The sequence below is a fragment of the Carcharhinus amblyrhynchos genome, unplaced genomic scaffold (genome assembly GCF_965287045.1).
Source record: "Carcharhinus amblyrhynchos unplaced genomic scaffold, sCarAmb.v2.hapA chromosome_202, whole genome shotgun sequence".
Lineage (NCBI taxonomy): Eukaryota > Metazoa > Chordata > Chondrichthyes > Carcharhiniformes > Carcharhinidae > Carcharhinus > Carcharhinus amblyrhynchos.
This window is the reverse complement of record NW_027649942.1, coordinates 125,208-269,386: the sequence shown is the minus strand read 5'-3', so window position 1 is coordinate 269,386 and position 144,179 is coordinate 125,208. Positions and strand designations below refer to the sequence as shown.

The 144,179-nt window shown below is 43.0% G+C and overlaps 2 protein-coding genes across 5 annotated transcripts in view; both read left to right on the top strand.

Annotated features, from left to right (window-relative positions):
• LOC145338868 (zinc finger CCCH domain-containing protein 10-like) overlaps positions 1-12,857 on the top strand; it is a 59,674-nt gene extending 46,817 nt beyond the window's left edge. For all 4 annotated transcript variants that reach the window (XR_013885916.1, XR_013885915.1, XR_013885917.1 and 1 more), the window contains one exon: positions 10,378-12,857. Coding sequence is in view for 1 of the 4 variants with exons in the window: in XM_080183265.1 (XP_080039391.1) it covers positions 10,378-10,497 (120 nt within the window). In the remaining 3 variants the exon portion in view is untranslated. The remainder of the gene's footprint in view (positions 1-10,377) is intronic.
• A 13,180-nt stretch (positions 12,858-26,037) lies between these two features.
• On the top strand, positions 26,038-138,268 carry esyt1a (extended synaptotagmin-like protein 1a). Its single transcript, XM_080183254.1, has 31 exons — positions 26,038-26,889; positions 73,994-74,035; positions 82,652-82,786; positions 83,669-83,742; positions 91,258-91,330; positions 95,144-95,233; positions 96,154-96,209; positions 96,761-96,881; positions 99,118-99,294; positions 100,716-100,798; positions 102,697-102,745; positions 103,407-103,496; positions 105,184-105,279; positions 112,150-112,221; positions 112,557-112,643; positions 112,936-113,085; positions 120,219-120,416; positions 121,120-121,296; positions 121,585-121,667; positions 122,704-122,752; positions 123,630-123,719; positions 125,252-125,347; positions 125,772-125,843; positions 126,887-126,973; positions 127,230-127,373; positions 127,738-127,988; positions 128,397-128,489; positions 130,607-130,738; positions 131,760-131,856; positions 132,351-132,400; positions 132,947-138,268. Exons 1-31 carry the CDS (start codon positions 26,563-26,565, stop codon positions 132,966-132,968), a joined length of 3,363 nt encoding a protein of 1,120 aa, XP_080039380.1. The 5' UTR covers positions 26,038-26,562; the 3' UTR covers positions 132,969-138,268.
• The last annotated feature ends 5,911 nt before the right edge of the window (positions 138,269-144,179 follow it).

The following is a 144,179-nucleotide window of genomic DNA, read 5'->3' as shown; positions in this document are numbered from 1 at the left end:
CAAGCCTTTGTAATAAAGGCCAACATATTATTTGCTTTCCTAACTGCTTACTGCACCTGCATATTAACTTTGATTGTGTACAAGAACACCCTTCGAAAACTAACAGTCCTTAATTTCTCTCCATTTAAGAAAATATTCTACTTTTCTTCCAAAATGGTAAGTTCACACTTCTCCCCACTATATTTCATCTGTCATGTCCTTACCCACTTGCTTATTCTGCACAAAGTTTATGGAGACCATTTAACCCAATCATTACCTCGCTCCCTTTGACCGGCCCAATGCCAGAAGATGTAGTTAAATTATCTGTGCCTGCCCAAGCCAGATCAAACTCTGAGGATCTTGGATAAAAGCAAAATACTGTAGATGCTGTGCCAGCCCTGACGAAGGAACATTTAGACTTGAAACATTGGCTCTATTCTCTTCCCACAGATGATGTCAGACCTGTTGAGATTTGCCAGCATTTTCTGTTGGTGTGCCTGAAGATCTTGGTCTCCCTATGCTTGGGCTCTTATCAGCTTGTAAATATTTCAATACTAAGCTTGAAAAGCATGGTGGCCTTGACAACCAAGTGCCTTGTCTAGAAGTCAAGGCACCATTGTTTCCTCTACCCTCGGAATCTCAAATTTTGCTGAGCTGATTATTTTTGGCTCCCATATAGTAACTTTCCTGTTTGCACACTCAGCTATATTTCTGCTAAATTTGCCTATTTAAGATTTGTTCAATGAAAGTAGTTCAGTATAAGATCAAATGTAACAACAGAATTGAAGCAGGGTACAATTAGACATTGCATGCAAGTCCATTCTTGTTAATTAGCAAGAAAACCCAAAGCAAAATTCCCCAGGATTCTTACACAGGGGCCTAAGGCAACAGAAAGCATGGCAACCAACATAGAGCAATTTGAGTGGCAAATGTTGTTCCTCTTTTCAAGAAAGGAAATAGGAATGACCCTGCTAATAATAGGCCAGTTAGTCTTACATTGGTAGTAAGTTAATGGAAAGGGTCCTGAGAGAGAGGATTTATGACCATTTGGAAAGATTCAGTTTAATCCGGGGTATTCAAAACGGTTTTGTGAGGGATAAGCCCTGCCTCTCAAATTTGAATTCTTTGAGGAGGTACCGAAGTGTGTGGACGAAGGTAGAGCAGTTGATGTCGTATACACGGATTTTAGTGAGGTGTTTGATAAGGTTCCCCATGGTAGGCTCATGGTAAGAAGATAAGGAGGTGTGGGATAGAAGGAAATTTGGCCGCTTGGATAAATAACTGGCTGTATCATAGAAGACAGAGGGTGGTGGTGGAAGGAAAATTTTCAGACTGGAGGCCAGTTACTAGCGGTGTACACAGGGGTCAGTGCTGGGTCCTCTGCTATTTGTGATTTTGTGAGTTATCAATGACTTGGAAGAGGGGGCTGAAGGGTGGGTTAGTAAATTTGCTGACACTAAGATTGGTGGAGTAGTGGATGAGATGGAGGGCTCTTGCAGGCTGCAAAGAGACATTGTTAGGATGCAAAGTGGCAGATGGAGTTCAACCCTGATAAGTGCAAGGTGATTCATTTTGGTAGGACAAACTTGAGTGCAGATTACAGGGTTCTGAGGAATGTGGAGGAACAGAGAGATCTTGGAGTTCATATCCACACATCTCTGAAGGTTGCCACTCAAGTGGATAGAGCCGTGAAGAAGGCTTATAGTGTGTTGGCGTTTATTAACAGGGGGTTTGAGTTTAAGAGCCTGGGGTTATGCTGCAACTATACCAGATGTTGGTGAGACCACATTTAGAATATTGTGTTCAGTTCTGGTCACCTCACTATAAGAAGGATGTGGAAGCATTGGAGAGAGTGCAGAGGAGATTTACCAGGATGCTGCCTGGTTTGGAGGGTAGGTCTTATGAGGAAAGGTTGAAGGAGCTGGGGCTTTTCTCTTTGGAATGGAGGAGGATGAGAGGCAACTTAATAGAGGCTTATAAGATGATGAGGGGGATAGATAGAGTGGACATGCAGAGACTATTTCCTCGAGTGGATGTAGCTGTTAGTCGGGGGCATAACTATAAGGTTCATGGTGGGAGATATAGGAAGGATGTCCGAGGCAGATTCTTCACCCAGAGTGTGGTTGAAGTGTGGAATAGACTGCCTGCTGTGATAGTAGAGTTGGACACTTTAGGTACGTACTTTCAAGCAGTTATTGGATAGGCACATGGAACACCAGAATTATAGGGAGTGGGATAGCTTGATCTTGGGATTGGACATAACTCGGCACAACGTTGAGGGCCGAAGGGCCTGTACTGTGCTGTAGTGTTCTATGCTCTAAAATTAGAGATGCTCAGAGGCCAGAATTCGAGGAGTGCAGATATCTGAGGGCGTGGGGCTGGAGGAGATTACAGAAATCGAGGTGCCAGGTCATAAAATATTAATAAACCCTCTTTCATTGTATAATACCGGATCTAAAATAACTGGCTGACTATTTCCCATTCGGCTTCTCCACATACTGATCTAGAAAACTATCTTGAATACATTCCATTAATTTGCCTTCCACAGTACTCTAGCAAATATAGGGGGGGTGGGTTGGTGACTGTAAAATTCTTTCACGTGCCTCTTTAATTACTATTAAATCCAACCCATTTATTACTATCTGCGCTACTAATTCATCTATTTTGTTGTGAATATATCAAACATTCAACTTTAACTTTTCTAGTTTTCCTGTGTCACCTTAGTCACCAATGTCCTATTACTTTAGCTACGTTTTCAGTCCCTTCCTGATCACTCTGCTTATTTTTACCGAAATCTCTAATCTCGACATCCTTGCCATTCTCGTAGAGCTTTTCATTTACCAATTCCTAAATCTTGAGACTGTGATAAGGTGCATTCCTTTTGCAAAGCTGAACCCAATGCTTCTCTACTGCTCTGCCTGATTGAGTGCAGACTGAAGATGGTCTCCCAGATTTGGCTAAGTACCACAGGGTGCATTTACTCACTGAGCCATTGCATGAGCTCAGCATGTTGCTCTGAATGGCATTCTGTGTCTGCTCCAGTTACTGTAAGTCAACAGTGTAACTTCACCAAAATACTGTTGCTATCCTCAGATTTAATTAACAATTAGTCTTGTGTGTTATAGGAATGCCTTGTCAGAGCTTGACATTCAGTGATGGAATTCCAATATCCATAACTGGGTAGCACACATCTCATGATGCCATTTAAATGGGGTTCCTACAAAAAAATGGCCATTTCCAGCCCGTTTTGAAGGTTTAAACAAAGGAAGGCAAGAGTGAGAATTCATTGATTGAAGCCATTGTTGCCTTTTTAATTATCATTAATAAATATCTAAATTTACCAAAGTTCTCTATCATGAATTGGGTAATTTTCATGGGGTGCAATTTCAGGAAAGGATTTATTAGGGAAGGGGCTTCTCCCTAATTGGCTGTTTGAAAAGCAAAGGTCAGATTTCTTACCTCTTCAATTTTTTTATTCTTTGTATGGTGCTGATTCTTGCCAGCTGCACAGTTCCACAGGCATGGGCAGCCCTCTTGTATCTTAAACAATGGCTACTTTCAGTCTGTTCAAAATCTTCCACTGAACATCCTCCCTAATAAAGTGGTAGTAGAGCAATTTGTAGTGTTCTATGAAAAATGTATTTTTTATTTCACAACCTCAGGATGCCCCAAAGTGTTTTACAGCCAATGAAGTATAATTGAAGTGTGATCACAGTGCTAAGAAACACAGCAATGAATTTGCAAACACCAGTGAGATAATGACCAGATAATCTGTTGGTTGAGAGATGAGTATTAGTCTGGATACACGGGAGAGCTGCTCTTGTACTTACTGTCTCTCCACACATCTTTAAAATTTTATCAAAACATACCTCTGAACCTTCTTGGGACACTTCCAACTTGGTGCCCATTTTTGCTCTATGAATCACTTGGAGATGTATTGTATATTAAATATGTTCTATAAATGGTCATTGTTGAACCATCAGTGGCGTTCAGAGAACTCAATTACATGAACAAATGGTTTTGCACTCAGACTGTTGGCCTGTGGTTATTGCTCCTGAATCCACATTACTCAGCAAGAAATCAACTTCCAGGAATTGATCTCTGCTGTGAAAATGAAACAATCCGCTGACAAGCGGCACCAATAGGGATTTATTTTTACTTCCCTTCACAACAGCTTACAAAAAATAATTTAGAGCCATTCCAACTTAAGTTTCAATAAGAAATCTTGTCTTCATATGCATTAAACTGAGCTGATGCTTGAGGTAATGATGTAGATGATATTAAACAGCACGAGGTCCATCAAGTCTGCATTGACGCTCCAGAAGAGCACACTACCTAGTCCCACTCCCCTCTATCCCCATAACTCCATGCATCAGTCATGGCCAATATAGACGGGTGGCACTTGAATCCCAGGGGGACCAATATCTTGGCGGGAAGGTTGGCTAGGGCTACTGGGGGGACTTTAAACTGAAAGGTTGGGGGGAGGGAATCGAGATGAGGTGACTGAGAGTGAGGAGGTTAGCTCCCAAGTAGAGAAGGACTGTAGACTGTATGAGAGGGAGGTTAGACGGGTGATGCAGAAGGGAAGCGCCCTAACTGAGGGTCTGAGATGTGTCTATTTTAACGCCAGGAGTGTAGTGAATAAAGTGGATGAGCTTAGGGTGTGGATTGCTGCTTGGGAATGTGATGTGGTGGCCATTACGGAGACTTAGATGTCTCGGGGACAGGACTGGGTACTTCAGGTGCCAGGATTCAGATGTTTCAGGAAGGACAGGGAGGGAGGCAAAAGAGGTGGTGGAGTGGCACTGTTGATCGGGGACAGTGTCATGGCTGTAGAGAAAGTGGATGCCGTGGAGGGACTGTCTACGGAGTCTCTGTGGGTTGAAGTTAGTAACAGCAAAGGGTCGATAACTTTGCTGGGTGTTTTCTATAGGCCGCCCAATAGTGACAGGGAAGTTGAGGTGCAGATAGGGAAACAGATCCTAGAGAGATGTAGTAATAACAGAGTTGTCGTGATGGGAGACTTTAATTTCCCAAACATCGACTGGAATATCCCCAGGGTAAGAGGTTTGGATGGGGAGGAGTTTGTTAGGTGTGTTCAGGAGGGTTTCCTGACACAACATGTGGATAAGCCTATGAGAGGAGAGGCTGTTCTTGACCTGGTGCTGGCTAATGAACCTGGACAGGTGTGTCGGATCTCTCGGTGGGAGAGCATCTCGGGGATGGAGATCATAATTCTATCTCCTTCACAATAGCATTGGAAGGATCAGGCAGGCTAGGAAGGTGTTTATCTGGAGTAAGGGGAAATATGAAGACATTGGGCTGAAAATTGGACGAGTAAACTGGAAGGAGGTGTTCTTGGGAAAAGTACTGAAGGAAGGTGGCGGATTTTCAAGGAATGTCTGTCTGGAGCTATGCACGACAACGTTCCAATGTGACAAGGAGGTTTTGGTAGGTTGCGGGAACCGTGGTGCACGAAGATTGTGATGAACCTAGTCAGGAAGAAAAGACAGGCGTACAAGAGAGCTAGGAGATGTTAAGGATCTAGAGGAATATAAAGCTTGTAGAAAGGAGCTTAAAAAGGAAATTAGGAGAGCCAGAAGGGGTCATGAGAAGGCCTTGGCAGGTAAGATTAAGGAGAATCCCAAGGCGTTCTACAAATATGTGAAGGGTAAAAGGATGCGAAGTGAAGGGATAGGACCTATAAAAGGTGAAGGGGGAAAAGTCTTGTGGAACCGGAAGAAATGGCAGAGGTGCTTTAATGAGTACTTTGCCTCGGTATTCAAGGTGGAAAGTGATCTGGGAGGTTGTACTACAGGTTTGCGGCGGACTGAAAAGATTGAGTATGAGGACGTTAAGAAAGAGGATGTGTTGGAACTTTTAAATTCTATCAAGATAGATAAGTCGCCGGGACTGGATGGGATGTACCCCAGGTTACTGTGAGAGGTGGGGGTAGAGATTGCAGAGCCCCTGGCGATGATCTTTGCATCGTCGATGGAGACGGGAGAGGCTTTGGAGGATTGTGGATGTGGTTCCTATTTTCAAGAAAGGGAACAGGGATAGCCTGGGAAATTACTGGCCAGTGAGTCTGACCTCAGTGGTTGGTAAGTTGATGGAGAGGATTCTGAGACAGGATTTATGAGCATTTAGAGAAGTTTAGAACGATCAGAAATAGTCAGCACGGCTTTGTCAAGGGCAGGTCGTGCCTTACGAGCCTAGTTGAGTTCTTTGAAAATGTGACTGAACGCATTGACGAAGGAAAAGTGGTGGATGTGGTTTACATGGACTTCAGCAAGGTGTTTGATAAGGTCCCCCATGCAATACTTGAGAAGGTGAGAGGGCATGGGATCCAAGGGGCTGTTGCCTTGTGGATTCAGAACTGGCTTGCCTGCAGAAGGCAGAGAGTGGTTGTGGTTGGGTCTTTTTCTGCATGGAGGTCGGTCACCAGTGGAGTGCCCCAGGGATCTGTTCTAGGACCCTTGTTGTTTGTCATTTTCATAAATGACCTGGATGAGGAAGCGGAGGGATGGGTTAGTAAGTTCGCCAATGATACGAAGGTTGGTGGTGTTGTGGATAGTCTGGATGGATGTCAGAAGTTGCAGCGTGACATAGATAGGATGCAAGACTGGGCGGAGAAGTGGCAGGTGGACTTCAACATGGATAAATGTGTAGTGGTCCATTTTGGCAGGACCAATGGGATGAAGGAGTACAATGTAAAGGGTAGGAGTCTTAGCAGTGTTGAGGAGCAGAAGGACCTTGGGGTCCGGGTCCATAGGACTCTTAAATAGGCCTCGCAGGTGGAGGATGTGGTCAAGAAGGTGTATGGTGTACTGGCCTTCATTAATCGAGGGATTGAGTTTAGGAGTCAGGAGGTAATGCTGCAACTTTATAAGACCCTTGTCAGACCCCACTTGGAGTACTGTGCGCAGTTCTGGTCGCCTCACTACAGGAAGGATATGGAAGCTATTGAGAGGATGCAGAGGAGATTTACAAGGATGTTGCCTGGATTGGGAGGCATGGCTTATGAAGATAGGTTGAGGGAGCTAGGTCTCTTCTCCCTGGAGAGCCGAAGGTTGAGAGGTGACCTGATAGAGGTTTATAAAATGTTGAGAGGAATAGATAGGGTGGATTCTCGGCTATTTCCCAGGGCTGAAATGGTCGCTACGAGAGGACACAAGTTTAAGGTGCTGAGAAGCAAGTACAGAGGAGATGTCAGGGGTAAGTTTTTCACTGAGGGTGGTGAGTGAGTGGAATCGACTGCCGTTGGTGGTGGTGGAGGCAAATTCGCTGGGGTCTTTTAAGAGACTTCTGGATGAGTACATGGGATTTAATGGGATTCGGAGTTACAGATAGTTCTATGGCCTGGTAGGTATGGATATGATTGGCACAACTTGTGGGCCGAAGGGCCTGTTTGTGCTGTAGTGTTCTATGATCAATCAACCTGTGTGATGCACAAGATCTGACGCACTATATGTGGGTCTCAGAGTATGTTTCCTTTTCTTATCAAATGTTAAGATGATCAGTCGTTAGGAATTAATGCCCCACTCCTGTTAAGAAATAACATTCGGGGCGGTACAGTGTTAGCGCTGCTGCCTCATAGCATCAGGGACCTGTGTTCAATTCTGGCCTTGGTTCATTGTCTCTCTGGAGTTTGCACGTTCTCCCCGTGTCTGCATGGATTTCCTCCAGGTGCTCTGGTTTCCTCCCACAGTCCAAAGTTGTGCAGGTTATGTGGATTGACCATGCTAAATTGGTGTCAGGGGGACTAGCTAGGGTAAATGGGGATAGGGCCTGGGTGGGATTGTGATCGGTTCAGACTCGATGGGCCAAATGGCCTCCTTCTGCACAGCAGAATTCTATGTCAAAGTGACTCCACTTCTATCACATCACTGTACCTCAGTTGTAGAATGTCGTCTTTGAATTATCAGTTTATCAGGCTTATAGTTTTTCAAACTGGTTAAAGGATTATATTAGAACATAAGAAATAGGAGCAGGAGTAGGTCATCTAGCCCCTCAAGCCTGCCCCGCCATTCAATAAGATCATGGTTGATCTGATAGTGGGTTCAGTTCCACTTACCTACCCGCCTGCTCCCCATAACCTTTAATTTAAAAATCTATCTATCTGTGATTTAAACATTTAACGAGGTGGCCTCCACTGCTTCATTGGGCAGAGAATTCCAAAAATTCATTATCCTCTGAGAGAAGTTCCTCCTCAACTCTGTTCTAAATTGACTCTCCTGTACTTTAAGGCTATGCCCCCCTAGTTCTTGTTTCCATTGTAAGTGGAAATAACCTTGCTGCTTCTACCCTGTCTAGCCCCTTCATTATCTTGTATGTCTCTAAGATCTCCCCTCAACCTCCTTAAACTCCAATGAGTACAGGCCCAGTCTACTCAATCTCTCCTCATAAGCCAACCCCCTCATCTCCAGAATCAATCTAGTGAACCTTCTCTGTACCCGCTCCAACGCTAATATATCCTTTCTTAAATAAGGGGACCAAAATTGCACACAGTACTCTAGTTGTGGCCTCACCAGTGCCTTGCACAGTTGCAGCAAGACCTCCCTGCTTTTATATTCTATCCCCCTCGCTATAAAGGCCAACATTCCATTCGCCTTCTTGATCACCTGCTGCACCTGCAGACTGGGTTTTTGTGATTCATGCACAAGGATCCCCAGGTCCCTCTGCACAGTAGCATGTTGTAATTTTTCACCGTTTAAATAATAGTCCATTTTACTATTATTCCTTGCGAAGTGGATAATCTCACACTTGCTAACATTATACTCCATCTGCCAGATCCTTGCCCACTCACTTAGCCTATCCAAATCTCTCTGCAGACTGCGTCCTCCACGCAATTTGCTTTCCCACTCATCTTTGTGTCATCCACAAACTTTGTTACCCTACTCTCGGACCCCTCCAGATCGTCTAGGTATATGATAAATAGTTGAGGCCCCAGCGCCGATCCTTGCGGCACGGCACGTCACGTCACGTCACTAGTCACACCACTATAGGCCTCCAAATAATAACTTTGAGGTGGGGCGGACTATAAGCAAACAAATAATAGATGCATGTAAAAATGGAACAGCAATAATCATGGGGGATTTTAACCTCCATATTGATTGGTCAACTCAAGTCAGATGCGGTGGACTTGAGGAAGAATTCTTAGAATACTGTCAAGATAGTTTCCTTGAACAGCATGTTACAGAACCTACGAGGGAGCAAGCTATCTTGGAACTGGTCCTGTGTAATGAGACAGGTAAAATTAATGATATCCTTGTGAGGGATCCTCTTGGAATGAGTGATGACAATATGGTTGAATTTCTAATACAGATGGAGGGTGAGAAAGTAGGGTCCCAAACCAGTGTCCTCTGCTTGAACAAGGGGGATTACAATAGGATGAGGGTGGAGTTGGCTAATGTAGACTGGGAACACAGACTAATTGGTGGAACAGTGGAGGATTTTTAAGATTTTTCTCAGTACTCAGCAAAAATATATTCCAGTGAAAAAGAAGGAATGTAAAAAAAAGGATAACCAGCCATGGATAACTAAGGAAATAAAGGAGAGTACAGAATTAAAAACCACTGCATACAGAGTGGCCAAAATTAGTGGGGAACTAGAAGATTGGGAAAGCTTTAAAAAAAAACAAAACTACTAAGAAAACAATAAAGGAGGGAAAGATAGATTATGAAAGTAAACTAGCACAAAATATAAAAACTGGTAGTGAAAGTTTTTACAAATATATAAAACGGAAAAGAGTGGCTAAGGTAAATGTTGGTCCCTTAGAAGATGATTTAATAATGGGAAACAAGGAAATGGCCGAGGCCTTAAACAGGTTTTTTGTATCAGTCTTCACAGCAGAGGACACAAATAGCATACCAATAATTGATGGTCATGGGACTTAGGGGGTGAGGACCTTAAAACGATCACTATTACTAAAGAGGTAGTGCTGGGTAGGCTAATGGAACTAAAGGTAGACAAGTCTCCTGGTCCAGATGGAATGCATCCCAGGGTACTAAAAGAAATAGCAGAAGTAATAGCAAATGCATTACTTGTAATTTATCAAAATTTTCCATCCAGTATGTTGGGTGACTAGATGCCTGAAGAATATGATCTATGTGGGTGCTTCTATTACCTTTAATGTTTCAGGCAATCCAATTCAATATCTCACAACAAACAAATTGCTGCAGTCTTTAAGTATGCATTGTTTCCAGTGAATGTGCAACCATTGCCAGTAAGCCCTGTGTACACCATGCAGAGTATACAACTGTTTCAAAAACCATGTTTGAATATGTAACTTTTGATTTTGATTTTCTGTTACTTTTAGCACAATAAACAATGTGCTAAATTTCTGTCTGCATTAGCTTAACACAGTTGTTAACCCACTAACCCATCTCTCATCAGCATTATCCTGGGATTCCAGTGTTTGAACAGAAGTTGGAACAGATGAATTCAACACCAGTCCCAGAAAGCAGCCCCTCAAACTTGTTGCCTGTCAAACACACAGCCCTTAAGTTGCATTAAAGGAATGGAAGAGTTGAACAATTGTCAGAAAAATACAATCAACTAAAATTTATGGATCTCCATTTATGCAAGAAGTGGAGGCGTAGGAATGGGGAGACTGGGAGTGCAATTGTAAAAGGTCTAGTTTAATTGAGCTCTGACTCTTCCTCCAAATAAATGCTCTTATCTACATCCACAGTCACCATCTGTCTTGCCATCTCAGTAACCCCTCTCTTCCCATCAACTCATTCATAGACAAGACTATCTGAATACTTCCCTGTATCCCTGTCAACTAGCATTCTCCTTCCTACCCTACTTCCTGCTGTGACTACCCTGGAAAAACATCCAAGTCACACTCAACAACACTCCCAACTGTCTCGTTTTTGCTTCTGCATTCTACAGCTGTTGGCCTGTTCAATAATGCCTTTACTTCCACCTTTGCTCTTGACCCAAGTAAAACTCTCTTTCACTCAACTGTTCCCTGGCGTGATCACCATGTTTGCTCCCGTGAGCCCAGGGGGTGCACGCTTGGTATAGATCTTGCACAACTGGTCCATTCATCATATGTTTTGGCTACATCAAATACCATTGGCCTAGTTCACTTCTGCCAAAACTGCTCACTAATCCAGGATCACTCTGAAATGCAAAGATAACTCCCAGCTCTTTGTTTCCACCATCTCCTTAGACTGCTTGCCACTGTCACCTCCAAAAATGTGAGAGGAATTCGTGGACAATGTTGTTCAACTTTCTCTGTTGCATCCTTCCCCTCCCCTTGCCTGCCAAGTTCCTCTTCCCCCAGGTGGAACTTTTAGGCCCTTCCCCTGAACATTTTCTTTCTCTAGTTTCTCTCCAATCTTCTAACTAAACTGCTGACCATCCAATTTTCTTTCCTGGCCTTTATGCAAGCTGATATTTGGTTCCCCCTCCTCCCTTTCAAACTTGCTATCATCAACACCTCTTTCTTTAAAAAAACAACTTCGACCCGTCTATCCTTAAATCCAACCTGTCTTTTCCTTTCCAAGCCCTTGAACGTGTTGCCTCCCAGCTGGTGCCCATTTTTACAGATGTTCCATATTTCAGCATCTCCCATCCAGTTAATGCCCATCACAGCATAAAATGAGTCAAATAAGATTTTATATGACTGTTACTGTGATGCGTTACCATCACTCTTCTCAAATGTTTGCAGCCCTTAAAACAGTTGCTCATGCCATTTTCCTCCAGTGCCTCTCTTCCATTGTCTAGCTGAATGGGACTGTCCTCATCTGCTTCCAGTCTGACCTGTCCATCCGTATCTATAGAATAGAAGTTTCCCTCCCTACTCCTGTACATTTTACCTCCTCTTCATTGAAGATTTATATTTACCCCACCCCTTCTATTATTCATCTACATGATATGAGTTAAAAATATGATGTTAGACTTCATGTACGAGCTAAACACACACACTTCAAATGTGAAGATGATAGCTGGGCTGTCATCTTCACCTTCCAATTAACTTGCACACATTGAAAACTACAATCCATATTCTAATTCATACTAAGTCACCCATCATCCCTATACTTGCTGATTTACAGTAGCTCCTGGCCTTTCAATGCCTCAAATTCAAAATACATATTTTTGTGTTCAATTCCTCCATTGCCTTGCACTCCCGCTACCTCTCTAATTGCCTCCAGCTCTATATCCTTATCAAGAATGCTGTTCCTCTAATACGGACCTGTTATGCATCCTCTACTCCTTTTAACCCATTAGATGTAGTGATACCTTCAGCTGCCTGGTCCCTAAGCTTGTAATTCCCACCTATATCTCTCCACCTCTCTCAACTCCTTGAAACCGGACTCTCGAACTATGTTAAAGGTGCTATATGTGTTAGATGTAATAACTTTTACACACTTTCCCAGCAGGAATAAATGGGTAGCTGTCAGGAATATCATCCCTGGTTACTACTCCTCTCTAACTTTGGGATGTTGAGAACAATTGTAATACCCTCACTGTTGCCCCAGCTGAGATGAGCTAACCCGGAACAAAGTGGTGATCAAACCTGGGATAATCTTGGTTTGTGTCATTCAGTACTACATCAAGTATCAGCCATTGTGGCACTTTTTTGTTCGCATGTAACTTCATACTGATGCCAGCTTGTCCTTTTTCTAGTTATAACAGTTTTCCTTTTTGATTATGCATATATGTAAAAGTAATGAAGTTTCTGTATCTATATTGCACTGTTTACATTCTTTTGAAAGTGATTTGAGTAAAAAGGTCCCAGAAGCCATCTTGGGTAGTAGAGTGGTTGATTTGTTTATATATTTTACTGCCTTGTGGATGCATAGAAACTGCCCTAATGACAATTCTCATGTTTTTTTTAAAATAAAATTTTCTTTTAAACTTGAGTCCTTATTTTAGTCACTTAAAAGGTAGTCATACCACACCCCTGATTGCATGGCATAACAAAACAGCTACACTATGACAACTGTTGAGGCCTCAGTGAAATACTAGCGATTAATATCTGTACCTTGGTGCTAAAATCCTCTTTCGATCCATCACAAAACTTTCTAGAGTGTGTGCCCAAGTAGTTGAATAAATAACGCTAAAGCACGCAGAACAACTTTTCAGAGTTTCACATTTCACTAATGACACTGTTGCGGCCATAGAGGACGATGCAGGAAGGAGACAGGGGAGTGTTTATGGGGTTTGCTTATGCAGATATTTACAATGTACGAGTGGTTTCATGCAGCCTCATGTTAAAAGAACAACTTCCAATTAGGTATGTATTTGTGTGCAAAGGCAAATTCTATCTTGAAAGAAAATAACTTGTAGAGAATGGAGATGTTTTCACTGTTGGGGAAATAGGTATTTTTGTCAACAATTTCACCTCCATATCTCTCGAAACTTTTGACTTTCATTGGGGGTGTATTTCTGTTGGTATTGGCAGCCCTTCAGTTTCTCACCTAAGTGGCCAATCATCACGTGTGAGCCGAGATAGTGTTGACAGCTATTCAGTTGTGGGTGGCGAGTGTGACCCGCACTCAACATCATCATGAGCTTGCTTTCCAGCAGGGATTACTGAACACCAATTCAGACTGCTGAACCAATCTATGTTTAGTCTGGGACCTCAGTGACAAAGATTAGCTAACTCAGCACGGAGTAGCAAATAGAATGAGAAATATGTCTGGTCTGTATGACCTAGCACACAATGCATTCACTCTCCAAGCTACTTGAAATTTCTTTGATTAGCCAAAGATTCCCCAATTTGCTGAAGGTTTGACACTTGGCTAGGGGATCATTCCACAGGTGCTGATACCTCACTTCATAGCCTGAATAGAGCTTCCACCAAATGTTCAATTTTGAGAAAATCACAGACGAAGCTAATCTTGACCTTACCTGATGTCAACACACCTACTACACTTTGGCCTGATTTTTTATCACCTCCCTCAATTATCCCATAAATGCCTTAGCAAAGCTCATCAAACACAGTACAGATTAGGCTTGAGTGGTGCTGGAAGTCTAAAATCAAAACAGAAAATGTTAGAAATACTCAGTAGTGCATGAGAGCACCTGTGGAAGGAGAAACTGAATTAACGTCCCAGGTTGATAACCTTTCATCAGAACTGATGTTGGTAGTTGGAGAGATGAGTAACAATGTATAAATCAATTAGTGGGCGGCACAGTGGTTGGCACAGTGGTTTGCACTGCTGCCTCAGCACCATGAACCCAGGTTTGATTCCTGGCTTGGGCCGCTGCAAGTTTGCACATTCTCCTCATTCATGTCTGCTTGGGTTTCCTCCGTCGATAGTAGTCATGATGTGGGTATGCCGGCGTTGGACTGGCGTAAACACAGTAAAAAGTCTGACAACACCAGGTTTTAGTCCAACCGATTTATTTGATAATAGACTCACAAGCTTTCGAGGTTTCCCTCTTCGTCAGGTGAATGGAGAGTTCTGGCCTCAGACAGAACATATAAAGCACAGACAGTTCAGAGATTACTGATTAGAATGTGAATCCTTACACCTAACCTGCTGTTCAAGACCTGAAGTGGCTGACAATGTGAGTGGAAGGAGCACTGATCACAGGTTGCAGAGATGTGTATTGTCTCCAGACAGTACAGTAAGTGAGGTTTTGCAAACCCAGGCAAGTCACGGGGGTTACAGATAGTGCGACATGAACCCAAGATCCCAGTTGAGGCTGTCCTCGTGTGCGGAACTTGGCTATCAGTCTCTGTTCAGCGACTGCGCTGTCGTGTGTCGTGAAGGCCGCCTTGGAGAATGCTTACCCGAAGGTCAGAGGCTGAATGCCCGTGACCACTGAAGTGTTCGCCAACAGGAAGGGAATAGTCTTGCTTGGTGATTGTCGAGCGATGTTCATTCATCCGTTGTTGTAGCGTCTGCATGGTCTCCCCAATGTACCATGCTTCAGGACATCCTTTCTTGCAACGTATCAGGTAGACAATGTTGGCCAAGTTGCAAGAGTATTTACCGTGTACCTGGTGGATGGAATTCTCACGTGTGATGATGGTATCCATGTCGATGATCCGGCATGTCTTGCAGAGGTTGCTGTGGCAGGGTTGTGTGGGATTGTGGTCACTGTTCTCCTGAAGACTGGGTAGTTTGCTGCGAACAATGGTCTGTTTGAGGTTGTGTGGTGGTCTGAAGGCAAGAAGTGGGGGTGTGGGGATAGCCCTGGCGAGATGTTCGTCGTCATCAATGATATGTTGAAGACTCCGGAGAAGATGTCATAGCTTCTCCGCTCCGGGGAAGTACTGGACGACGAAGGGTACTCTGTCCACTGTGTCCTGTGCTTGCCTTCTGAGGAGATCGGTGCGGTTTTTCACTGTGGCGCATCGGAACTGTCGATCTATGAGTCGAGCACCATATCCTGTTCTTATGAGGGCATCTTTCAGGGTCATCAAACCAGCAGACAAAGGAGGGGCCATCGTCATACTGAACAGAACGGATTACTGTAAAGAAGTGTACCGACAACTAAACAATGAGAAACACTACAGACAATTACCCACAGATCCGACCAAAGAACACACTCGTCAACTCAACAATCTGATCAAGACCTTTGATCCGGACCTTCAGAGCACCCTCCGTGCTCTCATTCCACGTACTCCCCGCATTGGAGATCTCTACTGCCTCCCAAAGATACACAAGGCAAACACACCTGGCCGTCCCATCGTATCGGGCAATGGGACTCTGTGTGAGAACCTCTCCGGCTACGTCGAGGGCATCCTGAAACCCATTGTACAAAGAACCCCCAGCTTTTGTCGCGACACTACGGACTTCCTACTGAAACTCAGCACACATGGAGCAGTTGAACCAGGGACACTCCTCGTCACAATGGATGTCTCGGTGCTCTACACCAACATCCCCCCACAACGATGGCATTGCTGCGACTGCCTCAGTACTCAATGCTGACAACTGCCAGTTTCCAGATGCAATTTTACAACTCATCCGCTTTATCCTGGACCACAATGTCTTCACCTTCAACAACCAGTTTTTCATCCAGACACATGGAACAGCCATGGGGACCAAATTTGCACCTCAATATGCCAACATCTTCGTGCACAGGTTCGAACAAGACGTCTTCACTGCCCAGAATCTTCAACCAATGCTATGCACTAGATACATCGATGACATTTTCTTCCTTTGGCCTCATGGTGAACAATCACTGAAACATCTATATGATGATATCAACAAATTCCACCCCACCATCAGACTCACCATGGACTATTCCCCAGAATCAGTTGCATTCTTGGACACGTGCATCTCCATTAAGGACGGTCACCTCAGCACCTCACTGTACCGCAAGCCCACAGACAATCTCACAATGCTCCACTTCTCCAGTTTCCACCCTAAACATGTTAAAGAAGCCATTCCCTATGGACAAGCCCTCCGTATACACAGGATTTGCTCAGATGAGGAGGATTGTGACAGACACCTCCAGACCCTGAAAGATGCCCTCATAAGAACAGGATATGGTGCTTGACTCATAGATTGACAATTCCGATGCGCCACAGCGAAAAACCGCACCGATCTCCTCAGAAGGCAAGCACGGGACACAGTGGACAGAGTACCCTTCGTCGTCCAGTACTTCCCCGGAGCGGAGAAGCTATGACATCTTCTCCGGAGTCTTCAACATATCATTGATGACGACGAACATCTCACCAGGGCCATCCCCACACCCCCACTTCTTGCCTTCAGACAACCACACAACCTCAAACAGACCATTGTTCGCAGCAAACTACCCAGTCTTCAGGAGAACAGTGACCACAATTCCACACAACCCTGCCACAGCAACCTCTGCAAGACATGCCGGATCATCGACATGGATACCATCATCACACGTGAGAATACCATCCACCAGGTACATGGTAAATACTCTTGCGACTCGGCCAACATTGTCTACCTGATACGTTGCAAGAAAGGATGTCCCGAAGCATGGTACACTGGGGAGACCATGCAGACGCTACGACAACGGCTGAATGAACATCGCTCGACAATCACCAAGCAAGACTGTTCCCTTCCTGTTGGTGAACACCTCAGTGGTCACGGGCATTCAGCCTCTGACCTTCGGGTAAGCATTCTCCAAGGCGGCCTTCACGACACACGACAGCGCAGAGTCGCTGAACAGAGACTGATAGCCAAGTTCCGCACACATGAGGACGGTCTCAACAGGGATCTTGGGTTCATGTCGCACTATCTGTAACCCCCGTGACTTGCCTGGGTTTGCAAAACCTCACTTACTGTACTGTCTGGAGACAATACACATCTCTGTAACCTGTGATCAGTGCTCCTTCCACTCACATTGTCAGCCACTTCAGGTCTTGAACAGCAGGTTAGGTGTAAGGATTCGCATTCTAATCAGTAATCTCTAAACTGTCTGTGCTTTATATGCTCTGTCTGAGGCCAGAACTCTCCATTCACCTGACGAAGAGGGAAACCTCGAAAGCTTGTGAGTCTGTTATCAAATAAATCGGTTGGACTAAAACCTGGTGTTGTCAGACTTTTTACTAGGTTTCCTCCCACAGTCCAGAAGTGTGTGAGTTAGGTTGATTGGCCATGGTAAATTGTCAGGGAGACTAGCCGGGTAAATATGTGGGGATACAGGGATAGGGGCTGGCTGTGACTGTGGTTGGTGCAGACCTCAATGGGTTGAATGGTCTCTATGCACTGTAGGGATTCTTTGTTTCTATGAACAAATGGAGCTACTTGCTATCAGCATACCTATGGGAGTTTAATGCATGCTGAATGGATGTGCCATCCACTGAAGGTGACTGCAGAAAAAGAAGAATGTGATTGGAAGTGATGTTATTACCTGCACCGTGACAGGAATAAGAAGGGCCAAATTTCAGCAGTGCTCAAAGGGAAAAAACATGGGCTGATAAACAGGTAAGGAATGAGGAGAGATACAGCCTTCGTATGGTCGTACTGCATGTCGTATCTGGACTCTAGAATGTAAATGATTTCCTTAAGCCATTCCTCTCTTGTCACTATGCCTCTGAACAACAAGAAAAGGATTTGCAGAAATACTTTCAAATAATGATTTAGTAATCAGGTAATGAATGACACGTCACTATTTACAGAACAGGCCACAGTGGTAGTATTCATGTGTATTGAGATTAGAATCAACTACGTCTCCATGCTTCAGTGCAAAAGCACACATGCACACCCCAAAGTGTATCCTTTGTATCTAAGGAGGAACTAAATACCCTTTAAAACTTGGCAGATGCCAAGCAAGAGTTATGTCTAAAAATAAGCACTGTGGCAACACTTGAATTTCACATCATCTTGCAAACATTCCTATAATCAAATCAGACAGGTTTGTTTTTAGATGATGCTGCATTTGACCCAGAGCCATTATCAAGAGTCACCTGGAACCTTGACTTGACGTGGAAATGCCCGAGTTAAAGTTGTAATTGCTGAGGCTCAGGTAGATAACTTAGTGTGATCTGTTTTCTAAACACGTTGACCAGCACAAGCAGCAGAGCACTGAAATGCATTGACACTCCAAAATAACAGTCCTCTAGACAGCCATGATGAGGTTTTACCCTTCACTCCATGATGCAATCAATTGGAACTTTGCCCCATTGAAAAGCACTATGGGGATGAAGGTGTTGTGATTTGAACACTACAAATACAACACCTAGTTTACAAATGAAGGGGATTTGAAGCTGAATAAGAAATGAAGGTTGTGATCAGTCAGAGTGTATAACATGAAAGAAATTGAAGAATGTGCAATTGTTCACAAAAGAATGGATGGAGTTGGATGTATATTGAATATAGAGTAGAAAAGAGAATATAGCAAGTTGACAGGCAGACATTCAGCCATGAAACAAAGCACAAAGTGGTTTGAGAAGACACTTTTTTCCATTTATGACATGGGGGCATCACCAGTAAAGTCATCATTTATTGTTCATGCCTAATTGTCCTTGAGAAGGTGTTAGTGCCATTTCAGAAAGCAGTTAACCACATTGCTGTAATTGGTTCAGGACAGATAAAGGAATAGATAGGTGGTTCTGCGGACAAAAGCAGGACTCCAGGATGGTAATCTGCCTCCCTGGAGCAGGGGTACAGAATGTTTCGGAGAGGGTAGAGGGAATTTTGAAGGGCGAAAGGACCCAGGCTGATGTAATTGTGCATATAGGAGAGAAGGACGTAGGAAGGAAGAGCAGGGAGTTGGGGGCCAGGCTGAAGAGCAGGGCCTCCAGGGTGGCAATCTCTGGGCTGCTGTCAGTGCCTAGGAACAGTGGGGCTAGGAATAACGACGTCCTACAACTGAATGCGTGGCTGAAGGATTGGTGCAAGACAGAGGGTTTTACATTTGTAGATCATTGGGAAGTATTTGTGAGAGAAGGGCACCTGTACAGGAGGGATGGGAAAAATTTAAATGGGAAGGGCACGAATATCTTGGCTGGGAGGTTAGCTGGAGTGTTTCGGCAGGGTTTAAACTAATGTGGAAGGGGGGTGGGGATTGGACTGATAGCTCAGTAGGCACTGGGATTGGGAGCGAGTTGGGTGACAGGGTAAGTTTGGATGAGAGGAAAATTCTCCGGGAGAAGGAGGATCTGAGTGGGTCTGGAGTGCGTCTGTTTTAATGCAAGGAGCGTAATGGGTAAAACGGATGAACTTAAGGCCTTAATGTTCATGAGGAATTTAGATGTGGTGGCAGTGACAGAGACGTGGTTAAAGGAAGGGCAGCAATGGCAGCTAAATATCCCTGGGTATAAGTGTTTTAGGTGTGATAGAGGAGGGTCAAAAAGAGGAGGGGGAGTGGCGTTGTTAGTTAGGGAGCACATCACAGCGGTGCAGAGGGAGGATAATATGGAGGAGTTAGGGATTGAGTCGCTGTGGGTGGAGTTGAGGAATAGAAAGGGAGCGATTACTATGCTAGGGGTGTACTATAGGCCACCCAACAGCCCGCGGGCAGTAGAAGAGGGTATATGTAAAGACATTTTGGATAGGTGCAGGAAGAATAGGGTCGTTGTAGTGGGAGATTTTAATCTCCCTGGGGTAGATTGGAAGGTGCCTAGAGCTGGGGGTTTGGACGGGGAGGAATTTGTAAAATGTGTACTGGAAGGGTCCTTGGAGCAGTATGTAGATAGCCTGACTAGAGAGGGAGCTATACTGGACTTAGTTCTGGGTAATGAGCCAGGTCAGGTGGTTGAGGTTGCAGTAGGTGAACATGTGGCGAATAGTGACCACAATTCTGTCTACTTTAGGATATTAATGGAAAAGGATGAGTGTTGTCCTAAGGGGAGGGTGCTAAATTGGGGGAAGGCTAGCTACAGCCGGATTAGGCAGGAACTTATGGATACTGATTGGGAGAGGTTGTTTGAGGGTAAGTCCATGTTCAGCATGTGGGAGTTTTTCAAGGGAAAACTGAAAAGGTTGCAGGAAAGATATGTGCTGGTTAAGAGGAAGGATGGGAAAGGCAGGATTAGAGAGCCGTGGATTACTAGGGAGATTGAGGAGTTGGTCAGGAAGAAATGAGAGGTGTATGTTAGGTCTAAGCAACTGGGAATGGAAAGAGCGTTGGAGGATTACAGAGAAAGTAGGAGGGAGCTCAAACTGGGAGTTGGAAGGACAAAAAGGGGGCATGAAATGGCTTTGGCAGGGAGAATTAAGGAAAATCCAAAGGCATTTTACTCCTATGTTAGGAACAAAAGGGTGGTTAGAGGAAAAATTGGTCCTCTTAGGGACTGTGCTTAGAGTCCGAGGGAATGGGGGAGATCCTGAATGAATACTTTGCGTCGGTATTCACGAAGGAGAGGGGCTTGATGTCCGGTACTCTCTTGGAGGGAGCTGTAGACCAGTTGAAGGAAATATCCATATTACGAGGGAGGAACTGTTAGGGTTTTTAGGTATCATTAAAACTGATAAATCTCTGGGGCTTGATGGCATTTATCCTAGGCTGCTTTTTGTCTCTTCTTTGGACACAGGTGAGGTCCTCGAGGACTGGAGGATAGCAAACGTGGTACTGTTGCTTAAAAAGGGTAGTAGGGATAACCCTGGTAATTATAGGCCGGTGAGTTAGACGTCAGTGGTAGGGCAGTTGTTGGAGAGGATTCTTAGGGATAGGATGTATGAGTACTTAGAGCGTTGTGATCTGATTAGGGATACGCAGCATGGCTTTGTTAAGGGGAGGTCGTGCCTTACGAATTTGGTAGAATGTTTTGAGGAGGTGACAAAAACGGTCGACGAAGGACGAGCCGTTGATGTCGTCTATATGAATTTCAGTAAGGCAAAGTCCCTCATGGTAGGTTGGTTGAAAAAGTTAAGGCTCATGGAATACAAGGACATGTATCTAGATGGATTGATAACTGGCTTGGTAATAGGGGACAGTAGTAGTGGAAGGGTCCTTTTCTAGCTGAAGGTCTGTGACTAGTGGTGTGCCGCAGGGCTCAGTACTGGGACCTCTTCTATTTGTAATATACATAAATGACTTGGAAGAGGGAGTATGTGGTGTGATCAGCAAGTTTGCAGATGACACTAAGATGGCTGGACTGGCAGACACTGAGGAGCAGTGTCAGCCAATACAGCAGGATATAGATAGGCTGGTATATTGGGCAGATAAACGGCTGATAGAATTTAATCCTGATGAATGTGAGGTGATGCATTTTGGGAGGAATAATGTAGGAGGGAGTTATATGATAAAGGGTAGACCTATAAAGAGTATAGAAATGCAGAGGGACCTGGGGGTGCAAGTGCACAAGTCTTTGAAGGTGGCAGTACAGGTGGAGACGGTTGTGAAGAAAGCTTATGGTACGTTAGCCTTTATAGGAAGGGGTATAGAGTATAAGAGCTGGCGTCTAATGTTGCAGTTGTATAGAACGTTGGTTAGGCCGCATTTGGAGTACTGCATCCAGTTCTCGTCGCCTTAGTACCGGAAAGACGTGGAGACCCCGGAGAGAGTGCAGAGGAGGTTTGCCAGGACGCTGCCTGGTATGGAAGGACTGGGTTTTGAGGAAAGATTGGGCAAATTGGGGCTGTTTTCCTTAGAGAGACGGAGAATGAGGGGAGATCTAATAGAGGTGTATAAGATTATGAAGGGTATAGATCGAGTAAACAGTGGAAAGCTTTTTCCTAGATTGGAAATAAATATTATGAGGGACCATGGGCTTAGGGGGAGGGGGGGAGGCACAATTCAGATGTTAGAGGGAGGTTTTTCACACGGCGGGTTGTGGGGGTACAGAATGCTCTGCCAAGTAAGGTGGTGGAGGCAGGCATGCTGGAGTTGTTTAAGGGATACTTAGATGGGCACATGAGCGGGATGGAGATGGAGGGATATAGGAGACTGTTTTAAATAAGGATCAAGAGCCTTGGGACGTCCCTGGGAATCAATTGATTGCTGTGGACCTTCCAACATAATTTCTGGCTCACTTGTTTTACTTTTGAGCTTCTGGGGATTCCCTTGAATGTTTGTGTAAGGATGTGCATGTTATTGATGTTTTTCTCTTTTAATCCACAGGTGCTTCAGTCCACCTTGTTGTCCAACAAGGGGCACACACGCGGTGGGTCATGTGAGGGCTGCCCTTGGATGTTTCAAGAGTAGCCTAGTGCTTCACGTTGTTAGTGTACGTTTAAACTGGACCAGATGCTGGGCAACATGACAGCTCAGTGGCTATCACTGTTTGCTGTGCAGATACATGGATTTGGGCCAGTGTCTGTGGGAGTTTGCGCATTCTCCCTGTGCTTGCATGGGTTTTCTCCAGGTGCTCCGGTTTCCTCCCACACCCCAAAGATGTGCTCTTAGGCTAATTGGTGTAACAAATTGTCCCTAAATTAGTATTCCCTCAATCTGGTTTCCAGTATGAAGTGCCATTAGCATAGACAAGGGTCATGGGTAGAAGAGGGATTCACAATGTTGAAATGGCGGCGTGGGCTCATTGGGCCGAATGGTCTGTTTCCCATGCTGTGTTGTTCTTTGACAGCAGATTTTACCCTGAAAGGCTTGAGGCAGGTGGGGTTTTTGACCAAATTAGTTTCATGGTTACCTTAACTGAGTCTAGATCAGGAAGGTGATGAGGTTAGTCCATTGGAGATTGTGCTGATGCTTGTGATTGTGGTTTGTTCTGGCTAGGGTAAGGGATCAGGATAGCCAATGAGGTTAAACTGAGGTTTTACTTGATGCAATTTTTCAAAACCATCTTGGTCTTTTGGTTAAGATCGAGCCCAGGAGAGGATGCAACATCTCATCCTGTCAGCTTGGACCTTGTTTGATTGAATCCAAGATGGGATGCAATATCTCCATGTGTCAGCTTGGATCTGGTTTCCCTTGGGGGACCATGATTGAACTTAATTTGAATTGGCTTTTTTTGATTAGAAATTAAGTACTGTCATGGTGGGATTGGAACTCATGTCCCCAGATCATTCGTCCAGGTCTCTGGATCACCATAACAGCAACATAATCACAATGCTACTGTGAGCTACGGCTATAACTTTGGTGATGACAAAATGAAAAGTTACTATTATATGGTGCCAGACCCTGATAAGCTTTGGAAATTTCTATGGCATTGTGAAATATATCACCAAAGTGTTTGAGAGCAGAATTTGAAATAATAGGTCATGAGAATGTAGGCAATGAGTGGGCCCTTGGCATCATGACTTCTAGCTTCTGAATTTGGAGTGTGGCCAGAGGCTCTACGGGGCATTAGCAGAACTTATTGATCTGGGAGGACATCAGGAAGCCTACTACAGGAAGACATCAGGGGCTCATCTCGAGACAAGAGCTAACATCCTTGGCAAACTGGGGCTGGTGGAGAAAGACAATGCAGAAGCCTCAGGGAGAGGGAGCTAGCACAGGATTGTAGTTAGGAGCTGGAGCTGCAATTCAAGGCTGTTAAGTCACCGCATTGAGTAACTGAGGTCACAAATAGGGCAGACTGAAACCTCTTGATGGTGACTAGAGAGCTGGGAAGTGGCAGTGGGGTAGCCTGGTGACCCAGGTAGATTGCCTGGACAGCACCCCTGAGCTCTAGAAGCCATGAGAAGAGGAAGGCTCCCTTCATGTCTAGGGAACCAGGTAATTGGGTTTATATGGTCACAGGAAGTTAGCAATAGTCAATCGAACTCTGCTATCTGGCTGATTAGAGATCAGGAGTTTAGCTCTGAATGTTGGAGTGGATCTGGAGCATCAGCCATGCATATTCACTAAATAATTTGCTCCTTTATGTTGAGCTTTTCCTTGAGCATTCATACAGATTTGAAGCCAGTGGAAAAAATATCTCTGCTTTATAATTTTTAGTCTGTGTGCTTGAATCTCAAGTTGCATCATGGAGGTAGCTACTGCTCTCAGTGAGGCACAGACATCACAGGATGAAGTTGAGTTGATGTGGTAACCAGGAAGCAGATTCTAGTGTGCCCTCCTTTAATATAGCAGGAAAAGGATCCTGTCATGGAATGAGTAGGAGAAAATGCTGCCACAAGTGCAGATTTAAACAGATTGCTATTCTAACTCAATAGAACCTGTTAATAAAGTCATCAGATAATGTGCGTAGTTGTTGGGACAACTCAAGCAGCAAAGTATGAAGGTGGGGAGAGTTGTTAACGAGTCCTCACTACTGGCTTCCAACTTTGGGGTGGGATCGAGAGGGCAAGATATGCCAACTGCAAGGCATTCTGTCCCTGCCAGCAGAGGTCATCGGCTTGGGAGGATGGTGATCTTTTGGAGAAAGAGAGGGACAACTGTGGTCAGGAGCTGGAGCAACAGTTGAAGGCTGGTGAGTCACTGCATTGAGAAACTGACACCACTGACGAGAAGGCAGATCAAGGCCTCTGACTGAATAACCAGGAAATGGCAATGGGGTGGGTGAAAAGCTGCTGGTGACCAAGGCAGACTGCCCACATAGCAGTTCTGAGGCTGTGAGGCCATGTGGAGACAAAGACCCACCCCCACCCCCACCCCCACTGCTTCAAATCCTCCTCTTAATTGGCTGTCACATTCCGGTACTAACGCTTCAAAACAACTTTATTGATGGTAAAGCACTTTGAGACAGCCAGAGGTCATTAAAATTTTATTTTCCTTATGGCATCAGGAAAGTATTCTCACCCACACTTGGCATCACTACACTTAGGCGGTACACTGAATGTGGTGATTCATTTTGATACAGATTTAAGTATAATTCCACGTATTCCTCCATTTATAACAAATCCCAAGCCCCTGCTTTACTATTTCATGATGTGGAGATGCCGGCGTTGAACTGGGGTAAACACAGTAAGAAGTCTCACAACACCAGATTAAAGTCCAACAGGTTTATTTAGTAGCAAAAGCCACTAGCTTTCGGAGCGCTCGCCACTCCTTTGTCAGGTGAGTGGGAGCCCTATTCACAAACAGGCATATAAATACACAAACTCAATTTACAGAATAATGATTGGAATACGAGTCTTTACAGATAATCAAGTCTTAAAGGTACAGACAATGTGAGTGGAGAGAGGATTAAGCACAGGTTAAAGAGATATGTATTGTCTCCAGACAAGCCCAGACAAGTTATGGGGGTTACAGATAGTGTGACATGAACCCAAGATCCCGGTTGAGACCGTCCTCATGTGTGGAACTTGGCTATCAGTCTCTACTCAGTGACTCTGCGCTGTCGTGTGTCATGAAGGCCGCCTTGGAGAATGTTTACCCAAAGATCAGAGGCCGAATGCCTGTGACCGCTAAAGTGTACGCCAACAGGGAGAGAACACTGTGCTCTCACCCCTAGCCCCCACTCCCCACCCCATATGCCCCTCAACTCCCCCCATCCTTACCCTCCCCGCCACCCTACCCCCACCCCCACCCACACCCCCAGTAATGTTTCAGACTGAGTCCAGCATAAATTTGCAGCTGAGTGTGTAGATCAGATTTAGTTTGGGTAATGACTGTCAGGGTGGTCTTTTGAAATGTGTTTTTGACCTTTTAAGAGGCAGTGTGTTGGGGGTCGTGCCGCGGGTGGTGTCTGAGAAACTGTTGGCCACTTTTCAGCTACGTCTTTAACAGAACAATTTTTTTTATGCGACAGAGTGAGCGGATGTGACGGTAGAACTTTTTTTCAGTTGGGGGAAGGTGGAGGCTGGCTCTGCGCTTTGCAACCAAACTTTCAGATACTTAAAAAAAACATATAAAGTCACCATAATAAACTCTGCGGATATAGGCTGAATTTTTCTCCACGGCTTTTGAGTGAGTTGAGGGGAAAAGCAATGGTTAGCAATGAAGTTGAGATTTGAAGCCGCTTACAAAGATCTTTGAAACAAAAAGCATTTCTTCAGGATGCGGCTGGCAGCAACGCCCTCTGGCAAGAGGCTATAAGAGGGAGGGAAGAGGAGGTTGGCTTTCACTTTTTGCTGCTGCAAGGCGGCAGAGTGGTGTTTGTCCTGCAGCACTGCGCCTCTCACTCACTCAATCAGCTTCCGAGCGGAGGCTTCGCTATTTTCCGGAACCCGCTTCGCTGCAGTGAGGGAGGAACCCCAGCCGCTCGCGCCGAGATGACTTCTGCTCTTCACTGAAACTGGTCCACTTATTTTTTTTCATTTAGTGTTGCTTTTGTTGTCTAGTTTTATTTCGAAATCCCTTTTTTGTTTGTTGGTCCCTAAGAGAGAGGGAAAAAAATATCACCTCATGGATCGAAAGCCCAGCGCTCGAGAGGAGGGGGCGCCCACCTCAGTTAGCGGGACTCCTGAGAAAGCCAGGGCTTCGAGCCTGGCCGTCACCGACATGATGGCACTGTTCACCCGCTTCGGCAAAACGCTCCTGTGGCTCATGCTGATCTATCTGACCGGTTACTTCGGGCTGAGTGTGAGCTTTCTGGTTTTCGGGCTGGTACTGTGGATGGGCTGGAAATTGCGGAGGGAGAACAAGCTGAACAAGCTGAGGGACGCCTTCTATCTCCTGGAAAACGAAGAGACGGTCACCAGAAAGAGAGTCAACAAGAGCCTTCCAGCCTGGGTAAGGGACAGCCAGCCAGCAGGCAGTCACCCTGTGCAGAAAGTACAAGAATCTTTTAGTTACAAAGTTTTTCTCACTGTATCTTTGGGGAATGACAATCCCAGTCAAATATTTTTGCAAAGGGAGAGGTGCGCCGGTCCTAATGCTGGAGCTCCAGTTCTGCGTTCGTATCATTCCTCCAAAGATCCGCAGCAATAAAAGACAATTTAAACATGTTACGGATGCACGTTATAGAAAAAAGTACCGTAAATAAGGTTAAATGTTGGTGTTATTCACAGGTTTACTTTTTTACATGGTTTAAATTGTGTTTTTTATACATAAAACCTAGTCCTCTCCACCCCCCCCCCCCCCGCCTCATGACGGATGGTTTGGCATTGTATTTCTGTAAGAAGTCTGACAACACCAGGTTTTAGTCCAACCGATTTATTTGATAGTAAACTCACAAGCTTTACTATCAAATAAATCGGTTGGACTAAAACCTGGTGTTGTCAGACTTTTTACTGTGTTTACCCCAGTCCAACGCCGGCACATCCACATCAATGTATTTCTGCGCAGAGAGGTTGCCAAGTGGTGGGGTAGAAATTCCAATGGGGTGACGTCATATACCTTTTTCACAGTGCATGCCTTTCTTGATGCTATGTATTTTTTTAATTGTAGCAGATTGTAGGATGTTTTCTTTTTGATTACATCTGGTAGGATTTTTTTTACTGCAATGTTACTGTGCATGAGGCACCGAGCGTGGAATGTACCTTTTCTTTCTAATATAGAGCAGCTCGAAAGCAAACATACATCTTTAATGTGGTTACAAGCTTGCAGTTCAATGGAGCATAAAAATTTCGATCCCAGAGATTGCATCCATTGACTGTCCCATTAAAGTTGAACTAACTGTATCAATCACTGCTATAGACGTAGAGGTAGTTAATCTGTGAGCCGTGGAAACGATAGCGGGTGCAATGTTTGATTCCCCCCGTCCCCCGCTCTCCCCATCTTTTGAAAAATAATAACATTTTGGCAGAGTCTATACCTTTCATTTTTGTAGGATCCGCTGTCACTGGATGGTGTTGGTGCACTAAAGCTCTAATCCACTGAAGCATAAACGGATGGGATTTATGTTCCCACCCTGATTGCTAATGAAGGGACGAAGTAAATGCATTTTGCTGCAAGGAGGGAGGGAATATTAACAGACCCTACCCACATTCCCCGCCACCCCCCCCGTATGATTCAAAATATGCTTCATGCATTCCCCAGAGGCCAAGAAGCCAGCTTACCTATCTGACTTCTCTGCTCGTGTGGTATGATGCAACCCTGGGGGCTGGGACAACCAAATAACTTGAGTAATACAGGAATTTATCTCCTTTCTCGATTCTCCTGGCACTTGATATATGTATGATCTGTATGCAGTAGGCATTTGGCTTTTTGCAGTCCTTTCTTTGAAGGCTGCAGTGCATCTCACTGCTCGATAGACCCCAGGTATGAACCTATATTGCACACGCCATGGCACAATTAGGGAACAAATCCCATCTTCTTTTAGTGTCTAGGATTAAATAGATGCTGATCAATGTTCCCTCAGTGCAGACACTCATTGAAAAAATCACTGTGATGTTAATGAATTTCAAATTGGAACCTTTACCTGATTAAAAAAAATCATTTCTTTATAAATTTCAGGTGAAGGATGTAATTGAGGAAAAATACTTCTGTTATGCCTCATCAAGCTGAGGCATACTATTGCTAGAGAATAAAACATTTAATTGTGCCATCCAGTTTTAGCATTGAGATCTGTCAGGTCAGATACTGTAGAGTAAAGCTTCCTTTAGTTTTCCTCAACAATGTCCCTCAGTCTGAACCCCAGGAGAGCACCTCTTGATACATTAGTGAGACATTTCCATTTAATTATCTTGTGGTCTTTCTGAGTAATATTAATTGAATGAATTACACCATATGGACAGTCTCTGATACATTATCACACTGTGGCTATGAAATTTCTCTTTTAGCAATAATATCTATATTTTTGTGATATAGAAGGAATATGTGAGTTATGGGAATGCAATTTTGTTGATTATTAAGAAAAACAAGGTTTCTCCCATTTTTCATGGAGAAATTTCATCCTGTTATCTTTGATAGCATGCACTCTACGTGGTAACAGATCTCTATATTTCATTAGCTTTGCATTAACAAATATTTGTGGTTTTGTCATGAGTAACTCATTTTTTTCCTTCTCAAACATTTGCTTAATGTGTTGTGAAACAGCTATTCCTTGAGTACTCTTCCTGGCAACTGGCTACAACTAAAATCAAATAAAATGGGCAATCAACCTGCATTCCACCACCATAGCAGTACTTCCCCCCCCCCCCCCCCCCAAGACTTGTTCATTTTATTTCATCTCTTCCATCTAACCAGTCTTCAAGATGTTTCCTCTCATCAAATCAAAGCTATCAACTGCTTTAGCATAATTACGACATCTGCATTTTAAACAGAGGACATCCCTCTCCTTGTTGCTGGTTGAACATTAACATTAAAAAAACTACTTGTGGGCAGCACAGTGGTTAGCACTGCTGCCTCACAGCGCCAGGAACCCAGGTTCAATACCGGCCTCAGGTCTGTATGCAGTTTGCAATTTTTCCCCATGTCTGTGTGTGTTTCCTCCCACATTCCAAAAATGTGCTTGCTAGATGGATTGGCCATGCTAAATTGCCCCTTAGTGTCAGGGGGATTACAGTGATGGGTGGGATTGTTGTTGGAGTGAGTTCAATGAGCTGAATGGCCTCCTTCCTGTAGCGATTCTGATTCTATTTGTGTTCCTCTCAAATTCGGATGCTATTTTGCAACTAACTTTGACTTTTATCCTACCTTTTTTCCCCCAAGGTCCTTGAATATCTTGGTTCTAATTCATTCACTTTCACCCGCGTTCTTCCCCAACATATATGCCTGAACATGCACTTCTGGAATGTTTTTAACAGAGGTGTATTTTGTAATCTTTTCACTAGGTGCCCAAACTAAAAGAAAAGTGGCCCACAATCTAGGCCAGCATTGTGTATGTATGTCCACCCTCCCCCACTTTGAGCTCCTTGCAAACATGATTACTGTATTTCCAAAAGAGTTCATATGCTCTTTCACCTACATTTTCAAACCGCTTCACCCAGTTTAAGAAATCTGATACCTGCTCTGTTTTATTGTTTGTTGAGCATTCTGATTTCCTCATGATTCTCATCATCAGCAACAACCAGTGACACAGACTAGCGTAGCAAATGACTGCTATAGGAAAGTGGAAATCATACTTTTTCCAAATATCTAAATAAAATCATTAATGCCGAGAACATAATATTGGAGAAAAGCTCTTCAATTTCAATTAAAAGTTGTTTGGAGATTAAAAATCCCATTTCAATATTTTTTAAAATGAAAATCAAAACTGCTCTAATTTTCATTTACATACACTACGTAATTAGACTTATTGTACCGTATTGGGTAAAGTTTAATCAATATTCATTTTTGTGCAGCACTTCATCCACTAGATCTCTTCTGCTCCCCATGGTCCAGCATATTTCCTCTCCACCACCAGGACTATACATGATGATTTGATGCATTAAGATAATAAAAATGTTCAGCTAGGTTGGGAGAAACTAGGTGGAGTAAACTGCCAGGAGGTAAATGTATGTTTCACTTATGCAGGAGCAATATGTGTGTAATTGAAAATCCACTGTGGAGCAGCTTTTCAATTAATTTTCCCCTGACTGCTGCAGTCTGAAGCAATGTTTTATTATTTATGTGACATTAACAGATAGTCTTGCCAAAGTTGGTTACATCACTATCGTTGAAATATTGACATAGGAACATATGTTAGTGAATACTAAAACTCCCAAGTCACGGACTGAGTAATTTACTGATGCATTGAAAAGTCATGCAGAAGTCTAGTATGTGCCCCATGCAAATGGAGCAGTTTACTTTCAATGTAGTATAATGTAATGAGATTTGTTTTACTATTAATGCCTTGCATAAATGTTCTTGGACAGATTTCTTGACTTATTTTATGACATATTTACACTTTTAGTGGATCAGGGAAAGGGGTTGAAGGGTGTTGTACAAGTTTGTGGAGGAGCCCTGAATATTCTTTGTGAACCCCTCCCTCCCCACAATTGTCTTGACCCCCACTTGTTCCCATTTTTGAAAATACAAAGCATCGGTTGAGTGAATGAGGTGGATACAGTTCAACAGTAGTCCCCAACAAAAGGGAATTTGATAAATTCTGGAAGAAAGAAATGCAGAAATGTGGGTAAAAAAGCTGAGGAGTGGGACCAACGAATGCTCTTCAAAAGAGTCATAGATAGACTTAAGAGGCTGAATGGTCCCCTGTGTTGTATGATGTTATGACTCTGTCTGAGGAACGCTATAGAGATTCTAATTCCAGTTTTGGATTATTTGCCATTATTTTCAGATTCAAGCTTTTTGTGTAGTTATATTAAGATTGGAAGTAGAATTTAATTTTTAGTGTGAGTTTAAGTGTCGCGCACACAATTTGCAGACTGAAAGTGGAGTGTCATGTTGGATTGGAATGCAGATCTTGGAGGTCATAGATCATAGGTTCAAAGACTTGTCTGAATACAGTGTTCCATGATTTTTTTATGATAAATTATTGTAGCAATGAGATTTTGAGTAGCCATAGTGTTCAAACAGAGGAGCATTGACCAGGAAGCTACTGGCTTGAATCTAAGGTCTGGTGAGATCAATGGATAGTAGATAATTATTCTGTGACAAAGGTGAATTTGTGCAAAGATAAGTAAACACCAGTGATACCCTAACTTGTCTATCTGAAATCAAAGAGCTAGTGATCAATGAAATTCAGTAGCAACTGGTTCATGAATGACTGAGTCGCATCCAAAATGGATTAACTGAGAAAGGCTGTGCAAGTTGCGTAGATCGGCAAAGTATCTGGGAAGTGATGGTATCCTCAGAGGTGTATAGATGTGCTGCTGATGTTATAATATCTCAGATATTAAGACATTTAAAAGAAATGGATAGTAGAAGATTTGCAGGATATCTTGTCCTCTAAGCGCGAGAGATTTGTCAAATTCAAATTTCAGTGATTTGCTTTCTTATCATTTGAAAGATGCTTGCCAGAATGCTCTTGAATAGAATCATTATAACAACCTTAATAGATGTTTTGTCCAAGAGTCAGTTTGGTTTCACACTAAACTTGCACCACTGACATCTTTGCACTTGCTCAAGTGAAAAGGGAATGCTATTGAGTAGAATTGAGTTAACTATGTTTGTTGATCTCATAAGTGTCCCACAGTGAATAGGCAAACATTATGGGATACCCTGGCTAAGTTCAGATGGGTTTGTCATGTTTGACAGCATGGCCAAAGGGCACCATGATCTCAAAATGCCTTCTTTACAAGTTAGCAGCGGAGTGAAACAAGATGATTTGAGGAGTTTTAAAGTGCCATTTTGTGAAATGCATCACAGCTGTTTGATAGCCTGGCATCTGCATTAGATTCAGAGCAAGTAGCAATTTTTTCAAACTGAATCCGTGGGCAAAAGTGAAGATTTGTGAAGAAAACATGCCTGCTGATGGCCACTTCTTGCTGACTTAGTCAGGGCCTTGCGTCCAATTATTCATAGAACACTACAGCGCAGAACAGGCCCTTCGGCCCACGATGTTGCGCCGACCAGTTAAAAAATAATGACCCTCTAACCTAAACCAAACCCTTTCCATCCATAAACCTATCCTCGGATCTCTTAAACGCCCCCAAACTAGTCGCATTTACAACTGCAGCAGGCAGGGCATTCCAATCCCTCACCAACCTCTGGGTAAAGAACCTACCTCTGACATCTGTCCTATAACTACCACCCCTTAATTTAAAGCTATGCCCCCTCGTGCTAGCTTTCTCCATCCGAGGAAAAAGGCTATCACTGTCCACCCTATCTAAACCTCTAATCATCTTATATGTTTCAATAAGGTCCCCTCTTAGCCGCCTTCTTTCTAACGAAAACAACCTCCAATCCCTCAGTCTCTCCTCATAGGACCTCCCCTCCATACCAGGCAACATCCTGGTAAACCTCCTCTGCACCCTCTCCAAAGCCTCCACATCCTTCCTATAATGTGGGGACCAGAACTGCACACAATACTCCAAGTGCGGCCGCACCAGAGTTTTGTACAGTTGCAACATGACGCTGTGGCTCCTAAATTCAATCCCCCTACCAATAAACGCCAAGACGCCGTATGCCTTCCTAACAACCCTATCTACTTGATTCCCAACTTTCAGGGATCTATGTACACATACACCTAGATCCCTCTGTTCATCCACACTATTCAGAGTCCTACCGTTAGCCCTATACTCTACACATCTGTTATTCCTGCGAAAGTGAATTACCTCACACTTTTCCGCACTAAACTCCATCCGCCACCTCTCGGCCCAGCTCTGCAACTTGTCCAAGTCTCCCTGTAAACTAAGACACCCTTCCTCACTATCTACCACACCTCCAACTTTGGTGTCATCAGCAAATTTACTAATCCACCCAACTATACCCTCATCCAGATCATTTATAAAAATTACAAACAGCAGTGGCCCCAAAACAGATCCCTGAGGCACACCACTCGTAACTGAACGCCATGACGAATACTTACCGTCAACCACCACCCTCTGTCTCCTATCCGCCAGCCAATTCCTGATCCAATTACCTAAATCACCCTCAATCCCATACATCTGCATTTTCTGCAGAAGCCTTCCATGGTGAACCTTATCAAACGCCTTACTAAAGTCCATATATACCACGTCAACTGCCTTACCCCCATCCACCTCTTTGGTCACTTCCTCAAAAAACTCAATAAGGTTAGTAAGGCACGACCTACCCTCCACAAAACCATGCTGACTATCTCCAATCAATTCATTACTCTCCAAATAACTATAAATCCTATCCCTAATAATTTTTTCTAAAACCTTGCCCACAACAGAAGTAAGACTCACCGGTCTATAATTCCCGGGGAAGTCTCTGTTCCCCTTCTTAAACAATGGGACAACATTCGCTGTCCTCCAATCTTCTGGCACTATACCATGGAAAACTTCTTCACAATGTACCTTTCGCCCCTGGGCTTTACCATCAATCTTGACAAGAGGGGAATGATTTTTCACCGTTATAATGGAACCATAGCATCAAGCTGAAGGCCAACAGCTGAAAACATCAGTTCACCTGCCTTGGGAGCATTACTACAGCAGGCATCATAACAATATTATAAACTGTAGGGTAGAGGCACATGTTGCATTTGAAGGCAGCAGGATTGAGTGTTTCAGAAGTGTTTCACGAAGCCGTTGATGGAAATCGAGACGTACCAAGTCGTGACTCTTGCCACTCTTCTGTACAACAGAGATATGGATTGTCTGCAGATGCCACCTGAAGAACTCGAAGCATCATCGTGGATCATTACGTTGTGGCATGATCACATAAGGCACAGAAGTTCTCAAATGATAACACAAGCAGCATACAGTTAATTATGAAGATGATATGGCTTCAAATGGTCAGGTGATATGATCCAAATGGACACTAACTTGCCAAAGTGCTTAACAATGTATGCAACTGATGGTCAGCAAAAGCATAATTAATCTGCTTGAAGACAGTTCTGAAGTTCTTCAGAATAAACTGGAAAGTAGTAGCCACAAGTCATTGGAGATGGCACAATCTAGCCTAGCTGTCTTCAAGATGATGAATGGCATGAAAAGAACAGTTGCAGGACTCGGAATGGAACATTGGTGATTTTCTGTCTTTCAAGATATATTGTAACAGAAATCAACAATCTGAACCACAGCTTTACCAATATTGTTAGTGTCAGCGATGTCCCTTTGAAACTATTTTGAGGTTTCACAGGGACAGTATCAACATCTATCACAGTCAATTGAACAGTCATTAAACACACTTAACATTTGAATAGAACAATTTATAAGCCTGGATCAAAAGCTGGCTCAGACTGTTTTTGCTGAGATTCAGAAATATTGCTGTCATGGGAAACCCTGCAAACTTCGGTAACCACTGCAACTGTACAGTGGAGTTTTTATCTTGCAATGCAACGTTTTTTTCCAAGACCAGTTTCAGTTATTGATGCAAATAGACTGCTTAGAGTAGAATGTGAACATTTTATAAAGTCACATCTTGTGATGTTCTATATAGAATGATTGACTGTGCTTCTGAAATATTAGGATACAATAGTCGAAGATAGCTGTTCAGTCTTGGGTCCAGGAAATAAAAGTTAACATTAAGCTATAGAACTCCCTTCCTACCAGCACTGTGTGTGCGCCTTCACCACATTGACTGCAGTAACTCATGGAGGCTACCACCTTCTTGAAGCACAATTAGTGATGGGCAATAAATGCTGGCCTGGCCAGCCCTGTGAAAGAATTTAAAAAGATGCATTAGGCTAAGCATGTGACTGGAATGGTGCAGACTACTCAGTTGAGTCTGTAGAGATTGTACAGAATTATTTTTGGTACATCTGTATCCAATGAAATCAATACTTGCAGGCCTGATATTGTTGTATTTTCAAAATTTGCAGGAATGTTTCTGTGCAAATTGGATATAACCACCTCAAACATCAAGCCAGAAAGTGAGATTAAGGAGAGGATTAATGATGAGCAGCGAAATGAATAAAAAGAACTGTGTGACAATACTAGGAAGAAAAATGTAAAACAACAAGGTTAAGTCAAGGAGCAAAAACAGGGAAGAAGAAATGTGACTGAATTTTCCATGCTTTGCATTCCCTAGTGATGTAGCAGAGGGATGGAGATTTGCAGAGATGCAGAGTCTCTGCTTCCTTTATGTTGACCTGGGATTTGCAGCACTTTCTCGGTGTTTGATGGGGATAGGGGTGAGGGAGACTGGGGTTACAGTTTGACTCTCAATAATGAAATTGGGGATGGGAGGGGTTTGGGGATTGCAGTGGAACCTTGTTTCTCCTTCACCTCACCCAAGACCAATCAGAAGAAGTGGACCTTTGGCCTTGTATCTTCAGCTCCTGACAGAAGAAAAGACCCAAACAAAGTTATCCCAGGAATATGGATTTGCACTGGAGGACTCTGACTTGCTGTTCCTGAACAGCAGTCAGGAGGCTTGAATGCCAGCAAGCTTCCTCAGTGCTGGGCAGTGCCAGGTGATAGACTAGAACCTTTCTAAATATCCTGAACCTGCAAATATGAGCAACTTTGAGTCATCGCAGATAGCGTGCATTTTAGTTATGCTGTGCCTGCCAGCTGTCCAGGCGCAGACATAAGTGGGATGTGGAAATTGGCTCTGAATTTATCAAATTAAGAGTTTTTCATAATTTGCGGCTTAATGGATTTTCACAATTCAAAAACTTGCATTTCAGCACATGTAATAGCAAAAGTATATATACTGTTGTTATAGGTGCTCAAGGTCTTACTGGAAAACGCAAGCAATGGCTAGGCTAAATTGAAAGTTTGATTCCATGTCTGTGTTGGCTGAAGCTGATCTCAGCTAAAATGGCAACATTGAGTTTGGGGTTCAGTGTTTGAGAAGGGCAGTATCAGCCAGCAGCCCCTACTGAAAACGCACATGCTTTAGCATTGAGTGAGGAGAACATTGGGCTTTGTTAATTCTGTGGTTCCACTGCCCAGGTGTATAGAAATGAAGCACTTGGGCAAGGTATTAGAAGGACATTACCTGTTAGTTGTACTTAAGAATGGTGGTGCAGTGGCATTGTTACTGGACTAGCAATCCAGAGACCCAGGATACTTTGGGGACCCAGGTTAAAAATCTGGGCTTAAGTCTACCGATGACCACGAAACCATTATCTGGTTCGCTAATATCATTTAGGGAAAAAAAATCTGCCATCCTTGCCTGGTTGGACCTACATGTAACTCCAGAACAACAATGTGTGTTAAATGCCCTCTGAAACAGCCTAGCAAGCCACTCCATTGTATCCAACTGCTACAAAGACAACAAAAATCAATAAAACCAGACAGATCAATTGGCACTGGAAATACAACAGCAAACTCAGTCTTGTTGATCCTGCACAATCATCCTTGCTAATATTGGAGTGCTGCCTCGCAGACCAATTAGGCAATAGCCTGACATAGTCATACTGATAATGTCCCAGACACCGTTACTAGGTATGTCCTGTCCCACCAGTAGACCCAGTATTATGGTGGCACAATGGTATACAATTGGGAGGGAATTGCCCGGGAGTCCTCAATATTCACTCTGGACCCCATGAAGTCTCACGGCATCAGGTCAAACATAGGTAAAGAAACCTCTTGCTGATTACGATGCATTGTCTCCCCCTTAGCTCCTACATGCTGAACACATTTGAAGAAAGCTGCACAGTGTATTGTGGGTGAGAGACTTCATGTCCATCACCAAGAGTGTCTTGGTTGTACCACAGACCAAGCTGGCCAGATCCTAAAGGATGTAGCTGTTAGACTGAAGTAAAATACTGTGGATGCTGGAATCAGAAACAAAAACAAAATGCTGGAAAATCTCAGCAGGTTTGACAGCATCTGTGGAATTGCTGGCTCTATTCTCTACACAGACGCTGTCAGACCTGTTGAGATTTTCCAGCATTTTGTTTTTGTTGTAGCTGCTAGAGTGGGTCTGCAGCAGATGGTGAGAGAAAAACATACTTGACTTCATCCTCACCAACCTGCCTGCCGCAGATGCATCTGTCCGTGACAGTATGAGTAGGAATGACCACCGCACAGTCCTGTGGAGATGAAACCCCATCTTCACATTTGAGGATGCCCTCCATCATATTTTGTGGTACTATCGCTGTGATAAATGGGATAGATTTCGAATAGATCTAGCAACTCCATGAGGCATTGTGGGCTATCAGCAGAATTGTACTCAACCACAATCTGCAACCTCATGGCCTGGCAGCATATACATAGGAACATAAGAATTAGAAGCAGAAGTAGGTAAGTTCAGCCCTTTGAATGGCGGAGCAGGCTCAATCAGATCATGGCTGATCTCTCCCTGGTCTTCAATCCACCTCCCCACTTGTTCCCCATATCCCTATTTTTAAAAATTAGAAATATGTCTATCTCCCTCTTGAAAACATTCAACAATTCAGACTCCACTGCAACATAGGACAGTGTGTTCCATAAATTCACCACCCTTTGCAACAAGTAGTACCTCCTCCATTTTAAATTGACCGCCTCTCACCCTATACCTGTGGCCTCTTGTTCTAAATTGCCCCATAAGAGGAAACATTTGGGCTACATTTATTTATCAATCCCTTTTAAAAAATTTATACACCTTGATCAGATCCCCCTCATCCTTCTAAACTCCAGCAAGAACAAGCCCAAACTGTTTAATCTCTCCTTGTACGCCAACCCTTTCATCCCCGGAATCGATCTGATGAACTGCCTCCAATGCCGCTACATCCTTCCTCAAATGAGACCAAAACTGGACACAATACTCCAGATGTGGTCTCACCAACACCCTATAGAACTACAACATTTCTCTACTTTTACACTCTATTCCTTTTGCAATAAATGCCAACATTCCACCTGCCTTTTTTATTACATGCTGTACCTGCATGCTGACTTTCTGCGATTCATGAACACAGACACCCAGATCCCTCTGCCCAGACACATTTTGAATCTACTTTCCATTTAGGTAATAATTTGCCTTTCTATTTTTTCCTGCCAAAATGGATAACCTCACACTTATCCACATCAAACTCCATCTGCCAAATTTTGGCCCATCCTCCTAGCCTATCCCCACTCTACCCTTACTATCAGCCAGGGATCAACTCTGATTCAGTGAACAGCGCAGGAGGGCATGCCAGGAGCAACATCAGGCACGCTGAAAATGAGGTGTCAACCTGGTGAAACTACAACACAGGAATACCTGTGTGCCAAACAGCATAAGCAGCAAGTAATAGAACTATGTAATTCCACAACCAATGGATCAGATCTTAGCTCTGCAGATTTTTAATCAGTAAGGGAATTGAGGGTTATGAGTATAAGGTGGGAAAGTAGATGTGAGGATTACCGTATCCAATCAGTCATGATTTTATTGATTTGGCAGAGTAGCTTTGATGGGCTAAATGGCAGGTCAGTCCTGTTACATACAGTTGTGAATGGTGGTGGACAATTGAGGGACACATGGCAGGAGGAGGCTCCACAAATATCCCCATTATCAATGATATCAGTGCAAAAGAAAAGGCTTGAAGCATTTATAACAATCTTCAGCCAGAAGTGCCAAGTGGATGATCCATCTCAGCTTCCTCTAGAAATCTCCAACATCACAGATGTCAGTCGTCAGCCAATTCAGTTCACTCCATGTGATATCAAGAAACATCTGGAAAGAACTGGATACTGCAGAGGCTATGTATGATGATTTTCTAGTAATAGTACTGAAGGCCTTAAGCTCCAGAACATGCTGCACCCCTAGCCAAGCTGTTCCAGTACAGCTACAACAAGGGCACCAATTGGCAATATGGAAAACCGTCCATGTATGTCCTGCCCGCAAAAGCTGGACAAATTCAATCTGGCCAAATACTGCCCCATCAGTCTGCTCTCAATCATCAGTAAAGTGATGGAAAGGGTAATCAATAGTTCTATCAAGTGGCACTTACCCTGTTAGGGGCAATTTATCATGGCCAATCCACGTAACCTACACACCTTTTGTAGTGTGAGAGGAAATCCACGCAGACTCAGGGAGAATGTGCAAACTCCAGACAGGCAGCAACCTGAGGCCGGAATTGAAACTGGGTCCCTGGCTCTGTGAGGCAGCAGCACTAACCACTGTGCCACCCATGCTGAAAGAATTCTAACAGCTCGATCACAAGTGTGTAGATTTCTTTGGTTGACATCTTGATCCAATCTCAGCAAGTTGTTTAGTAAATGGCTGACACTACACAAGAGGCAGGTAGAGATACATGCTTCATTCATCAATCTTTCCAGTTACACAAGCTAACCACAGATCGCAGTAAAAGCGGAACAAGCTGGCTGGAATATTTCCTGGAATCATTGGTTATAAGTAACAATCACTTTGCTTATCAAGCCGCTCCCTATTTACATGCTTTTGATAAAAACTGACTGTTTCGAGGTCACTGGCTTTTGGCTCCTGACTTCTCTTAAATGCTGTTTGTGGTATTAGCTGGGATTTAGTGTTACGTAGATCAAAGACAGATGGTGAAGCAGAAAACAAGCTTTTCTTTAATAGTAGGTTTATTCACGGAAAGCAGGGCTACAGATTCCTGCCTCCCAACTACTAACTTATTGTCTCAACCATCTCTCTTTATACTCCTTTTTGAATTCCAGTAAAAAATAAACAAATGGACAATAACTAATTGATACCCCTTAAAGGGGGCACTGTAACAAAAAAAACAAAACTTTTAAAGGACCTGGTCCTTTAACAACATAACCAACCCTCCATTAATATTTGAGAGATTGATGGAAAGTCATTTTTAAATTGGGGGGGAAAAAAAATAAACAAAGTTGTTTTTGGTGTTGTGGCCCACATAAGACAGGGAAGGTCTCAAGTTCAATTCCTTATGTGTGCTGATCTCAGCTGGGACATTAGAGGGAACTTTACAATTAACTTCATCACTTGTATGCATGTGAGCATGAAAGCTTAATAGGGTTCCCATTCTTGATACTACCCATTATGCCTGCTGGAAAGTACACTTTTGTGGATGTCAAATGAGACTAAAATTGGGCTTGGTTGTCATGTTAAGTCACTGCCTGGGCTCAAGCCAGAAAAATGGATGAAGGACTGGTGGAACAGTCTTCCACCAAGAGGCAGCACTTTCAGAAAAGGAGGAAAGAACCTGGTGAAATAAGGTGAATGGGGCAAAAAACTGGGCATCTGACTGATAAGCTGCGATGTTTCCTCTGGGGGAGTTAGGTTAAATTCAGGGCTTTAAACATGTTGGTATTTATGATAGCTGATAATACTGAAGTGCTCCTCAAATGCATCTAAGATGGATTTTTGTTTTTGCTTCTCCGATGTACTACTTGACCAAGAATGGAAGGATCTGTTTTCAAGTAGAAATCCATGTTTTCACAAGAATTCTGACAGCCTCACAGCAATAGATCTGTCTACGAACATGAAAATTGTTGCTCAGATAACAATGAGGTTTTGCTTTAGACACCACAGTTGGAAATTGTACTGTATGTAGGTGTGGACTGTGCAAAAAGGCTAAGGAACATTTTTTCTGTAAACCACAGAAAAATAAACCACTTCACCTAAAATTTATAATGAGAAGTTCTCTTGTTCGCTTTCTCCGTCGCATCCCTCAGATGGAACATCACATTTCTGGCAGTTGTCATGCAATATTTTGAAATGGGGAGAAAAAAGAGGAGATATAGCATTGCATGTTGCATACTGCATTTCCAGAGTTGAGGAAGAGAGTGCCACTTAAGAGTTTTTTTAAAAGTAGAAACTTAGATATTTTTTCATCCCTACTCCAGGGACATTGAGGCTTGTTATACAGCCACTACTGATGCTCCAGCTGAGATGATCTGACTTCCGAGATTAATCATGGGACTTAGTTAATGTGTAAGAAGACTTTGTCCCTCGTTGACCACTTAGAAATCATGGTTGCTCATGGAAAATTGGGATATCAAAAATTAGACATCTTCCAACTGTGCCTGTGGGACAGCAAATTCCACTCCTTGGTCATGGCTTCACATGGACATGGACCAGAAACTAGGTGTACCATAACAGGATGGCATGATTACAAAGAGCACTGTGCCCAAAGCGCAGTCCAGGATACCATCAAGGCTGTCTTCTGGTTTGTTCTGTGGAATTGGCCTTGGTGAACCACATCCATCCTGGGGGATTGACTGCTATTCCTGAAAGCCTTTGGGAATTTTGTTCCTATTGTTGTATCTGAAAAGTCATTTTATGGCATTTTTACATATTTCACAACAAGTTTGGGAGAGTGGCAACTATGATGTAGAGATGCTGGTGTTGGACTGGGGTAAACACAGTAAGAAGTCTCACAACACCAGGTTAAAGTCCAACCAGTTCATTTGATAGTAAACCCACAAGCTTTCGGAAACGCTGTTCCTTCGTCAGGTGTGTGGAAAGTTCTGATCAGAGAAGAGCATATAAAGTCATACACAGTTTATAGAATACTGATTAGAATGCAAGTCTTTGCAGCTAACCTGCTATTCAAGTCTTAAAGGTGCAGACAATGTGAATGGAAATAGTATTAGCAAAGGTTGAAGAGATGTGTATTGTATCCAGGCAGGACAGTAAGTGAGATGTTGCAAGTTCAGGCAAGTCATGGGGGTTACAAATAGTGTGACATGAACCCAAGATCCCAGTTGAGGCCGTCCTCGTGTGTGCGGAACTTGGCTATCAGTCTCTGCTCAGCGACTCTGCACTGTCGTGTGTCGTGAAGGCCGCCTTGGAGAACACTTACCCGAAGATCAGAGGTCGTATGCCCATGACCACTGAGGTGTTTGCCAACAAGAAGGGAACAGTCTTGCCTGGTGATTGTTGAGCGATGTTTGTTCATCCATCGTCATAGCGTCTGCATGGTCTCCCCAATGTACCATGCCTCGGGACATCCTTTCCTGCAGTGTGTCAGGTAGACAACGTTGGCTGAGTTGCAAGAGTATGTACCGTGTACCTGGTGGTGTTCTCACGTGAGATGATGTCATCCATGTCGATGATCCGGCATGTCTTGCAGAGGTTGCTGTGGCAGGGTTGTGTGGTGTTGTGGTCCCTGTTCTCCTGAAGGCTGGGTAGTTTGCTGCGAACAATGGTTTGTTTGAGGTTGTGCGGTTGTTTGAAGGCAAGAAGTGGGAGTGTGGGGATGGCCTTGGCGAGATATTCATCCTCATCAATGACATGTTGAAGACTCTGGAGAAGATGTTGTAGCTTCTCTGCTCCGGGGAAGTACTGGACGACAAAGGGTACTCTGTCCGCCATGTCCCATGTTTGTCTTCTGAGGAGGTTGGTGTGGTTTTTCACTGTGGCGCGTCGGAACTGGATCGATGAGTCGAGCGCCATATCCTGCTCTTATGAGGGCATCTTTCAGCGTCTGGAGGTGTCTGTTGTGATCCTCCTCATCGGAGCAGATCCTGTATGTACAGAAAGCTTGTCCGTAGAGGATGGCTTCTTTAACGTGTTTAGGGTGGAAGCTGGAGAAGTGGAGCATCGTGAGGTTATCTGTGGGTTTGTGGTACAGTGAGGTGCTGAGGTGACCGTCCTTGACGGAGATGCGTGTGTCCAAGAATGCAACCGATTCTGGAGAATAGTCCATGGTGAGTCTGATGGTGGGATGGAACTTGTTGATGTCATCATATAGTTGTTTCAGTGATTGTTCACCATGAGTTCAAAGGAAGAAAATGTCATCGATGTATCTCATGTATAGCACCACACAACCCTGCCACAGCAACCTCTGCAAGACATGCCGGATCATCGACACGGATGACATCATCTCGTGTGAGAACACCATCCACCAGGTACACAGCACATATTCTTGCAACTCGGCCAATGTTGTCTACCTGATACGCTGCAGGAAAGGATGTCCCGAAGCATGGTATATTGGGGAGACCATGCAGACGCTATGACAGTGGATGAATGAACATCGCTCGACAATCACCAGGCAAGACTGTTCCCTTCCTGTTGGCAGCGGTCATGGGCATACAGCCTCTGATCTTCGGATAAGCTTTCTCCAAGGCGGCCTTCACGACACACAGCGCAGTCGCTGAGCAGAGACTGATAGCCAAGTTCCGCACACTTGAGGATGGTCTCAACCAGGATCTTGGGTTCATGTCGCACTATCTGTAACCCCCATCACTTGCCTGAACTTGCAACATCTCACTTACTGTCCTGCCTGGAGAGAATACACATCTCTTTAACCTATGCTAATGCTATGTCCACTCACATTATCTGCACCTTTTAAGACTTGAATAGCAGGTTAGCTGTAAAGACTCCCATTCTAATCAGTATTCTGTAAACTGTGTGTGACTTTATACACCCTTCTCTGATCAGAACTTTCCACACACCTGACAAAGGAACTGTCTACTTTAGGATAAAAATGGAAAAGGATGAGTGCTGAACTGGGGGAAGGCGATCTATAGCCGGGTTAGGAAGGAGCTGAAGGACACTGATTGGGAGAGGTTGTTAGCGGGTAAGACCACGGTTGGCAAGTGGGAGGCTTTCAAGGGCAAACTAAAAATGTTGCAGGAAAGGCATGGGCCAGTAAAGAGGAAGGATGGGAAAGGCAGGATTAGAGAGCCGTGGATTACAGGGGATATTGAGGACTTGGTCAGGAAGAAGAGAGAGGCATATGTAAGGTCTAAGCAACTGGGAACGGAGAGAGTGCTGGAGGAATATAGAGAGCAGGAGGGAGCTCAAAAGGGGAGTTAGAAGGGCGAAAAGGGGGCATGAAATTGCTTTGGCTGATGGGATTAAGGAAAATCCAAAGGCATTTTACTCTTATATTAGGAACAAGAGGGTGATTAGAGGGAACAAAGGACAAAGGAGGGGAACTATGCATTGAGTCTGAGGGAATGGGGGAGATCCTGAATTAATACTTTGCGTCGGTATTCACGAAGGAGAGGGGCTTGGTGTCTTGTAATGTCTTGGAGGGAGCTGTAGACCAGTTGAAGGAAATATCCATTACGAGGGAGGAAGTGTTAGGGTTTTTAGGTAGCATAAAAACTGATAAAAGCGCCGGGGCCTGATGGCATTTATCCCAGGCTGCGTAGGGAGGTGAGAGATGAAATTGCTAGGCCTCTGATGCAAATCTTTGTCTCTTCTTTGGACACAGGTGCGGTCCCAGAGGACTGGAGGATAGCTAATGTGGTACCGCTGTTTAAAAAGGGCAGTAGGGATAACCCTGGTAATGATAGGCCAGTGAGTTTGATGTCAGTGGTAGGAAAGTTGGAAAAAATTCTTAGGGATAGGATGTATAAGCATTTGGAGCGTTGCGATCTGATTAGGGATACACAGCATGGCTTTATTCAGGGGAGGTCTTGCCTTACGAATCTGGTAGAATTTTTTGAGGAGGTGACAAAAACGGTTGACGATGGGCGAGCCGTTGATGTCATCTATATGGATTTCAGTAAGGCGTTTGACAAAGTCCCTCACGGTAGGCTGGTAGAAAAGGTTAAGGCTCATGGGATACAGGGACAGGTATCTAGATGGATTGGAAACTGGCTAGGCAACAGGAGACAGAGAGTAGTAGTGGAAGGGTCCTTTTCTAGCTGGAGGTCTGTCACCAGTGGTGTGCCGCAAGGCTCAGTACTGGGACCTCTTCTGTTTGTAATATATATAAATGACTTGGAAGAGGGCGTACGGGGTGTGATCAGCAAGTTTGCAGATGACACCAAGATGGCAGGATTGGCGGATAGCGAGGAGGAGTGTCAGGTGACACAGCAGGATATAGATAGGCTGGTATATCGGGCAGATAGATGGCAGATGGAATTTAATCCTGATAAATGCGAGGTGATGTATTTTGGAAGGAATAATGCAGGGAGGAGTTACATGATAAAGGGTAGACCAATTAAGAGTATAGAAATGCAGAGGGACCTGGGAGTGCAAGTGCACAAGTCTTTGAAGGTGGCAACCCAGGTGGAGAAGGTTGCAAAGAAAGCTTACGGTATGCTAGCCTTTATAGGAAGGGGTATAGAGTACAAGAGCTGGTGTCTAATGCTACAGTTGTACAGAACGTTGGTTAGACTGCATTTGGAGTACTGCGTCCAGTTCTGGTCACCTTACTACCGGAAGGACGTGGAGACCCTGGAGAGAGTGCAGAGGAGGTTTACCAGGATGCTGCCTGGTATGGAAGGACTGGGTTATGAGGAAAGATTGGGTAAACTGGGGCTCTTTTCCTTAGAAAGATGGAGATTAAGGGGGGGATCTTATAGAGGTGTATAAAATAATGAAGGGTATAGATAGAGTAAACAGTGGCAGGCTTTTTCCTAGATTGGAGACAAATATCACGAGGGGTCATGAGCTAAGGGTGAGGGGGGAGAAGTATAATTTGGATACTAGAGGGAGGTTTTTCACATAGAGGGTCGTGGGGGTATGGAATGCACTACCAAGTAAGGTGGTGGAGGCAGGCACGCTGGACTTGTTTAAGGTTTACTTAGATAGGCACATGAGTGAAACAGGGATGGAGGGTTATGGGAGACGGTTTTAAATAAGGGTCAGAGCCTCGGGACGTTACTGGAAATCTAATGCTGCATGTTGATGTTTTGTCTCTTTTACTCTGCAGGTGTGTCGGTCCACCTTGTTGTCTAACGAGGGGCATGCACACGGCGGGTCGTGCGTGGGCTGCTCTTGGATGTTTCGAGAGTGGCCTAGTACTTCACATTGTTGTGTGTGCTTAAAACTGGACCAGCAGATGGGCACCACAACAGCTCAGTGACTATCACTGCTAGCTGTGCAGATACATGGATTTGGGCCGGTGTCTGTGGGAGTTTGTGCATTCTCCCTGTGGTTGCGTGGGGTTCCTCCGGGCGCTCCGGTTTCCTCCCACACCCCAAAGATGTGCTCTTAGGCTGATTGGTGTATCAAATTGTCCCTGAACTATTCTCCCCTGAATCTGGTTTCCAATGGGGGTACCATACGCATACACACGGGTCAAGGCAGGTGTAGAAAATGCTTTGTTAAGATGGCGGCGTGGGCTCGTTGGGCCGAAGGGCCTGTTTCCCGTGCTGGGTTGTTCTTTGTTCTTTGGACCAATGTTTCTGAAAGCTTGTGGGTTTACTATCAAATAAACTAGTTGGACTTTAACCTGGTGTTGTGAGACTTCTTAGAGTGGCAACTACACAGGCCTCTTGTTAGCATCCTTCCTGCTTTACATCTCCATATTGAACCACGGTGCCTCAGGGAGAATTCATTCATAGAATCGTAGGTTTACAACCCAACTTGTCCTTGCTGCCCATATCCCTCTATAATCATCTTATCCCTATAACTATTTAAATACTTTTTAAAAGACAAAATTGTACCCGCCTCTACTACTACCTCTCAACCTCTGTGAAAAAATTGTCCCTCTGGACACTTTTGTATCTCTCCCCTCTCACCTTAAACCTATGCCTTCTAGTTTTAGACTCCACTGCCTTTGGGGAAAAGATATTGACTATCTAGCTGATCTTTGCCCCTCATTTTATAGACCTCTATAAGATCACTCCTCAGCCCCCTATGCTGCAGGGAAAAAAGTCCCAGTCTATCCAGTCTCTCCTAATTCAAACCATCAAGTCCCAGTAGCATCCTAGTAAATCTTTTCTGCACTCTTTCTAGTTTAATAATATCCTTTCTGTAATAGGGTGACCAGAACTGTACACAGTATTCCAAGTGTGGCCTTCCCAATGTCTTGTACAACTTCAACAAGATGTCCCAACTCCTGTATTCAATGTTCTGACCAATGAAACCAAGCATGTCGAATGCCTTCTTCACCACTCTGTTCACCTGTGACTCCACTTTCAAGGAGCTATGAACACGTACCCCTAGATCTTTGTTCTGTAACTCTCCCCAGTGCTCGACCATTAACTGAGTAAGTCCCTGGTTCAATCTACCAAAATGCATCACCTCACATTTATCTAAATTAAACACCATCTGCCATTCGTCAGCCCACTGGCCCAATTAATCAAGATCCCATTGCAATTGGAGATAATTTTCTTCACTGTCCACTGTGCCACCAATCTTTGGTGTCATCTGCAAACTTACTAACCATGCTCCCATATTCTCATCCAAATCATTAATATTAATATAAATGACAAATAACAGCGGACCCAGCACTGATTCCTGAGGCTGTTACAATGAGCTGTAACAGCGAACTGTGGGTGTAGGTGAAAGAAAAGTACTTGATGCAATATGTTTTATTGAATGATCTGCTCCTTGTGTGACACTCTTCAATTTGTACTGTCAAACGACTCCAACCACCAGGAGTGTCCTGTGATGTTATCAGTTTAAAATCCTCTCCCTAAGCACCACTCAAGCTTGAAGAACAGAAGCTTCTAACAATATTGCTGGGTGCTGGAAGACGAGGGCATTATCTCATAATTAGGCTAATTGAGGTGCTGTCAGGGTCATCACAAGGGTAATGGAAGTCTGGAATACCCTATCCACCACCATCATCAACCCCCCCCCCCCCCCCAAAAGAGTGGAGAGGGGGGGGTGGATAGGAGGGAAATCAGGGAAAATGCAAATATCCAAAACTGCCATTGATAGATTTCTGTTGGGTGAGGGTACTGAAGAATATGGACCCAAGTTGGGTTGCTGGAGTATGGTACAGATCAACCATGGTGTCGCTAAATCATAAAACAGACCTGAGGAGCTGAATTACCTCTTCCTATGTACTGGTTACTTTTAAAATATATAATGTAAGTGAAGATCTTGCGGCAGTGAAAATTCCTATTGATGACACTGCAATTAAGTATCAACCACAAAGGATGTTGCAATGAATAAGCTTATTCATTGACACAATAGTGAAGTTCATGCTGAATACTCACCCACTGTTACAATATTTGGCTTCATATCCCATTTCCAAAATTGTCACGAGCATGATGGACCACAGAAGAGATTGCTGAATTAGATTAAAAGCAAGTTCCATGCACACTTAGCCTGTCTTCATAATTAGATTTGGCATGTAGACATGGCAGTAATTCTGAGCAGTTGCCTCAAAATCCCTGATGATGCAGAAATCAGCTGATCCGGTTGTTAGAAGCTGGTGCTTGTTCTAATGAGTTTATGTTGTACTTACCTGAATTTTCACTAATCCATGAATTAAAATAAATCCTGTCCAGTGTGGATGGGTACTGTCCATACAATTCTTTGTAACACAATCGCATGCAAATAAAAATATAAATTATTCAAACTAGTGAGCAACAGATCCAGATTAGCCAGTTTCCTTTCTGTTTGCAGCTTCAACATAGATCTGAACCCAACAGCTTTGCACCCCACCCCTGTTATTAACCATCATCTGGCATCACTCCCTGGGCCAATGTGGGAAACCTCAATGGACTTTACAAAGCAGACACACAGGCTCAACAGTAGTCGCGACTCATCCAATGTTAGCATGTGAAACTCTGATTAACATTGGGCGTCAAATTCCACTGGAACTGTGGAGGTGCTGACTCTTGCTAGAATATAGTTACACAGGTGGTTGCTATTCTCTGGTATTGGATCTATTTTTCATTTGTGAACTTCTGGTAAATGTTGGTTGGCTGTTTACCCAAATCCAGGCTTGTATACAGCATGTGCACACATATACCTTCCAACAAAAAGCAGCGACCAGATTAGGAAGTGGTTGATATTTACACCACTCAACCTTGCCGTGAACCCAGTAACGCTGATGCTGTTTGCCATTGCATAAACCTGGCATTAAATATAGAGGCTGGGGTTTCCCCCCAAAAATGACAAAGGGCGGGATTTTACAGCCTTGCTCATCCCAAAATCGTAAAATCTTCCCTGAGGTCAATGGACCTTTCCATGGTCTGCCCCTTGCCCACTCTGATTCCTGTGACAGGAGGAATGGTAAAATTCTGGCCTAAGTGTCTTAAAGGCAAGAGAACCAGAGAATTGGACCGCAATTGCTCCACATTTAAGTCGTATTTTGGGAGAGTGGTGAGTTGCATCTTGGTTCAGGAGGGAAGTGGGGGGGGGAAGCTAAAAACACCAGCGAGCCTCCTCCCACTCTGGCCCCAGGTGCACTGGCGGAACTCAACTGTTATAGCCAGGTAGGCATTGCTAGGGTGTCTGGTGGACACTGCAAGGTGCACAAGTGCCCACGGCCCAGCCATGTCCCAGACCACCTGGGGGCTTTGTGATCCGTGGCAGGTGCAGAGAGGCCCTACAATCTCTGGGATCTCTGTGCTGCTTCAGTTCTGGTCTCTTGAGCAGTGCCAATTTCCATCACTTCACCATTCAGCCTTCGGTTACTTGGGCCCAACACTCTGAAATTCGCTCCCCCCCCCCCCCCCCCCCCCCAACCTCCTTTTAAGATGCCATTTAAAACCTATCTCTTTGATCAAGCTTTGGCCACCTGTTCTAATATCTCCTACGTGTCAAATTTTGTTTTATAACACTCCTGCGAATAAACCCTGATGTGGAGATGCCAGCGTTGGACTGGGGTAAGCACAGTAAGAAACCCATCATGGCCTAGTTTTAAAACCATTAAAAACACCTCTGCTTATGGATAGATCATAGAATCTACAGTGCAGAAGGAAGCCATTTGGCCCATCGACCCTGCGCCAACCACAATCCCACCCAGGTCCCATCCTTGTAATCCCACATATTTACCCTTCCAATCCCCTGGACACTAATTTAGCATGACTAATCAACCTAACCTGCACATCTTTGCACTGTGGGAGGAAACCGGAGGAAACCCATGCAGACACGAGGAGAATGTGCAAACTCCACACAGGCAGTGACCTGAGGCCAGAAATAAACCGGATCCCTGGTTCTGTGAGGCAGCAATGCAAACCATCGTGCTGTCCCTTGAGAAGACAAAGACCTTCTGTTTGCCTCCCTCTCCTGTCTGCAACACTTTAAACTACCATGGAGAGAATTTGCAAAAGTGAGACAAGAGAAGAATGAACATTACTGAGGAGTATGTCCTCTACAGACTAAGTGGTGGAGTAATCACCTTCAACTCAGCAAATAAGAATATCACTTTGCTCTGGAGATTAGCATTCACTAAATAAATAAATGGTTGGGGTCAGTTCCCAAATATTGACACATCAGCTGGAAAAAAGACGGATCCAGATGAGATCTGATGAAATTTTAAGCTTTAATTTTTAGCTGCAGATGAAATGGAGGTGCATTAGGAACTGAAGTATCAGTTGTGCAATTTACACCCCTGGTAAAGTGTCCTAGCCAGGTGATGGACTCCCTTTAAAGAAACACCCCTTGCTCAGTGGGGCATTTTGTGTGTAACATAATCTAACATGTATAATTTAACATGGAATAGTTTACAGTATAAACCATCAGGACAAGAATATAGTTTAATAATATTGATCAGGATACCATAAAAAGACATTGAACAGTATCAATGTCTGGATATCTGGGAACCATGTAATTTAGAAGATCTCCAAGGATGAGTGACCCATGACCGTTGTTTTTGTGATTAGAGACACATCAGTAGTGCAAGATTCTGTTTCTGGGTGAAGCCTGAAATGACTTATGATCAGTTATGTGGTGACTCAGGACAGATTGAGATTTTTTTTCCCCCCAGTTTGGTTAGTAAGCTCACAGCAGTAAATCTTTCTCAAATACTTCTTTAGTAAAACATTATCTACTTAAAGTGGCACATATTTCTAAAATGTTAAGGGACGGGCTCCTGTCTGTTTGTCTTTCACTCCCTCATCCATCCCTCACAGAAAGCAACAAAAAAAATGAATTTAAGCATATTACCAAAGTTGAAGAATCAGAAGATGGGATAAATCAAGTTAGGTGACATCCTAGCTGGGCTTCAAAACCATGCATACTGAGAAAGGCAAGGAAACTTGCCATACACCAAGAGAATATGGTAGAGTTGGAGAGAACTACTATTTACATTTTCCCTAACTAACAATGTTGTGCTGCAGTGATTTCCTCTTTGACGTCATAGAAAATAAGTACTTGCATCCAGATTAACTCAGTTTTATGTATATGCAAGTCATAACTCATGAAAACATACAGCACTTCCATATGGTGCATTGTGCACGTGCTAACTTCTTGAAAGAGCAGTCATGCTTCGTCCCACACCCCTGCTTTTTGTCCATAACCCTGTAGTCTCCTCATCATTAAGTATCTTTCTAACTTGATTTAAAATTATTTATGGAACCAATTTCCACTACTTATCCTGATCCCAACAACTCCCCTCATTTCACCTCTAAATCTTTAGGCACTGTTTTTAAAACTATGACTCTGATCATTGACCCACTTGCTGAGAAGTGCCAAGTACCAGGGAACCCTGGTACTGGCTGAGTGTGCTGCACATTTTCTCTTTCCATGCTGCTTATAGATACTTGAAATTTGATATTGGAAAAAGCTCTCTGTGACACAATGGAAGAGTGCAGCCCAATGTATAACTGATCCTGTTTACAGAACAGGAACAGAGTTCTGTGATGATCTAACTGCATTCCCAGCCGGATAGCATCAAATTTGTGGTGAAACTTGAGAAAATGAGTAGAACGTTCTGTAAAATGGTTCAAACTCGAGATCTTTTGAATCTGGTAACATTTCACGGGCCCACTGTGTGTGTGTGTGTGTGTGTGTGTGTGTGTGTGTGTGTGTGTGTGTGTGTGTGTGTGTGTGTGTGTGTGTGTGTGTGTGTGTGTCCATGCCAGTTGCTCTACGGAGTGGTAGGCCTTGTGTTTGGGATTACTGATAGTGTTGATGTCCAGGTTACCAGAAAATTGCTGAGCAGAATTGTGGAATTTCTACATGGATAAGGCAGAATAATATTCCAGGACTGACCAACCTGCACTTCGGTAGTAGAGGCTGGAGGCTACTCACCCAGTGGGAATTGTATGGAAAACTGAAGATGGGAGAATTTTGAAAATCATGGCTTACGGAGAAATGAGCAGGAAAAAGTATCGAGGTAAAATCAGGAATTAGCTTGACCTGAAGCATGCAGATAACAAGCAGAAGGGATTGTTCCTGTTCAGTCTCAAATTTGAAGATTGCTTCTGAAATTGATAAGATCATAAACCAAAACAAAAGTAATGTTCAATTATTCTTTTGATGTATTGCATTTCCCCATAGACCTAATGCTTTTAGTTATAAGCAAAACTGTCTGCCTGCAAAGAACTGCTTGTAAATAGCTCTAAAATGAAATGTGAAACTTGGTATCTGTTGTGGTTCCAGGAAACTAGCTGTTAAAGAAGATTTTGCAGGAAACTGTAAATTGGGATGACTCATGCTTGCAACGTTAATGAGCCCTGTTTGTCCAAACCAAAGGTGTTTTTGATTTTTCTGTTTTTCATGAGAGGCCATTATGCCCATTGTGCCTTTTCTGGCTCTTGAACGGAGCTATAATAGTCCCATCGTCTTGGGCAATTTTATTTTACTTTTCAAGTCGGTATCAAATTTCCCTTTGAAAGTTATTATTGAATCTGCTTATGGCAGTGCAGTCCAGATCATTTTAACTTGTTATATGAAAAAAATCCTCATCGCCCCTCTAAAATTATCTTGAGTATTCTGATGATGACGCTGCTGCCACTGAGAATAGTTTCTCCTGATCTACTCGATCAAAAATCCTTCAATATTGAAGATCTCCACTGAATCTCCCCTGAACCTTCTTTGTTCTCAGGACAACAGTCCCAGTTTGTGTACATAATCTCAGCACCACTCTTGTAAATCTCTGCACACTTGCCAAGGCCTAGCTATCCTTCTGAATGTGTTTCCCCTCTATTTATTTAAAAAAATAAACTCATCTTCTCCTTTCCATTTTCAGAATTATTTTTCTATTTGGGTTTGGATTCCTCAAGTCTGCTAACACCAGTCTGTGCTGAGCTGAAAGTACTGAGATAAACAGCCAACCTACAGCAAAGTGTTTCATAAGTGCAAGACGATAATCAAGGGAAAGATTGGAGCCCATTATAAACCAAAGGGGCAATGTGTGTGTGGAACCAGATGATGTGGGAGAGGTCTTCAATGAACCTTTTTTTTTCTGTATTTGCTAAGGAGAAAGACATTGTAGCTGGAGATTTCTGTTGGGACAGTGAAGTTCTAGAGCACGTTGAGATTAATGAGGAGGAGGTATTAGCTGTTTCAGTGGAGCAAAAGGTGCATAAGTCCCAGGGCCCAATTTGATACATCCCAGGCTGCTATGGGAGGCAAGGGAAGGGATTGCAGGCCTTGATGGAGATATTTAAATCTTTGGCCACAAATGAAGTGCCAGATGACTGGATGATAGCTAATGCAGTACCTCTCTTCAAGAAGGATAGCAGGGATAAGCCAGGTAATTATAGGCCAGTTAGATTAATGTCAGTGGTAAAGAAATTTATTGGAAAAAGATTTGAGGGTCAGGGTTAGTCAACATTTGTAAAGACAGATTGATCAAGGAGAATCAGCAATGGATTTGTTGGTGAGAGATCCCGTCTAAATTTTGGTTTTTTGAAAAAGTAACTATATTGTTGAGGGTAGCGGAGTTGATGTGCTTTTCATGGACTTCAGTAAGGCCTTTGACAAAGTCCCATGGAAGGCTTATTTAAAAGGGCCCATGGGATCCAAGGTAATTTGGCAAATTGGATCCAAAATTTGCTTGTTAATGGGAGGCAAAGGGTAATGGTGGAGGGCTGCTTGTGTGATTGGAAGCTGTGACCAGCAGTGTACCACAGGGATTCATGCTGGGAGCCTTGCTGTTTGTTACAGACATTAACAATTTGGATGTGAATGTAAAAGGTACAATTGGTAAGTTTGCAGATGACATAAAAATTGGTGGTGTTGTTCATGGTGAGAAGGTTGCAGACTTTTTATTCATTCATGGGACATGGCTGGCTAGCATTTATTGCCCATCCCTGGTTGCCTGAGGGCAGTTGAGAGTCAACCACATTGCTGTGACTCTGGAGTCACATGTAGATTAGACCAGGTAAGGATAGTAGATTTCCTTCCCTAAAGGTCATTAGTGAACCAGTGAGTTTTTGCAACAATCAATAACGGTTCCATGGTCATCAGTAGATGCTTAATTCCAGATATCTTTTATTGAATTCAAATTCCACCATCTGCCATGGTGGGATTCAAGCCTGGGTCCCCAGAATATCAGCTGAGTTTCTGGATTAATAGTCTAGCAGAGGAACAGACAGCAAGTCCAGAAGCTAAAGAACAGTCAAAAATAAGGGATTGAGAGTTCCAGGAAGTTAAAGAACAGAAATTTGGAAAAGGGTTCTGTCAGTGAAGTCAGGAACAGAGAGAGAGAGGCTAAAGTACAGACCTGGAGATGTCAGCTAGCAAGAAACAGACATCGGAGATAGTCCTAAGGTTGCTGACACCTTAATACAGCCTCTGAAGCAGTGGTTTTCTGTTGGCATGGCTAGATACCTGAGAGATTGTGTGGGTAGGCTGGGCGAATGGGCCAGGAACTGGCAAATGGAATTTAATGTTGGCAAGTGCGAGGTGGTCCACTTTGGTAGGAATAATGGTAGGAAGGATTATTACTTACATGGAGAAAAACTGCAGCAGGCGACGGTGCAGAGGGACCTCGGGGTCCTTGTGCATGAGTCGCAAAAACCCAGCTTGCAGGTGCAGCAGGTGATCAGGAAGGCGAATGGGATGCTGGCCTTCATAGCGAGGGGGATTGAATATAAAAGTAGGGAGGTCTTGCTGCGGCTGTATAGGGCATTGGTGAGGCTGCAGCTGGAGTACTGTGTGCAGTTTTGGGCGCCGTACTTACGCAAGGATATTTTGGCCTTGGAGGGAGTGCAGAGGAGGTTTACTAGGCTGATGCCGGAGTTGAGGGGGTTGAGCTGTGAGGAGAGGCTGAATAAACTGGGCTTGTACTCGTTAGAGTTTAGAAGAATGAGGGGAGATCTCATTGAGACATATAAGATGATGAATGGGATGGATAGGATAGAGGTGGAGAGACTCTTCCTGCTCAGAAAGGACAGTAGGACTAGGGGGCACAGCCTCAAGATAAAGGGGGGGCGGTTTAGAATGGAGTTGAGGAGGAACTTCTTCACTCAAAGGGTGGTGAATCTCTGGAATTCTCTGCCCGTTGAGGTGGTGGAGGCTGCCTCGCTAAATATTTTTAAGACGCGGGTTGATGGGTTTTTGATAAGAGAGGGGATTAAGGGTTATGGGGAGAGAGCGGGAATGTGGAACTGAGCCACGACAGATCAGCCATGATCTTATTGAATGGCGGGGCAGGCTCGAAGGGCTAGATGGCCTACTCCTGCTCCTATTTCTTATGTTCTTATGTTCTAAGTTTGAATATATGTGGTTATCCAGGGCAAAGGATGGTGAAGGCATCTGAGAGAAAAACGTTGTTTAGGAGAAGATTCCGAGGTGTGTTCTTCAAGAGTGGAGTTCAGAAACACTCAGGATTTTAGTGAGACCTAGTGTTTGGGGGTTTTGTTGGGAAATGCACAGAAGTTGTTTGGGTGGCATCTGTCACTTGGTTTCAGAGTGGGGTGTGCCTGACTACAGTTAGCCTGCTGGTTTACATGGACTGAGCTATACGCTGTAACTTGTGTTGACCTTACAAATCTGTAAAGGTATATTTGGGGTGAAGAGGTAGTGTATCACAGTTCATCTTGGTGTCAAGGTCAGATCAGCCATGATCTTATTGAATGGTAGAGCTGGCTTAAGGGGCCAAATGGTCTACTACTATTTTAATTCATATTTAATGACCTAAATTGCATACTCAAAAAAACATAGTCTTTCAACACAGTAACAACTTAAAAATATGTTCGTACAGTACACTGGCTCTAAACTAAATGTTTCCTTGTGAAGGCATTTCATGGAAAAATCCAAATTGGCCAGAAGAGGAATCGAGTGAATTTTTGGCAATGAGTCACATTTAATGAGCAGCTCGCTTTTATGATTCATCTTGTGCTCTAAACCAGTCATATCCGCATTGGAACATTTTTGTCGTCAGGAGGGAAAATGGATCACGGGGGTTTTCTCGTTACTCATCAGATAAAAGACAAGTTTTCTTGTTAGCAAACTTTTGTAAAGTTTGAAAAACTTTCAAACTTGGCAGAAGAGAAAAATGGAATCAAACCTTTAACCAGTGCCACTGTTAAATATAGTACTTGCTAAATACTTTAACTTGTCCCATCCTGCCCCACCCTACACTAAGGAAATTCTCACAGTGTGGAGCTGGTTTCTTGGGCCTTGTTTTTCTGGCAACGTTGGGAGTTCGTTTGACTTGTACTATTTTGTTGTTGATCTGGTGTACTATATTGTGGAACACAGTTCTGTGCGCTCCCAGAATGACACAGTAAATACTGGCACTGCATTCTACCCAGTTTACAAACTCAAGAGAGAGGAGACATTCTGTAATTGTATATCAATTACAGTTGAAACAAAAAAAATTCTGGGATGGGGTGAAAATTGAATTGCTTGATTCACTTGGCATCATTAACTGCAACAGTTAAGTTTGGATTAGAATCCGTACAATGGAGGAGGAGGCCATTCAGCCCATCGGGTCTGCACTAACTCTCCAAAAGAGCATTTTACCCAGACCTATCTCCCCCCACCCCTCCCCATAGCTCCGTGCATTTACCATGGCCAATCCACCTAACGTACACATCTTTGTAGTGTGGGAGGAAACCGAAGCACCTGGAGGAAACCCACACAGACATGGGGAAAATGTGCAAACTCTGCACAGACAGTTACCGGAGGCCAGAATCGAACCCGGGTTCCTGGCACTGTGAGGCAGCAGTGCTAACCCCTGCAGCACACCGTGCTGCCCTCCGAGGTTCTTCATTCTGAACCCTAGGATGTGATTAGAATTTTAGATTGACAGTTTTCTGTTACTTAATTTTGAGTCATTATGCAAGTGAATGAGGTCAGTGTGCATAACTCTACTAGAAAAGATGACAAAGACATCACCTGCTCCATATGAAGCTTGGGTTTTGAAGCATAGGAGCTAACATGGGGCAAAGTGTAAATTAGCCTAGTCCTTGGATGCTAAACATGAGGAAGAGATTCGAATAGGTGCAGCCTGATATTAACTGGATGCTAATTGATGTTTGTAGTTTCTTTGTCTGGATGCTTCTTGACTCCTTGGAGATGGACTAGATTATCTCCGTCAGAAAAACCAAAATGGAATGACTTGTCACCTTTTCTCATTGTTGTCTATCAATATTATACACTGGTGATTTCTTCCTATTTTCAACCATGTGATGGACGTATTGGGTAGAATTTTCCCATTCCGCCTGTGGTGGGCAGGAAGCAGACAATCTAGCGGGAGCCAAAAAGTCAGAAACCTGCCGATGTTAAAACAGCTTGCAGATCTCCCAGTGGCAGATTAATAATGATGAATCAGTTATCCTGCTGCCTGGCGGCGTGAACATTATTTGCATGTCATGAAAGCTCATAAAAACAACTGCCTGCCGAGATCTCCCCATGCCTTCAAATCTTGTGGCATGCCAATGGGAAATAACATCGGCCTTAAACCCATTTGGAAAGACGTAGCATGCACAAGTTGGACCTCAGTTCCTTTGAGACGTTGAGGTGAGTGCAACATTCAAAGTCTGCCTGCCATGGTGTTGCGGACTCTTGTTGCACTGAATGCCACAGTGCTGAGACAGACTGGTTCATGCCCTCAGCTGCATGTTGACATCTGTCCAAATAACACCGCTGCATGACTCATGTACCTGCCACTGACCAGTACTGTGCCTGGAGTTGTGGACCGCAGGGGGTGCCTGAAACCATTGTCTATATGGACAGCTCTATGCTGCAGAACTTCTGCGGTCTCTACTTTGACCCACTGGAAGACTGAGAGTGGGGCTTCAAAGACATGGGCAGCAATGGGGAAGGAAGGTTATGCAAGGGAAGAGGGCACAATGGAAGGCAGAGGGTCAAGAGGTAGAGGAGGATGACGAACAATGGAAGTCAGAGGGAAAACCAAGGGCTGAAAAGTTGGACCCCAGCAAGAATGCATGAAGCATTGGCAAACAAAGGGGTCAAAGGGATGCAGCATTGTTTACTGGAAGGGGATGCACACAGACTTTGGAATGGTCGGGGGCTTGTTAGTGTGGCACATTGGGGATGGTTCGCATGGGCACTCAGGCAATGGGGGTGCTGTGGTTTGAGGGCCATTGTTGTCCTTGGTACTTAATGCAATGGGGAAGGTTTTTTGTTCAGGGTCCTGTAGACAGGAGGCATGAGAGCAGAGACTCCCATTGCTGAAGGGAAAGGAGTCACAAATGACAGGCAGTCCACGAGCTATATGGATCTTGTGGTCAAAAGTCAGAGATAGGAGGTGCAGAAGAGCAGCAGGCATGTGACAGGAACAGTCATTTGGAGCATGATGTATCTCAGTGGCATCAAAATTGTTCTAACTTTCCTAACCCTATATGAAGATGAAAGAAAGGCATGTGATCAGAGAGATGGAATGGAGGTTGGGTGAAATGCAAGTCCCCTGTATGTGGCGACCCCTGTCAGAAACACCAGAGACTAGAGCAATATGATAGATGGGATAGTGGTGATGTGAAAGTCTCTGAGAGAATGAGTATTGATATGTGTGACCTGCTAATGGATGTGAGAGATCTGTGAGAATAGCCATTGAAGTACACGATCTCATGATGAGAGTTGGTACTGTGGAGGGAGTTGAAGATGACTTTCCTTGGAGTGGATAAGATCATCTACTTCGTGCACTGTGTGGCACTTCGGGCTACAATTGCCAACCATGCTGACCTCCTGGGCGACGGCCTCCCAGATGGCAAGGTGATATTTGGGTGTCTTTTGGAACCATCCTGCAGGTAGAGGACATGCCTCTGCACCAGGACTCCTCTGATCAAGACCTTGAGGGCCTAGTGGCTGAAGCAAGGTGCTGCCACCACCTTAAGGCTCGCAGCCCTTTGCTTCTGTCTGCACGCTATTTTTAGAGGCCTCCTGAAGACAAGTGGGCTGGACAGCATGATATGAGTGTGTTGGACTGGTGTTTAGATCTGGTGCTTTGAACCCACCAGCTGATGGTGGGCGGACAAATCAGCTCCCAAATCTCCAGGTGATTTGGAGAGATTCTCGGCTGATGTTCCAAGCGTGGAATTGGGCACAAGTTTCCGCCATTCTGGCCAGTGGGAACAGTTCTGCTGGAACCTGCCACTACATTTAGAAAATTCCAGCCATTGTTACCTCTCATATTGTTGCTCATGGTAACTCAGACGAAATGCTGATGTATAAGAGCAAGTTATACTGCATTAAGTAATGAAGTATTGTACTGCTAAATTGGAGTAACCATACGGCCATAAAATCTAGTTGTCAAGTAAACAAAGCTTCACCCGAGATCATTCAGGGCGTCTTGACAATACATGAATTGGATGAGAATAGAGGGGCATGGTCCCTGGAAGGGTAGGGGGTTTTAGTTCAGTCGGGCAGCAGGCTTGGAGGGCTGAAGAGTCTGTTCCTGAGCTGTAATTTTCTTTGTTCTTTGTATAATTGTTTGGTCAGGGACTTTGTATCAATAACAAAGTGTAGCATCTTGTGTGTGACCTGTGTGACCACTTTTAATATTAAATAATAGATTATAGGTATGAATAGAATGGAGCGTTTAACATCATAAATTGTCAGTATCTATTATATATGTGTTCACAATCTATTATATAGATTCTTGCCACAATGCCATCTAAAATCAAACAAGGTGAAAAGTCTTAATTATTTATAATATCATTGTGTCTCTAGCCTCAAGTTTCATTCTTTTTGGTTGCATGACCCTGCAATATATCAGTCAGACAGGAAAGATGATTATTTTTCTTAAAGAACCAGTCAGATACAAGGACTAAAGTTCAGCTGCTTTTCAATCCCTATGACTTCTCCCTGCTTACATCCTGACAAAAGGCGCGTCACAGCCCTAAATCATGTCAACAACTGATCTCCTTCCTCCTTGGAATTCCCAGCTGCACTCTTGCCCTTCAGTATCTTTCACTTTTGGGCCTCCTCATCTGTGATGATCCTTGTCTGGCACATGCCAATCAAATATCTGTTCCTACAACACAAGAAACATACTGGCTGGTTTAAAAAGCTGTTGACCATACATGGAGTAACACCAACTCTGTAAATATTTCAGGAAACTGCAGCTGCACATTCCTGATCATCTACAATTCATTGGACTCTATTTCCGAGGCAGTGAGAGGTGTTGCAATGAGATGGCAAGGGACTAATTTTTCTGTCTGCCAGGGGCCAAAGTGCCTTGAGAATTCTGTAATTTATTGTCAATCTGTTGTTTTCCATATTTGTACTATTGTGTTACTTTTGTTACAACATTCAAGTAACAAACATTTTGTGCAATTATAACAACACTTTTCCTTTGGATAGTTAGGGCTATCTTTCAAGAGTTGAGAACGCATCTTGGATTGTGAACCAATATTTACAGACAGCCCCCAGAATGTCAATATTTACAGGAGGCCCCGAGATTCAGTATTTACACAGGGCTCCCTGGGTGTGTCAGTACTTAACAGGATCACCTGGAGTGTGTCAGTATTATAGGGTGTCTGCAGATTGACATGGCTTTCAGGAGGAGGGGAAAGGGAAATGTTGATTTCTCCATATCACACCCTTTCTTGTCTTTGCAATGGCACCCCTGCTGTAGTAGAGTCATCAAATCGCTTTGCTTCAGGGAATATGAAATATAATACTATATAGGATAGTGGATGCCCATTCAATAGTAGCCTAAAAGGAAAAAAAATTGAAAGAAAAAAATGTAAGCATATTGGGAAAAGACGGGGGGAGTGGAAGTAACTAGATCGCTATTTGAAAGAGATAATCTCATAATTATTTATAAAATGCAACCTACAAAACTTTGCTTTGTTTACACTAGATAAGGGCCAGAGTCAGAATTGATAGTTTGAATGTCCCTGTCTGATGTCTCGATTGATTTGGTTCCATTATAAGGTGATTCGTGCCCTGTGGCACAGCATGAAAAATGGGAAATGATGTTTTTATTCTTCAAACCTCACAGCTGCTCTTTCAAATTTTTATCTTTCGATCTGTTTCCAAAATAAACTTCCCTAAAGCAAATGGGGTGCTGTGGTGTGCTCTGAACACCAGCCAGTTGTCCTCAAGAATGATCTCATTAGTCAGCAGCTGCATATCATGTTATGCTCCTCGAGCTTTATCCAAATTATTGTATCTTTTTAACTTTGCATTAAAGTAATGCAAAATGGAACTTGTCATTGCCTGTATATCCTTCCCTGGCTAATCAACAGTGGGTATTGTGCGTGATATAGCACAGACCTATTTTGCTGTACTGTGGTTCCACAGTTGACAAAAACCCATTATAAAGCTGTGTGTCCTCATTCAGCTCAGCCATATTTTTCTATTTTAACAAACTGACTTTTGAATGAGGATGTTGAATTTTAGAAATATTGATGAACATGATTTCGCAATTAGTGTGGTGTTTACATGTCAGTTAAAATCAGACATGTTACTGCTGAAAATTTTGCACAGTTCTGTTCACCAGGAAATTTGGCCCAAATCAGCTCAAATTCAAGGGCATATCAAGTAATTGATTAGCACAGGCCTCAAGGAAAATAACTCTGAGAGGAGTTGAATCATTAAGATTTACTAAGGAAATACAGGCAATAGACGTTGTCTTGCTAAGATCAGCAGCTGTTCCACTGATTGAACTTGGATAGGATGCGACATTATTGTAGCAAAATTGATCTATCTTCTGCATTATTGTAGCAGAATTGATCCGTCCTGCAGCTTAGCTCGAGAAAACTCAGTATTATCATAAAGTCAGAGTTTCAACTAACCTCAGAGTAGAAGCAACAAAAGGAAGGATAATGGAAGCAATGGAAAGGCCATTGAGTGATATTAATTCTACTGGGTGTTTTTTCTATTCTCCTCTTCATCATTCTACTCTCTTTGCTTCTTCTTTCCTGAGGTGTGTCTCCTACTGTAGTTTCAAACACACCAGCAGTGCCTCCCATGCACCCCATTCTCCATGGCTTAGCCCAGAGTCAATGGCAGAGAAAGTCAGATGAGATGTAAAACGGGCATCTAACTGAAATCTTTGATCAGGTTCGGTTAAAATTGCATGTTAAAAATCAGTATTTGGCCCAACTTCATATTCCACATGAGTCAATGTTGCTCTGCACTTGCCCAAGAGATCCTCACTGACTTCTGAAACCATTTATGTTTTATCTCATTGAAAAGATTTCTCCAAGGAGCTTTGGCTCAACTTCAGACATGTACTGTAGAAATGTCAGAAAAGATAATACCTACATTTCACAGAGTAGGCACGTAAATTTATTTTTGATTTAAAAAAAAAATCAGTGCTATGGTTGTTTATTCTTCTGCTTCTGAAATTAAGAAAACCAATATCAGCTTGTTGAAGAATAAATTTTATCAGATTATACTAAATGCTCTAAGCTACTTGACAGATTTACTGAAACATTGAGCCCAGTAAAAGGACTTGGTTTACAACCTTTGGGCTTGCTTACCTATAAGATATTAGGTGAATTTAACCCTGCAAGCAGATTGCAGTCCATGTGTACAGTAAAACGCAAAGCCCAGAGAAACAGCAGCAATGCCTACACTGTAATAGTACATTCTTTCCTGTCACTGAGTATGCTGATTAATGCAGGAATCACTTATGGTTCAGGCAAACAATACTTCTCCTCTTTTGCAGTTTTTCATCTCATTCAGCATAGCCCCAATATCTTGTTTGAACATAACAGTGCATACAGTGAAGAAGGAGGCAATTTGAGCCTGCACTGACTCTCTCTGTCAGAGCATTTTTACCCAGGCCCTATCCCCAAAACCCCTCACATTTACCCTGCTGTTCTCCCTAATCTAGACATCTTTGGACACTAAGGGGCAATTTAGTATGGCCATTCCACCTAACTCACGCATCTTTGGACTGTGGGAGGAAACAGGAATATTCAGAGGAAACTGTAATTCAATTACTGCTGTAATTGCACATAATATGAAACACTCCCATAGCACTTCACAGACACAATGAGAAAAAATGGAATTGAGCCAAAGAAAACATTAAAAGGGTTAACAAAAAACTTGGCCAGATTAGTCTGGGGATTCCAGAACTTAGAACCTAAACAGCTAATGACACAGCTAATAATGGTGAAGTGAAGAGAGAGACGAGGAGAGGATGCGTTTGCAGCCATGATCAGAGGGTGTAACAGGGAGAGTAGATAGAGGGGAACCTGTAGATGTAGTGTATTTAGATTTCCAAAAGGTGACAAGTAGCTGGTTCCTGTGATGGAAATGGGAGATAGTGGCGTAGTGGTATTGTGGACTGGTAGTGAACTAGTAATCCAGAGACCCAGGGCAAGCTCTGGGGATCCAAGTTCGAATCTGAAATTAAAAGTCTAATGATGACCATGAAGCCATTGTTGATTGTTGTTTTAAAAAAAAAACCATTTGCAAGATGTCACAAGATGCTGGTGCGTAAAGTAAAAACCCATGGAATTAGAGAAAGTGTGTTGGTGTGGATAAAGAGTTGGAATAAATGAGTCCTTTTCAGAGTGGAAAGATGTAACTAGTGGAGTACCGCAGGGGTCTGTTTTTGGTCCACAATTGTCCACTATTTACATTAATGACCTTGAGGAAGGAACAGGATGTAAGGTTTCTAAATTTGCCAATTTAAACAATGATAGGTAGAAGGGCATGTTATGATGAGAATATTGTGATTCTGCAATGAAATACAGATAGATTGGGTGACTGGATGAAAACCTGGCAAATGGAGTTTAATGTGGGGAAGAATGAGGTTATTCACTTCGGTAGGAGAAATCAAAAGGCAGATTATGATCAGATGGAGAGAGAACGCAGGTGAGTGAAGTACAGAGGGATCTAGATGTTCTAGTGCATGAATCAGACAAAGCTAGCAAGCAGGTCCAACAGATAGTTAAGAAGGCAAATTATGCTTTGGTCTTTATTGCAAAGGGGTTGGAGTTTAAAAATAGGGAGTTTTGTTGCAATTATACAGGATGTTGGTGAGGCCTCACCTGGAATATAGTGTATATAGTTTTGGTCCCCTTGCCTACAAAAAGATATAGTAACATTGGAGGCAGTCCAAAGGGGATTCACCAGGCTAATTCCTGGGATGAGAGACTGTCTTATCAAGAGAGACTAAATTGTCTGGGTCTGTATTTGTTGAAGATTAGAAGAGTGAGGGGTGACCTTATTCAAACATACAAGATTCTGAGGGGGGCTGACAGGGTAGATGGTGAGATGTTTTCACTAGTGGGAAAGTTTCAAACAAGGGAACATAGCTACAAGATAAAGGGCTAGTCATTTATAACTGAGGTGAGTAGAAATTTCTTCAAGCAGAGTGTAGTGAATCTCCTGGAATTCTCTGGCCCAAAGGGTGGTGGAGGCTGGATCATTAGAAGTATTTAAAGTGGAGGTGGATAAATATTCGAGGAATAAAGGGCTATGGTGAAATGGCAAAGAAAAGGAATTGAGGCCAGCATAGATCAGCCATGAATGACTGAAGGGCCTGGTGGCTGACTCCTGCTTCTATTTATTATGTTCTTGTGTGTTAGAGGTGCAAGTAGCTGGCTCCTGTGATGGAAATGGCAGATGGTGGCATAGCGGTATTGTCACTGGACTAGTAATCCAGAGACCCAGGGCAAGCTCTGGGGATCCGGGTTTGAATCTGAAATTAAAACTCTAATCGTGACCATGAAACCATTGTTGATTGTCGTTTTAAAAAAAAACCATCTGGTTTGCTAATGTCCTTTAGGGAAGGAAATCTGCTGATTTTCTCAATGGAGGGCAGTGAGGATAGGCAGTAAATGCTCACCCAACCAGCTATGCCTATATCCCAGAAATGAATAAAAAATTGCTCAGCTTTGGGTTGAGTAGAATTCTGAGGTTGTAACCCATCTGAAATAGTGGGCCAGGTAAGAGTGCGAGGAGAGGGGGAGTGAAGTTGGCAGGGTGTGGAATTTGTGGCAATGTTTAATTGGAGGAAATTGTAGCCCATCCAAGACTGACAAGCAGTCTGACATCACAGAGGCAGTGGAGGAGTCTAGTGAGGTGGAAGAGTGGTAAAGCTGGGTTTCATCAGTGTTCATGTAGAAGCTGAACCCAGATCTACTGTTAATATCAGCAGTATGTAGATATGAAGAGGGGAGAATGGATTGATCCTTTGAGAGCAAACTGTGGAGCAAGAACAGAAGCTAGTGCAGGTGGTTCTCTGGCTATGACTGGATCATTGAGGTAGCACGGTGGCACAGTGGTTAGCACTGCTGCCTCACAATGCCAGGGACCCAGGTTCGATTCCTGGCTTGAGGCACTGCCTGTATGGAGTCTGCACATTCTCTCCATATCTGCATGGGTTTCCTCTGGATGCTCCAGTTTCCTCCCACAGTCCAAAGATGTGCTGGTTGGGTGCATTGGCCATGCCAAATTTTCCCTCAGTGTACCCAAATAGGCGACAAGGGTATTTTCACAGTAACTTCATTGCAGTGTTAATGTAAGCCTACTTGTGACTAATAAGTAAACATTTTTCAGTAAGAGTGGCATTAGGCAATGCAGTCCATTCAACTGGACATCAGGGGGAAGATTTTGCAGGTGGATTGTGTAGCTGACCATGTGAACAATCAGTAAGGTTCAGAAGGATAGGGAGGGGTAATATAACATCTCCACAATCATTGCTAATGTTATTTGTGACTTTGGTTAGGGCTGTGGTGGAGTGGTAACCTGATCCAAGAGATTTAAGGATGTGCAGTGAGATGTCAATGACTTGGGAAGCAATAATATTTTCGAGAAAACAAGAGAGATTAGAGATAGAACATAGAACACTACAGCACAAACAGGCCCTTCGGCCCACAAGTTGTGCCGATCATATCCCTACCTACCAGGCCATAGAACTATCTGTAACTCCCAATCCCATTAAATCCAATGTACTCATCCAGAAGTCTTTTAAAAGACCCTACCGAGTTCGCCTCTACCACCACCGACAGCAGCCGATTCCACTCACTCACCACCGAGTGAAAAACTTACCCCTAACATCTCCTCTGTACCTGCTCCCCAGCACCTTAAACCTGGGATGGTAATTTGCAAGGACAGAGAGGTTGTAAGTGGAATTTTTTGAAAATGGGGGATGACTGTTTGGAAAGGGAAGGAGACAATAACTGAGGCGATAAGAGTCCAGAATGAGAGGTTTGCTGGCATAATTTTGATCCACTTCTCATTGGTGTTTGAATTTGCAACTGTTACACATTGGGAGCAAATGTTCTTTTCCAGCCTCATTGGTGATTGACAAGACATTGGCTGCTTTTGCTGACTTTTCCTGTGCCCAGAGTCTGAACCAAGTGCACTAATGCACATTTTGGCACAAAGAGCAATCAGTCACAAGGATTGAGAGAGACATTTCATCTGTATCAGCTCCCAGTGCGGATGTGAAAGGCAGGAGGTAATTCAATCATTGAGATGGCTAGTTATCGATCTTTATACTACAAAATGAAACAATTTTCATGTCCCAAGGTGAAGTGAATTTACTTTGATATGAGATGGCCTTGCCCTATCTGACTTCAACCCTGTCATTTTGAGATCCGGGATAAAACCTTGCTACCACAATAAAATAAGTGACGTAGTTCCTTATCCCATGAGAGCAATAATGTGCAGCATGACATTTGAGTAACTTAATTTCTGTGGATGTTATGAACCCAACAGACATTTTGGGGCTGAAAGCTCACCTGCTGCTGAAACCCTCATTTGTGCCGGTGTTACCTATAGACTCAACTCTTCCAACTCACTCCAAGCTAGTCTCCTATATTCCACCCTCTCTAAACTTGAAGTCGTCCAAAACTTTGCTCATGTCTTAACTCCCACCGAGTCCCATTCTCCTATCACTCCCTGTGCTCACTGACCTACACTGGGTCCCAATCAAGTAATGTCTTGACTTTAAAATTCCCATTCTTGGTTTCAAATCAATCCATGTTCTCACGCTTCATATCTCTGTAATCTCATCCAACCCTCAGATATCTGTGCTCCTCCAATTCTGGTGCTTTGTGAATCTCGATTTCTAATTGCTTCACCACGAATGGTCCTGCTGGGTTACCAGTGGTGAGTAACTGACTACAGCAATGCAAGAACTTGTATCTGTGTATCTTAATATATGTCCCAAGGTGCTTCAAAGGAGCATTAGGTATGTAATTTGATACTGAATCACATAAGGAAGTACACGGGACAAATCAAGTAGAGTTTTAAGGAACGTCTTGAGGAGGAAGAGAGTGATACCAGAATGAAGATCTGTCCAAGATTTTTTTTAGATGTCGAGAATGAAGATACAGTTTAATATTGTCTGAAATGTGTTGTCCAATGGGTTAATACATCTGGAATTCCCTCTCCACGCTTTTTCACCACCTCTCTTTAAGCCGCAGTTTAAAACCTACCTTTTGACCATGCTTTTGGTCATCTGGTCTGATATCTTCTTATGTGGTTTAGTGTCATATTTTGTTTTAAAGTCAAGACATATTTTGTCTGAAATGTTAAGATTTCATTGTTAAACGTGGGACATTTTACTATAGGAATACACAGATATTAAGATATATAGATACAAGTTCTTGAATTGCTATACTCAGTTACTCACTAGTGGTAATCCAGTCATTGAACATAGAACACTACAGCACAAACAGGCCTTTCGGCCCACAAGTTGCACCGATCACATCTATACCTACCAATCCATAGACCTATCTATAACCTCCAATCCCATTAGATCCCATATACTCATCCAGAAGTCTTTTAAAAGACCCCAGCGAGTTCGCCTCCACCACCACCGACCGCAGCCGATTCCATTCACTCACCACCCTCTGAGTGAAAAACTTACCCCTAACATCTCCTCTGTACTTGCTTCCCTGCACCTTAAATCTATGTCCTCTCATAGTGACCATTTCAGCCCGGGGAAATCCACCCTATCTATTCCTCTCAACATCTTATAAACCTCTATCAGGTCGCCTCTCAACCTTCGTCTCTCCAGGGAGAAGAGTCCCAGCTCCCTCAACCTATCTTCATAAGGTATGCCTCCCAATCCAGGCAACATCCTTGTAAATCTCCTCTGCACCCTTTCAATAGCTTCCACGTCCTTCCTATAGTGAGGCAACCAGAACTGTGCACAGTACTCCAAGTGGGGTCTGACAAGGGTCTTATAAAGTTGCAGCATTACCTCCCGACTCCTAAACTCAATCCCTCGATTTAATGAAGGCTAGCACACCATACGCCTTCTTGACCACATCCTCCACCTGCGAGGCCAATTTAAGAGTCCTATGGACCCGGACCCCAAGATCCTTCTGCTCTTCAACACAGCTAAGACTCCTACCCTTGATATTATATTCCTTCATCCCATGGTCCTGCCAAAATGGACCACTACACATTTATCTGCGTTGAAGTTCATCTGCCACTTCTCTGCCCAGTCTTGCATCCTATCTACGTCCTGCTGCAACTTCTGACATCCCTCCAGACCATCCACAACGCCACCAACCTTCGTATTGTCGGCGAACTTACTAACCCATCCCTCCACTTCCTCATCCAGGTCATTTATGAAAATGACAAACAGCAAGGGTCCTAGAACAGATCCCCGGGGCACTCCACTGGTGACCGACCTCCATGCAGAAAAAGACCCATCCACAACCACTCTCTGCCTTCTGCAGGCAAGACAGTTCTGGATCCACAAGGCCAAAGCCCGTTGGATCCCATGCCCTCTCACCTTCTCAAGAAGTCTTGCATGGGGGAACCTTATCAAACGCCTTGCTGAAGTCCATGTAAACCACGTCTACTGCTCTCCCTTCGTCAATGTGTTCAGTCACATTTTCAAAGAACTCAACTAGGCTCGTAAGGCACGACCTGCCCTTGACAAAACCATGTTGACTATTTCTGATCATTCTAAACTTCTCCAAATGCTCATAAATCTTGTCCCTCAGAAGCCTCTCCATCAGCTTACCAACCACTGAGGTCAGACTCACCGATCGGTAAATCATACTTAAAAATCGTAAAATTATATCAATGTAAGTTATTATTGAAACACCTCAGGACATGATTCAAGTTATAAAGTCAGGATCAAACTTGACAGCACCCTCTATTGCTGAACCCAATGGGGTTTGCAGGATCAGTAGGACACTTTTTTTTGTTTGCTTAGGGCTGGTGAGTGCAAGTAGCAAGAGCTTGTTTCTGGTTTCCTCCATGTGCCCAGAAATGCTGGCATCTTCCCAGTGTGGGCCCATCAATACCATTTCCTCACCCCCACCCCAAGTTCTGCTTGATGTCCCACCCAGCCCCCTGTGAAAAGAGGTCAACTTTTTATTTTTTTTGAGAGCGTGATAAGAACATTGAGTCCTTGAAAGATAAGTTTGAAGACTCATCATTCAATGTGTTTCCTATGTGGGAAGTATGATTTATTTTAATTACTAGGTTACCAGTGGTGAGTAACTGACTACAGCAATGCAAGAACTTGTATCTGTACATCTTAATATATGTCCCAGGGTGCTTCAAAGGAGCATTAGGTTTGTAATTTGATACTGAACCACATAAGGAAATACACGGGACAAATCACGTGGAGTTTTAAGGAACGTCTTGAGGAGGAAGAGATTGATACCAGAATGAAGATCTGCCCTAGATATATTTTTAGGCAGCTAGAACTAAGATACAGTTTAATATTGTCTGGAATGTGTTGTGCATTGGGTTAACACAGCCGATGTTGTTGTAACACTGAAACATTGAAAAGATCATGTGAAAAGTATTTTATCAATGACTTTGACCCTGAGATGTGCTACGTCCTGGAAACACTGTTATTTGATGCATGTACAAGTACAGCTTTCGGCTTGGCCATTGCTTGAATGCACTGAGATTTCCAGGAGTCTCTTTGAATGATCGTGATTCATGTGGCAAATGTAATTGTAGCTTTCCACATGTTAAAATCTTCTGATTGAATCACGTGAAAAGAACGCATAGAATAAGTGCGCAATATTGAATGTTGTCAGTGCTGAATTTGTGATGGGTGGTGGTGTTGCCTGCTTAATTTCAGCATTGAGTTCTGTTGGTGGTTATAAAAGCTAATAATGGCTGACATCACAGCACAACGTGACGCAAATTGTCGTATTATGGCACCACGTGATGGGAACTAACGCTTTCTGGTACCACACGACACAAGCTGATGCAGTGCAGCACCACATGATGCAAACTGACATGTTGACTGGGTTTTGTTTTGCTGGTAAATGCCCTTCCTCTATATTTCTGGTGAAGTAAATTATTTAGCATTTTAGTTTTGTTTTACCCCCATTGTTGTAACTCCTCTGGGTAGAGGGCCTGGAGATCCTTCTACTCTGTCATATTATATGTTGAGATGTGTGTAAGAGTAGACGGTGATCTGGGATGCCTCCTTGTTCCATTTCATTTGAGCATCTAGTCTTCACCGTAAATTGATGGCAAGAGTGAGACTGCTAGAGAATTATGGCACAGATTCAGATCTTCCAGTCAGATGTACATACACTGAAATAGAAGCATCCCATTCCATCTCAGATGCACACGCCTACTTACACACAATCTTTCAGAAGTGCTTATTACCTTACTAATGAAGCATTGACTAAATGGCCAATGTGGTTTCCTTTTTGAGTCTGAATCTGATGCTACTGCCACAGTGGCAGATGTTTTTTTTTGCTGTGAGCTTTTTATTTCATGATTGTTTGCATGCTATCTTATCAATAGTACCAGGCAGCTGCAGTGACTTGCATCAAAAAGGCTACATTTCCTCCAATTGACAAAAATAACCCAACGGAAGCTGTAACCTTTTTCCATCGAGCTATCAATGCTGACATGAGTACCGAATACTCAGAATATCTACAGCAATGCAGAGTGCTAAATCAAAAAAAGTGTACATCACAGTGCTGTAGGCTCATGAAGAAAGTAAGGAGGTGTGGGATAGAAGGAAATTTGGCCAATTGGATAAGTAACTGGCTGTCTCATAGAAGACAGAGGGTGGTGGTGGTGGAGGGAAAATTTTCAGGCTGGAGGCCAGTTACCAGCGCTGTACCACAGGGATCAGTGCTGGGTCCTCTGCTATTTGTGATTTTTATCAATGACTTGGAAGAGGGGGCTGAAGGGTGGGTTAGTAAATTTGCTGATGACACCAAGATTGGTGGAGTAGTGGATGAGGTGGAGGGCTCTTGCAGGCTGCAAAGAGACATTGATAGGATGCAGAGCTGGGCCAAAAAGTGACAGACGGAGTTTAACCCTGATAAGTGCGAGGTGATTCATGTTGGTAGGACAAACATGAATGCTGATTACAGGGTCAACGGCAGGGTTCTGAGGAATGTGGAGGAACAGAGAGATCTTGGGGTTCATATCCACAGATCTCTGAAGGTTGCCACTCAAGTGGATAGAGCCACGAAGAAGGCTTAGTGTGTTAGCATTTATTAACAGGGGGTTTGAGTTTAAGACCCGTGGGGTTATGCTGCAACTATATAGAACCTTGGTGAGACCACATTTGGAATATTGTGTGCAGTTCCGGTCACCTCACTATAAGAAGGATGTGGAAGCATTGGAGAGAGTGCAGAGGAGATTTACCAGGATACTGCCTGGTTTGGAGGGTAGATCTTATGAGGAAAGGTTGAAGGAGCTGGGGCTTTTCTCTTTGGAGCGGAGGAGGATGAGAGGCGACTTAATAGAGGTTTATAAGATGATGAGGGGGAAAGATAGAGTGGACGTGCAGAGACTATTTCCTCAGGTGGATGTAGCTGTTACTCGGGGGCATAACTATAAGGTTCATGGTGGGAGATATAGGGAGGATGTCCGAGGTAGATTCTTCACCCAGAGAGTGGCTGGGGTGTGGAATACACTGCCTGCTGTGATAGTGGAGTCGGACGCTTTAGGAACTTTCAAGCGGTTATTGGATAGGCACATGGAACACACCAGAATGATAGGGAGTGGGATAGCTTGACCTTGGGTTTGGACATTGCTCGGCACAACATCGAGGGCTGGAGGACCTGTACTGTTCTATGTTTCTAAATCTCCCAGTGGCAGATTTACATTTCAGAAATATTCTGAATTGCAGATTTAAACTTGGTCCAATCCAAAAGGAAAGCTGCATCAGAATAGGAGAAACCATCCAGCTCCTTGAACGTTTTTCTGTTTGTAAAAATAAAAATTTAATGTTTGGTTTCTGGGTCTTAGTTTTAAAACAATTTGATAATCCACATGAAAATTCAGCAAGACCAAGCAGGTGACATCCCATGGCCTCCCTCCATATTGCTGGTAGTTTAGAAATTAATGAAGCAGAGTTGGTAGCTGTTTAAGGATCTCCCCACCTCATGCCTGCTCCAGTTTCAAACACAGACATGATCATTGTTTAAAATCGCTAATTAAGTGGAATTACATCTTTATTTTGTCAGCTTCTTCCCACAACTTTGACTCAGATAGTCAATTTGGTTTTATTTTAACTGTTTTAGGCCTTAAATGAGGGAGAGAACAGTGATCTACATTTTTAAATAACAAACATAAATTCCCCAGAATCCTCTACCATGTGTTGGGCTGTGAAAGATTCCTGTGTCAAAAACTGGGTAAAAGAAGAGGAAATGCTTTTATTTATGCAGTGTACTGTAGAAAGGATATCATAATCGTGGCCATGTGTATTCCAGCAGGTTCTGGAACCTTCCACTGAGTTTTGCCTTGGAATTGGAATAGTTGCCAGCTGTTTCTTAAACTATTTATAACCACAATCAGGCACAAATCATTCCTGTATTGTGAACTATTTCCAAATTGCATTGCATTTGTTTTGTCAGGGAAGCCTGAATTTCATGCATATTTTGGGCATCAAATTCATCCAGAGTGGTAGTGCAGAATGGGTGACGGCAAATCAGCTGTCTGTTTTACATACTTCATCCAATTTTCTTGAGAAAATCTCTTATCAGTTTTGTTGCTCCCAGGCTATGTAGAATGTTAAAGTTAACTGAGTATTCTGAGTTAAGTTCTGCCTTATCTCTCTTTTGGAGGCATGGAGTATAGCAAAATTTTATAGATCTTTTCCTTGGGAGATCTCACTTATTGGGTAGAATCTCTGATGGAATTGGCTTCAGGAGCTGAATAACTTCTCTCATTCCACAAAGTTTGTGTTTGAGACCTCCCTTTGTGACCAAAATGAGACAAGGGAGCCTGTTCCTGAGCCGTTGACATGTACAAGAAAGCTCAGTGCCTCTCTGATGTGGCAGGTAGACAATACTGTAGGAGGTGATGAAAATTAAATGGTAATTTACTTATTTTGACTTCCTGTGATACCAATACCAAGCAACCACCTCTAATAACTTGCAGCAATATTTTACTTGCCTTTGTGAGGATTTCCATTTTGAAACTAAATGTATTTACCATGAGAAATATTGGAGACAAAAACTTCCCAGCATATATGAATAAGGGTAGTTTTTATGCAATCCAAGGCAGAGTTTTGTTTACTGAGAATTTAAAATTATTGGACAGCAAATTGTGAGGTGCACTGATTTACACACATGTTGTGAATCCCTGGTTTGATTTTTATCACTTTATTAAAAGATAGACAAACTGAAGATACATTCTCTCTTTACAGATTAACTTCCAGGATCTTGAACGTGCAGACTGGTTAAACAAGGTAAGAACTGCTTCCTTAATGACTCTTTGAGCGTGAGGAGCTTTTTTCTGCCTCTTTCAGTGGAAGGTTGGGCCTACAGGGAGACTGCACAAGGTGCAATCCAATCCAGTCTTGTCACTGACACCAACTTCATCTGCAGCAGATATGTGAGAATATGATGAGTGCAGACATGCCTTTAATCAGATTTAAATTTTTAATTTTCTTTTCATGGATTTACTTTGTTTCAAATTGTAATTAATTGTTTCCTTTTCTTCCTTTATTACACAACATCACATCCACTCTTACAATTGGTTTACAAATATTTTGAATGCTCACAATTCAAAGGGAAGTTTTAACTGGAGCTGTTAACTTTGCTGTGTGAATCATGCACGTTGAATGAAGTTTGTAAGCTGTGGATGTTGGCAATTGTGACCATTCTCTTCCCCAACGAGGCACCAGTCACAAGCCTCAGAGATACTGGTGAGCAGCCTCTCCCTCTGATTCTCATGCCTATGATGCCTCCACAGCCACTTGACTGAGATTGTAAACTTTGCCACGTGAGCTATTTTGCAGGCACGGACTCATGTCCCACTACTGTATGATTATTTTTTTGGAGCTCCTTTAAAAAAAATTCAGGATCATGCAGATTTTTCCACATACCAATTTCTTCCCTTCTCATGGAAGTTCTGCCCATTGTTAGGTCACAGGTTGATGGGTGCTGCTTGCTGTCTGTTATCAGTTTTTCTGTCCTACTCCCTTACCCCCACAACCACCTTGAGGCCTACCTCAAGTGTCAGGCAAGCAGAAGAAACTAATTTAGCTGGAGGCAGCAAATCAGATTCCCGATGGAGTGATGAATTTTTTTCAATTAACTCCTTGGAACTTTAAAGGTGGTTCAAGCTTCCTGACAACCACTGAGATTGGGTGCTGACAGTGCAACCTGTGCGGAGGCTGACGAAGGGAGGCAAGGTCAATGGGGAAGGGTGGGATAGTATCCAGGGAGGGAAACCAGACTGTCCAGGACATGTTAGGAGGATAAGAAAGTCACATTTGCCTTGATCCTGTTGTAGAGCAGTGGAGCAAAGAGATGGTATTGTCACTGGTCGAGTAATCCAAAGGCCCAGGGTAATGCCCAGTGGACTCGGGTTCAAATCCTACCATATCAGATGTTGAAGTTTCTCAGCTGGCCTTGAGACGGGAGGGATCAAGGTTAGGAGGGGATAGGCATGTTGATGATTAAGGCTCAGGATAGACAACAGGAATGTTTATGGCCTCAATATATTTTCAAGAGTAATGGAGTGGTATCTGAGGGAGGATTTTGCATATAGCTGTCATTACCTGATCAATGCAGACTGTCTCCATGTACATTAGGCATAGATGATGTCCCAGCATAAAGTTGCACACATCTGTCAGCTGCTTCACGAAGACCCATGTCTGCAACAATTTGGAGGGAATCCTATGTCGGTGATATTTAAAGTCTCCGTGGCCTTAAACGTTTTGCCAGTTGCTCCTTTCAGGGCTCTGGGGGGACCTGTGCAGCATCTCTGTCAGCGACACACGTGCATCTGGGAGGTGACAGATGCCCTCTTCACAACAGCACACCAATTTGTCAAATTCCATTTGGATCTCAAGAGCCAGGCAGCCAGAGCGTTGGAGGATTCCCACAAGTGCAAGGAGCTGTTGACTATACATGTGGCCACAAGAGGTCCCTGGCATCAGCCAGTCACATTCATACTGATATCTTTGAACACGCGGCTGGTACGTGATCACATCAGGCAAATCTCATGTTTGAGCAGATGAGGTCTTCTAAAGGTTGACTTTGGACCACTCAGGTGGAGTTCTCCAATTCTCACCGCAGTGTCTCCCCTGGACCATACTGTCTACTGCGCCTTGTGTAATAAAGTGGGGGGATATCTTGGCAGAAAGAGATATAGAGGACTGAAATTTCTCCTCTGATGAGGATGGAGAAAGGGATGGTGATGATGAGGGCCAGGATGTTGCGGAAGCACATGGAGGTCATTGCAAGGGTATAACTTGACAGGCCAGTGGAAAGCTAATGGCTGATCAATTCCAGACAGAGTTAGCTGCTGATATTGATTATTTTGTTTTCAGTTCTGTGCTTGCTGGCTGGCAGGCTGCAACTCTGTTTTTGTAACACATGATAGTGTACACTCATATACTTTCATTTATAACAGCAGAATTAAATCACACTATTTGACAACAGTCCTGCTGCTGTTTTGATCCTTCTGCTGATATATTAGACCCCGTACACTAAATGAGTGCATCAGAAGCTGCACAGCATTCTATCCCCCTGCAAGTAGAAAGTAAATTTTCCCACAAGTCGTGTGGGTACACTGAAAGCAACATGAAACGCTACCTTGTCAGGGATGCCTTCATGTCACTCTCACACCTGGCAGAGAGCTCTTTCAGGCGGAACCAGAAACATGGGTGCACAGGGAAAAACACTAAGTAGACCATTTGACCCCTTGAGATTGCTCACGATGCAGGTTGATCAGGGAAATTCTTGTAACCGATCCAACCTCCAATCATCCTTGACATCTTTAGCATCCTGAAAATATTGATGTAACTTTGGAGTCCACGAAATGACAGTGCAGCTGAGGCACTATCAAGTGTGGAGGGTTAACTCACTATCTTACCCTTGCAGAGGTTCTTGCACATCTCAGTTTCAGATGATCTTAGTATTACTCTGGGACTATGTTCCATCATTCTGGATACCCAGTCAGGTTGAACATCTTTCCTGCAGAGCCCTGTATGAGTTCTTGATGCTTCACAAAGCCTCATAATCCTACACATGGTCTGGCACACAGGGCCCATTCTTTTCTCTCACATTAGGGGTTAATACCATGGTCCAGAGTATGTTGCTTTTAATCCCTTTAGTTGAGGTCCATCAACCCCTTGATAAGGAGAGTAAACAATTCTCTATGTGAGGTTTCACAAAGGCAGCAAACTGCATACACATCTCTCTAAACTTGCCTGTTAGCTGAATATTAGATTTGAACAAGGACAGCCAAGAACGATTAGACATTCATACCTGGTCATTTTCCTAACGTCTAGGGAAGCTTTTGGTTTTCTATTCTTTACAGGACTGTGGACAGCTTCACTCTTTTGTCCCTCATGCTGCATCAACAATATTCCTTGCCAATCAGATGGCCTGTTCAACTTCCTGAGGACTCTACACTGATTTGATTTATTATCACATATAATAGTATACGGTGAAAAGTATTGTTTCTTGCAAGCTGTACAGAAAAAGCACACCATTCAGAGAAGGAAAGGAGTGATGTAGTGTTACAGTCATACTTAGGGTGTAGTTGTCCACCTCATGTCTTGCATCATGGCAAGAGCAACAAAAGATGCAATGACTTTGCACATTTTGCACAGACATTACAGTGAAGTGCTGAGATGACTATCTTGATGGAGATGTGTGTGTCCAAAAATGCAGCCTATTCCGGAGAATAGTCCATGGTGAGTCTGATGGTGGGATGGAACTTGTTGATGTCATCATATAGTCGTTTCAGTGATCGTTCGCCATGAGTCCAAAGGAAGAAAATGTCATCAGCAAGCTACAACATCTTCTCCGGAGCCTTCAACTTGAAGATGAACATCTCACCAGGGCCATCCCCACACCCTCACTACTTGCCTTCAAACAACCACGCAACCTCAAACAGACATTGTATGCAGCAAACTACCCAGCCTTCAGAAGAGCAATGACCATGACACCACACAACCCTGCCACAGCAACCTCTGCAAGACATGCCGGATCATCAACATCATCTCGTGAGAACACCATCCACCAAGTACATGATGCATACTCTTGCAACTTGGCCAACATTGTCTACCTGATATGCTGCAGGAGAGGATGTCCCGAGGCATGGTACATTGGGGAGACCATGCAGACGCTGCGACAATGGGTGAGTGGATACCGCTTGACAATCACCAGACAGGAGTGTTCCCTTCCTGTCGGGGAACACTTCAACAGTCACAGGCATTCGGCCTCTGATCTTTGGGTAAGCATTCTCCAAGTGGCCTTCAAGACATACAATGCAGAATCACCAAGCAGGAACTGATAGCCAAGTTCTGCATGAGGATGGCCTCAACCAGGATCTTGGGTTTGTGTCACACTACTGTAACCCCCATGACTTGTCTGGGCTTGCAAAGCCTCACTAACCGTCCTGGCTTGAGACAGTTCACACCTCTTTAAACTGTGCTTAACCCTCTCTCCGCTCACATTGTCTGCACCTGTAAAGACTTGATTATCTGTTAAGGTTCGCCTTCCAACCATTATCTTGTAGTTGAGTCTGTGTCTATATATACCCTGTTTGTGAAACAAATCCTGCAGTCACCTGATGAAGGAGCAGCGCTCCAAAGGCTCGTGCTACCAAATAAACCTGTTGGAACCAGCGGATGTGGTGTTTCTCAATTTTCAAAAGGCGTTTGATAAGATGCCTCACAAAAGCTTGCTTCAGAAGGTTAAGGTGCATGGAGTTGGGGGTAAGGTGTTAGCATGGAAAGAGGATTGGTTGCCTAATAGGAGGCAGAGAGTTGGTATCAATGGGTGCTATTCTGATTGGCGGTTGGTGACTAGTGGAGTGCCGCAGGGATCGGTGCTGGGGCCTCAACTATTTACCATTTATATAGATGATCTGGAGGAGGGGACTGAGTGTAGGGTGACGAAATTTGCTAATGACACGAAGAAGAATGGAAAAGCAAATTGCGCGGAGGGTGTGGAAAGTCTGCAGAGGGATCTGGATAAGCTGAGCGAGTGGGCGAGGACCTGGCAGATGGAGTACAATGTTAGTAAGTGTGAGGTTATCCACTTTGGCAGAAATAATTGTAGGAGGGATTATTATTTAAAAGGCAAAAAGCTGCAGCATGCTACGGTGCAGAGGGACCTGGGAGTCCTTGTGCATGAGTCGCAAAAACCCAGTCTGCAGGTGCAGCAGGTGATCAAGAAGGCGAATGGGATGCTGGCCTTCATAGCGAGGGGGATAGAATATAAAAGCAGGGAGGTCTTGCTGCAACTGTACAGGGCACTGGTGAGGCCGCAGCTGGAGTACTGTGTGCAGTTTTGGTCGCCGCACTTGTGCAAGGATATTTTGGCCTTGGAGGGAGTGCAGCGGAGGTTTACTAGGCTGATACTGGAGATGAGGGAGTTGGACTATGAAGAGAGACTAAATAGACTGGGTCTGTACTCGTTGGAGTTTAGAAGAATGAGGGGGGATCTTATAGAGACGTATAAGATAATGAAAGGGATGGATAGGGTAGAGGTAGAGAGGTTCTTCCCGCTCAGAAAGGACAGCAGGACTAGAGGGCACAGCCTCAAGATAAAGGGGGGGGGGGGGTGCAGTTTAGAACGGAGTTGAGGAGGAACTTCTTCACTCAAAGGGTGGTGAATCTCTGGAATTCTCTGCCCGTTGAAGTGGTGGAGGCTACCTCGCTAAATATATTTAAGTCACGGGTAGACAGGTTTTTGACAGACAAGGGAATTAAGGGTTATGGGGAGAAAGCGGGAAAGTGGAACTGATCCACTTCAGATCAGCCATGATCTTATTGAATGGCAGGGCAGGCTCGAAGGGCTAGATGGCCTACTCCTGCTCCTATTTCTTATGACTTTAACCTGGTGTTGTGAGACTACTCACTGTGCCCACCCCCAGTCCAACACTGGCAACTCCACATCAGAGTAGAGAAGAAGTAGCTCTTGGTTTGTGTCATTTTCCAGTAAATATTTTCTTTGTACTTGGTGCTGCAACCCATTCCTGTAAGTTTTTGCTCCGTACAAACTGGATGTTTTACCCACTCAGTATGTAGCCTTGTTACTGTCTTCTGGGTGTCTATGTAAGGTCAGGTTGCTTCCTTCACTTCAGTACACAGGAGAATGAACAGTCTACCAGACTCTGGGTTGGGCTACAATATAGCAGACACAATATTGAACAGCTAATGGGTAAATTAACAGTATTGAATATTACAGTAGTTGCAATTCGCCACATACCATCAAATATAAATGTGCTGCCTGTGTTAAATTACAGTACACCTGTAAAAGATTGACACAAACCTACTCCATTTCTGCCAGGCAAGTTAGATTAATATTGGGGCTTTAATTCCTGGCTACTTGACTCTGGTTAAGCCTAATTAAACTGCTCAGAACATAAGAACATAAGAAATAGGAGCAGGAGTAGGCCATCTAGCCCTTCGAGCCTGCCCCGCCACTCAATAAGCTGATCTGAAGTGGATCAGTTCCACTTTCCAGCTCTCTCCCCATAACCCTTAATTCCCTTGTCTGTCAAAAACCTATCTACCCATGACTTAAATATATTTAGCGAGGCAGCCTCCACCACTTCAACGGGCAGAGAATTCCAGAGATTCACCACCCTTTGAGTGAAGAAGTTCCTCCTCAACTCCGATCTAAACTGCCCCCCCTTATCTTGAGGCTGTGCCCTCTAGTCCTGCTATCCTTTCTAAGTGGGAAGAATCTCTCTACCTCTACCCTATCCATCCCTTTCATTATCTTATACGTCTCTATAAGATCCCCCCTCATCCTTCTAAACTCCAACGAGTACAAACCCAGTCTATTTAGTCTCTCTTCACAGTCCAACCCCCTCATCTCCGGTATCAGCCTAGTGAACCTCCTCTGCACTCCCACCAAGGCCAAAATATTCTTGCCCAAGTGCGGCGACCAAAACTGCACACAGTACTCCAGCTGCGGCCTTACCAGTGCCCTGTACAGTTGCAGCAAGACCTCCCTGCTTTTATATTCTATCCCCCTCACTATAAAGGCCAACATCCCATTCGCCTTCTTGATCACCTGCTACACCTGCAGACTGGGTTTTTGTGCTTCACGCACAAGGACCCCCAGGTCCCTCTGCACCGTAGCATCAGCTTTTTGCCCTTTAAATAGTAATCCCTCCTACAATTATTTCTGCCAAAGTGGATAACCTCACACTTGCTAACATTGTACTCCATCTGCCAGGTCCTCGCCCACTCGCTCAGCCTATCTAGATCCCTCTGCAGATTTTCCACACCCTCCGCACAATTTGCTTTTCCACTCATCTTCGTGTCATCAGCAAATTTCGTTACCCTACACTCAGCCCCCTCCTCCAGATCACCTATATAAATGGTAAATAGCTGACGCCCCAGCACAGATCCCTGCAGCACTCCACTAGTCACCAACCGCCAATCAGAATAGCACCCATTGATACCAACTCTCTGCCTCCTATTAGACAACCAATCCTCTATCCACGCTAACACCTTACCCCCAACTCCATGCACCCTAATCTTTTGAAGCAACCTTTTGTGAGGCACCTTATCAAACACCTTTTGAAAATTGAGAAACACCACATCCACTGGTTCCCCTCTGTCTACCGCACTAGTCACATCCTCATAGAAATCCAATAAATTCATCAAACACGACTTCCCCTTAACGAATCCGTGCTACGTCTGCTCTATCAAACCATTCCTTTCCAGGTGCCTCGCTATTTCTTCTTTGACGGATTCAAGCATTTTCCCCACAACAGACATTAAACTAACCGGCCTATAATTCCCTGCCTTTTGTCTGCTACCTTTTTTAAACAGCGGCGTAACATTAGCCGTTTTCCAATCTTCCGGTACTTCTCCGGAATCCAGCGAATTTTGGTAAATAATCACTAAGGAATCTACTATCACCTCTGCCATTTCCTTCAGAACCCTGGGATGCATTCCATCTGGTCCTGGGGACTTGTCCACCATCAGTCCCGTTAGTCTATCAAGCACTACCTCTCTAGTGACAGTAATCGCATTCAGGCCCTCAACTCCTACCATTCTTCTATCTTTAATATCCGGCAAACTATTCGCGTCCTCCTCCGTGAAGACTGAGGCAAAAAAACTTATTTAAGGCCTCAGCCATTTCCTCATCTCCCACCACTAAATCCCCCCTCTCATCCTCTAAGGGTCCAACATTCACTCTAGCCAGCCTCCTCTTTATATATTTGTAAAAACTCTTACTGTCCTTTTTTATATTTAATGCTAGTTTAGCTTCATAGTCTATCCTTCCTTTCTTTATCAACTTCTTAGTCATTCTTTGTTGATTTTTAAACCTTTCCCAATCTTCTAATCGCCCACTACTTTTAGCCACTCTGAACGCATCAGCTCTTAATTTAATACTCTCCTTTATTTCCTTCAGTAACCACTGCTGGTTATCCCTTTTCCTACATTCCTTCTTTACCATTGGAATATATTTCTGCTGAGCACCGATAAAGATCTCCTTAAAGATCCTCCACTGTTCCTCAGCAGTCCTACCAACCAATCTGCGCCTCAGGATTGTACCTGACATCAATCATACAGTAGGTGGCTAATCTCTGCTTCGGAGGGGGCTGACCAGATGTCTGCTGCCACAACCATCCCCAATCAGGGAGAGGAGTAAATTTGGGGCACGTTTCAATGGGGTTGGTTTTGCATATTGCTGAGCAGTTAGCGAACAATCTGGAGTTCTAAAATAAGCTGGGAGAATGAACAGAATAAATTTAAAGGCGGCAAATGATGACTTACAAAGAAATCATGCTGCCTGGAGCTGAGTGTATTGTTAAATCCAAAAGTAAAGTCACAAATGTAACAATTTAATAGAAAGATTTTCTTTTAAATCGGTAGGTTCTGCAGCAAGCATGGCCGTTTGTTGGTCAGTACCTGGAGAAGCTGTTGGTGAACTCCATTGCTCCCATAATTCGAAGTTCAAACAATCACCTGCAGACCTTTGCCTTCACAAAAGTCAACTTTGGAGTAAAGGTAATTCTGTATTTGTACAGTCAAATGGTGTTTCTTTGGTGAGCGTTAATTTCCACATTGTTTCAGCCTGAAGAGTTTTTTATTCTCTGTTAACTATAGTGAATCCCACAGGTACATTTTGAAGAACAATTGGGTGTCAACCTTTCCACTTCATCTTCCCCAAGTGAAGGTGCTCATTTGCTAAGTACAATTCCATGCGTAGCCTTGTGTACCTTGCTCAAACAACAGATCTTCTCATCTAAGCCTTGGCCACGAATGCTGGCAGGCTACTTGACTGTATGAATGTATAAATGTCAATGATAAATGTGCCAAATAAACATAAATGAGTGATTAATTTCCATCAAAAGAAATGTCGTACTGGAATATGTCCCAAGGAACCAATTACACAACTGATGGCCCACCATGGGTACTGGTCCCCTTACTACCTTATCATGGGCCCTGGTCACCCTCCTATTACCTCATGATGGCCATCATTTGGGTGTGAATCTAGGCGATGAGTGTTGATGATTTTGATTATCAGGTGCATGATAGCTGAAGTCGATTCCATCTTCACTTGACATTTTATACAAACATTTCTCAGCAAGTATCACTGGATAGCAGTCATCCTGGTCAACATATCTCACTCTAATGTAAGGGCATTGTGGTCAACTGTTAACATAGCTGCTTTCACAAGGACAAGAGTCAAACTCAGCACTGACCATGGAATGAATCTGGGACATTTATCTGTTCCCTTGTTAAGTTTGAGGAGACTATCACAGGAGCTTTTACTTCAAGCAGCAGAAATACTATGGATCAAACTAGATTCCAAATATATCAAGGAAATGCTAGTTCTTCAGGTCTGTATTGCTGGAGATCTGATCGTACCTCTGAAATGTCTTTCAGCCTCTGAAGGTTCATGGAGTACAGGTGCATACAGGTACAGACAAACGGCAGGTCACACTTGACCTGCATATCAGGTAACTGACTCACTGTTCAATTCCACTTTCCTGCTTAAACTCCCAAGATCAAAGCTCCTTGCATGTAGAAGCACATGCTGACTGTCATATTTATGATTTATTTGCCTGTTCCTGCTTGAAATATTAATCTAGTGCATTTTCCTGTCCTTCTAATGTTGATACCTTGTTTTTCTATTCCTTCATGACTGTTTTCTGAAAAATGGGTGTATTGGTGAAATGACAACCTGATTTTTAAAAACTATTCCAAGGCCTCTGCCAGTGTTGCTGCGGGAGGCGGAGGGAAGTCAAGAGAGACTTGCCTGTCCAACCTCTCCCTCAACCCGTTTTTTTAGATCAGAATTTACTGCCTGGGGAAATGAGGGCTAAACCTATGTTGCCAACTAGCTGCCTCAGTTATGCTGTGGGCAGTAAATTAGTGTATATGGCATTACTTTACTGACACTGTTAGCAGTTTTTAAATCTTGAACAACGTAGAAAAATATATGCAACACCATAACTTGTGTCGAAAAGTCTGTGCAGGAAACTGCAAATCTGTGAGTACTTTGAGATTTGAATTTATCTGGGAACCTCAGATATGTGCCCTGCATTAATTTTGGTTACTTTCATTTCCCAAAGTCAACAGTATATTAATACTCCAATTACTTTACGACAAGTGTCTCCTAATGATTCTGCTTGATTAATGGTTGCATAATGTTTAACAATGACCTAACCTCCCAACTGCATCACTATTGACTAATGTACCCATTAAATATAAGTGAAATAGACCTGACTGGTGCACTGGTTGCTGCATGCTTGTGTCCAGAATGGCAATGAACTGAATAAAGTGGATAATGGATGCAAGAGCTGCAGAGGCCTTGTTAAATCAACAGCTGTCAGTCCTATTTAGAACTTCCAGCTTTCTTTTATTACTGTTAAGTATGTTATGGAACTGCAATGTGGTAATCTGGATTTCTTCAGAATGAAAGGATGCTTATTATTAAAGTAATCAGTGGTCACAGATGGAGATGGTCTGATGTCAGATGAGTTTGATTCTGGCCTTATTCTGATTTTGCCTGAAATGTCCATTTACCACATTGCGCCAACAGCAATGAAAATTAGAACATTGCCATATAGATAAAAGAGGTTTTAAATATGTTGGACCCTAATGGAAAGGAGCACTTGATGTAGATGTTCTTCCTTCCCTCATAACATACAGTTTAGAAGGATGAGGGGGGAATCTTATAGAGACATATAAGATAATGAAGGGGATGGATAGGGTAGAGGTAGAGAGATTCTTCCTGCTTAGAAAGGACATCAGGACTAGAGGGCACAGCCTCAATGGAGGGGGGGGGGCAGTTTAGATCAGAGTTGAGGAGGAACTTCTTCACTCAAAGGGTGGTGAATCTCTGGAATTCTCTGCCTGTTGAAGTGGTGGAAGCTACCTCACTGAATATATTTAACTCATGGGTAGATAGGTTTTTGATAGATAAGGGAATTAAGGGTTATGGGGAGAGAGCAGGAAAGTGGAACCGATCCACTTCAGATCAGCCATGATCTTATTGAATGGCGGAGCAGGCTCGAAGGGCTAGATGGCCTACTCCTGCTCCTATTTCTTGTGTTCTTAAGAATAACAGGTCACCAGGTGGTCCACTTGCGTGCCTGTTTGCATAGCTGGGAAGCAGTGGAGTGCTCCAAATCAGACATTCTAAATGGAAATGGGGCATCTAATATGATTTCCAGACTTATTCTACAGAAGAAGGAAATTCAAAATGTTGCTTTTGGGCTTTACATAAGTTTCTAAATGAGGGACTCCTTGCATGCAAAAAAACTGAGAGGTTCCCTCTTGTTTGCTTCTCTGTGTTCTCACTCCCCAACAAGTTGACCTTTCCCATTATGCAAGCGATGTAGCTATGAGATGGTTAAAATGATTGTTGTGAATAGTGGTTTTGGGGGCGATGTAGCAGTAATTTGTGGGAATTGCTTAGAAAGGAACAGGTGGCTGTGCGAGTTGTTCTGGGGAGAGAGACACAGATTGGGATGAACTGCTGAGAAAAGAACAAGAAGTTTCAGAAAGGAGAGAAACAGAGAACAGGATGAATTGCTGAGAAATAGATAAGAAATTTCACAGAGGAAATAAAACGAGATTCTAGTGCAAAAGATGTGAAAGTGAACCAGTTATTTACTTTGACATTCGTTATGGGGCTTTAATGAAGCTCTGGCACAAGAACAGTGAAAGCTTTCAACTGGCGCAAAATCATGGGCCGAAGGAATCATATGCAATGCATGCAGAAGGCCAGATCATCCAAATGTGTGCTGTACAGCTGAGCGCAAAATCTACTCTACAGTGGCCAGATGTGACCAAATATAATTCCATATGATTTTGTTTGCTTTTTAAAACCACGAAACTCGAGGTCTGCAGCCTGTACTCTGAACAGAGTGAAACACTCTGGTTGTCTCTTCAGCAGTTTAAAGAAAACTTATTGAACAAATAGTGGGTTGAACTTTGAGATTTTTTTTCTAAGTGTCCAGCTAGTCTGAAAATGGGAGAGTTCCAGATCTGTTTTCTGGGTGAGTTTTCACACCCAATCTTGTGCACGCTGTCTGTAAAAAGATGGGCTTGTGAGTTTCTAGCCAGAGAGGCTGTGGGTGGGGCTTAACTCTCACCAGACAGCCTGTACAGGGAGGTAGTGCCCGTGTGCAGGTCTCTGATGTTGCACATGCGTATTAACAGTGGCAGGGGTCTGACAGACAAAGAGAGAGCTGTCAGGCCCCTGCTACTGCAGGCAGCCCAACTCCACAATTGTGAGGGCCTGCAGCCCAAGATGCAGTCACCGCTGCTCAGACCGATCACAACCCCCCCCCCCCTCCCCTCCCCCACCGATTGCATACAGAGTGGCAGTTGGGCCCTATTGACCTGCCCTACCTCACAGGCTGGCATTGCCCAGGTGCCAGTCTGGCACTGCCCAAGGGGCATCCCCGCCTTGCACTTGGCCTCTCTGGGAGGGCCTCAATGGCCTCCGGTTCCACCGGCAAGGCCAACAATTGTTCGTGGGGGGCAGGTGTTTTCCTTGCCGGACAGAACCTCTCCTGGCAAGTGAGCCTGGACAATTGAGCACCGGGCTTGCTAAACACATGGTTGTAAACATTTAAATAAATGAAAGTAAATTAACCAGCCTCTCTCCCACTTGCAGCAAGAGGTTGAGCACAGCTGAAATCCCAGTGTCGCGACTGGCGCCATTCGTGCAAGCTGCTTTACACTCGATTTTATGACATTTTTCCACTGTAAAATGGGCGTAAAGCGGTCATAAAATTCCGCCCCAGTGCATCAGACACACTGAGGGTACTTCCTATTTCTAAGCACTTCTAACTATTTAACTAGCTTCCTAGCATTTATTTGCAGTGGGTGGGTCAATAGCATTTCTTGCAATGTTCTGAGAAGCAGTTCTTCATTATCAGCTACTAGATGATCTGGGTTAGCCAGGAATGTTTCCCGTTTATCCCAAAGCAAAACATCTCCATTGTCATTACAATAAAACTTTTTGCTTTGAGGGTAGCTATTGCAGAGAATGGTACAAGCTATAGGGAGAAAGTTGGGAAGTGGATTGAATGGTGGATTGCTTTAGCAAAGAGACAGTGAAATCATGGGCCAAATGTTCCCCTGTGCAGGTAGTTATCAACCTTGATTTTCTGATTCTTAACCAAGCATTCCTGTGCCTGTAGTGTCAAGGGGTGGGGGGGGGAGGTGGTGGTGGTGGGGGCTGTGTTAAATGTTACAATGTTAAGGTTCATCCTTAATCTGTCTCTGTTCCCTGTACATAGAAAAGTCCAGTGCATCGAATCCCTACAGTGCAGGAGGAGGCCATTCGACCCATCGTGCCTGCGCCAACTCTCTAAAGAGCGTCTCACTCAGACCCAGCCCCCTCCACCCTATCTCTGTAACCCTGTGCATTTACCATGGCCAATCCCCTTAACCCGCACATCTTTGGAGAGTGGGAGGAACTGGTGGACCCAGAGGAAACCCATGCAGACATGGGGAGAATGTGCAAACTCCACATAGTGACCCAAGGCCGGATTTGAACCTGGGTCCCTGGTGCAGTGAGGCAGCAGTGTGTCACCGTGCCACCCCATTGACTGCCAGCTACAAAATGTGTCCAGTCAGTGGCATTTAAACAAAGGATGCTTTTTCTTAAAGATGTTTTTCTTCTCTAAGATGCAAAATGGCTGGAAGGAGGAACTTGGCAAAACCTAATTTCAATGATAAAGCTTTGGATGTCCTGGTAGAGAAGGTAGAAGCAACAAAAGTGGGCGTTGAGCCCTGTTTCCTCTAAATTCAACAGTTCAAGCTGTTGGAAGGAGATGGCAAGTCAGGCTAAAACAATGCACCAGATCACTGGACCTTGCAGCAAATATACAAAATATTTTTCAGGTATCCAAAGGCATGATGACACCACTCTGCAATTATTTTTGTTTGATACCTTTCTCCCTCTGATAAGGTTATCTAGCACACAAAATACCTTTTTGTTATATTATCTAGGGGGTACAATGTAAGATTGTCCTTTTTTCTTTCCAGTGTGAAAGCCATGATCTCTTGCACGTCACACCAGATTGTCAAGTGTTGTCATCCACTGGACTGGTACAATGAGTGAGTTTGAGGGAAGTCTGATAAAGAACTGCACTCAAGTAAGGAGCGAGTAGAGGGAACAGGAAAGAAAAAGTCTATATCAATGTCTCCCGTTCATGGGCAAAGGATTGCTTTCCTCCTCGGTTTGCTTTCAGACACTAGTTAATGCAGGAGCACAAGGCATTAGGTTCATATTTGCCTGTGAGCATTTTGCAGCAAAGCACCTTTGATGTCCTCTGCAGTGCTGGAGGAGGGATTTATTCAATTGCAAAGTATCAAGGAGAGTTTGTCATCTTCATAGTGCTTTGCAGGGGAGCCCTAACCAGTGAGCGGACAAGGACAGAACTCTATTCTTTCAGGAATATTGCAACTCAAACCAAGGAGATTTTTAGTGTCCAGTTTCAGGAGCTGCTCGTTTTCAAATGTTTGGAAAAATGCTCAGCTGAAACAGCATTCAAGACACCCAGTGGAATCAAAGCTGGGTGTTCACGTGCAGTGCTCATCACGAATGGTATGGTCACATTAGGAGATTGCTTCCTCTCTCAAAGCTTTCATGCTCGCTTTGTCCCCATGAAGGATTGAACACATACCTGAGACTGGACAGGCTCCAGCTGTTGCAGAAACATCTGTAGCTCCTGCATCCAGTAGATTACAGCCATGACCATTCTAGAAGACTCTCTCCTCCTCCTGCCACCACATGGACTTGGACAATACTGTGTCAGACTTTTATGGTTAAGATATGGCACTAATCCACCTTACAGTCACCAGAAAAAGGCATTATGCAGGCACTGAACTAGCGAAACTTTATTTTCCCCTTTCTTTGATGTTTAGGAACTGTTTTTGGTTGAGGCTGAGAGTGAGGATAATGGCGGGTTACCTGCCAAATCAGCATCACAATAGGGAATATGCAGTTCCTGTATCTGGTACTGAGGGATCTATTTGGTAAAAGTGGAAGTTGTGTTGATTACAAGGAGTAGTTCTGTAAGAGCTTTGGACCATCCGCCCTATCTAAACATGACCCTCTGCTTCTGCCTCCTTCCTGTCTTCATGCAAACTTTCATTGGACTACTCCTATGTTCCAGCATTTTATCTCTTTCAATTGTGCCTGTGTAACAAACAGTAATAATTTTGTGGACCTTGGATGGAATGTGCAGCATCTCACTGAACAGACTCATTACTTCAGTATGCCAATGTTGTGCTTCACAGTGACATGGGCCTCGTCATAGTAGCTGCTTTTTGGGGGTTTCCAGCTGTGTTCAGTATAGTGCAAAGGATAACCCCTCATCTCTGTAGAGTGCAGTCTGGTCATTCTCTTGGCATCTTCAAACAAGACATGTGGATTGCTGCAGGATAATAGCAGTATTCCATGGGTAATGGCTAATGACTTGGGTAGCGTTGTTGTGGGAAGCTACCATGCATGTTAATGGAATGATGCCCCTTCTTCTATGTTGGCATTGGAATTGTGAGGAGTGTTTATGGCTACATATAAATCTCCTAGATTATAAATTTTGTGCCCTCTCTAGTGAGTATCTTTTTTATACACAGTATCTTTTATGCAGACATGAACTGCAGCTGGTTAATCTGGTAGGTGTCCTTCTATGTTGGCCTGGAAGGATTAATTATATTAGTGATTTTGGCAGCAACAGGAAGAATGTCATGGCTTATGTGATTTGCTACAGTATAATGTACAGATCTTACCTGTAAATTAGGCTGCAATAAAGCAGAGGTGTGGCTCATTTAACGTGCCCAGGTAGGAGTGGCAGGAGCATAAATGCCCTTGAGGAACCTTTTGGATCAGCAGGTGATGTTGCATCATCACTAGCACTTTTCATCCAGATCTTATAGTAGTCTGGCAGTAGACACTGAATCCAATCCTGCCAACCTCCTTGAGTGCCTTTTGTATCACAGCACCTATGTTTGCCACTTGAAATGCAATGTTGCATGGAAAAAGGATAATCATGCAAGAATGCAGCATCAGGGGAAAAAAACAGTTTCAAAGTTTTCAATGTATTTCCTTCAAAGTTTCCCCAAGTGAATTTGAAAATCCAGCCAAAGCAACAAAGTTGGCTTGCATTACCATCATTTTGCCTAGATTTTATACCTCAAAATCAAACCAAATCTGGTTACTAGAAAGAAAAACTTGCATTTGCTTATTTTGGAATATCACAAAGTGTTTCACTTGTCAATTAAGTACTTTTGCCACACTTCCTATATTACAAGACTGCACTTCAAAACTGCATCACTGACTGGGCAATGCTTTGGAACATCCTAAATGTAAGTTCATTCTTTTTTCCCCGGTATAATTTCTCTCATGTTTGATCTGTATAATTCTACATTTGATGTAATATATCTCACAAGGTGAAAAGAAACAATAAATTTTCTTTATAACTGGGTATGGACAGTTTATAAATTAGCAAAATTTGAGGAAAAGCTGCAATGAATTTAGTTTCTTGGCACCTTTCCCTACTCCTACCTAAAACCATTGCTATGCGAGAGGGCAGATAGGGTCACACACCTAGCCTCTGCCAATGCTGCTCCATTATTGGACTGTGGCACATGTGACTCCCTTCAGTGCTTCCTTTCAACAGCCTGACAAAGGAAATCTGCTGGGCGAGAATGTTGGAAAATCTCAGCAGGTCTGGCAGCATCTGTAAGGAGAGAAAAGAGCTGATGTTGTCCAGATGATCCTTTGTCAAAGCTGCATCTGCACTAATTTGCCTGGGTAACTAGGTCATTAGGTCTATGAATCTAGAGACTCCTGATCAGACACTGCCTTCAACTCACTAACTGATGAGCCCTGGATCACAATTGAATCCCAAAAAGGACACCGCCTGCCCCATGCTTTTGAAGCCAGTATACTGTGCACTTTCATATTCTCTAAAAAGGGATTTCCTCTGTTATCTTTCCCTCTATAGTTACATTGGTGACTGTGAAATCAATGTTGAAGTGAAGAAGTATTTCTGCAAAGCTGGAGTGAATGGTGTCCAGGTAGGTAATTTCATGGGAAATAGTAAAGCCTAGTGCACCATGTAAGTTTGTGCCCATTTTATAGCACTGTTATTACAAATGACACTTGAGGAAATCAACCTAAGTTGCACAGTGGGCACGTGCATCATCAGCTGTGGTTCTGAACCACACAGACCTGGAAAGTTCCGGGTTTGATCCCTGACCAGTGCTTGGATTATTGAGAGAAGCTACTGTAGCACCTGGTCTTAGTATTCCCAGGCTAGGGAAGAGGAAAACTGGTCCAGGATTCCCAGTCAAGGTGCTGCAGATGGAAAGTATGTGGGTATGAAGGTCAGATCAGAACTCTTGTAATTCACTAAGGTTCCTTTGACAGCAACTTCCAAACCTACGATTGCTGCCATCTTGAAGAACAAGGACAGCAGATGCATGGGAATGCATCTGTAGTGTTTTCTGTATGTTCTCCTCCATGTTGCACACCATCCTGACTTGGAAATATATCACTGTTCCTTCACTGTTGCTGGGTAAAAATCCTGGAAGTCCTTCCCTAACAGCACTGTGGGTGTATCTATATCACACGGATTGCAGTGGTTCAAGAAAGTGGCTCACCATCACCTTGTCGAGAGCAATTAGGGATTGGCAATAAATGCTGGGTTTTTGAGCGATTGCCCAAATCCCATAAACAAATATGTTAAAAATGGAATAGCTATTCAACCCTTCAAAGCCATTAATTGTAGCAAACAGAGAGAAGCATTAAAGTTATTGTTAAGACCCTGCAACGACATCAGCATTCAAATATCCATTCAGCACAAGACTGAACTGGAGGAATATGCTGTTAGCATTTCCTTTAAGAATGCAGACTGAATGAATGAATATCAGTATCTTAAAGGTTGTAAGCCATTATCGAAGAGTGAGTGAGCTGACACTGAACAAAACAAGCCCTTGTTATTATATATTGACTTCCATTTCACTTTTAGTTGAGCAGCAGCAGCTTCTGGTGCTTTCTTCTGGATTAAATCTTTCCCGAACAACATTGTTTCTCAGCATAAAGTTGTCACAATGGTGGTAGTCTGCAATATAAACCTCTGCTATCCCATAATCCCCTGACAATGCAACCTCTAGTTGCAGCATAAAGGGACAAATCCTGACCACATTGTCTTCCCAGACAAAATGAAGTAATGTGACTGTCAGGAAGTTATGAAAACTGATTTAAGAAAAAAAATGCTATTCTGCCCCAAAAATAAATTGAAGCAATCCTGTAGAATACAAATGTACAAGGGCAACATGAAAAGCACATGCAGGCAAATAGGTTTGAATATAAGGTGTGGATAACCTCTTGCCTCAGAACTTTCGAATAAATTGCTAATTGTAGGGACAATGACTGATGAAATTACGTCAGAGATCAAATGCAAACCACACCCACTGAAGCACTGAACTCACTCATGTCCTACTCGCATGCTTTGTAAGCTCTTAACGTCACTCGCACCTAGGTAATAAGACACAGTGGCATTTAATGGAATTAGCAGCCAACCTGTAGCCAGTTAACAGCAATCAATCTAACAGTAGCCACGCAGACAGAAAAACAAAATTAACTTTTCAAGTTGATCATGTGTTAATTCTGTTTCTCTCTCTCTCTGCAGCTACTGACCGACTTGCTGAATATTTGTCGCATTTTCTGTCTTTTATTTCGGATTTGCAGCAACATTCAAAGTATTTTGCTCTTGTTCCTGCAGCCAGCCGCCAGCAGCCAATTCGCAGCAGCTAATCTGCAGCCAGCCACTTGCAGCTAATCTGCAACCAGCCCCCATCAGTCATTCAGCCAGCATCAGCATATTCTCAGCAATTAGTCTGCTGCCAGTTACCTGCAGCAGCATGGATTGGTTTTAGATGGTCCAGGTTACAAGAGGTTAGGAATAGGTGAGGGAACTGAGCTAATCTAATTGTGAATGGAAAGGCAGGAACAGGAGCACTGACTCAGTTGACTTTGACAAATTTCTAGATTAATAATGAGTATTGCTGAAAAAGAGAAACATGTCAAAGCTTTTCACCTTGCCCTCATCAGGACACTTCAGGAATACCAATATAAGGAGAAAGCAACAATTTATAGTGTTTGAGACGATAGTGCCGAGTGGTTGGAAAGTAGACTCTGATCGGTAGAGGTTTTGCCATGGAGAATGCACCAGTGGATGGCGACTAACAGTTAGCTCCCAAGCATTGTTTAGAATTTAAACCAGGCAGCTTGACCCTCATTGATCAAGGCATCGTCTGCTCCTGAACCTGCCTGACCCAAAAGGGAGCAGAAAATCCTTGTTTATGTTTTCAGTTTTGCAAGCATGGGCTGGTTAGGTACAGTGTGTACTTTGCCCATTGTGAACGGTGGAAGGGATGAATTGGGATGTATACATACCTGGCCTCACTGACATTGAAATTCATATACCATATTATTCATTCTGCGCAATAGGCAGAATGTTTTTTGGCCTTGATGGTTGGTGGGAAATATCACTTGTTTTGCTACTGCATAGTAACAGCATGAAATAGTTAGCTTCATTTATTGCTCAAATATTTGCGATACCTTGCCCTTCCAGGGTACTCCAAGGTAGACTGGGCATTTTTCAGTGAAAATGACAGCCTTGGGCCCGTTGGTGAGCTTGCGCGACACACAGCGCAAAATGATCTAATCAGAGTAGCTATTTTCCGCCCAGGATGCCTTCAATGTGTCCTAGTTCAGCATCAAGCTTGCATGGTGCTTAAATGGCTCAGGCCCTATTTACATTGTTGTTGATACAACCAATCTCTTAACGTGTGGAACTGTAAGAATCCTCACACGTGTACTGGCCAGTGATGGTAGGCTTGTGGTAAAGAACCCCTGGCAGGTTTCTTAACTATTACATCAAGGAAGGGGAGTTCATTTGAATGCTTTATTTCAAACGTAAATTTGAGCTCAGGATGGAGCATATTAAGACCCGCAAGGAAATTATTACATGCTGCTACAGATTTGAATATAGCATCTGCATCATCCACATATTGGAAAGAGGTATAAAATTGGTTTAAGAATTACGCAATCAATTTGAGGTTGTTAGTCGGGCTTGCAGTGTGGCGTGTTTTACAGTCAAGTGTCACAGCACTGAAAGAGGCCATTTGGCCCATTGTATCTGCACCATGTGTGTATACTGGAAGATGCATGTTTTAATACATAGGGCCCTATTCTTCGCAGACAGAAAGAACACCTGCGCACACTGCACCTGTTTCAGATAAATAAAATGTGACAGCCATTCACTGATTCATTATGCAGGACATGCCTTGATCAATTAGGGTCGAGCTGCCTGGTTTAAATTACAAATGATGCTTGGCAGTTATCTGTCAGCAACCATCAACTGGTGCATTCTTCATGGCAATGTCACTACCAAAGTCCACTTTCCAACCAATCTGCACTCTCTCCTCGTACAGCATGAATTGTTTTTTCCTTTTATATTGGTATTCTAGTGAAGTGACCCAATGCATTCAAAGTGAAAAGCTTCATCACATGTCCTCTTCAGCAATGCTCAAATTCTGTACTACCAAATGACTAATAAATATTGAAATCCAGCAGCAGCAGGAGAAACATTGAAACAGCTGCATATTAAAAATATTACTGCAACTGCCAATGTTATGCAAGTTGCCCAGTTGACATGATGACTGTGTAAAGTACAGTGGGGGAGAAAACCAGAAACCTATAGGTAATCTTGACCATGAACCTAACCTATGCTGTGTGCAAAGCATTTCTCCTGAGGTGTCCTCATGTTTATTATTTGAGTGTCTGTTCCTTCACTTATTTTTTTTCCCACATCTCTCCTGCAGCTCCATGGGATGCTTCGTGTGATCCTTGAGCCCTTGATTGGAAACATGCCACTGGTGGGAGCAGTGACAATGTTCTTCATCCGCCGTCCAGTAAGTGCGTTCAGGTGTGAGATTCTATAAGCTGAGGGGAATTATTTTTCTGATAACTCTTGGTGGTAGCTCCTGGAACAAAGAACCAGTCTACGGTCATGTGACTTGTAGCAGCCATCATGTTTGGTTCAGCAGAAAGTCCAGTCTTGAAGGTGGAAATAAAATAAAGTTTTGAATTTATTTTCATGTCATAGGGTCCTGACTTGGTCTTGCTAACCTTAGTGTAGCTTTTAGCAATTAATATATATATAATATATATACTTGCAACCCACCTAGACTTTCAAGTACCAAATGACTATCCTATTCTTCTTTCTTATTACTTAGTTAGTAATCCAGAGGCCTGGTTTAATAATCCAGAAATTGAGAGTTTAAATCCCACTATGGCAAGAAAAACATCTGGTGATAAAAAGCAAGTATCAGTAAACGTCACCATGAAGCTGTCAGATTGTCGTAAAATCCCAACTGATTCATGAATGTCCTTTGGGGAAGGGAACTTGCCTCTCTTGTATAGTCTGTGTGAGATTCCAGTACCACACCAACATGATTGACTCTTAACTGCCTTCTGAAATGGCCTAGTAAGTAACTTGGGTTGTTGGCTTTACCACTCATGTCCACATCCTGAGAATAAATAAAACATTTTGCAACATCTTTGACCTTGTGCACAAGGCACAGATCAACGTTCACATTTATCCAATGGTGCCAGGTTTCTTTAGATGAATGGAATGGATCTAAGTAATCACACTTAAACAAAAATGAATGAGCCTTGGCAGATCTGCACTAGATTTAAATGGAAACCTGGTTTCAGAGTCCCATGTCTGATACTGAAAGGACTCTGTACTGAGTAGCTAAATTTGATGCACACTAAATTGAAGTACAGTTTGTGATTCTGAATTTGATTTGAACACTTATGTCCTTTTCAGGTACTGGACATTAACTGGACAGGACTTACCAACTTGTTGGATATTCCAGGTCTGAGGTATTGATCATACATAGCTGCAAATCAGAATTAATCCTCGGAGGATCAAAAATAAAATCAAAGCATTTGAAAGATTACTCCAAGAGCGTGAATTACATTCTCGAGTTCTGGGTGTTTCTCACCCTTTTCCCAAAAATATACCACAAACAAAATCAAAGCATATTGAAAAATGTAATCAATAATACAATTTCACAAACATACAACACTTTGAGAGTATATGGTTTAATAAGAATTCTAATATTTAAAGGTGAGCACAGGGCCTTATTGGCAATCCTGTAAAATAAGCTTGATTCAAATGCAGTACATTTGAAAACACTACAAACGACCAAAAGTACCAGAGAATATATCTGAAACACCTGAGTAAAAAGTAATTATTCTTCAATAGTTTTAACCTCTAGTTACTCATGTATCTCTAAGTTTATATCCTATATTCCTTTGCAATTGAAGTCTCTGATAAATGTTTTTGTTTCTCACTCTCTTACATTACTTCCTTCCATCTCTCCTTTACTATTCACTCTCTTGCCTTGCTCTGTCTCTTTCTCCTTGAACAGCTCAAAGTCTGACACCGTACTTATGGACACCATTGCCTCTTTCTTGGTTTTGCCAAACCGGATCACTTGCCCTCTGGTTGGAGAACTCCACGTGGCTGAGCTCCGTTCTCCCCTACCTCGGGTATGTATCGCTTTGTGTATGTCTTCATCAAATCATTGCCAGTAGAGTTGTTTTTCCGGTGCAGTTGCTCCAGGATGCTGCTGTTTTGGTGGTGTGGCAGCATTAAGCCTCCCGATTTGCAGCCTAATGTTGAAACCTTGACATTCAGTTGAGAGCAGGGATGTACTAACGCACTTAAGAACATAAGAAATAGGAGCAGGAGTAGGCCATCCAGCCCTGCGAGCCTGCCCCGTCATTCAATAAGATCATGGCTGATCTGTCGTGGCTCAGTTCCACTTTCCCGCCCTCTCCCCATAACCCTTAATCCCCTTGCCTATCAAAAACCTATCTACCCATGTCTTAAATATATTTAGCGAGGCAGCCTCCACCACTTCAACGGGCAGAGAATTCCAGAGATTCACCACCCTTTGAGTGAAGACGTTCCTCCTCAACTCCGTTCTAAACTGCCCCCCCCTATCTTGAGGCTGTGCCCTCTAGTCCTACTGTCCTTTCTGAGCGGGAAGAGCCTCTCCACCTCTATCCTATCCATCCCATTCATCATCATATATGTCTCAATGAGATCTCCCCTCATCCTTCTAAACTCTAATGAGTGCAAGCCTAGTTTATTCAGCCTCTCCTCATAGTTCAATCCCCTCAACTCTGGTATCAGCCTAGTAAACTTCCTCTGCACTCCCTCCAAGGCCAAAATATCCTTGCGTAAGTGCGGCGACCAAAACTGCACACACTACTCCAGCTGCGGCCTCACCAGTGCCCTGTACAGTTGCAGCAAGACCTCCCTACTTTTATATTCAATCCCCCTCGCTACGAAGGCCAGCATCCCATTTGCCTTCCTGACCACCTGCTGCACCTGCAGGCTGGGTTTTTGTGACTCATGCACAAGGACCCCGAGGTCCCTCTGCACCGTGGCATGCTGCAGTTTTTTGCCATGTAAGTAATAGTCCTTCCTACCATTATTCCTACCAAAGTGGACAACTTCACACTTGCTAACATTAAATTCCATTTGCCAGTTCCTAGCCCATTCGCCCAGCCTATCTAGATCCTTCTGCAGACTTTCCACACCCTCCGCGCAATTTGCCGTTCCACCAATCTTGGTGTCATCAGCAAATTTCGACATCATACACTCTGTTCCCTCCTCCAGATCATCTGTATAAATGGTAAATAGCTGAGGCCCCAGCACCGATCCCTGGGGCACTCCACTAGTCACCAACCGCCAATCCGAATAGCACCCAGACCCCCACTCTCTGCCTCCTATTTGACAGCCAATCCCCTTTCCACGCTAACACCCTACCCCCAACTCCATGCCCCCTAACCTTCTGTAATAACCTCTTGTGCAGCACCTTATCAAACGCCTTCTGAAAATCAAGAAACACCACATCTACCGGCTCTCCTCTATCCACCACCCTCGACACATCCTCATAGAACTCCAATAAATTTGTCAGACACGACTTCCCCTTAACGAAACCGTGCTGCGTCTGCTCTATCAAACAATTCTCCTCAAGATGCCTCGCTATTTCCTCCTTCATGACGGATTCTAACATTTTACCTACAACAGACGTTAAACTAACCGGCCTATAAGCCTGCCACCCTTCTTAAACAACGGCGTAGCAGATGGCTGGACAATCATGGTGCTGTGTTGTGGTTTGCTTTGTTTGTACTAATAAAACATAGGAAGAGAGAGTTTCATTTTTAACTTCACTACCTGAGCAAACTTGCAGAACCTGGCAATTCTTTGTTGTGTTGATCTCAATGGGATGAAATCCAGGCAAGTTTTACAGAAGACAGATGGTGATCTGCTCCACCAACTTACTAGGGGATTTTCACAGTAACTTCATTGCAGTGTTAATGTAAGCCTACTTGTGATGCTAATAAATAAACTTTAAACTTTACTGCCCTGGTGGAGATGACTTCACCCTCACCAATCTTTTATGTTGCCTTGAAGAGTGCACGTTCCAATGTTCATAAATATCAGGAAACTGGGGTGGCAATAACTCTTCTGGGACGTAAACCTGAATCTGGTGATAACAGTACTAGAAAGGGGGATTTGTAGCACCGCTGCTACCATATTATATGGTGCACTGCTATTTTGCTGCTGACACCAGTACAAACTCTCATGCTGCATAGGTATGTGACTTGTACTAATCTATCAGCACTCAGTTAATCTCCATGGCACGCATTTTATTATTCCATATGCAGTCCTTCAGAAAGAGGGATTTGAAACTTGCCTGTTTGTTCTTAGGGAATAGTACGGATCCACCTAATTGAGGCAGCGAGCCTGGAGTCAAAGGACACCTATGTCAAGGGATTCATCAAAGGAAAGTCTGATCCATATGCAATTGTACGCGTGGGCACACAAACATTCATGAGCAAGACCATCAGTGAGACCGTGAATCCCAAGTGGAATGAAATGTATGAGGTGGGTGAATATGATTGTATGGTTCGTCGAGTCATTCAAACCGTTAAATGCCCTGGCATCTCTGCTGGTTGAAATACTGGCTCTGCAATTCCTGGGAGCAGTTTTGTGGTGTAATGGCTGAGGGAGACTGAGGTCTGGAGCAGTACTCAAATTTGTGCCTGCTGGGGAATCTTGATTATAATGTGCAGGTGAAAATATCTTGAGGAAGATTCTAGGATGGAATTACAGCAAAATCTACCTCCCTCTCTTCCCACTTGCCCCTATCACAGTCAGCCAAACTTTAGATCTACCAGAAATGGAACTGTACCCTAAGAGTTTGTGGCACACGTATAAGCAGCTAAGACTTGTCAAACCTTACTTGAAACGTGGTCAGGTCTGTTTATTACTAAGGACATATAAATGGCATTTCCTCGTAGGCATAATTCTCTCCATCTTTTCCCTTGTCTCAGAGCCATACACCATACATGGTACTTGAGAGGGTGTTTGCAGACGTGTGTTCTTCACTACCAACAGTCTGGAGGAAGGGAGGGGGCAACATCTGACAGGATGGAACTTCCACTTTCTCTCTCTATCTTCCCCAGCCCCACATTCTAAGTGGAGCAGATCTCCAGTACCACTATTTCACCGTAGGACTGCAGCTTCTGCAGTGCATTGGATCCATTGGTATGACACTGAAATTCACCACACTATTCCTAATACCACTGAAAGGCTTTTCGCTCAATTGTGCTTGTTAATAACCGCACACATATCTGTTCCTCTATTTATTCTACAAAGAGGTAATAAACAATTCAACCTCACTTTGTTTTGTTAATATTTAGGTGAGTGGTGATGTGAAACATGTTTCCCATCTTCTTTGTATGCATCATCAAATACTGCAGCCCCCACTCCCATGTCATTACTCTCACCCCCAACCCCTGTCTGTGGAGTGTAGAGAGCATAAGGATTCTCCAGAGACATCATGATCAATAATGTCCCTGCCTGGGTAGTATTTTCTTCCTTTCTGCAGTGGTTGTCTTTAAATCAGCAACGACAAAATCTACATGTCCTTTGTTACTGGCACCAAATTTTGCTTCATTGAACACAGTGCTGACATCTAGTGCTAGAAAGCAATATGGAAGAAATATGTTCAGCTTTTTTCTCCGTTTGTTAATTGCGCTCAGTGTTATATTCATGCAGCAGGCCAAATTCTCCATAAATTTTTGAGCAGCTAGAATTTACAATTAGAAGGTCATTTGTCAGGCTGGATCAGTATGTTGCTAAAATGGACCACGATTCTGGAGTAAAAATTTGAGAATAAAATGCAACTTCCAAGTGATGAAGAATCCATATAATAAGTTGTTGGAATTTACAGAAAAGGATAGTTTGGAGTAGCAGTATATCCCCATGTTCTCTCTTTGACTGTGGCCTTGTACCCTCCACAGGTGATTGTCCATGAAGTCCCTGGCCAGCTGTTGGAAATAGAGATGTTTGATAAAGACCCAGATCAGGATGATTTCCTGGGCAGGTGAGAGCAGCATGTTTGAGTGCACGTATGTACATGCCTGTGTGTAGCACTATGTAAGTGTACATGTGGCTGCTTGGCTTTATGTTCCCATTACCCATCCCCAATCTTCACTACTTTCCTTTACAGTCATATTCAAACTCAAACTCAAAATCTTCCCTCAAATTCTGACCCCATCTTCCAATCCTAAAAAACAAATCTACTTCATTATCATTTGATTTTGATTTGATTTATTATTGTCAAATGTATTTGCATGGAGTGAAAAATATTGTTTCTTGCGCGCTATACAGACAAAGCATACTGTTCGTAGAGAAGGAAATGAGACAATGCAGAATGTAGTGTTACAGTCATAGTTAGGGTGTACAGAAAGATCAACTTAATGCAAGGTAGGTCCATTCAAAGTCTGATGGCAGCAGGGAAGAAGCTATTCTTGAGTCAGTTGTTACGTGACCTCAGACTTTTGTATGTTTCTCCCGATGGAAGAGAGAATGTCTGGGGTGCGTGGGGTCCTTAATTATGCTGGCTGCTGTTCCGAGGCAGCGGGACGTGTAGACAGAGTCATTGGATGGGAGGCTGGTTTGTGTGATGGATTGGGCTACATTCACAACCTTTTGTAGTTCCTTGCAGTCTTGGGCAGAGCAGGAGCCCATACCAAGCTGTGATACAACCAGAAAGAATGCTTTCTGTGGTGCATCTGTAAAAGTTGGTGAAGGTCATAGCTGTCATGCCAAATTTCCTTAGTATTCTGAGAAAGTAGAGGTGTTGGTGGGCTTTCGTAATTATAGTGTTGGCATGGAGGGACCAGGACAGGTTGTTGAAATCATGAAATTAATGAAATGAAAACTGGGCATATTCTATAATAGATGGCAAAGCCATTCTTGCAGATCACTATCCAAGCAATGTAACACTAAACCAAACCAAAACGAACCCCACTGTGCACTGCATGGTTTAATTCATCTTATAAAGCAACATATCATCTGTACCACAGAAGGAACACTAATGTAATTTTAAAATAACATTTGAAGGGGAAATTGACAAAATATCACAGTTACAGCTACTTGAGCAATGTTTGTGCCTGTGCTGCTCTAACTAAAAATGTTGCTGCAATACTCAATATAACAGACACAAAATCAACAAGGCTCACCTCTAAGGCTAGCTCTATGTCAGGAAAATTGGGGAGGTGGTGGCCGAATGGGGGTGTTGGTGGACTAGTAATTCAGAGACCCAGCAGAATGCTCTGGGCAGATAAAATCTGGAATTAAAGATCAATGATGACCAGGAAACTATTGTCAATTGTTGTAAAAAAAAACACCCATCTGGTTCACTAATGTCCTTGAGGGAAGGAAATCTGCTGTCCGTGCCTAGTCTAATCTACATGTGATTCCAAACCTATAGTAGGTTAAATGCCTACTGAAATGGCTGCTTAATTCAAGTGCAATTAGGGATGGGCAATAAATGCTGGCCTAGCAAGATGCCATATCCATGAATAAACAGCTCCTTGGGTTTTCACGGATTGTAGTATGTCAGAGAGTTACATTGAACTCTCTCAAAAAGATAAGATTTGATGTGGGCATTAAATGCAACTACTTTTGATTTGAATCAAATGAGGTTTAGTCAAATATTATAAAAAGATGGAACATATAGTAATACCGTAAACAGGTTTTCTGCTGCAGTAGCTCAACAGGGACCTGTTGGAAATAGTACCGTCTCCCTCTGTGCTTTTACACTGTCTCTCCCCCACCCACCAATTACAACACGTTTTATGGTCGACTCCCACAATCTGTTTTATTATTGCTTTTCCTCAATGTCTCATATGGCCTTGATTGATTGTTTCTGGCACTGAGAAAAGTATGCTTTGAATAGGAGTGAGAAGGTAATATCAGAATTTCTTTTGCTTTCAGAATGCAGCTGGACCTTGGAGAAGTGATGAAAAATCAAATAGTGGAAGAGGTAAGGAATTACAGAGCTGCTGAGATCACTGCTGGACAGGGAAAATCATTAAAGTGGCACTGTCTTCGTGGAAAACTATTAGACAAAACTAAACAGTCAAGTTACTTCTGGTACAGTCCTCAATGTTTGACAAGATTGTACCATCTTAAAAGAGGCTTCGTTCTATTTTAAGTAAGTTAATAGCTCCATCTAAAATGAAGGAATTTCAGCATTAAAAGCATTAAACATTCATATGCTTACATCATGCTGTCATTCCTAGCCTTCCTGAGGAGAGAGAACTAGAAATGCATTGCATCATTTGTAGCATCGTTATGTCACATGAGTAATTTCAGCATTGCATTTTGGGCTTGCAAACTAAAAATGGTTTGGGAAACTTGAAGACAAGCCACCTTTTAATTTCCAGAACTATTAGCTATCGCTGATGGTTATGCATTAATTATCAGGCATCATCTTTGCTACTTATCCGATTTTCAACAACATTATGGGAACAGAACAGTAATAACTGAGGAAATTCATATTCATTTACTGAAGCTCCTTTATTTTTGGTGTGGTTGCATTTAGACCAGATATACATTAACTATTTTTTGTTGCATCTCACTTTATGATACTTGGCCCTATTTTCTTTGTGCTTGGCTCTAAGTCTCTCTGTTCTCTTACATAGTGGTTCACTCTGAAGGATGTGGAGAGAGGAAAAGTTCGTCTGAAGCTGGAGTGGCTGTCCCTGTACTCTGACCCAGCAAAACTGGAGCAGGTAATCACAAAGATTAAAGATTGAAACCAAAATTTGACTGACCATCATTCATGAGATGATACATGATGAGTATCATATCTGAAATATAGTCTACTCGTAATTAAAATTATTGCATAATTGAATTTTTAAGCTCAAAAATAACTTTGAATTTATCATAAACTTCAATTATGTCCCAAAAGAACATTGATGAAATAAGGTGCTTTTTTAACATTGTGTGCCCCTATGAAACTTTTATCCCTTCCTTTCCTGAAATGCGACCATCCCCATTTTTCACATTATCAGGCTATTCCACTGGAGTAGGCATCAAAATCAAATGCAATTTATCATCACTTGACCTTCACACATGCACTTTCCAGCAGGGGTTCCTGGATTGTGATTAAGAACAAGAACCCTGGCTGATTTTCTTCTCCCGAGTCCTGGAAGGCATAGGCCAATTGTAACACCCAACACACACATTGAGATTAGCTATCTCAGTTTTGACCAGGGATTGAATTTGGGACCTATGGGCTGTTGCACATTATCTTTATCATTTAACCCAGGCTTCTCCAATCTGTGGTCTAGTGGTGCGAGTGAGGTAGAGTAAGGGTGAGCAAGGATGGATGGGTGAATGAAGGAGGGTGAGTGCTAGAGAGAGAGATGGACACAATGAGCGTATGCATGTGAGAGAACAGGTATGTACGAGAGAGTTGGGAAGTGGGTAGAATGTTTTTGAGAGTCTGGCTCACTCCTAGTCTCTGTTTTATTCATCCTCATTCCCACACACCAGCAGGCACACTCTCAATGGGTGAGGGGGACTGAGTTAGCACCAAGTTTGGGAGTGAGCTGAACACACACACACACACGTTCACAGTTGAATGCTCATCTTTATTATTCATTTTCTAATTATCAATTTTGTGTGTTTTTTTTGCTCAGCAAGTTGCTTCTTTTCACGTCAGCTTTTTTTCTTTGAAAGTAATGTTCAATGTTCTATATTTCTGAAATTTGCTCATTGAGAGAAATTGATATATGGCCAACCACGAGAAAAGATTAGACAAGCCTGAGCTCGCTCATTAGAGAACATTAAATGGAATAGTTTTAAATGCCTTATGAATCTTAAGATGAATCCAGCTTTTTTGATTCTCAGTTGTTTAGGTTTTTAAAAATATACTGTATTGACAGTTCAATTGCAGCACTATAATGATAGATTCCTTAAGAGAGTTGAGGGGAGCAAATGAGAGGGTAAGACATTGTGAGGCCACTATTGCACACCTTTATACTTGAGCTGAAGACTGATATGGGGTAGGGGAGGAGGCCACCCTTCCATGGTCAGAACAGATGAAAGATACTGGACAGGAAAAGACCAGCTGGGTAAACCTAGTCTGTCCTGTCAGAATTGTGATACTTTATGGTTCATGTTTGAGACATAGCCTGTTCTTTGGCTCCGTGGAATCTCTTAGGAAAAACAAAGAAAATTCCAAGACCAATTAGGGGGAAAAAAATCTGAAAAATTTCTGACTTCCTTGGATGGTTGGAACTAGTCCAGGAGACCACGTTGAGCATTCCACATACCTGTCCCTTATACGACATGATCTTCACCCCAGCCAGTAACTATGGTGAGTGTGTGGTCAGTGACATAAGGAGGAAAGGGAACCAAATCTCCTCAAAACTGTGATTTAAGAAAAATATTAATTGTCTTTATTATCTTTAGGCACTGATAGTTAATAACTCCATCACTGTGCAAAACAGTGAGGAACCTTCTGCTGCCATCATGGTTGTCTACGTGGACCAAGCACAGGAACTCCCGGTATGTATAATGGTCATAGGATGCAGAGCTCCACTCAGCAATATGAACTGAGAATGAGACACTTCTTCAGACTTCAATCCTGGCATTACACTGCCCTGCTGAGTTCTGTGTTGGGTCGGATTATACTTGCCATCAACCATGACAGTAACAGTATCTGCTATGTGTGAGCCTCTTGGTGTTGGGGCCCACCTTCTGCCTAGTTCACCAATGTGTGTATGCAAGTAGGTAATTGGAGGCAGAGTGAATAAATTCCCATTGTGTGTGCAACTTCTGATTTATCTATGATTCAGCGGTTTTGTCTACACAGCTGGAGACAAGTCCTCAGCTGGCCTAACCCTTACCACCTACACAAGGAAATCAGTCAATTGGGGATGCAGGAGCAGAGGGACAAATTTCATAGAATCCCTACAGTGTAGAAGAGGCCATTCGGCCCATTGAGTCTGCACCTACACTCTGACAGAATATCCCACCAAGGCCCTCTCCCCTGCCCTATTCCAGTAACCTCACACATTTACCATGACTAATCTATCTAACCTACACATCTTTGGACGCTAAGGTACAAACAACTTAGCATGGCCAATCCACCTAACCTGCACATTTTAGGATTGTAGGAGTAAACTGGAGTACCCAGAGGAAATTCATATAGACGGGGAGAATGTGCAAATTCCACACAGGCATCCAAGGCTGGAATTGAACTGGGGGTACATGTGCACAAATCATTGAAAGTGGCAGGACAAGTTGAGAAAGTGGTCATTAAGGTGTAAAGGTTCCTAGGCTTTCTAAATAGAGGCAGAGAGTAGAAACAAAAGAAAGTTATGGTGAACTTTTATTACACAGTAAAAAGTCTCCCAACACCAGGTTAAAGTCCAACAGGTTTATTTGGTAGCAAAAGTTACGAGCTTTCGGAGCACCGCTCCTTCGTCAGATAAGTGTGAGTTCTGTTCACAAAAAGACACAAACTCAGTTTACAAAATAATGGTTGAAATGTGAGTCTTTACAGGTAATCAAGTCTTAAAGGTACAGACAATGTGAGTGGAGAGAGGTTAAAAAAGATGTGTATTGTCTCCAGACACGACAGTTAGTGAGATTTTGCAAGCCCAGGCAAGTCATGGGGGTTACAGATAATGTGACATGAGCCCAAGGTCCCGGTTGAAGCCGTCCTTGTGTGTGGAACTTGGCTATCAGTCTCTTCAGCGACTCTGCATTGTTGTGTGTTGTGAAGGCCACCTTGGAGAATGTTTACCCAAAGATCAGAGCTCAAATGCCTGTGACCACCGAAGTGTTCGCCAACAGGAAGAGAACACTCTCTTGCCTGGTGATTGTCGAGCAGTGTTCATTCATCCCTTGTCGTAGTGTCTGCATGGTCTCCCCAATGTACCATTACTCAGGGCATCCTTTCCTGTAGTGTATCAGGTAGACGACATTGGCCGAGTTGCAAGAGTATGTACTGTGTACCTGGTGGATGGTGTTCTCACGTGAGATGATGGCATCAGTGTCGATGATCCGGCATGTCTTGCAGAGCTTGCTGTGGCAGGGTTGTGTGGTGTTGTGGTCACTGTTATCTGGAAGACTGGGTAATTTGCTATGGATAATGGTCTGTTTGAGGTTGTGCGGTTGTTTGAAGGCAAGAAGTGTGGGGATGGCCTTGGCGAGATGTTCATCTATATCAATGACATGTTGAAGACTCCAGAGAAGATGTCTTAGCTTCTCCGCTCTGGGGAAGTACTGGACGACAAAGGTACTCTGTGGGTTTGAATTTATGGAGCATTGGCACCAGTATTGGGGTAGGTGGGACCTGTTCGGGCAGGATGGGGTTGGTCTGAACCGTGCTGGGACCAGAGTCTTGGCGAATCGTGTAAAGAGGACTGTAGACAGGGCTTTAAACTAATTGGGGGGGGAGGGTGCGAGGGTAGGTGACATTACGAGGCCTAAAGTTAAGGAGAGGGTACAGGTAAGGGTAGAGGCCAAGGATGTCCCAATAATAAAGGGAGTAGGGGGCGTGAGTATGGTTGGTGGCATACTGGCAAATAGGGTCCAGGTGAAGGCTGGGATGAAGGCACTTTATCTGAATGCACGAAGCATTCGGAATAAAGTGGATGAGCTGGTGGCGCAGATCGGCACAAATGGATATGATCTGGTGGCCATTACAGAGACATGGCTGCAAGGTGACAGGGACTGGGAGCTGAATGTCCAGGGGTATCAAGTGTTTAGGAAGGATAGGCGGGAGGAAAAAGGGGGGGGCGTAGCTCTGCTGATTAAGGATAGCATCAGGGTGGTAGCAAGGGATGATATTGGAGCCAAAGAGCAGAAAGTGGAATTGTTGTGGGTAGAGATTAGGAACAGCAAAGGGAGGAAGACGCTGGTGGGTGTCGTCTATAGGCCCCCGAATAATGATCTGGAGGTGGGGCGGGCTGTTAACGCGCAAATAAGTGCAGCGTGCAGGAATGGGACGGCCGTAATTATGGGGGATTTCAATCTGCATATTGATTGGACGACCCATGTTGGACACGGTGGGCTCGAGGAGGAGTTCTTGGAATGCTGCCGGGATAGTTTCCTTGAACAGTGTGTGTTGGAGCCGACGAGGGAGCGAGCTATCTTGGATCTGGTGCTATGTAATGAGGCGGGTAGAATTAGGGACCTTGCGGTGAAGGATCCTCTTGGGGAGAGTGATCATTGTATGGTGGAGTTTCTGGTGCAGATGGAGGAGGAGAAAGTGGGTTCCCGGACACGCGTCCTTTGTTTGAACAGAGGGAGGATGAGAAAGGAATTGGCGAATGTTGATTGGGGGAGTGCGTTGGAAGGTAGGTCTGCTGAGGAGCAGTGGAGGATCTTTAAGGAGATCTTTCTTGGTGCTCAGCAGAAATTTATTCCGATGGTCAAAAAGGACCGTAGGAGGAGAGGTAATAAGCCGTGGATAACGAAGGAGGTGAAGGAAAGTGTTAAATTAAAAGCGGAGGCATTTAGAGTAGCTAAGAGTAGTGGGCGAGAAGAGGATTGGGAGAGGTTTAAATGTCAACAAAGATTGACAAAGAGGTTGATAAAGAAGGGTAGGAGAAACTATGAAGCTGGGCTTGCGCTTAATATAAAAAAGGATAGCAAGAGTTTTTATAAATATATAAGGAAGAGGCTGGCTAGGGTGAACGTTGGACCCTTAGAGGATGAGAAGGGGGACTTAGTGGTAGGGGATGGGGATATGGCTGAGGTCTTGAATAACTTTTTTGTTTTGGTCTTCATGGAGGAGGACGTGAATAATTTGCCAAGTGTTAGAGATGGAAAGGTGGTAGGACTGGAGGGTCTTAATGACATTACTGTTACTAGAGAGGCGGTGCTCAACAGACTGGAGGGGCTGATTGTGGACAAGTCCCCAGGACCGGATGGAATGCATCCGAGGGTTCTGAAAGAAATGGCGGAGGTGATAGTGGATGCCTTGGTGGTTATTTTCCAGACGTCGCTGGATTCCGGGGAAGTGCCGGAAGATTGGAAAACTGCTAATGTTACGCCGTTGTTTAAGAAGGGTGCCAGGCAAAAGGCAGGGAATTATAGGCCGGTTAGTTTAACGTCTGTTGTAGGTAAAATGTTAGAATCCGTCATCAAGGAGGAAATAGCGAGGCACCTTGAGGGGAATTGCTTGATAGAGCAGACGCAGCACGGTTTCGTTAAAGGGAAGTCGTGTCTGACAAATTTACTGGAGTTCTATGAGGATGTGTCTAGGGCGCTGGATAGAGGAGAGCCGGTGGATGTGGTCTTTCTTGATTTTCAGAAGGCGTTTGACAAGGTGCCTCACAAGAGGTTATTGCAGAAGGTCAGGGGACATGGAGTTGGGGGTAGGGTGTTAGCGTGGATAGAGGATTGGTTGTCAAATAGGAGGCAGAGAGTGGGGGTCAACGGGTGCTATTCGGATTGGCGGTTGGTGACTAGTGGAGTGCCCCAGGGGTTGGTGCTGGGGCCTCAGCTATTTACCATTTATACAGATGATCTGGAGGAGGGAACCAAGTGTATGGTGTCGAAATTTGCTGATGACACCAAGATTGGTGGAATGGCAAATTGTGCGGAGGGTGTGGAGAGTCTGCAGAAGGATCTAGATAGGCTGGGCGAATGGGCCAGGAACTGGCAAATGGAATTTAATGTTGGCAAGTGTGAGGTGGTCCACTTTGGTAGGAATAATGGTAGGAAGGATTATTACTTACGTGGCGAAAAACTGCAGCAGGCGACGGTGCAGAGGGACCTCGGGGTCATTGTGCATGAGTCGCAAAAACCCAGTTTGCAGGTGCAGCAGGTGGTCAGGAAGGCTAATGGGATGCTGGCCTTCATAGCGAGGGGGATTGAATATAAAAGTAGGGAGGTCTTGCTGCGGCTGTATAGGGCATTGGTGAGGCCGCAGCTGGAGTACTGTGTGCAGTTTTGGGCGCCGTACTTACGCAAGGATATTTTGGCCTTGGAGGGAGTGCAGAGGAGGTTTACTAGGCTGATGCCGGAGTTGAGGGGGTTGAGCTATGAGGAGAGGCTGAATAAACTAGGCTTGTACTCGTTAGAGTTTAGAAGAATGAGGGGAGATCTCATTGAGACATATAAGATGATGAATGGGATGGATAGGATAGAGGTGGAGAGACTCTTCCCGCTCAGAAAGGACAGTAGGACTAGGGGGCACAGCCTCAAGATAAAGGGGGAGCGGTTTAGAACGGAGTTGAGGAGGAACTTCTTCACTCAAAGGGTGGTGAATCTCTGGAATTCTCTGCCCGTTGAAGTGGTGGAGGCTACCTCGCTAAATATTTTTAAGACGTGGGTTGATGGGTTTTTGATAAGAGAGGGGATTAAGGGTTATGGGGAGAGGGCGGGAATGTGGAACTGAGTCACGACAGATCAGCCATGATCTTATTGAATGGCGGGGCAGGCTCGAAGGGCTAGATGGCCTACTCCTGCTCCTATTTCTTATGTTCCCTGGTACCCCATGTTTGTTTTCTGAGGAGGTCGGTGCGGTTTTTCGCTGTGGTGGTTGGAACTGTGGATCGATGAGTCGAGCGCAATATCCTGCTCTTATGCGGACATCTTTCAGCGTCTGGAGGTGTCTATTGCAATCCTCCTCATCTGAGCAGATCCTGTGTATACGGTGGGCTTGACCGTAGGGGATGGCTTCTTTAACGTGTTTAGGGTGAAAGCTGGAGAAGTGGAGCATCGTGAGGTTATCCTGAGCACAAGTTGAGAATATGAATTCTATCTTTGTTTCCAGGTTGCAGCATTTGCTGGTGTACAAAGTGGTTGAGGAATGTGAGAGAGGTGTGATGGCAAAGTCTCTCGGCGTAGTCTGTGTTATAGGTTGACCTGAGTGGGTTCGTGATCTGTAGTCCTTTCAGTATCTTGTCTGCTTTCTTATACCTTTGTAGGAACTTGATGTCTGTGTCGATATGTGCGATCTTCTTGGCGATCTTCTCTACTTGGAACTGGTGGTTTGCGGTGTTGATGGTAGTCATGATGTGGAGATGCCAGTGTTGGACTGGGGTAAACATAGTAAGAAGTCTCATAACACCAGGTTAAAGTCCAACTTTTTAATGCCTTCACATCCTTCCTAAAGTTTGATGCCTAGAATTGGACACAATACTCCAGCTGAGGCCAAACCACTGTTTTCTAAGAGGGTGCAGAAAAAATACAGGAATGATTCCAGGGAAGAGGGGCTTTAGTTATGAAGAGATTGGGGAAGTTGATGTTGCTCCCTTAGGAGAAGAGAAGATCAAGAGTAGCTTTAATAGAGGTTTTTAAAATCATGAGAGGTCGTGACAGAATAGATAGGGAGAAAGTGTTCCATTGATGGAAGGGTTAAGAACTGAGGACATCAATTTAAGATGATGGGCAAAAGTAACAAAATGACATGAACAAAATCTTCCATATACAGTGAATAGGTAGGATCGGGAACATGTAACGAAGGCAGATTCAATTGGAATTTTCAAAGAGAATTGGATAAACAACTGAAGAGAGAACTTGCATGGCTATTGCTAAAAGGTGGCAAAGTGGGTCCAGCTGAGTTGCTCTTGCAGAAAGCTGCACGGATACAGCCATTTGAATGGCCTCTCTGTGCTGTAACAATTCTATAATGAAATGCCACCTACTGTCCACCCAAATGTGTTAAGTGGTGGGTCTGGCTACCAGGCCATTTCATGAAGTCCATTTGATCAGGAGGGGCAATATCACACACACAAGGCCAAAGCTATCCGTGAGGCCCAAAGGCACAATCCCCAGGTGGCACAGGGGTTAGCACTGCTGCCCCACAGTTCCAGGGATCCGGATTCGATTCCCAGCCTCGGGTCACTGTCTGTGCGGAGTCTGCACATTTTCCCCATGTCTACGTGATTTCCTCTGGGTGCTCTGGTTTCCTCCCACAGTCCAAAGATGTGCTGGTTAGTTGCATTGGCCATGCTAAATTCTCCCTCAGTGTACCCAAACAGGCATTGGAGTGTAGCAACGAGGGGATTTTCACAGTAACTTCATTGCAGTATTAATGTAAGCCTACTTGTGACACTAATACATAAATAAACTTTCCTCTAAGTCCTATAAGGAATGTGAAAAAGAAATGTAAAATCTACCTTGTATGGCCTCTATAGACCCCAATCTGCTACCCTTACTGGAAAAATAAATGATAAAATTAACTGTCAGTTTTGGGCAGTATCCTCAGGAGCTTGTGAAAATCACAGCTCTTGGCAGCTACAGAGGCTAGGTAGCCTGGGGAATTATAACTGCCCCCTTGCCTGGTTTCCATTCTCTGAGATGAACAAGGAGAAATAGAGAGAGAAAACGTTTTTCTTTTTCTTTCTCTCAGTTCCTGCATCCACTTCCAGGAGTTGCTGTTTCATTAACACTTTATTTTCTTTTTGTGCACAGCTAAAGCAAGGGAACAGAGAACCGAACGCACTGGTACAGGTTTCGCTGTTGGATAAAACCTTTGAGAGCAGGGTACGTACGGATGGACACTGCCAGGTCCATTACTTAAAGTCAATACAGTGAAACACAATATAGACCAGGGAAGAAAACCCTTGCACACTCACTCATTGTAACTCATTCACAGAGTTTGCTTTCCTTCAGATTATTTGCTACCCTCATTTATATTACAATTCCTAACAGACCATGCACACACTTACTCAGGTATCCAGGTACATCAATATTTTACTGTAAGAACGAATTGAACAGATATTTCACACTACCATTTACAGTTACATTTTTTAAACTGACAAACCAAGTTGACAGGTTTATGCCTCTCTGAAATGTCACGTTATTACCTCTCCCCACAGACTGTGTATAACACACATGCCCCAATTTGGGAGGATGCCTTTACTTTCTTTGTTCAAAATCCGAATCAACAAGACCTTGATATACAGGTACCTTTCTTGACCTTTTACTTGTTGACTGTAACTTATCAATGAATAGAGTTTTGTCCAAATATTAAGGTTGCAGGAAGTTTAAATAGTACCTAACATTTTTTCTTTCTCCAAAGAACTCTTGGTTTGGGGTTTGCATTTTCTGTAAATTTCATGGTGAACTGCAACCAGTATAAGAGGGGAGAATAATAACTGAAAATGGACTAAAGATGAAATAAGGGAAGTGAAGAGTTGGAAATTACTGAAATATTAGTATTTCAGTTAAATCTGTTCATGTTACTTTTCCTTCTAGGTTAAGGATGATGACCGTCAGTTGAGTCTGGGGTCACTATCTATACCTCTGTCACAGTTGCTGACAAGCCCAGATATGAGCTTTGACCAGTGGTTCCCTCTGGAACATTCTGGGCGTAATAGCCAGATTTATCTGAAAATCATAATGCGGGTGAGTAAGACCAACAATTTAGAGATGTTGGACCTTTTTTAAAAAGATCTCCTGTGACCTGGAAGAAAGAACAGTGTTGGGACTAACACCAGGGACAACCAGATTTCAGAGAGAAGAGCCAGGAGACAAAATATTGAGGTACATTTTTTGTCTTCAGTGCCTGGACAGTAATCTGGTGCTTGCGTGTGAAAGTACCCATCTAAGTCTCATCCCACTGATTTGAATAGAATGAAAATTGGGTGAGTTCTTTAAAAGGCGGGGGAACCATGCCACTAGATTACTGGCCAAGTGCCAAGGATGAAAATCTACCCCGTTAGATCTCCCCATGGAGGAGCAGAGGGATCTAGGTGTATGTGTACATAGATCCCTGAAAGTTGGGAATCAAGTAGATAAGGTTGTTAAGAAGGCATACGGTGTCTTGGCGTTTATTGGTAGGGGGATTGAATTTAGGAGTCGCAGCGTCATGATGCAACTGTACACAACTCTGGTGCGGCCGCACTTGGAGTATTGTGTGCAGTTCTGGTCCCCACATTACAGGAAGGATATAGAGGCTTTGGAGAGGGTGCAGAGGAGGTTTACCAGGATGTTGCCTGGTATGGAGGGGAGATCCTATGAGGAGAGACTGAGAGATTTGGGGTTGTTTTCGCTGGAAAGAAGGCGGCTAAGAGGGGACCTTATTGAAACATATAAGATGATTAGAGGTTTAGACAGGGTAGATAGTGATAGCCTTTTTCCTAGGATGGAGAAAGCTAGCACGAGGGGGCACGACTTTAAATTAAGGGGGGGTAGTTATAGGACTGATGTCAGGGGTAGGTTCTTTACCCAGAGGGTGGTGAGGGACTGGAATGCCCTGCCAGCTGCAGTTGTAAATGCGCCTAGTTTGGGGGCGTTTAAGATATCTGTGGATAGGTTTATGGACGAAATGGGATTGGTTTAGATTAGTGGGTTAGTGTTGTTTTTTTTTTTAAAAGCTGGTCGGCGCAACATTGTGGGCCGAAGGGCCTGTTCTGCGCTGTAATGTTCTATGTTCTATGTTATGTTAAAATCTAACTGGCAATGTTCTCCTCTTTTAGTTCACTAGCTCCCTCTAATGGCATGACCAAAAATGGAGACATTGCTTCACGAGGAGTGAAAGACATAAAGCTGCAGTTCAGCACTGCTCAGTATTTTGTTTTTCAGTCCTTCACTTTCCCCGTGTCTGTCTTCTCCCTTAAACATCAGGTCATTTTATTCAGTCTGTTCCGTAGCTGTTCCAGTAACAATTCAGTGTGAATTATTTTTGGTATGTTGGCAGGCTTTAGGCTTAAAAAGTAATTGGCATTATTTTTTCAGTCATAAGGTCATACATCTCTATTACGTAATATATAGGAGCAGAATTAGACCATTCGGCCCATCGAGTCCACACTCCCATTTGATCATGGCTAATATTCTACTCATCCCCATTTTCCTGCATTCTCCCCATAACCCTTCAACCCATTACCAATTAAAAATCTAACTCCTTAAATGTACTCACTATCCCAGCATCCACCACACTTTGGGGTAGCATATTCTAAATTCACAACCCTTTGGGAGTAGTAGTTTCTCCTCAATTCGATTTTAAATTTGCTACCCCTTGTCCTAAGACTATGACCTCTCGTCCTAGAATGCCCCAACAGTGGAAGCAACCGCTCCACGTCTACTTTATCCATACCTTTATCATCTTGTACGCTTCAATTTGATCTCCCCTTATTCTTCTAAATTCCAGAGTTTAGGCCTAAACTGTTCGATCTCTCTTCATACGATAAACTCATCTCTGGAATCAATCTAGTGAACCTCCTCTGAACTGCCCCCAATGCCACTACATCTTTCCTCAAATAAGGGGACCAAAACTGTGCACAATACTCCAGGTGCGGCCTCACCAATGCCTTGTGTAGTTGCAACAACACTTCCTTATCTCATTGAGACGTATAAGATGATGAATGGGATGGATAGGATAGAGGTGGAGAGACTCTTCCCGCTCAGAAAGGATAATAGGACTAGGGGGCACAGCCTCAAGATAAAGGGGGGGGGGGGGCAGTTTAGAACGGAGTTGAGGAGGAACTTCTTCACTCAAAGGGTGGTGAATCTCTGGAATTCTCTGCCCGTTGAAGTGGTGGAGGCTACCTCGCTAAATATTTTTAAGACGCGGGTTGATGGGTTTTTGATAAGAGAGGGAATTAAGGGTTATGGGGAGAGGGCGGGAATGTGGAACTGAGCCACGACAGATCAGCCATGATCTTATTGAATGGCGGGGCAGGCTCGAAGGGCTAGATGGCCTACTCCTGCTCCTATTTCTTATGTTCTTATTCTATTCCTTTCACTATAAATGCCAACATTCCATTCACTTTCTTTATTATCTGCTGTGCCTGCATGCTAGTTTTCTGTGACTCATGAACAAGGACACCCAGATCCCTCTGCACCAGAGTACCCCGAAGTCTCTGCCCATTTAGATGATGAGTTGCCTTCCCATTTTTCAGACCTCACATTTATCCATGTTAAACTCCACCTGTCACATTTTGGCCCACTCTTCTAACCTATCTATATCCATATGTAAGGTTCTTATTTCCTCATTGCAACTTACTGTCCTGCCTATTTTTGTGTCATCTTTAAATTTGGCAATAGACCCTTCTATCCCTGTACCCAAGTCATTAATATCGATTTTAAATGGCTGGGGCCCCAAGGACCGAATCTTGTGGCACCCCACAAGTTACTACTTGCCATCTAGAAAAGAAATATTTATCCCAATCCTTTGTCTTCTGTCCATCAGCCAGTCACCTATCCAAGCTAATAAACTACCCCTAATCCCAAGTGATCTAACCTTCTGAATTAACCTTTTGTGTGGCACTTTATTAAATGTCCTCTGGAATTCCAGATATACTACATCTACAGGATCCCCATTATCTACTTTGCTTGTTACATTCTTGAAGAGCTCTAGCAAATTAGTCAAACATGATTTGCCGTTCATAAAACCATGCTGATTCTGACGGATAGCGCTTTGACTTTCCAAATGTCCTGATATTGCTTCCTTGATAATTGATTTCCCAACAACAGATGTTAAATTAACTAGTCTGTAATTTCCCACATTTTGCTTCCCTCCCTTTTTGAATAAGAGTGTTATGTTAGCATTTTTCCAATCCACTGGAACATAAGAACATAAGAAATAGGAGCAGGAGTAGGCCATCTAGCCCTTCGAGCCTTGCACCCCATTGATAATGGCACCCTCTCTCCCCTTGATGAGCCTCAGTGTCTGTAGCTCAGAGGCCAGCTCATTTACCCTGAGCTGGAGCTCCTCCAGCAACCTGCACTTACTGCAGACATGGTCACTGGGTTGAACCCTAGGGTCCACCAGTTCCCACATCATACAGAAACCACACATCACATGCCCCTCCATTATTTACTGTAGTAGTTTTGAAAAAATTTTTTTTTTTGTTTTTTTTTGTTTTTCAAACGAACTCACCTGGCCTTTTTTCTTTCAAGCCCTTTTTGATATTAAGCCCTAGTAGCTCACTCTGCTTCCCTCTCACTCCGCTGCCCGCTCAGACGCTGCCCGCTGTATACACCAGGCCTCCTTTTAAACCTGGCGCTGATTTAAATCTGATGGCCCACAACTGCCTGCTAACCACTCCCTCAGAATTCTTAAAGCAGTAAATACAATAAATAAATGCTTTAAACAGTTCTACAAAGAACAAAGTGCTTTAAACTTATTTTAAACTGGTTTTTAACAGGTAAAGTCTTAGCTCTCTCTCTGCTCCTTCACTCGTCTGCTCCAGCAAACAATGGAAGGCCAGGGAATTTTGTATTATTATAAACAATGGATCCACTATCTCCACCGCCATTTCATTTAATACCCTAGGATGTAGGCTATCAGGCCCAGGGAACCTTTCTGCCCTCAATCCCAGTTGTATGCTGAGTACCTTTTCCCTATCAATGTTGATTGTTCTAACTTCTACCCTTTCTATTACCTCTGACTTGTTCGTTCCTAGAGCAATGGTACTAGTGTCCTCCACTGTGAAAACTGAGACAAAGTATTGATTTAGCATCTCTGCCATTTCAATGTTCCCCATTATTAACTCTCTGGTTTCATCTTCCAAGTAACCAACATTCACCCTAGTGACTCTCTTCCCTTTTATATACCGATAGAAGGTTTCGCTATCCTTCTTGATATTTTGCGCTAGTTTCCTTTCGCTCGTTTTATTACTTTTTCAATATCCCTTTGTTTATGTTTGAAAGTTTCCCAATTTTCCAGCCTGCCACTGGCCTTTGCAATATGGTATACCTTAGTTTTTGTCTTTATATTGTCCTTGACCTCTTTGTTTAGCCATAAATGTTTTTTACACCCCCCCCCCCCCCCACCTTATCATCTTTCTTCCTCATTTTAGTTGTGAGAAATTGAGTATCACCTTAAACAACTGCCATTGCTCATCTGCTGTCCTACCTTTTAGCCTTCCTGCCCACCCTACTCAGGCCAAATCTGTCCTCATGTAGTTTCCTTTGTTAATTCCCAGAACGCTAATGTGGGACTCCACTTTCTCACCCCAAACTGAATTTTGAATTCTATCATACTGTGGTCACAACTCCCGAGAGGATCCTTAACCGTGAGGTCATTAATTAATCCCTTCTCATTACACAATACCAAATCCAGGGTAGCCTGCTCCCTGGTTGGTTCCACAATATACTGTTCCAAGAAACAATCTCTAATACATTCAATTAACTCTGCCTCCTGGCTACCTTTGCCAGTTTGATTTTCCCAATCTAGTGCATATTAAAATCATCCATGATTATTGCTGTACCTTTTCTTGCAAGCCCCCAGTATTTCCTGGTTTATACTGTGCCCCACTGTGGAACTACTGCTTGGGGACCTACAGATTACTCCTACCAAATACTTCTTCCCTTTGCCATTTCTTATTTCTACCCAGACTGATTCCACATTTTGATTTCCTGTGCTTATTTCATTTCTCACGACAGCACTGATACCTTTCTTCACTAGCAAAGCTAAACCACCTCTTTTTCCTTTCAGTCCATCTTTCCGAAATGCTGAGTACCCTTGGATATTCAATTCCCAAACCTGGTCTCCTTGTAACCATGTCTCAGTAATCACCCCAAATGATACCCTTCTGTTTCTATTTGCACCGTTAGCTCATTAATTTTGTTCCCAATGCTTTTTCGGTACAAAGCTTTTAAATTTGTTCTACTGGAAAATTTCCCTACTCGTTAATAATTCCAGTCAGTGATACAATTACAAATTCTAATCCATCCTACAACCACAGCAGAAAGGCTGCCATTATAAATCCAATACTGTCATCTTGTTTTGCTGTCTCTGTGATTTGCCTCATGTTTTATTTTCTATATGTCATTTCTCTCCTGGATCCATTGCAGCTTAATTTCTTTTGACAACATGGTATTTTATCTATTCTCTTAAAATGATTTTTATGTAAATATTAACTCAATAGCTTAACTAGTGTTAAAACTGAGCACAGACTTTTTATGCAAACAGACTAAGGAGCATACACTCAAATGAAATGCACCTCTGTGCATCACCTCCCCTTCTTTCATGCTGTCTTGTTTGTGCCTATCCATCCCACTGGTGTCCTGTACACAACTGTCTCACATTCCAACTAGTTGATTTGTGTGCAAATGAAAAATTCAAGAGACAACGGGATTCACTGTTGTATTTTCACTGGACATAAAAACCTGGGTAATGACAGGTTTCTATGAAAAAGTGTTTAATTATCCACTTGTGGGTAGAAAGAAAAAGCAGAATTATTTTCAAAAGGTGAAAGACTAGCAAGTGTTGGTATTCAGAGGGATTTGAATGTCCTCAAACATTAATCACAAAGTTAACACGCAAGCACAGCAAGTAGCAAGGAAATGATATGTTAGTTAGCCTTTATTGTAAGGGGAGGGGGGGGTGCAATCAAAGTAACAAGATCTTCCTACATTGTACAATGCTCTGATGAGACCACACCTGGAGAATGGCATTCTTACCACCACACCCCTCCCTCATACCCCACTGGTGGGTTTGGTGGCAGGTGGGAACAGAGAATCCAGCAGGAGCCAAAAAGTCAGAAACCTGCCAGCGTAAAATCACATTGCAATTCTCCCAATAGTGTATCAGTCTTCCTGCTGGCTGATGGCGTGAACCCTAAATGCTCATGAGAACAGCTACCCACAGGCATCCTGTCAGACTTTCCAATCTTTGGGAAATTATGCCAGTTTAAAACCCAATTGTTTAAGAATGGTGTGCACAAGGTCGTCCTCCATTGCAAGAGACTTTGAAGTGAGTGCAACAAAGCTTACCTGTCACAGTGCTGCACTGTTCCTGATGTGATATACATCGCTCTGCCAGGGAAACCCATTCCTGCCCTCCATCCCCATGCCAAGCTGGTCTTCATGGACAGTATTGGATCCTCCTGTGTCACTAAGTCGGATCAATACAGTGCCTGAGGTTGAGCTGCCTACCACTGCACTTAGCCTCAAAAGTGGAGATCTCTACCCAGAAAACCAAGTGCAGCTTTGATCCCCTTACTAAGGGCAGAGGTTCACTGGTTAATTTTTGGAATAAGAGGGTCCTCCTATGAGGAGCCATTGAATAGAATGGGATTATATTCCCTGGAGTTTAGAAGAATGATTTCATTGAAATGTATAAAATGTTTAGAGGGTAGCCACTGAGAGGTAGTTTTCTTCTGGTTGAAGAGTCTAGAACAAGGGGTTCACAGTTTCAGAATAACGGGTTGGCCATTTTGGACTTGGACGAGGAGAAATTTCTTCACTCAGATGGTTGTGCTTTTTAATCTTTGGAATTCTGTCCCCTGGAGGGTTGTGGATGCTTGGTCGTTCAATATATTCAAGAGATTGATAAAGACACAGAGTCAAGGGATATGGGGATAATAAAGAAAGTGAAATTGATCTAGATCAGCCTTGAACATATTGAATGGTGGAGCAGGCTCGAGGGGTTGTCTGGTTTACTCCGTTCCTATTTCTTCAGATGTATTAGATTTGAAATAGGAGTCCCTTAAATTCTGGACACAAATCAATGAATATAAAGCAGAATAAGTTGGATGTCATGCCACTTCCATTCCTCCTTTTACCATGGTTGTGTGTTTTTTCTTTGGCAGGTTCTGATTTCTGAAATGGTTGATCTGGAGAAACTTCCTAGAACTCGGAAATCCACATTAGAACAAAAACCGGGATCAACCAAGTCTGACAAGGTCAATTTGACTGCAGCTAAATTGGTGGAGGCTGCAGGAGTGGGCAGTCTGATCCAAGCTCCCTTACCAACTGAAAGCAGTGCCCCCAGCAGTGTGGGGACTGAGGTACTGGGTCAGTTATAGGGCTGCTTTATATTTGTCCAGTTGACACGAATCAAGTGGGGATGGATTAGGAAGGGACGGACGTATGGACAGGGATGGATTAGGAAGGTATGGGCTGATGAGCGGGGACAAAAGGGAATTATGGATAACAGGTGGTATGAATTATGGCAGGGATTGGTTGACTGAGCAAATAATGTTCATATAAAAACTGAGCAATGTAATTTGTACATGGTAATCCAGAACGTACCATGCTGTTTTGAAGCTGCAGCATCTTTAAAGTTATGCAGGAAGCAAAATGGTCAACTGCTAAAACTACAAAATCCGATTCCAATTTGGAGATCTACCTCACACAATTTGCTTTTGCTGACATCCATTGAAATTTTGTAATGTTGTTTACTGATTTTTTTTTAATGTAAAACTAATGAAAAAGTGCATTTTTAAATAAATAATTATTGAGGAGAAACAGAAGTTCTTAAGTGTGTAGACAGGGTCAGTCATTTTCTAAATGGTGATAAACAAGATACTGCAGGAACAAAGATTTGAAAGTCAAAAATAATTTTAAAAAACTAGTGGATAGATACCAAAAGAAATCAAACATGGAGTTGACGTACAACTCAGTCATCGTCCAGCTGAATAATGGAGCAGGCTGAATGGCCTACCTATGTTGCTAAAAAGTTGCAGTTATTCATTTTTGCTCTTCCTTCAGGGGGTGATACGGATTCACCTGTTAGAAGCTGAGAATTTAATTGCAAAGGACAACTTCATGAAAGGAATGGTGAAAGGGAAGTCAGATCCCTATGTTAAAGTGCGAGCAGGAGCCCAAAGCTTCCGGAGCAAAACAATTAAAGAAAACCTTAATCCCAAGTGGCATGAGATGTATGAGGTCAGTCTCTTCGGGTGACACATTTTTGAAATCCATGGGGGATAAAATAACCCTTTTAAAATAGCCATGAAGGGTAAAAGATGGATGGGTCTGGTAACAAATGAGCAGGTCCTGTGTGCAGGGCAGTCTCTGTGCCACCTTTTTCATTCAGTCCTGGTATTGTATAAAGTTTCAGTTTGTTTCATATGTGGGTGCAAATATCTTGCTCTATTAATCCCTGTTTTTTTTAACCAATCGGTTACTACATTCTTCCAAAGCAAGTTTCTGACCTAACTTCTCTCCTCATAGGTCATTGTAAATCACATCCCGGGTCAGGAGCTGGAGTTTGAACTCTTTGATAAGGACATAGACAAGGATGATTTCCTTGGAAGGTATGTTTCTCCATCAGAAAATTGAGAAAAAAGCATTCATAAGAACATAAGAAATAGAAGCAGGAGTAGGCCATCTAGCCCTTCGAGCCTGCCCCGCCATTCAATAAGATCATGGCTGATCTGAAGTGGATCAGTTCCACTTTCCCACTTTCTCCCCATAACCCTTAATTCCCTTGTCTATCAAAAACCTATCTACCCGTGAATTAAATATATTTAGCAAGGTAGCCTCCACCACTTCAACGGGCAGAGAATTCCAGAGATTCACCACCCTTTGAGTGAAGAAGTTCCTCCTCAACTCTGATCTAAACTGCAGCCCCCCACCCCCCCCCAACCTTGAGGCTGTGCCCTCTAATCCTGCTATCCTTTCTACGCGGGAAGAATCTCTCTACCTCTACCCTATCCATCCCTTTCATTATCTTGTACGTCGCTATAAGATCCCCCTATTTTTACAATGTTAAAATATCATTAGAACAAAGAAAGCACCATTTAATTAGTGGTTTGATATTCTATAGGACCAGAAACTAATTCCTCAAATGGTTTGGTGAAGACTGTCAGGGTAGGTACATCACAGGGTTAGATACCAGTTTCCTTCAACTCATGGCCTGTGGGCTGCAAGAAGACAGTCCATATGGCTCCCACAGCTGGTAAGATGGCTCAGTTAGCTTGAAGATTTCTTCAGGGGACTAACCCTCTATTCACAGCCTGTTTTGCTCTCACATTTGCTGCTCATAGGTTTACTAGATACAGAGTAAAACCACCTCCACACTGTCCCCATCTGACACTCCCAGGACTGGTACAACACAGGGTTAGATACAGAGTAAAAGCTCCCCACTACAATGTTCTATCAAACTGTGAACTATACATCATAAATAAACCCGTTAAAAGGTAGTTTGAAAGTTCTGTGGGTAGTTATGGGAATTCTACTACACTTCTACTCATAAGTGAACTGCTTTTTAGGAAGGTATGTGGCTAGTTGCATTTACTTGTAAAAGAATTATCTTGATGTATTTGAATTAAATTGTCATCTCACATGCAGATTGAAGATCAGTTACAAGGACATCATGAACAGTAAAGTTATGGATGAGGTATGAAAATCTGGTGAACTCAAATGATGTAATGGGATAGATTTTCCTTTTGCTGCAGCTGGGAATATTGGATCTCCTGGGTTTAGTGACCAAAGGAAAATCAGACAAGGAGAGTGGAAGGAAGCTTTTTGGATTTTTGATACTTTTTAATTAATTGTCAGAAATTGGGCTCCAACGAACTGTTACATAACTGGGATTTCTGTTTAGCTGATAGAGATTGCTCACTCTCCATCACAACATACCACACCTAACTAAACTTTTAAACATAGGTTTGAAAATATCATAGGTGAGGAATTTAAGCAACTAAAATCAAGTAGTCCACAGCAATGAATGCTTGTCTAGCCAAGGCATCTTATCCATTTGAGTATTGGCTTACATAGTTTTCTGGATGACAGTGGGAAGAATGTCAGATGCATGTTTTCCAGACAGTAAGGCAGCTGAAATTATTTTTCTTCTTTGTCAAAATGCCAAGACAGGCCATTCAACCTATTGAATTTGCACCTGTGTTTCCTTCCACATGAAGTCACCTATAATCTCACTCTCTAGCTGCTCTTCTCCTTTTTGATTGAACTTTGAGATTCTCAATTTTGTAGCTATTAGTCAAGTTTTGATATTTTACTGTAAGCTCCACAATATAGGAAACACTTGGACTGTGTTCCGGTCAGGTTTTCATGAATGCAATTTCACAGCTAGCTCCAAAAATGGAGTGGTTCATTGGGAAGGATTCAAGGTGGACTTTTCTATGACCAGTTGGTCCAAGTATCATTGAATGCATGACATTATACAGGCTAGTTCCTCATTCAAGTTGGAGAAATAAGTAAGCATCATAATTACTATGCTACCCAATTTCTTGTTTCTTTTCTTTATCCATCTGTAGTGGTTCATGCTGAATGATGTCAAATCAGGAAAACTTCATCTCAAGTTAGAATGGTTGCCACCGGGCATGGATTCAGTCATCCTCGACCAGGTAAGTGGTGCCAATTTTCCTCCTGTTGTCTAGCTCTTTAACTTCTCAGGTGATTTTGTCTCTTTGTCTAAGAGGACAGTGCCTTATGGACATGATGTAGTGGTGGCGGTGTCAGTTGCAAGCTTTCAGTGAAGTCCAAAGAATTTGGGATGAAAATCTGCTTCTTCAAGTTGAGTTTGTATTTTAACTTGCACTGCTGGTTGAGGGAAGAACAAATAATTTTCACTTCTGGAAGTTGAACATCATGCTTTCATGTTTCAAAGTCACAAGTATATCGATCCGCCTTGTTGTCCAACAAGGGGCATACACGCAGTGGGTCGTGCAAGGACTGCTCTTGGATGTTGCTTTGAGAGTTACCCAGTGCTTCATGTTATTAGTGTACGCTTAAACTGGACCAGCTGACGGGCAACATGACAGCTCAGTGACTATCACTGTTTGCTGTGCAGATACATGGATTTGGGCCAGTGTCTGTGGGAGTTTGCACATTCTCCCCGTGCTTGCTTGGGTTTTCTCCGGGTGCTCCGGTTTCCTCCTACACCCCAAAAACGCGCTCTTAGTCTGATTGGTGTTAACAAATTGTCCCTAAATTAGTCTTCCCTCAATCTGGTTATGGTTCCTTTTATTGTGGAGTCCAATAGGCGTAGACAAAGGTCATAGGTAGAAGAGGGCACTCACAATGTTAAAATGGCGGTGAGGACTCGTTGGGCCGAAGGGCCTGTTTCCCGTGCTGTGTTGTTCTTTGTTACCTTGGTTATTACTGGGCAGACACGTCAAGATGGTGGGTTCGGTCAGATCATAACCATTGATCTGTCACACGCATGCAGATTAGCAATTAACCATCAACAGTGGTATTTTCATTAGACTAGTAATCTGGAGACTCAGGTTAATGTCTGGGGGTCTGGGTTTGAATCCCACCACAGCAGATGGTGAAATTTGAATTTTTAAAAAACTGGAAGTAAAAGCCAGTGAAGAAGTTAAAATGCTGAAGTAGCACTAAATTAATGATGACCATGAAACCATTGTTTGTCGTAAAAACCATCTGGTTCACTGTTGTCCTTAAGGGAAGGAAATGTGCCGTCTTTACCCAGCACTCTACGCATGGCTCCGGATCCACAGCAATGTGTTTACTCTTAAAATATTCTCTGAAACGGCCTAGCAATTCACTCAGTTCAAGGGAAATAAGGGATCTGCAATAAATGCTGGCCCAGTCAGTGACACCCACATCCCATGAATACATTTTTAAAAAAAGAGCCAGGAGCTCCTTTTTGTTTTTAAAAAAAATCAAGTTTAGCAAGTGCTGTAGAATGAAACTGGGATTATAAAATTCCTACACATTCCTCAACCTAGTATCAAAATAGGGACACTGTGACCAGCCAAACTTAAAGGGAGTCTAGGTGAAGAATTTTGCATTACTGTGTTTTATTCTGTTAACAGGAAGTTGTAAAGAAGCTGTCTCACCTAATTGCTCAGTCAGCTCCAACAGCTGGTATTTTAGTTTAAATAATTTTACTTTCCTATCTATCTCTTTTCAGGTACTTCAGGCTAACAGTACCATCTTCGCACAGAACGAGGTGGAACCATCTGCTGCCATCTTGACCGTCTATCTAGACAGGACACATGAACTTCCTGTAAGCCTCAGGCTTGTTGATTCCCAATTAAATGACAATTTCCCCAGCTATAATTGCTAAAGCTGTTCGGTCCTGCTGTTGTCTGAGCAAGTCTACATCTAGGCTTGCTAGAGATGCAATTGTAGAAAGAGAGATTTATATTTCCCAGCAATCTAGCAAGGCTCATATAATCAATTTATACAGGGCATCTTGTTGAATAATCTCACTCAAAAAGCAAGATTCAATCACCCACCCAAATAGGGTTTGTGTAGGAATGCATGGTACTGTGCCATATTCAAATCTTGGCCATTCAAGACAACTCTTTTCACAATGACTATGGTCAATCTTAATCCACAATATAGAATAAGATCATTAATAAGAGTTAAGTTGCTAGCTCGTGTCCATTATTATGATTCTAACTTACGGATCTTACATATTCATGCAGATGAAGAAAGGGAAGAAGCTTCCCAGCCCAATGGTTCAAATCACTGTCAATCGCACCTCGTTTAAAAGTCAGGTAAGAGACTGACCTTCTCAAAGGTTAATTAGTTTTGAAGCTTCCAACATGCAAAGAGTTCTGGCATCTGGAGAAAATGTTGCTCTTTGCAGAAAAGCTGATCCTATTTTTGAATAAAGGTCGAGTGCATAGAAGGGAAGATTCCCCCTTCTCCGTGTTAATGTGTGATCCTTGATGTCAACGCTGGTGATTTGTCGCTGCAAAACATGCTGAATATCATTGCTGGCAAAATCAAGAAAATAACATTCTTAAAGAAGCAGGTCTCAAGAAGTGACTGAGTCACTGCTGAATTTTGATACATTCTGCAAGCCACCTTAGCCAGAAGTGCAAGCAACTACTTCAACAGCAAAAAACAAAAGTTCCTCAGATGGGTATCACTGGACAACCTTAACAATTTACAACAAAGCCTGCAACACTACGTAATATCAATTCTCAGTTCCATTTCACAAACCAACATCTATATATAAATGGAAGTGAAAACTGCAATAAAGCAATTTCAGTACCGATCTGATAATGTATGAAATCATCACCTCGCTCATCTGCATAATATTAATTCGGCACCAATTATTTGCAGCTTGGTCAGAAAGGTTGTAAGAATGGCTGTTAAGGGAAATGGAAATAATCATATGTCATACTAATACAGTAGTGTGTAGATTTTGAGATTAGGGCTGAGGACTAAGGGAATTCTACTCTGAATTTTAACCCTTTGTACCTGGCCTGGGAGTGTTTAATAGACAGCGGAGGAGGAGTTTTACTCTGAAGCTAATTCATAAAGAACCTGCCCTGAGTGTTTTCCTGACAATGAGACTCTCTCTTTTATGACCAGAAAATGAATCCTTTCCTCCAGGATCTATTTTAAAGAGAGTAGAAAGCATTTATTTTTAAAGCAAAATGGAAGTTGGTATATTAAAGATGCAGTGGGTTAGACTCTATGGTCTCAGGGTTTTTTAGACTGGAGGTCACGTTGCTGAAACCCATGTTTCAACAAACATTTCTTGTTCTTTGCACACAAGTACAAACCCTTGCGTCCTTTTCTTCTGCAGGTCATTAATAGCACAGAGCTACCCATTTGGGAGGAGTCATTTTCATTCCTTGTAGGGAATCCAAAATTGGAACGTATGGAGGTTCAGGTATGCTGCAAGAATGCTAGAGCATGAAAAGCTATTGTTAATCGGCTATTTTACATCTTGGTTAAGTCACATCAGCGAAACCACCCCAGTAAATTAGCAAACAAACTCAATGAACACTATATCATTATAGTAGACTTTTGTGGATTTTATTTTTATTTCATTTTAAACCACTATATCAAGCATCCTGATACTGGATTACAATGGTTCTAGCACTTGATATTTTCATTTTAAAAGCACGTTCAAAATTGTTCCCTAGGTTAAGGATGACAGTCACGTCCTGGGCACACTGACACTTCCACTCTCCCAACTTCTGGCCAGCAAGAATCTGACCTTAGACAAATGGTTTCAGTTGGAAAATTCAGGACCTAATAGCAAAATCATGTTAAAAGTCATGCTGGGGGTAAGAGCATATGAAATAATTATTGACTGTATGTGTAAAAATGCATTGCTGCGTACCATTGTGTGTATATATGTATTTGTGAATGTATACCTGTGCATATTTGTTGTATATCCACGCGAAAATGCTTTCTATCATCATTAATAGCCCTCATCACATAATGGAGCCTGTACAAAATAACTTCACTCTTGTTCTATACATGAGACTACTTTGACTGTTCTGTTCCTTTGCATGTAGAATCACTCTAACTGTTCTCTTTTAATCATGAGGTGGCTGAGTGTGTTCTGCATATTCTGTTTTATAGGTTTGCTCCGAGTGTTCTTTTATGTAATGTTGAAATTCTGTCTTTGTTTTTATCATGTCACAGATCCTTGTTTCTGAGCATTCGAGGGAGCTTTACTCAATTCAGACCGCGGCACAGGAACCAGTTAACTGTGAGGTGGAAAATGTGTCTTTCTCACCTTCAGTTAGTGATGAGAGTGAATTGAAACCCATTTCATCATTAGTGAATGATCCCAGCAACCATTCAGTGTCCTCCTTTGCTTCTGAGCACAATGTCAACATTTCCACCAGTGAGTCAGCGTCATCTGAACTGGATCTGCGACAGAGAATGAATCGGTAGGCAGCAACTTTTTTTCATACCAGTTGCATAAATTATCCTTTTGCTGAACATTATCCTGATGTTGCCTTTGGCCTTTGCCATGTCACAGTGTAAAGGTTGAATCATACCATGTTCTTTAAGGTGCACGGTATTTAGAGCATGGGAGCAGATGTTTTTAAAGTCCTTGGTGAACCCCTAGCGAGGCCCACGCCTCCCATCACCACACTTCACACTGCAAAATCCAGGAGGAAATTGAAGTGCAGCTGAAGGACTCAACATTGAGTTAGTGAGGGCCCACACAACTGGCAGGCCACAGAAGGCTGAGTTGATGGCTAATTTGTCGACTGACTGCTCAAAAATCATGCTGTGCAGACGTTGCTTGTTTTTTTTATATAACCACAGTCACTGTCCTCTTCCTGTTTCAGTAAAATGGATGTTTTGGAGTCAGCACAGATCAAGCTGACACTGCAATACAACGTGCAGCAAGGTAGACTGCTGCTTGTAGTACATTCCTGCAGGTAAGGGTTTGGGAGGCAGCCACTGAATTTTATTGCTAATAAATCATTGTACTGCACGTCTCATAGTTAAAATCTTATGTGGACAGTTTCATACATCCTGGATTAACTCAGTTTTATAATCCCTTACACCTTTTAATGAATGGAATACCAAGATATGCACTTTGCATGCTCTCTCCCCCGCCCCCTTTCCAGTTTTCGCCTCTTTGCCATCAGGGTATATCGGCACATTAATGCAGCAGTACTAGATGTGGAAGTACTGTAGCTGCAACACATCATTTTGGCAGCAATAGTTAGCCATACATCAATTTCCAAGATAAGAAAATTCAGATATTGGAACATCTTTTCAGTGAATTGTAGTAAGTTATCAAATAATCTATTAAGAATGTACAGATGACATAGAACTCCTAAACTGAAAATTATGTAAGGGAAAGTCACCATAGTCCCAGATGAGCATAGGTTGCTCTCCTCTTAAAGAGCGCTGACTGGTGTCATTTAACCTGAGGATCTCAGTTCAGAAGATGGGGTCTTCTGGGTCATTCAAGGTCATGAATAACCTGAACCGGTACAGGAATTGAACTCATGCCATTAGTGTCGCTCTGCATCACTAACCAGCCATCCAGCCAACTGAGCTAAACTGATGTAATCTGGCATGGAATCACTTTTATCATTATTGTCATCCCTTCTAAGGTGCTGAAATGGGATTCTCTGATGATCCTTCTACAGTGTTACTTCCGTCATTTAAAACACTTAATCCAGGATTCCTAGCTTTATGTAAAATTCTCTTTATTTTTCCAGAGAAACAGCTTTCATTATTTAAATGGAAAATCATAGGCAGGCTCCAGTGACGTTGGAAAATTCCAGCCATTCACGCCCTGCTGTCACTGCAAGCAAGGACAGAAAATTTGGTGCTCAGCCAAAGTTCTGTTCACCACAGACGGACCACTGAATCCCTTTGGTGTGAGAATGGCTGGAAAATTCTGGCCTTTGTCTTTACATAAATGTTGCAGAGCAGAAACAGGCCATTTGGGTCAACTGATCTGTGCTTGTGTTTGTACTCCAGCTGAGCCTCCTCTTATCCTAACCTATCAAACCCTATTTGTATATCATTTTATTTCTTTACCGCTGCAAGCACTTGGCTGGCTTTCCCTAAATGCATGCTATTAACTTCAACTATTTTATGTGGTAGTGAATTCCACATTCTGATCACTACTCCATGGTATTCACTATGATTTACAGCGAACTAAAGAAAAAGGTGTTATGGTAATTGTGCTTGGTCTAAGTGGGTTTGGAGAATAGGAATTAATTGTGTGTAAAATGCAACACATCAGCGTGTGCAGGACACACACTGATGTGTTGATCCCAACCAGTTATGGTTGGTTTTTTCATGGAGCTACATGTTTTTCTACAGAGCACATTTTGCACAAGGGTAGTAAAGTCAGGGCTAATTTTATCGTGTTATATACTGACTTCAGCAGATAATGATAATTTTCACTAGATTCCTCTAAGCTTGCAGAACTTAACATGAAAAATAACAGGCTTGTTCATCAGGTGCGACTCAGAGGCAAAAGAGCTACTCAGCAGCACAAGATGATTGACTGTGATTCCATCTCAATCATTTTCTCTCATACATGTGAACATACACACGATCATTCAGTTCTATGCTCAAAAAAGTCCAGGATACGTGGCCCAGGAGACTACAACGTGATTTTAAAAATGATCAGCATTGATTTACATTTTGAAAGGGCAGAACTGTTAAACATTTACAACAATTGAGGGTATAGTGTTACTGTAATAAAAATGATCCATTCCTTGGGATTTAAATTGCTTCCAACCATTAATTGTAGATACAAGTTACCACCTGTCAACTAGGGCTAGCAACAGAGCGCTTCACAATTGTAGAATATCCCAGCTCACAGGAAATGAAGAAAACAAGGGCATGGGGGTAGCTACAAGAGTGCCTGCATCCACTGGCGTTGTAAAGAATAACCTTAACAGTCTAATGTTGGAGAAGACAGTTTGCATGAAGGACCGCAATCAGATGACTTAAAGTGACTCAAGTACAAGCTAACCACGCAGAATGTACAGAAGCTTTGCTGAATGTTGATTGTTTGTTGCAGGAATCTGAAACTCCATTCCAAGGAGATCCCTGATCCATACGTATCTCTAATTCTGCTTCCTGACAAAAATCGAGTGACAAAAAGAAAAACAAGTGTGAAGAAGAAAACAATCAATCCAGAGTATAATGACAAGTAAGGATGCTGAATAGAAGAGGAAATAGAGAAGAAATAAAAACTAAGGGAAAAAAGACCCAGGGCAAAAGTAGACAGTGAATAGAAAATGTATTAACAGGCACGAAACAAGAGGAAAAGCCCATTGAGGCAGTATACTCTGAAATAGTAGGATAACATGATAGCATTTCTATTCCAGTTACTTCCAGTCACACCCATAAAAATAATTAATTTTGTTTGTGAAACAACCTCCCCAGCCCAATGGTTCCCAACCTTGTGTGTGTCATGGCACACTTCTATACTGTAAAAAAAAAAATTGGAGGCACACCACCTATTTCCTTAGTCCTCTTCCCTTATTGGGAGCCTAGTTTTTAAAAGCTGCCCCAGTCCTTTCACCTGTTTTTTTTTAACTTCTCCATGTCACCTTGCCTGTTCTTGTTAATCTCTCTGTGTCTCTCTAGCTTCTCCCAGAGTTATTGCGCCCGTTTTTGAATTTTCACTTTGGGTGCATGGCACCTTTGTCTTCAGCTCCAAATCCCGTTGCTCATGTGTATGGGTTTAACCAAGGTAAAAAAAAAACTAAACCATGCACGTGCAGCTTTTTCCCAGCTGGCAGATGCATGGGAGGCCCAAGATTCATCAGGTCTTGGAGATGTCAGCTACAGAGCTAAAGACAAACGTTAGTTTTAATTACATGAATTTTGAAACTTTCTCTGTATGGGGCTGGGAGGGGTGGTCTTCACATTATATGCACACTGCCCTATGTGTGGACCATCCCGGAGAACAAAGTTGGTCTGGAGTCAAAGCAAGTGAATTAAAATCCGTTGAAAAAAGGGTTAATGGGTGGGAGAAATATTAACATTGTATGATTTCCTTTATCGGGACAGGTTGGGACAGGAAACTGGTATCCCTAAAATAAGAAATCAATAGTTGATATGGGAAGGAGTCCATTGTAGAATCAACATTTAGGAGCAAGGTTAATAGGCTGAATGGCCTTTTCTCATTCTGGACTTTATGTTCTTGTGCTTACTTCCCCCACTAGATTTGAGTTTGAAATGCCATTAGAGGAAGCACAGAAGAAAAAGCTGGACCTCACTGTGAAGAGCAATGTTTCCTTCATGTCCAGAGAGATTGGAAAGGTATTGTATGTATGTGTATCAACACTGTCTACACTACTGCATAACATTCACAAAGTCCCAGTGATGTAAAGAAAAATATTCTTAAGTATATCCAGTCCAAATATGTGTAGGTTAGGTTGATTGGCCATGATAAATTGCCTCAATGGCGGGGGGATTAGGAGGGTAAATATGTGGGGTATTGGGGATAGGACAGTATCTGGGTGGGATTGTTGTTGGTGTAGGCTCAATGGGCCAAATGGCTGCCTCCTGCACTGTAGATTCTATGATATAACAAATGCTGTTTAACTCTCAAGTATTTTAAAATGATCAATCTGGTAAATGTTTAATCAACAAATCACATCAATTAAGGATTTAAAAAAACCATCAGGCCAATCAAGGACACTTGATATTTGAAAATGTGGGCACAGTTATGAACATTCTAAGTCTTTTGGCCATCTTTCAATTTTAGTGAATCTGGGCTCTAACCATGTGCCTTACCCCTGCTTCTCTTCTAGCTCTGTTTTGATCTCTCGCAGCTGAACCTGACTCAGGAGATAACACAGTGGTAAGTGAGGAAGCCATATTATGGGTGAATAAGACATGAGCCAAGCAGTTGTATATCATTATCCGTTAACCATTTGCAAGAATTGATCTTTCCTGTGTTAACACTAATAACACCCCATCTTCTGATTTTTTTCTTCCATTTTCTTTAATTAAGTTAGTGGAGATATCCATTCAGTCGATGGTTAGGAAATATGGTCCATTTCTTCATTGCGAAGGAGTTGAGTTTTGGAATCATGTTTTCAAAGAATGAGGAAATGCAACAATAGCTTTGTTGCAACTCAGACTGGCACATCACATGTGCATACATACACGCACACAAATGGTGCAGCATCATATCATGCTGAGCTGTGATATCCTCAACAGTTGAAAAACATTCATTGCTTAGGCTGACGTGTAACCACTTTTGAGGCACTGGAAGGTGGCCAGTGTCTGTGAAACTGTATCCCAATATCTTCAGGAGAGGATAGGAGAAACCAATTTTTAAAGATGCTGTATGATTTTACAAAATTATAACATTTTCAGGTAAAACTTTTCTTTGTGTTTACAGGTTCGATTTGAAGGAAGAATAGTGTGTTCTGGTTCATGATCAACTATTTCTGAATGGTTCTATTTCCACTGAAGTATTTTTTACCGCTTAAAGTATTATGTCACAATTTAAATACTATGCTTTTTTAATTCACATAGTTCCAGAGTACTGGGGAAGCCATGTTCTTTTAAAGGCAAAATACTATGGATGCTGGAAAATTTAACTAAAAACAGGAAATGCTGATAAACAAGGTCTGGCAGCATCTGTGGAGAGAATGAGTTGACAGTCCAGATCTAAATGATCCTTCCAGAGCGTGTACTGTAGAACATTTACAACATTAGTCCCTTCCCTAAATATCTATACAATACCTGTGGTTTTTGGGTACTGCGCTGCTTTGTCACCTCTGGAACTTAATCGTAAGGATCTTAATTTCTCATGATTTCTGAGCTAAATCTATATGAAATAAGTTCAGGCGGTCTCAGTGCATGCCTGTCATGTAACATCAAAATGTAAATGTCCCACTGATGCAGATGGGAATACAGAAATTGGAACTGGTTTGAAGTTATGTAATACCCAGCATAAGTGTGGCAATCGAGGGGCAGAAAGCAGTTTCATTTCTAAACATTGATAACATTCCACTTATTTAATCAAGAAATTAATCCAAAATAGTAAGTTCTAGATCATGGAACTTAGAAAAATTGCACACATTCCAGAGTGCATGAGCTAACAGGGCTCAAAGGTTTTTTCACAGACCAATTTCAATTAGGAATAGATTTATTGTGCCTTCTATCTGAATCACGTTTGCCAAAAACAAGCAGTGAACAAAACTGTCTAAAACAATGGGATAGAAAAATGTCTGTCTGTTCTTGGGACCTCATGCAGCATACATCAGGCTTTGGTTCTCAAAACAGTTGACTACCAATGCAACACTAATTCCACAGGCAACTCACACATTGTGAATGATGATTATTAGGCTGCCTGCCATTAGCGGCCAGAGGTATTTATTACTTTTGTTTTCTGCCTGTATTAATGTAAAAATGTGGCCGATGCTTTAGGCAGAGGCCAATTGTGTGAAAAGCTCAAGTAGTAGAATTGCTGTGGGGTCTGTGGTTCCCAAGTGTCAAAATGTGTGATTGCAAAGGGAGCAAATAGGAATATGTATATGGAAATTTTGTGAATTATTTGCATGGCATACATAAGCAGCTTTTCTTTTGCTGTGTTCAGTGCCCATTAAAAGCAACCCAGTTCTGGAATTCGCATTGTCAAAAATTAAGTTGGTGTGTCAGAACTAGGAAAACCTGCTCCACTGGAGTTTGTTGTGCAAAATCTGGCCTAGTTTTAGCAGAAGTGAGAGCATGGAAATAACATGTTGAGGGGCGTAGCAACAAGAAACATAGCTATGTGCAAGGCTACAGTATAGCAGTGTCTGCTTGAAAACCTGACTCCATGGTAACTAAAATTGTATTAAGTGATTGAACATGGATTGCTTGGAGCCAATTGTATACAGCATGAAGATGCCTTTTATAACTAATATGCATAAACATACAAACCAGGTTTTTCTTTTGTATATTTGTGAGTAGCTTTATGAGAAAGCCTGTACACCTATTAAAATTTAGCAGGCTTCCATTGGAGCTTCTATATAATTTAGCCCTGTTCATGAATTGTGGCCTAACATGTTCAGATTTCATTCTAATAAAACCTGACATATAAAAATCTTGTATGTTAAGATTGTTTAAAGGTTGAATATGTTTTACGTGGAAGTAGAGACAAGCACTACTGATGTTCATAAGTAGGAAAGGAAGTACAAACCCACAGACTTCTCCAATCAACAAGCCTTTCGTCATAGTCCGGGTCCACTATCAGTCTTGATGTTTAAGTGAACTGATAATGTTGTAAAAGTAGACAACAAAAGTACTGGTGGTAGTGTCTAGGAAACACGAGGAAGGAAGTGTTTGGAAATGGTTGGTAAATAGGAAATATTCTAATCAGTGAAAGTTCACAAGGAAAATCAACTTCACCAACTACAGAATTTAAATTCAGTTAATTAAATAAGCCAGAATTGAAATTTTGAATTAGTAATAGTGACAATTAAGCCACTGTATTGTCATAAAAACCCAACTGGTTCACTAGTAACTGTATTTTAGGAAAGGAGACCTGTCACCATACTAGTCTGATTCCAATTCCACAGGAATCTGGATTGTGACAGCAATGTGGTTGACTCTTATTTACTCTCTGAAATGGCATAGTATGCCAATCAAGTTTTATAAAAACAAAAGCAAAGATGGACTGCAGCAATTCAAATAGGTGGCTTATCAAGGACCTTACCAGCAAGGCCCATAACCCATGAATGAATGGGATAAAAGAAGAAACTGATATGATATTATAAAATATATAACATGAAAACTTACACCTGAAAATGGAGGTTTTAGGCTCATCCCAAAGCAGTCATCACCACAGTACCAGTAAGGTAGAAACACCAATTGGGCATGCCACTGCAACTTATGTGTCTGATCATTCCCAAACTCTCAGCCAACTTGGATGCCACAAGTCCTGTGGATGCTGAGAGAAACAGACAGAAACGAAGCTGGCAATTCTACCATATTGCTGTGGTATCAACAGATATGCTTTCAAAATAAGGCAAGTGAAAAACCTATTCACTGACAGTCTCCAGGGGTCCCTTTAAGACTTGTTGGCTGGGCTACCTAAGATTTGGAAAAATGAGGCAATGAATGCCCTGCCCCTTGAACATGTCCAATCTGACATATTCAAGGGGCCTTGTGTCTATTGTTACAAAACCACCTGGTACAGGACAAATTAGATCCTTGAGTGGGACTAAGCCTGATAGATTCTAACATTTTTTTGTTTAGAAATGTGGAGAGCAGCTACTGAACAGAGTCAATAGGCAAAATTTTCCTACCTCACCCGACACAGGAATTATAGTGAATGGGACACTATCCAATGGTCCATTAACCTCGGGCAGGATTTTTCAACCTTAGTGTTTGCTGATGAGCCGTTAACAAAATAAAACATTTATTAAACACGAAAAAGTGAACTATATTATGCTACTCTTTCATCCACAACCATAGAAATATATACAGATTCCCAAGTTACAAAATCCATTTTATACTCTAATAGTCACTGTTAAGTAAACAGTCCAGTAAACCAATTGGCGAATACCACACTCAACCAAGTGACATGTCAACTGGTCTCAGTGGACTGTATCTTGGACACAAGAGTTTCCCATCTCTACTCACTTTGGAATCTTCTGCCACGTGGCACTTCTTCTCTGACAGCTTCCACAAGCATACCTCGTTCCTTGATTTAGCAGTTAGCTTTTTCCTATCCCTCCCTGGTTTGTTGGAATCCTCTTTTTCAGTTTTGCACTCTCTATGTCTTTTCGTGTCCTGCCTGTTGTGGCACCGTGGAATGCTGCTTCTAACGGAACTAAAACTGTTCTATTCCTGTGGGTTCCCCACTCTGGATCTGTTTCTTGGCAACAGCACAGTTTTTCTCTTTTTTTAAGCCCCCCCCCTAAAAAACATAAAGGGTTGTAAAACCTTATTAAAATTCTAAGTTATACAAAGAGCTCCAGACCTGCTATCTCCACTCTTCAAACATTAGACCCAGGTTTCACCTTTTTAGCCCACAAAACAAATTTAATGCCAAAATGTATTCCTAGTACCCACAAATAAAGTTTTTTATCTCTATTTCCGAACACTGTTTGAAGCGGGCACTTCAAGTCACTAGTTGCAACATTCCCAGGGTGGAGATAATTGGGACTGTTTCAATGGCTATCATATTAACAGCGTCAGAAGCATTCAAATAGTGAAACATCCACACACCCTTCAGTGCTAATCACCCTACCTGGGAAACAAAGCTAATTTTTCTAATCATTTGGAGCAAGATAAGCGCATTCAGCCTAGTAAGCTCACTCTATCCATGAATGATTATTTGATCAAGCATTCCCTTCTCCTCAGCCTCTTTTGAGGCAGTCAGTGTTGTTGCTGTTGCTATAACCAAAAACTGTCCTTTTGAAAAAGAGCTGCATGGATACCCATTGAAAAGAATTAATAACCTGGAGTCAACTACCTCCTTCCTCTGGGAGTCTGTTTCACATGCATATTTGATCAGCTGAGCAAAATTGGCAGACAGAGGTTTTACTAGTTGGAATTTTGGTGGCTTCAATACATAATCTTACATTGTACCATAAAGCTATTTAGAGGACAGCTGCATAACTGTATGCACTGCTAAGAAACACAAGTTTACCTTGGAATTCTTAATTAAATGCCTGGACCTGCAATAGCTTTTTCACTCACAAAAAAGGTGTTGCTAATGGTAAAACTACATGTTTAATACATTCACTGGAGACAGGTTATCATTGCTAAATCTATGTTTATCATCATGGGGTGAAGCCGTGCTGTTTCTGAGTGTTGGACAGTTTTGTAAAAAACAAACAATTCTAGTTTCTCAGGCAAAATATACCAAAAGCACTAATTTGGATTTTTCTTTGTTGCTGTTTTCACTTCCTAATTCAGTTGCTTTGGTTTCATAAGTTTTGAACACTAATTTGGAATTTGTATTTTGTACCAACCAAAATCACTAAAAACAGATTACCTGGTTATTTGTCCCAATGCTGTTGTGGGAGCTTGCTGTGTGCAAACTGGCTGCTATGTTTCTCTGCATTATAGCAGTGATTACACTTCAATAACATTGCTATTGACAGAGAGTCAGTTTGGGATGTCCTGTGATTGCAAAAGGTATATTTTTTTTAACTCTGACATACAGCCTGGATCACGCAGTCCATTTGGACATTTTTATTTGCCAACTTCTATCATAAACATATGATTTATAACTTTTGTAGAATGATATAGTATTTGAATTTTCTGTCAAAAGAGATACCAAGGTTTGAAAGATTGCACCATAATATTTGATAAACAATTGAGTGATCAATGTAAACCTATAGGTATAGTTAGACAAGGTAATGTAAATCTGATAATCAAGCCCATTTTTGTTTTAATTTCTATTTTTCACACTTCCACGTTTTTTCTGAGGTGCACCAACTGGAGATAAGCTTAGCTCCAGATCAGATTTTCATGGGCTGCTCCAGACAATCGCTAAAGTCCAACTTTCTCCATGATTCAGAGTTGATGCAACTCAATGTGGTTCCTGATTATTGCTCCTCTTCGTGTCATACAGGAAACATCAAGAGTGCTATACACGTGAAAAATAACTGTTTATAATTTAAATTCTTACCTTCAATATTTAGAGCATTCCCTCAGATGGATTATGTAGCCATTATTTTGCTTGTTACATGATAAATAAAACTGTATGGTTGTAATTTTAGTTGGAAATATCTTAAGTTATTAACCATAACTAGCATTAAATAAATTGCTACTTTTATGGTTAAATCTTGCCAAATTATATTATAGTTCCTTAAGAATGCTGTATGATTTGGGCATTTGATTATGTAGATCACTGTTCATGAATTAGATGGATACTTCTGCATGTTTTATGCACACACAGATACATAAAAAATAAAGTAACAAAAATGCAGTTACAATTATCTTTTATAGTTTTGATCATTTACTTTCTCTGGCATTAAGTGAGGGAGCTTGGCTCAGTGGTAGCACTTTTCAGTGCAGTTCCCAGAGTGTAGCATTGTTGAGTGTTTTTTTTCAGACATTAAACTGAAACCCTATCTGGTTAGGTACTGGGAAGAGGTGGAATTGAATAATGCCCACATGCAAACTGTGCTGCGTGCTTCTTTACATGATTGCAGTGTGGTTGTGGGTTCCCCTGCTCTGGACCCCTGTTTCTAGACAACAGCACAGCCTTTTCTCTTTTTTAAGCCTCCCTAAACTACATCAAGGATCTTAAAACCTCATCAATTTTGTAAGTATATAAACAGCTCTAGATCAGACTTATCGTCTCCATTCTAAAACAACATTAGACCCAGCATGGAGAATGCTGTTGAGTAATTGCATGCCCGAGTGGGGAGGGGCTAGCCTGTGGGACTCGCAGGGGTTCAGGCTGGCACACTACTTAAAACAAGCCTGAAGCTCTTAGACAGGCTTGAGCAGGTTTCAGAATTGATGCGTTGTCTCCCGTCAAAATTTATATTTTGTCTATATCCATCTTTAATCATGTAACACCAAACAGGATAATGTTGGATAAGAGGACATTGTGGCATATATACCTTTGAAAAAGACATGGCTGCTGGAGGGCACAAAGACAGCAATGCTAGCTACCACTGACAAGAACCCACAGGAACAAATCCTGGCAATCAAGTGCATCAGTGAGGGAGTTTCAGTTGTGATCAGAAGGAGAGAAACCCAAGATTGCCCTTGTGGGACTCAGAGGATCAATATACCTCATCAGACCTGGTCTGTTGCATTGAGGTGGAGATGCTGGCGTTGGACTGGAGTAAACACAGTAAGAAGTCTGACAACGTCAGGTTTAAGTCCAACCGATTTATTTGATAGTAAAATAAATCAGTTGGACTTGAACCTGGTGTTGTCAGACTTCTTACTGTTGCACTGAGGCCAGTCATAGCATGCCAATAGCTTCAATGGAAGATCTACTAACTAAGCACCAACCAGGAATAGATCTGGGACCTTCAGAATTTTAAAAATGTATTGCTGAATTAGGAACCACATAGGTCAGCAGGTACAGAGTAATGGAAAAATAGGTCAAATCACATGGTCTGAACAGACAGACACTACTTAACCACAGTACTAGAGATTGATCTCATAACTGACCAACTCATTTACATACTTAGCAAATTGCCACTCCTGTTGAGAATGGGCGATTGAACTCCCTCCATCCCTGCTGCATATCGACTGCTTATTGATATTAAAATTGTGGCTCACAGCAGGTTGTCACAAATATTCTAAGAGGATCAACGTTTTATGATTACCATGTATCTGACTAACCATTTGACTTCCATGGCAAGCTTTCACCGCATTATCTCTGAATTACATTCCTTTTACAAAAACAATATTGCAAAAACGATTACTTTGTCAAGGTCAAAGACTACATGGCACTATTTGAAGTTCAGCAGGAAAGATCCAAATCCTGGCCTGTATTTATCCCTCAACCAACATGATAAAAACAGATGATCCGATTATCATATTGCTGCCTGTGGGATCTTGCTGTGTGCAAATTGGCTGCTACATTTTCTACTTTACAACAGTAACTACACTTCAAATGTATTCAATTAGCTGCAAAATGCTTAGAAGTGTTGTGAAAGGCACTATTTAATACGAGTTCCTCCTTTCTAATCGAGAGACAGAAACTATTTCCTCTGTTGGGGGAATGCAGAACCAAAAAATATAGGGTAGAATTTATCCCAAAAAAAGTCTGTAAACTGGAGTGTTTTACTCTGGTCTTTTCAGCAAACTACCACATGCAATTTTCCCACACCGTCAATTTTTTTGGCAGTAAGGAGTTTCACACCGGTAGGGCAGGCAGAGTTTAAGCTTGCTAGGGAAGCTGGCCGCAGACTGCTAGGCATGCGCCCTGATCTCCCATATACTGTGTAGAAGTCTACAGTATATGGGATATCTGTAAACTCCTCCCTCCTCCGCCAACCCCGCAGACGTCACTCCCCTCGCCCCTCCCACAGACCCACTCAATCACCAGCCTTCTGATTCCTCCTCCCCACCTGATCGCCTGTACCACCACCAGCCCCCACCAATGCAAAGTTCCCCTCTACCCTCTCAGCAACTTTTCAACCACAACCCCCTTGCTCCACCCCCATCGGGCCCTACTCCCTTGGCACTGGCTCCGACCACACAGGGGGCCTCAATGACCTCCAGTCCCACTGGCGAGGCCATCACATCTGGTCCCCATTAGGACCAGAACCTCCACTAGCAAGGTTGGAGAAGCAACTGAGCCTAGCTAAGTGTGTCCCAGGCTCGCTAAACAGATGTAAATTAGGATATAAATCTTTCTCAGTGCAAGGCTGATCATATCACAAAAAAAAGGCCTTGGAAGATCACAACCGGCCAGACACCATTCCAATCTTTTGTCAAACTTCCCATCTTGCTACGCTACTCAACCAGTGCAGCAGGGTAGGGAAATCGCACCCAGAATCTTAGAATTAGAACCAGCACATTTAGAAGTGAAATCAGGAAACTAATTTTAACACAAACAATAACGGAAACCTAAAACTCTCCCCAAAATGTTGGATCAATTAAAATAATCACAACTTAAAAACGAGAGGATTTTGTCAGATAAGATATCAAGAGATATGGAACAAAAGCAGTTAAATTGACTTGAGGTAGTGATCAGCCTGATCTAATTAAATGTCAGAATATATGCAAGGGGCTGAATGGCCTATTCCTGTTCCTAAGGTACATAGTAATTTTGCTGTCAGAGAATCACCCTTTAATTCAACAGCATCATTCTTTTTCACCGTAGTAAAACTTATGGCTTCCAGGGTAGTTGTACACTCTGTGCCCTCTCTGAACTTGTTCACCAATTCAATATTCCTGCACTCCAGTGTCAAGTGAACCCCACAAGTGCTTGCAGAACGTGCATAGTAGGAAATTGTGGGCACTGTGATTATCTGTTATGAGCTCCCTGCTGCAAATGTGGTGTTACAGTGCTCAAGTTCAAACTGCTAAATCAATTTCATTTACGCTTCTTACAACTAGCAGAGAGAAAATACTATTATTGCATCAGTCTGAGCTGGATCCACAGAAACATAGAAACTAGCAGGAGTAGGCCATTCAGCCCTTCAAGCCTGCTCCACCATTCATTTTGATCATGGCTGATCATCAAATTCAATATCCTGATGTGCATTTTATTCCACCCGAATGTCACTGTCATGACTGAGACCATTGTAAATCATTCCATGTGACTTCGGTGAAGGGACTGAATGCACGATAGCTAAATTTGCAGATGACACAAAGATGGGTAGGAAATTATGTTGTGAAGACATAAGGAGGCTGCAGGTGGATTTACATAGTTGTAAGTGGGCACAAATCTGGCAGATGGAGTACGTTGTAGGAAAATGTAAAGGTGTCCACTTCAGCAGGAAAAAAAGCAAAATGTTATTTCAATGGAGGACTCCTGCAGAATTCTGAGATGGAGAGGGATTTAGGTGTTCTAGTGTAGGAGTCACAAAAAGTGGTATGCATGTACAGCAAATAATTAAGAAAGCTAGTTTGATAAAGTGGATTCAAAATTGGCTCAGTTGTAGGAGACAGAGAGCCCAATTTTACCATTATGGGCACGAAAACTTGGTAAAGTCGGGCGTGAGGTGTGCCCGCATCCTCACAGATTCCCACTTTACCAAGGCCCGAAAATGGCCACAATTTGAATCAAAGAACAAAGAACATCCCAGCACGGGAAACAGGCCCTTCAGCCCAACGAGCCCACACCGCTGCATCTTCCCACACCTACCCCGCCCTGTGTGTATGTGAGTGGAACCCCTAATGTAGCCAGATTCAGGGGAGAATAGTGTCAATTTGGTACACCAATCAGCCTAAGAGCACATCTTTGGGGTGTGGGAGGAAACCGGAGCGCCCGGAGGAAACCCACGCAACCACAGGGAGAATGCGCAAACTCCCACAGACACTGGCCCAAATCTATGTATCGGCACAGCAAACAGTGATAGTCACCGAGCTGTTGTGGTGCCCATCTGCTGGTCCAGGATTAAGCACACACAACGACACGAAGTACTAGGCCACTCCCAGAACCTCCAAGAGCAGCCCACGCACGACCCACCGTGTGCATGCTCCTCGTTTGACAACAAGGTGGACCGACCCTGTGGAATAAAAAGACAATACGTTAACATATAATACTACATTTCTGGTGTCGTCCCGAGGCTCTGACCCTATTTAATACCCTCTACTATAACCCTCCATCCTTGCTTCGCTCATGTGTCTGTCTAAGTAAACCTTAAACAAGTCCAACGTGCCTACCTCCACCACCCTACTCGGTAGCGCGTTCCATACCCCCACGACCCTCTGTGTGAAAAACCTTCCTCTCATATCCAAATTATACTTCTCCCCCCTCACCCTTGGATCGTGACCTCTCGTAATTGTCCCCAATCTAGGGAAAAGCCTACCACTGTTTATCTATTCCCTTCAGTATTTTATACACCTCTATCATATCACCCCTTAATCTCCGTCTTTCTAAGGAGAAGAGCCCCAGTTTCTCCAACCTTTCCTCGTAACTCAATCCTTCCATGCCAGGCAACATCCTGGTAAACGTCCTCTGCACCCTCTCCAGGGTCTCCACATCCTTCCGGTAGTAAGGTGACCAGAACTGGACACAGTACTCCAAATGCGGTCTAACCAACATTCTGTACAACTGAAGCATTAGACGGCAGCTCTTATACTCTATACCCCTTCCTATAAAGGCTAGCATTCCATAAGCTTTCTTCACAACCTTCTCTACCTGTGTCGACACCTTCAGAGAGTTGTGCACCTGCATTCCCAGGTCCCTCTGTATCTCTATACTCTTAATCGGTCTACCTTTTATCACATAACTCCTCCCTGCATTATTCCTTCCAAAATGCATCACCTTGCATTTGTCAGGATTAAATTCCATCTGCCATCTATCTGCCCAATATACCAACCTATCTATATCCTGCTGTGTCACCTGACAGTCCTCCTCGGTATCTGCCAATCCTGCCATCTTGGTGTCATCCGCAAATTTGCTAATCACACCACGTACGCCCTCTTCCAAGTCGTTTATACATACTACAAAGAGGAGAGGTCCCAGTACTGAGCCCTGCGGCACACCACTGGTGACTGACCTCCAGCCAGAAAAGGTCCCCTCGACAACTACTCTCTGTCTCCTATTTCCCAGCCAGTTTTCGATCCACCTAGCTACCTGTCCTTGTATCCCATGTGCCTTAACATTTTCTACCAGCCTACCGTGAGGGACTTTGTCAAACGCCTTACTGAAATCCATATAGATGACATCAACGGCTCGCCCATCGTCAACCATTTTTGTCACCTCCTCAAAGAATTCCACCAGATTCATAAGGCAAGACCTCCCCCGAACAAAGCCATGTTGCGTATCCCTAATCAGATCGCAACGCTCCAAATGCTCATACATCCTATCCCTAAGAATTTTTTCCAATAATTTTCCTACCACCGATGTCAAACTCACTGGTCTATAATTACCAGGGTTATCCCTACTACCCTTTTTAAACAGCGGTACCACATTAGCTACCCTCCAGTCTTCTGGGACCTCACCTGTGTCCAAAGAAGAGACAAAGATTTGCGTCAGAGGCCCA

Coding starts and splice junctions, on each gene's coding strand:
- esyt1a (XM_080183254.1), top strand. CDS start 26,563: ATGGATCGAAAGCCCAGCGCTCGAGAGGAGGGGGCGCCCACCTCAGTT. Junction 26,890..73,993: donor ACAAGAGCCTTCCAGCCTGG/GTAAGGGACAGC, acceptor CTCTCTTTACAG/ATTAACTTCCAGGATCTTGA. Junction 96,210..96,760: donor TTGGATATTCCAGGTCTGAG/GTATTGATCATA, acceptor CTCCTTGAACAG/CTCAAAGTCTGACACCGTAC.